Source organism: Phyllobates terribilis, unplaced genomic scaffold (genome assembly GCF_046119375.1).
Source record: "Phyllobates terribilis strain yellow unplaced genomic scaffold, ASM4611937v1 Scaffold_5__5_contigs__length_657084704, whole genome shotgun sequence".
Lineage (NCBI taxonomy): Eukaryota > Metazoa > Chordata > Amphibia > Anura > Dendrobatidae > Phyllobates > Phyllobates terribilis.
In genome coordinates, this window is record NW_027362765.1 from 512,611,292 (window position 1) to 512,755,470 (window position 144,179).

Below are 144,179 nucleotides of genomic sequence, written 5' to 3' on the forward strand. Positions count from 1 at the left end.
TGACCCTATACTTGGTCTGCCTTCCTGGTGGATTTGGTGAGGGTCGTGGCAGATCCTGCCCACGACCTCCGGTCTCTGGCTAAGGTGTGCTTTTCTCTCTGCCAGCTTGGGATCCGGTACCCTAGGTGCCAACCCTTCACCCTGTTGTTTGTATTCTGGGGTCTTGGGGTTCCTGCTTGTTTTCTCTGGGTCCTTCTGACTCCTCTCTCTCTCTTGGCCTTGGAGCTGGGCCCAGCCGGAACCACAACTCCCTGTCAGCCCTTCTGGCTGAGCTTCTCTGCTCTGCTCCTCTGACTAAACTCTGACAGACTGACCCTGATCTAAGATGGTTCCCACCTTATATACTCCCTCTATGTGTGAGCTCAGGTGACCAGCACCCAATGAGCTCCTAGCATTACCCAGACTGCTCCCCCTATCTGCCCCTACACTACTGGGATGTTCCACCCCCCTCCCACTCCAGCCAGGAACAGACACTGTCGTACCTGCACATTTCTCTAGTGGGAGTACCATCGGTCTGTTCCCCGGAAATGGGATGTGTGTAGTGCATGCAGCTAACTGAGCTCAGTTCCACACTCCATCCTTACCCGGGAGTGGAATACCACACCTCTGGCTTGAGGTGTAATACCCCTGTAGCAGCCGAATCCTCAGGGTGCTACATTTGTAATAAAAATGTCTTAATGGGAAAAGTAGTTTTTTCATTTGTCTGCAGTTGGTACTTTCATGTGCAAAAATAAATTTAACAAAAATAGTTAAGTTATATATACTGCTCAAAAACATAAAGGGAACACAAACAGAATATAACTCCAAGTGAATCAAACTTCTGTGAAATCAAACTGTCCACTTAGGAAGCAACACTGATTGACAATCAATTTCACATGCTGTTGTGCAAATGGAATAGACAATAGATGGAAATTATTGGCAATTATCAAGACTTCCTCAAGAAAGGAGTGGTTCTGCAGGGGGGGGGGGGGGGCACATCTCAGTACCAATGCTTTCTGGCTTATGTTTTGGATGTTGGTTGTGCTTTCACACTCGTGGTAGCATGAGACGGACTCTACAACCCACAGAAGTTGCTCAGATAGTGCTGCTCATCCAGGATGGTACATCAATGCGAGCTGTGGCAAGAAGGTTTGCGGTGTCTGTCAGTGTAGTGTCCAGAGGCTGGAGACGCTACCAGGAGACAGGCCAGTACACCAGGAGACGTGGAGGGGGCCCTAGGAGGGCAACAACCCAGCAGCAGGACCGCTACCTTTGCCTTTGTTCAAGGAGGAACAGGAGGAGCACTGCCAGAGCCCTGCAAAATGACCTCCAGTAGGCCACAAATGTGCATGTGTCTGCACAAACGGTTAGAAACCAACTCCATGAGGGTGGTATGAGGGCCTGACGTCCACAGATGGGGGTTATGCTCACAGCCCAACACCATGCAGGACCCTTGGCATTTGCCACAGAACACCAGGATTGGCAAAGTCGCCATTGGCGCCCTGTGCTCTTCACAGATGAAAGCAGGTTCACACTGAGCACATTTGACAGACGTGACAGAGTCTGGAGATGCCGTGGAGAGCGATCTGCTGCCTGCAACATCCTTCAGCATGATCAGTTTGGCAGTGGGTCAGTAATGGTGTGGGGTGGCATTTCTTTGGAGGGCCGCACAGCTCTCCATGTGCTCGCCAGAGGTAGCCTGACTGCCATTAGGTACCAAGATGACATCCTCAGACCCCTTAGGAGACCATATGCTGGTGTGGTTGGCCCTGGGTTCCTCCTAATGCAGGACAATGCCAGACCTCATGTGGCTGGAGTGTGTCAGCAGTTCCTGCAAGATGAAGGCATTGAAGCTATGGACTGGCCCGCCTGTTCCCCAGACCTGAGTCCGATTGAGCACATCTAGGACATCATGTCTCACTCCAGCCACCAACATCACACGTTGCACCACAGACTGTCCAGGAGTTGGTGGTTGCTTTAACCCCTTTCCAACCCTTGCCGTATTAGTACGCACATTTGCGCACCCCCGGTTCAGTGAGGGCTGCTGCGCTGAGCCCTCACTGAACCGAGCACATGTCAGCTGATTCTTACAGCTGACATGTGCCCGCAACAGCCGCGGGTGGAATCGCGATCCACCCGCGGCTGTTAACATGTTAAATGCCGCTGTCAATCTCTGACAGCGGCATTTAACGCGTGCTTCCGGGTTGCGCGTCATAAGCCCCGCCCATCGGCGACCCCGATGGGTGGGCATGACAACCTAGGGTCTGCAGCAGACGCCTGTGGTTGTCATGATCTCGTCGCTATGAGCGCCACCTAGTGGTCGGCGCTCATAGCACAGGACCATTTCTGCTATATGCAGGGGATCTGCTGGTCCCCTGTATGTAGCAGAGCCTATCAGACAACTGCTGCTTCTAGTCTCCTATGGAGACTATTGAAGCATGCAGTAAGTGAAAAAAAAATATGTTTTTAAAAATATAAAAAAGTTTAAATCACCCCCCTTTCGCCCCATTCAAAATAAAATATAAAAAAAAAAAAACCCACATACACATATTTGGTATCGCCGCGTTCAGAATCGCTCCATGTATCAATATAAAAAAAGAATTAATCCGATCGGTAAACGGTGTAACGAGAAAAAAATTCTAAATGCCAGAATTACGTTTTTTGGTCGCCGCAAAATTGCAATAAAATGCAATAACGGGCGATCAAAACATTGGATCTACCCCAAAATGTTATCAATAAAAAAGTCAGCCCGGCGTGCAAAAAATAAGCCCTCACCCAACCCCGGATCACGAAAAATGGAGACGCTACAGGTCTCGGAAAATGGCGCTATTTTTTTTTCTTAGTTTTTTTTACCAAATTTTGGAATTTTTTTTCACCACTTAAATATAAAATAACCTATACATGTTTGGTGTCTACGAACTCGTAATGACCTGGAGAATAAGAATAGCAGGTCAGTTTTAGCATTAAGTGAACGTGGTAAAAAAAAAAAAGAACGAACAACTGTGGTATTGCACTTTTTTTGCAATTTTACCGCACTTGGAATTTTTTTCCCGTTTTCCCGTACAAGATATGGTAAAACCAGTAATGGCGTTGAAAAGTACAACTTGTCCCGCAAAAAATAAGCCCTCACACGACCATATTGTCCAAAAAATAAAAACGCTATGGCTCTGGGAACAAGGGAAGTAAAAAACGAAAAAGTAAAAACGACAAACCCAAGGTTGCGAAGGGGTTAATCCAGGTCTGGGAAGAGATCCCACAGAAGACCATCCGCAACCTCATCAGGATCATGCCCAGGCGTTGTAGGGAGGTCATACAGGCACGTGGAGGCCGCACACAATACTGAGCCTCATTTTGACTTGTTTTAAGGACATTACATCAAAGTTGGATCAGCCTGTAGTGTGTTTTTCCACTTTAATTTTGAGGGTGACTCCAAATCCAGGCCTCCATTGGTTAATAAATTTGATTTACATTGATGATTTTTGTGTGATTTTGTTGTCATCACATTCAACTTTGTACAGAACAAAGTATTCAATGAGAATATTTCATTCATTCAGATCTAGGATGTGTTATTTGAGTGTTCCCTTTATTTTTTTGAGTAGTGTACATAAACACTAGACAATTTGTTCCCCTAAACAATAATTAAAGATATGAAAAATATCCTCAGTTTTTTATTACTATTGATTTTCTTACATTGTAACTGGGGCATTTATAGGAGCCCCATTTACAAGATAAAATAGCACACTACAATGACAAATGTCACTGGCAGAGCCATCAAAGTCTGCTAGGATCCAGGAGCTTTGCTATGCTTGAGACACCTCATGATCATGTGATTGCCGGGTCCTACAGAAGCATCAGCAATCCCATCACACAATGCGATTTAGTCAGTGAAATAGAAGACTGAAGCAGTAATAAACTGCTCCCGTCTTCTCCCCTGGATCCCAGGCAGAGTCTGACAGATGAAGACCCAACACGGCCCTGCTAGATTGCATGAGCAGGAGATTTAACCCTGCCCTGTGAATTTACAGGAGAGCAAGAGCCATAAACTTACACCATTTTGTCTTTCTGGATGTTCTTCTAGACATGAATTGCAAGCTCACTAAGAATATGGTAGATCTGTTGTGTGATGGCTTAAAATGAGTATTGGATATTAGATACAAACTGTAGTACTGAAATAGGCCATGTCTCAGTTGCTTTCCATAAAATTGCATGAAAACAATAAGCCCCTTACTCAAAACTAAACAAACAGTTTAGCAGAAACAAGAATTAAAAGCATGTTTTCTGGGGTTGAGACTGTAATCAGTACTATTACGCGTGATACGATCGCACCCGCACCGCTCCCGGCACATTAACCCCCGCAATGCTGCGATCGAAGTCGATCACAGCATTGCGGAGTTAAGCGCCGATACTCACCCCCTCTCCCAGTGTCCAAGTCCAGTCCCGGATGTCGTCATGACAACATTCGGGTCTCCAGGAGGCAGGATGTTGCTTTGGTCATGCGCAGTGCATAACAAAAACAACTTCTCCCTGTGCAGTGCTGACAGGCTGCATAACACAGGGAGCTGCTCCTGCTCTCTATGTTGTACAGCCGATCAGGCTACAAAAAGTGAACGTCCCATAGTGGGACAAAATGTAAAAGTAAAAAAAATAAATTGTAAAAATATAAAAAACAAAAAACAATATAATGTACCCATCAATAATTATGAAAAAGAAAAAATAAATAAATAAATGCACACATTTGGTATCGCCGCGTCCGGAACGACCTCACCTATAAAACTGGCTAGTTAACCCCTTTAGTGAACACTGTAAAAAAAAAAAAAAAAAAACAACAAGCAAATGCTTTATCTAATTTAAATGGAACAACACGCAATAAAAATGACGAATGTAAATAAAAATGGTACCGCTGAAAAAGTCATCTTGTCCCGCAAAAAACAAGCCGCCTTACAGCTCCATCATCCGGGAAAAAAAAAAAAAGTTATAGCTCTCAGAATAAAGCGATGCAAAAAAAATATTTTTTCTACAAAATAGTTTGTTGAGTAAAAGCGTCAAAACATAAAAAAAAAATATATAAATTCGGTACCGCTGTAAACACACTGACCCGAAGAACAAAGCTACCTTATCAATTTTACCACACGCTGAACAGCATAAAAGAAACAAAAAATCAATTCCGGATTTGCTGGTTTGTTTATTGTGCCTTCCAAAAATCAGAATAGAAAGCGATCAAAAAATGTCACGTGCCCGAAAATGGTACCAATAAAAAGGTCAACTTGTCCCACAAAAAACAAGCCGTCACATGACTGTCGGCCAAAATATGGAAAAATTATAGCTCTCAAAATAGGGCGATGCAAAAAATAGTCTCTGCAAAAAAAGCGTCTTTTAGTGTGTGACAGCTGTCAATCATAAAAACTTGTTATGTATCTGGTATCGCTGTACTGTAATCGCACCAACCCGAAGAATAAAGTCATCTAATCGCTTAGACCACACAAGGAATGGCGTAAAAAATAAACTTTAGGGTTAGGGTCGGGCAAAAAAAAAAAAATGATGACGATATGGAGACCAGTGTTGAGCACAAGTGCTCGCTACTTGAATTTGCATTGGGTGCTCGGTTATGCACTGAGTATCACGGGTGCTCAAGTGACATGCTCGAGTCTCTGCCCCATATGCTTCACGGCCCAAAAAAAAATGTTGCTGGGATCACCTGCCATGCACGAGCGATACCCGTATCTTTTTTTTGGGGGGTGTCTAACAACCGTAAAACATGCAGGGCGGGGACTCGAGCATGTCACTCGAGCACCCGCGATACATGGTGCATACCTGAGTACCCAATGCAAACTCAAGTACTGAGCACTTGCGCTCAAGACTAATGACAACTTATTCAATTGAATGGCCTAATGTTATCAAATTCTGTTGTACCTCTGGGTTCAAAATGTTCACTTTACCCCTTGATAAAATCCTTGAGGGGTGTAGTTTCCAAAATGGAGTCAATTGTGGGGGTTTTCCACTATTTAGGCACATCAGGGGCTCCCGAAATACGACATGGCATTCGTTCTTGATTCCAGCCAATTTTGCATTCATAAAGTCACAGTGCTCCTTCCCTTCTGAACCCTGACATGCGCCCAAACAGTGTATTTTCCCCACATATGGGGTATTGGCATACTCAGGACAAATTGCACAACAGTTCTTAGGTTCAATTTTCTCCTCTTACCCTTGTGAAAATAAAAAAGTTGGACCTAAAAGATCATTTCTGTGGAAAAAGTTTGATTTTTTTTAATTTTATGGCTCCATGTTATAAACTTCTATGAAGCACCTGGGGGTTCAGGGTGCTCACCACACATCTAGATAAGTTCTCTGAGGGACCTAGTTTCTAAAATGTTGTCACTTGTGGGGTTTTTCCACTGTTCAAGCACATCAGGGGAACATCCGCTAATTATTCTTCCCTTCTGAAGCCTGCCGTACGCCCAAGCAGTGGTTTTCCCCCACATATGGGGTATCAGCTTACTCAGGAGAGATTTCACAACAAGTTACATGGTGCAATTTCTCCTGTTACCCTTATGAAAATGCAAAACTGGGGGCTGAAAACATTTTTTGTGGGAAAAATGTAAAAATTTTATTTTCACGGCTCCAGGTTATAAACTTCTGTGAAGCACCTGGGGGTTCAAAGTGCTCACCACACATCTAGATAAGTTCCCTGAGGGGTCTAATTTCCAAAATGGTGTCCCTTGTTTAGGCACATCAGAGGCTCTGTAAACGCAACATGGCGTCCGCTAATTATTCAAGCAAATTTTAGATTCAAAAAGTCAAATGGCGCTCCTTCCCTTCTGAAGCCTGCCGTGCGCCCAGTGTTTTTTTCCCCACGTATGGGGTATCTGCGTGCTCAGGGGAAATTGCATAACAAATTTTGTGGGCCATTTTTTCCTGTTACCCCTGCAAAAATATAAAAAAAAATTGGGTCTAAAGTAACATTTTTGTGAAAAAAAGTTAAAAATAGGAATTATTCCTACCGTTAATTACGCTTCCAGGAGTCCATCATAACGGCACGACAGGAGACATACCAAATCAAAAGAAATGGAACATTTAGGGCGGGACTACTGCCTGAAGGACTTTACGGCCATAGGCTAATTGTTGACTGGACAATACATCCAATTTATAATGTTTACTAAATGTGGATATATTGGACCAGGTTGCTGCCTGGCAAATTTGGCCCACTGACGCTCCAGCTTTCTCTGCCCAAGAAGCGGAGATTGCCCGAGTAGAATGAGCTTTAAGGGAAATTGGTGGATCCTTCCCCTCAGATTCATATGCGAGGGCGATAGTCCTTGTCAACCACCTTGCTAGAGTCGGCTTAGAAGCTTTCTTGCCCTTATTCACACCCGAAAATTGCAGAAAAAGGTTTGAGTCTCTCCTCCAGGGGGCTGTGATTTCTATATACCGAACAATTGCCCTCCTGACGTCCAAGGTATGGAAGGATTTTTCCTTTATTTTTGGAGGACTGGCAGAAAGACGGCAGTATTATCTCTTGATTCAGGTTTGAACTGGACACCACCTTAGGGTGAAAGGAGGGATCCAGTTTAAGAACCAATCTGTCCTCCACAATCTTAAGGTATGGGTCCAGAACTGAGAGGGCCTGGATCTCGCCTACCCATTTCGCTGTAGTAACTGCCACAAGAAAGGCTGATTTCATAGAAAGCAGGTCTACTGATGTTTCTTCTAGGGGTTCAAAGGGAGACTTACATAAAGCCCTCAACACCAGGTTCAGATCCCACGGCGGTACTAGACTCCTTATCGTGGGTTTTAAATGAGAAGTTGCTTTTATGAACCTTCATATCCATGGGTCGTCTATTAAGAAGTAGTCCAAAAAAGCACTTAGGGCCGAGATATGAACTTTTAACGTATTTGGCCTCAGACCCTTATCAAACCCCTCTTGGAGGAAATCCAATATCGTTGGAATATTGGGGTGAGACGAATTTCCCACAGACTGACCTGCAAAGCTACAGAACTGTTTCCAAATCCTAGTATAGATGGCTGACGTTACTGGTTTCCTACAGGCTTGTAGAGTTGTAATTACCCGATGGGAAAGGCCCCTAGAGGCTAGGATCCGCCTCTCAGGTTCCAAGCTGTCAATTGGAGGAATTGGATGTTCGGATGTAACAAGGGACCCTGCAATAGAAGATCTCTCCTGGCTGGGAGTCTGAATGGGAGATCCACCGCCATCCGGTGTAGCAGAGGGAACCAGCTCTTTTTGGGCCAGTAGGGCGCTATCAGAATAAGAGCTCCCCTCTCCTGTTGGATTTTCCTTAGTACTCTTGAGATGAGAGGGACTGGAGGAAAGGCGTACACCAGTTTTGTCCCCCATGATTGAGAAAGGGCATCTATTCCTTCTGGGCTGTCGGCTGGGTCCAAGGAAAAAAAGGGCTGCAGCTTCCTGTTTTTTCTTGTTGCGAACAGGTCTATGAACGGGGTGCCCCATCGTTGAATGATTTGATGAAACACATCCGGATTCAGCTCCCACTCTGAGGGACCAACTTTTGCTCTGCTGAGAAAGTCTGCTACCACATTTTCGGACCCCCTTAGATGAATAGCCGATATTGAAAGGACATTTCTCTCCGCCCAGTAGAAAATTCTTGACGCCAAGGATTGTAACCTTTTCCCTCTTGGACCTCCTTGTCGACGAAGAAAAGCGATGGTGGTGCTGTTGTCTGAGAAATTTTTTACATGATTTCCTCTGATCAAATGCTGACATCTTTGAAGAGTCTCCCAGAACGCCTTTAGCTCCCTGAAATTTGACGACCTGTGTTGTATCTCTTTGGGCCACATCCCTTGTAGATATCCGTTTCCTATGCTTGCTCCGTATGGATCTGGATTGAAGGAAGAAGGATCCAGTCTACTGCATTTTCTAAGTTTGAAGGGTCTGTCCACCAGGAAAGGGAGTTTTTTAGCTCTCTTGACAGTCTCATTTTCTTGTCCAACCCCGATGGTCGTCTGTTCCAAACTGACAGGATCGACTTCTGTAACGGCCGTGAACGGGCCTGTGCCCATTTCACGCTCTGAATGATTGAGGTCATCAGTCCCAACATCCGCATGGCGTATCTGATTGAGGTGGTCTTCAGTTTCTCGAAGTTGTAAATTTCCAGTTTTATTTTTTCTTTTCTCCTGGGGCAAGGAGGACTTTTGAAGACTGGAATCTAAGAGTACCCCTAGAAATACTTTTGTAGTACTTGGATGGAGGCTTGATTTTTCCCAATTGATGTTCCACCCCAAATATTCCAGGGTTTTGATCGTATGCTCTTGTTGACCGAGAAGAAGAGACTGACTCAGCCACCAACAATATATCGTCCAGGTAAGGGATGATTATAACCCCTTGTGTTCTTAAGAAGGCCGCTACTTCTGTCATAACCTTTGTGAATATTCGGGGGGCCGAGGACAGACCGAAGGTTAGGCAAGTGAATTTAAAGTGGTGTACTGTGTCCTCCTGCTCTAGAGCGAACCTTAGGTATTGCTGGTGATTTGAGTGAATTGGAACATGATAATATGCATCCTTGAGGTCTAGGGTGCACATTACCGATCCCTTCTCTATCAATGGAATGCTGGTTTTTATAGTTTCCATTTTGAACCTTTTGTATTCCACCCACTGGATTAAGGGCTTGAGGTTTATAACCGTACGGCGTTTGCCCGAGGGTTTTAATACCGAGAAGAGGGAGGAATAATGGCCTAAACCCTGCTCTGAAGGGGGGGACCTGTTTCACCACGTGTAGGGATTGAAGGACTAATATATCCTGCCATAGACTTTTGAGATCTACGGGGGAGCGAGGACGAGTGATTTGGAAACGACGAGGGAGGGCATGGGAGAAGTCTATTTTGAAACCTTCCCCTAAGGAACGTAGGATCCATTGATTTTTTGTAATGGACACCCACTTGTCCTAAAAGAAAAGAAGCCTGCCCTCTACTCCAATGGCGTCATGGTCTAGCTGGGGCTCCAGAGGCAACCTGATCTGCTCTGTCCTTTCCTCCCTTCCTGTAAGACCATCTCCCCGTCTTACCCTTACCCCTGTAATCACGTTTAGGGGATCGACGGGGTCCACGAAAGGGCCGGTATCTTTTAACCCTATCCTCGGGAAATGCTTTTTTCTTGTCTGATGCTCTTTCTAGGATCTCGTCCAACACTGGACCAAAGACCCAAGCACCCGAAAAGGGAATTGAGCACAGTTTATTCTTTGAGTGGCTATCCCCCGACCACATGTTTAGCCATATCGCCCATCTAGCTGTATTAGATAATACGCTACATCTAGCTGCGAATCTGACCGATTCGGCCGAGGCATCAGCCATGAATTGCGTTGCCAGCTTTAACATGGGAAGAGAGTCTGATAGCATCTCTACAGGGGAGTCCGACCTAATTTGATCTGACAGCTCGTCCAACCAAAAGGCACATGGATCTTGCCACTGAAGTGGCAGCGATATTTGACTTAATTATGGCTGCTGAGGCCTCCCAACTCCTCTTGAGCATGCTCTCTGCCTTCCTATCCATTGCGTCCTTGAGGCAAGACGAATCCTCAAAGGGGATGGATGTTTTCTTAGCCACTTTCGCTATTGGGACATCTACTTTAGGGATTTCCTCCCAAAGTTTGATGTCCTCCGGATTGAAAGGAAGACGGGATTTAAAGTCTCTTGGCACAATGAGTCTTTTCTCCACTTCTTCCCATTCCTCCATAATCATTGATTTTAAATGCTCATTTACAGGGAATACTCTATTTCTCTGAGTTCTCAGACCTGCGAACATTTCATCCTGTTTGGAATGGGAGACCTGAGTGTCCTCCAAGTTCATAGTACGCCTGACGGACTTTAATAGTTCATCCGTATGTTCCGTAGAGAAGACATATTTCTTTCGCTCGTGAGGGTAACTGAGAGAAGCGATCCTCATCCTCTTCTAGACTGCTCTGATGCGGAATCTGAATATTCTCCTTCCTCAGACACATCTTCCACCTCCCACCAAGGTCTTTTCTGGCGAGGAGAGGGTTGAACTATTTGGTGTGACGGCTGTGTACGGGAAGGCATGAGGCTCGAGACTGTACTCTGGACCTCCTCACGTATCATAGATCTTATATCCGTCAAAAAGGAAGTTTTTTCTTCCTTTAGGACCTCGGCTATACATTTTTTACACAGCCACTTTTTATACGAGTCCTGAAGCTTCGTGTTACAGTCTACACATCGTCTTGATTTTTTGGAAGAAGATCCAGACCTCTGGGTTCCCCTCTCCTAATCCATAAAAAATATAAAAGGACACCGGAGATTTACTATAAAAATCTGTCCTAGAATACTCTGATTTATCCAGAGAAGGGCCTAAGGCTGTACTCACACTGCCCAGGGACTCTGAAGGGGCTTCTGACCGTGAAGGATTAGCTTCCATGGTGTCAGTGTGTGTGTGGCTGAGGTGTACCCTTTTATAGGGTCTTACCTGATCCAGGTGGTAGCCACGCCCCCAATGATAATCGCTATTCTTAATGCCCTGGAGGCTCACCACTGCCTCCGGGCACCTGTGCCTTCTGGGTGCCGAAGCCCCTCTTCTCAATGCCGGAAGGAGAACTGGCGTGCGCTCCACCCTGGAACGCACGCCGGCCAAAGCGGATGTCCGCTCTTCTGACTCCGCCTCCTGGCCAGAAGTCTCGCACCGCGCTCGGCGTGCGCTCCACCCTGGAACGCACGCCGGCTCCAAAGCGGATGTTTGCCCTGATGACTCCGCCTCCCGCCGGAAGCCATACACCGCGCTCCTCCGTTGAGCGCACGCCGGCCTTTCAGCCGGTGGGATAGCGCAACGCTCAGCTTGTCCGGGGGATACAGCGGCAAGCGGCGGTCTTCTGGCTGAGGGACCCCGCAAAGGGGTATCAGCATGGAGCCTCTGGACCGAAGGAAGGGGAGAGTTCTCAGACCCCCCCAATCCCCCTGGCTCTCACGTAACTTCCATCTTCGGAGAACCTCTCCATAGTGTCCTCTCCTGCTAGGGACAGGAAAAACACTGAGGGTGTGATGGGGGGGGGGGGGGGGCTTTTAACCTCTCATGCGTTTCCTGTCCCTAGAGGAACAGAGGACTTAACTCATGTCATGCTGTTATGATGGACGTACTGGTAAATATTCATTTTTTTCTTCCCCATTCCAAAAATTCCTGTGAAGCACCTGAAGGGTTAATAAACTTCTTGAATGTGGTTTTGAGAATCTTGAGGGGTGCAGTTTTTAGAATTATGTCACTTTTGGGTATTTTCCTGTCATAAAAGCCCCTTATAGTCGCTTCAAATGTGATGTGGTCCCTTAAAAAAAAAAATGGTTTTGCAAATTTTGTTTTAAAAATTAGAAATCGCTGGTCAACTTTTAACCCTTATAGCTCCCTAATAAAAAATAAAAAAAATGTTGGTTCCAAAATTGTGCTGATGTAAAGTAGACATGTGGGCAATGTTATTTATTAACTATTTTGTGTGACATCTCTCTGATGTAACGGCATAAAAATTAATTTTGAAAATTGCTAAATTTTCCGAGCTTTTCACAAATAAACGCAAGTGATATCGAAGGAATTTTACCACTATGATGAAGTACAATATGTCACGAAAAAAATAAACATTCTCAGAATCAGGGGGATCCGTTGAAGCGTTTGAGTAATTACCTCATAAAGTGACAGTGGTCAGAATTGTAAAAATTTGCCTAGTCATTATCGTGCAAACCACCCTCGGGGGTAAAGGGGTTCTGCCACCATAAAGAATACAGTTAACCAACCAGAAAAGGGAGAAATAAATGGTTTTGTAATTTATAGTGATTCAAAATTATGTTCCATTCAAAAGATACCAAGCTTTCATTTTTTTTAATTCTGCTCTCTGGCGCCCCCTGACTTTATTCCAATATGTCCTGGTAGTGGGTGATCAGCTGGTCGAGTTTGCGCAGTTCCTGTCATAAGAGCCCCCCCAACTGTAGTGTGCACAATGTATTCTGTCACAAGTCTGACAGTCTGCTGTAAGCACAGTGTGTGATTCACCCCCTCCCCCTGCACTCACAGCTCCCCTCCCGGTGAGATGGTTCTTCCTCACATCACAGACTTGTAAGCACAATAGCAGAGACACACCTTCTGCGCTTAGGCTGTGAAGCAGAACCATCTCACCGGGAGGGGAGCTGTGAGTGCAGGGGGAGGGGGTGAATCACACACTGTGCTTACAGCAGACTGTCAGACTTGTGACAGAATACATTGTGCACACTGCGGGTGTGGACTTGGGGGGGGCTCTTATGACAGGCACTGTGCAAACGCGACCAGCTGATCACCCACTACCAAAACGGAATGGAACAACGCCAGGGGGCGCCAGAAAGCAGAATTCAAAAAATAAAAAAGCTTGGTATCTTTTGAATGAAGCATAATTTTGAATCACTAAATAACTAAATTATTTCCACCTTTTCTGGTTGGTTAACTGTATTCTTTATGGTGGCTCGATCCCTTTAAGGATAAGGCAACGACTTGGCATGGCTGACAGGGTTAAGCCGTTTAAAAATTCAATAGGAAAACACTCCCTTTTATCATCTACAACATGACTCCACCGTCAGCTGATTCTTTTCTCGGACTCACCTCAACATTAAGATCTTTGTGGCACCCCAGGGGTCTGGTTTCCCACAGTAATGTAATGTTATGTCTGAGAGCAGGTGGGAGGTCCTTTGGTCAGGGATCCTGTGCATGCCACACCTCCTGCCCAGTCTTGGGAGGGGAAGACCTTCCCCTATATAAACCCGGGGCTGAAGCAGGGTTAGTCAGTCAAGGAGAGTAGAGACAAGAAACAGTCACAGGAAGAAACAGCAGAAGCTCAGTGGGAGCAATACTACTACAAGTCAGGGGCTGGCAGCTGCAGAGCTCGCCCTGACTGAGAAGCTTTCTTACCGGACCCGGCGTCCGAGGCTGTGGGGACTAACTCTTACCCAGCAGCAGAAGCCGACCGGCAGGGGATTTCAGGTCCTCAGGCCCAGAAACCCGAAGGCACGGTCACACGCGTGGGACCAGCGCCGCCATCGTGGAGCGGAAGCCATTAGAAGGCCCCGAGTCACCGGCCATACGGGTGAGCACCACACGGTACACTCAGGGACGTGGGCTACTTATATCCGCTTCTAGCAAGGTAGCCAGAAGAGTACAGTCAGTTTGGGAGGCCTACAACTCCGCCTGGCCAGGGGAGATCCCATCTGCTCAAGGACTGACCAGGCCCCGTTCGCTAGCAAGTACTCCGGGAGGGTCTATCGTTGTTACCAGTAAAGACCCTGGGCACGGACCGGGTCCCCGCCACTCGGAGACTACAACCCTCATCTGATCCAGTTCCGGGTAAGCCCCCGTGCGCGAGACGCTGCGCGACACAGCAGGCCCAGGGGCGCGTCAACTTTGGCGTAGTCGGCAGGATCTCGTGCCCGCAACCACCGGGTACTGCGTGCCTGAAAAAGAGACTTTTAAAACTTACTATCCGTGAAGTTTTCCCGCCATCAGTGAAGATTCCCGCCATCCGGCGCCATTTTCAGCCTTCTTCCCGCCATCTGTGAAGATTCCCGCCATCCGGCACCATCTTCAGCCTTCTTCCCACCATCCGTGGAGTTTTCCCGCCGTTGGACGCCATCTTGAGGACGCCGCGCGGGAAGAAGAGGGGCGTGGACTCCGAAAGCGCGCGAGAACTGAAGTCCCGCCTCACGTCCGGACGTTGCGTAAGGTCCTGGAAGGAGCCCAGCAGACGCCGACGTCACCGGAGCGCGACGGAAGGTCCTCAACCCTGACGATCTACTGCGGAGCCGCGGCCTACGGAACAGGATCATCGCAAGGTAGGCCACGGTCCACTAGGGGGGAGGAAGATGTCGGATGCGGAGGAGAGCTTCATTGCCTCAACCCCCGCCAGCGCCACCGCTGCTGCAGTTATGCCCTTCACCATGCCCTATATCCCGGGAGCAGCTTGGCTACCCCAGTACTCAGGGGAGTCACATACCCTGCATGACTTTAGAGAAAAGCTGGATAGCCTCTTCCAGGTGTACCCCCTCACAGAAGAGCAAAAAGTGAGCATCCTGGTGGCCCAACTAACCGGGGCAGCCAAAAGGGAAGTAAAATCCTGGCCACCTGGGAGGAAGACTGTCGCAGGGATACTAACCCGGCTGAAGGATACCTTTGATACCCGCACCTCAGCCGAGATTAAGCTTAGATTCTACGGGTGCAAGCAGCGAGCGCATGAGAGTATAAGGGACTATGCACTAAACCTACAAGAGGCCCTGAGGGCCATTAAGCAGACCGACCCTGATGGAGTGGGAAACGAGGACAGGCTGTTGACCGAACAATTTATAGAGGGACTATATTGTAATGCCCACCGAACCCAGTTGCGGGCGATGGCCTTACAGGATCCCCATCTGGGCTTTGCACAGTTCAAGGACAGAGCCATCCGGGTGCTCCGAGAACCGGCACCGGGTGGCGTTGTGACCCATAGGCGCCCAGCTATCACTTACCACCAGGAGGCGGCGCCCTTGTCGGCAGGGCCTGTGGGAGCTGATGCGCAGGCTTTGGACAATGACCCGGCTCCAGACCTACACCATCAGGTCCAAGAGCTAGCTAAGAGCGTTGCTGCGCTAACCCGAACTGTGCAGTCTTTACAGGTTTCCACCCCAGGGAAGATCCAGCTGGCATCCGGACCGGAGGACATCCCGTGGCGTCGACCAAGGAGGACCCCACCGGCCAGAGGAAGACCCAGTGACCGATACAGCGAAGACGGACGACCCATCTGCCGCCGCTGCAATCAACCCGGACATATGGCAAGGTACTGTTCTTTAAACGGGCACAACCTGGGGTAGAGGGCCAACCCCCAGGAAAAAGATCACCAGGCCCATCGAACTGGCGCGACAGATATGTGGGAGGACGTCCAGTCTTGCCTGTGGTACTGGATGGCATTCCCATGAGTGCCCTACTGGACACCGGGTCACAGGTCACCACCATCCCGTACGTGCTCTTTAAGCAGTACTGGAATGACTCGGATATTACCCGCTACCCTGACGACGACTTGAGTATCATCGCCAGCAATGGCCAGCCCGTGCCACAGATCGGATTTAAAGAGGTGACCATCAAAATCGGTAGAGTCGAACTGGCAGCACAGGGACTGATCATTGTAGATATTGACAAACATGAGAGTCACCCAAAAATAACTCTAGGAACTAATGTAATTGAAAATTGTCTTGCAGAGGTGATTTTCCTTTTACAGCAGGTTGCCAAGAACGCCAGCTCCGGCGAGCAGCGGGTGCTCCAGAAAGAGATCCGGGCACTGATGCGACGGCAACAGGTGGAACTCTCCGGCGGTGAGATTGGTAGCGTAAGAATGTGTGACCCTTTTCCTATTGCCATGCCCCCAAAAAGTGAAATGATGATTTGGTGCCGGGCAGCTATTGGTCTGAGAGGTAGAGATTACCAGGCAATGGTAGAACCAGTTTACTCAGACAGTAGGCCCACCATCTTGACAGCACGGGGGGTGGTTAATGTACGCCATGGGAGGGTGCCCGTTCGCATAATCAATATCGGGAAGAGGGAAGTGTACCTGCCCCGGTATGCCACGCTAGCCAAATTATATACCATTAACCAAAATGCTATACAATCTGTGGAACCCTTGCCTCCATCTCACCCGGAGGAAGGTAACGGCTCTAAGAAAACAAAGGAGGACTGGTGTCAGCAACTACATTTGGGTACTGACTCCACTCCCTCACATCAGAAACAGGGAGTCTATCGGGTGGTTCAAGAGTACGAGAGAGTGTTTAGTAAACACCCGTTAGACTTCGGGCGAGTCAAGGGGGTAGAACACCACATCCCCACGGGAGACCATCCTCCCATAAAAGAGAGGTATCGACCCGTACCCCCTGCACACTACCAACATGCCAAGGGGATGCTTAGAGACATGAAGGAGGCTGGGGTGATCAGGGATAGCTGTAGCCCCTGGGCAGCTCCACTAGTCTTAGTCAGAAAAAAAGACAACACCATGAGGATGTGTGTAGATTACCGGAAAATCAACCGTATCACACACAAGGATGCGTACCCCTTACCAAGGATAGAGGAGTCATTGGCTGCTTTAAGATCTGCTAACTTCTTCTCTACCTTGGATCTCACTAGCGGGTACTGGCAGGTTCCTGTAGCAGAGGCGGACCGGGAGAAGACCGCATTCACCACCCCGATGGGACTTAGCGAGTTCACCTGCATGCCGTTCGGACTCTGCAACGCACCAGGAACCTTCCAACGACTAATGGAGTGTTGTCTGGGCCACAGAAACTTCGAGACGGTCCTGTTGTACCTGGACGATGTCATCGTATATTCCAAGACGTATGAGGACCACCTGAAACACCTGGCGGAAGTGTTCGAAGCTCTGGCGAGTTACGGCCTAAAGCTGAAACCCTCCAAGTGTCACCTCCTGAAACCAAAGGTGTAGTACCTGGGACACGTGGTGAGCGCTGACGGAGTGGCTCCCGACCCTGATAAGATCACCGCAATTAAGGAATGGCCAAGCCCCTCCAGCGTAAAAGAAGTGCGGCAGTTCCTCGGGTTGGTAGGCTACTACCGAAGGTTTATTCCCGGTTTCACCAAAAAGGCAGCACCTATGCAGGACCTCCTGATAGGCCAGTCCCGGAAGGCCAAGAACCAGAGCCGCCCTTCAAATGGGAGGAGCTGGAAGAAGAGTCCTTCCGCCAGCTGAAGATGGCCCTCACGGGGGACGAAATCCTGGCGTACCCGGATTATAGCCAGCCCTTTATCCTCTACACCGACGCCAGTAACATCGGGCTAGGAGCCGTACTGTCCCAGATCCAGCAGGGGAAGGAACGAGTAATCGCCTACGCCAGCCGAAAGCTGCGACCCACCGAAAGGAATCCCGAGAATTACAGCTCATTTAAGCTAGAGTTCCTGGCCGTAGTATGGGCAGTCACCGAGCGCTTTAAGCATTACCTCGCTTCTTCCCGGTTCACCGTGTACACGGATAACAACCCGTTGACACACCTGGACACGGCAAGACTCGGTGCCCTGGAGCAGAGGTGGATGGCCCGTCTGTCCAACTACGAGTTCACAATCAAATACCGGGCCGGACGCTCCAATACCAACGCGGACGCCCTGTCCAGGATGCCCAACCTGCTGGACGAAGGAGAAGATCCGGAGGGACTGGAAGAAGTTGAACTCCCTGCGTTCCACCGTCATGGGACTATCCAGTACTCCCACCGGGTAATGAGTAAGCAGGCTGCTACGTTGAACCCCTTAGCTCACTACAACTGGGCGGAAACGCAAGACAGCGACCCTGCCGTCCGACTGGTGAAGGAGATGCTGACTCGCCCGGAGGCTTGCCTTGAACCAGACGCTCCGGAGGAAGCCAAACAACTATGGGCAGAGAGGAGTCGACTGTTCCTTTACAAGGGGAAGTTGTGCCGCAGAATGGTTAACTCCCGGACGCATGAACTACTCTGGCAAGTAGTGGTGCCACGAAGAGACGCAGCCATGGTGATGGAGGCATACCACGACGGAGCAGGACACTTCGGGTGGAAGAAGCTGGAGTTCCTGCTGCGCGAGCGATTCCACTGGGTAGGCATGAGGGGAACCATTGAGAAGTGGTGCAGAGACTGTGGCCCGTGCAACCTAAGAAGGAAGGATCGTGCCAGCCAGAAGACTCCCCTGCAGTCCATCGTCACCCGGCAGCCGTTGGAACTGGTAGCCTTGGATCATGTAAAACTGACCCCAAGCAGAAGTGGCTACGTCTACGCACTAACCATCGTGGATCACTACTCCCGGTTCTTGATTGTCGTCCCCGTCAAGGACTTAACAGCTCGAACAGCAGCGAGAGCCTTCCAGCAGCATTTCTGCCGTTCACACGGGTACCCGGACCAAGTGTTGACAGACCAGGGACCTGCCTTTGAAGCGGAGGTCTTCCAAGAATTCTGCACTCTGTATGGCTGCCGGAAGATAAGGACGACACCCTATCATCCGCAAACTAATGGACTTTGTGCGAAAATGAACCAGGTGGTAATGGATCTTCTGAAAACGTTGCCCCTGGAAGAACGCAGTCTGTGGCCTGAGAAGCTGCCCGATCTGGTGGACCTATACAACCACATCCCGGTAGGTTCCACCAACTGTACCCCGGCTTACCTAATGAGGGCAAGACCTGGTAAGTTACCTGTTGACCTGGAAATGGGAGTCCTGACACCCGAGGACACTTCACCAGAAGCAGACTGGGACACAGAGAGGCAGCAGCAGTACCGGAGAGTACAGGAGAGCGTGGAGCGAAGTCTCTGTCAGGCTAGGGAAAGACAAGAGAAAACTTACAACCAGTATGCTCCCGCTGTTCCCCTGGTACCCGGAGAGCAGGTCTTGAAGAGGAAGAGACGGCTCCACAAGTTGGACGACCAGTGGGAGAAGGACCCGTACACCGTACTGCCCTCAAGCCACGAGAACCCGAAGGTTTGTACCATCAGTAAAGACGGAGGGGAAACTACAGCCATTGTATCCCGGGACCACCTGAAGAAGTGTCCTGAACAACTGAGGAACCCTGAAGAGGAACAAGAAGACCATCGACCCGTAGAGGAAAGGGAAGATATGGTTAGTACTGTGCTCGGGGACTTCCCTCGGTCTTGGACTCAAGTCAATGGTGCAGTTGTGGTACCCGTACTCACCTTCCTCCAACCAGCATCCCAAGCACCTACGGAGCAACAGGTAGAGCTGGAAGAACAGCCGGTCCAGGAGGCAGAAGACCCCACACCCGCAGACCAGGAGGATCAACCCTCTGCTTGCAGTGAGCCTGCCATATCCCTAGTGAGCCAAAGAGCCGGTAGACAGCTGCCCAGTTTACCCTTGACAGCTCCTACACCCTGTAGTTAAGGGCTAGACAGTCAGCTCCGTAGGTCCACTAGGGCCACTAGAGGCCAGTTACCCGCACGTTGGAGGATTTGAAATGTATAAGTTGTTTTATTTGTGGTTACCTGTTTTTCTTATTGCTTGTGTATAATTATGTGTTTCTAGTTGTTTATAGGAGTCTTTGGTGGATTTACCAGGAATCCTGTGTACATAGTTGGAGCGTAACCCAGGACGGACTAAAGACTGTTAAGGACTCAGGGCAGAACAGACCCCTACCTGGTTACGTCTCCCTGTTTTGGTGAAATGGACACCTTGCTTTCTTTAAAGACTGCACCCGGTTACGGATATCCGTGACCACCTTTATGTGTTTCTTCTTATTGTACTATTATTGTTGTTATATCTTGTTATGTTTTTCTAAAATATGTTTAGTCCCGGAGTACTAAATTTCACTAGGGGGAATGTGGCACCCCAGGGGTCTGGTTTCCCACAGTAATGTAATGTTATGTCTGAGAGCAGGTGGGAGGTCCTTTGGTCAGGGATCCTGTGCATGCCACACCTCCTGCCCAGTCTTGGGAGGGGAAGACCTTCCCCTATATAAACCCGGGGCTGAAGCAGGGTTAGTCAGTCAAGGAGAGTAGAGACAAGAAACAGTCACAGGAAGAAACAGCAGAAGCTCAGTGGGAGCAATACTACTACAAGTCAGGGGCTGGCAGCTGCAGAGCTCGCCCTGACTGAGAAGCTTTCTTACCGGACCCGGCGTCCGAGGCTGTGGGGACTAACTCTTACCCAGCAGCAGAAGCCGACCGGCAGGGGATTTCAGGTCCTCAGGCCCAGAAACCCGAAGGCACGGTCACACGCGTGGGACCAGCGCCGCCATCGTGGAGCGGAAGCCATTAGAAGGCCCCGAGTCACCGGCCATACGGGTGAGCACCACACGGTACACTCAGGGACGTGGGCTACTTATATCCGCTTCTAGCAAGGTAGCCAGAAGAGTACAGTCAGTTTGGGAGGCCTACAACTCCGCCTGGCCAGGGGAGATCCCATCTGCTCAAGGACTGACCAGGCCCCGTTCGCTAGCAAGTACTCCGGGAGGGTCTATCGTTGTTACCAGTAAAGACCCTGGGCACGGACCGGGTCCCCGCCACTCGGAGACTACAACCCTCATCTGATCCAGTTCCGGGTAAGCCCCCGTGCGCGAGACGCTGCGCGACACAGCAGGCCCAGGGGCGCGTCAACTTTGGCGTAGTCGGCAGGATCTCGTGCCCGCAACCACCGGGTACTGCGTGCCTGAAAAAGAGACTTTTAAAACTTACTATCCGTGAAGTTTTCCCGCCATCAGTGAAGATTCCCGCCATCCGGCGCCATTTTCAGCCTTCTTCCCGCCATCTGTGAAGATTCCCGCCATCCGGCACCATCTTCAGCCTTCTTCCCACCATCCGTGGAGTTTTCCCGCCGTTGGACGCCATCTTGAGGACGCCGCGCGGGAAGAAGAGGGGCGTGGACTCCGAAAGCGCGCGAGAACTGAAGTCCCGCCTCACGTCCGGACGTTGCGTAAGGTCCTGGAAGGAGCCCAGCAGACGCCGACGTCACCGGAGCGCGACGGAAGGTCCTCAACCCTGACGATCTACTGCGGAGCCGCGGCCTACGGAACAGGATCATCGCAAGGTAGGCCACGGTCCACTAGGGGGGAGGAAGATGTCGGATGCGGAGGAGAGCTTCATTGCCTCAACCCCCGCCAGCGCCACCGCTGCTGCAGTTATGCCCTTCACCATGCCCTATATCCCGGGAGCAGCTTGGCTACCCCAGTACTCAGGGGAGTCACATACCCTGCATGACTTTAGAGAAAAGCTGGATAGCCTCTTCCAGGTGTACCCCCTCACAGAAGAGCAAAAAGTGAGCATCCTGGTGGCCCAACTAACCGGGGCAGCCAAAAGGGAAGTAAAATCCTGGCCACCTGGGAGGAAGACTGTCGCAGGGATACTAACCCGGCTGAAGGATACCTTTGATACCCGCACCTCAGCCGAGATTAAGCTTAGATTCTACGGGTGCAAGCAGCGAGCGCATGAGAGTATAAGGGACTATGCACTAAACCTACAAGAGGCCCTGAGGGCCATTAAGCAGACCGACCCTGATGGAGTGGGAAACGAGGACAGGCTGTTGACCGAACAATTTATAGAGGGACTATATTGTAATGCCCACCGAACCCAGTTGCGGGCGATGGCCTTACAGGATCCCCATCTGGGCTTTGCACAGTTCAAGGACAGAGCCATCCGGGTGCTCCGAGAACCGGCACCGGGTGGCGTTGTGACCCATAGGCGCCCAGCTATCACTTACCACCAGGAGGCGGCGCCCTTGTCGGCAGGGCCTGTGGGAGCTGATGCGCAGGCTTTGGACAATGACCCGGCTCCAGACCTACACCATCAGGTCCAAGAGCTAGCTAAGAGCGTTGCTGCGCTAACCCGAACTGTGCAGTCTTTACAGGTTTCCACCCCAGGGAAGATCCAGCTGGCATCCGGACCGGAGGACATCCCGTGGCGTCGACCAAGGAGGACCCCACCGGCCAGAGGAAGACCCAGTGACCGATACAGCGAAGACGGACGACCCATCTGCCGCCGCTGCAATCAACCCGGACATATGGCAAGGTACTGTTCTTTAAACGGGCACAACCTGGGGTAGAGGGCCAACCCCCAGGAAAAAGATCACCAGGCCCATCGAACTGGCGCGACAGATATGTGGGAGGACGTCCAGTCTTGCCTGTGGTACTGGATGGCATTCCCATGAGTGCCCTACTGGACACCGGGTCACAGGTCACCACCATCCCGTACGTGCTCTTTAAGCAGTACTGGAATGACTCGGATATTACCCGCTACCCTGACGACGACTTGAGTATCATCGCCAGCAATGGCCAGCCCGTGCCACAGATCGGATTTAAAGAGGTGACCATCAAAATCGGTAGAGTCGAACTGGCAGCACAGGGACTGATCATTGTAGATATTGACAAACATGAGAGTCACCCAAAAATAACTCTAGGAACTAATGTAATTGAAAATTGTCTTGCAGAGGTGATTTTCCTTTTACAGCAGGTTGCCAAGAACGCCAGCTCCGGCGAGCAGCGGGTGCTCCAGAAAGAGATCCGGGCACTGATGCGACGGCAACAGGTGGAACTCTCCGGCGGTGAGATTGGTAGCGTAAGAATGTGTGACCCTTTTCCTATTGCCATGCCCCCAAAAAGTGAAATGATGATTTGGTGCCGGGCAGCTATTGGTCTGAGAGGTAGAGATTACCAGGCAATGGTAGAACCAGTTTACTCAGACAGTAGGCCCACCATCTTGACAGCACGGGGGGTGGTTAATGTACGCCATGGGAGGGTGCCCGTTCGCATAATCAATATCGGGAAGAGGGAAGTGTACCTGCCCCGGTATGCCACGCTAGCCAAATTATATACCATTAACCAAAATGCTATACAATCTGTGGAACCCTTGCCTCCATCTCACCCGGAGGAAGGTAACGGCTCTAAGAAAACAAAGGAGGACTGGTGTCAGCAACTACATTTGGGTACTGACTCCACTCCCTCACATCAGAAACAGGGAGTCTATCGGGTGGTTCAAGAGTACGAGAGAGTGTTTAGTAAACACCCGTTAGACTTCGGGCGAGTCAAGGGGGTAGAACACCACATCCCCACGGGAGACCATCCTCCCATAAAAGAGAGGTATCGACCCGTACCCCCTGCACACTACCAACATGCCAAGGGGATGCTTAGAGACATGAAGGAGGCTGGGGTGATCAGGGATAGCTGTAGCCCCTGGGCAGCTCCACTAGTCTTAGTCAGAAAAAAAGACAACACCATGAGGATGTGTGTAGATTACCGGAAAATCAACCGTATCACACACAAGGATGCGTACCCCTTACCAAGGATAGAGGAGTCATTGGCTGCTTTAAGATCTGCTAACTTCTTCTCTACCTTGGATCTCACTAGCGGGTACTGGCAGGTTCCTGTAGCAGAGGCGGACCGGGAGAAGACCGCATTCACCACCCCGATGGGACTTAGCGAGTTCACCTGCATGCCGTTCGGACTCTGCAACGCACCAGGAACCTTCCAACGACTAATGGAGTGTTGTCTGGGCCACAGAAACTTCGAGACGGTCCTGTTGTACCTGGACGATGTCATCGTATATTCCAAGACGTATGAGGACCACCTGAAACACCTGGCGGAAGTGTTCGAAGCTCTGGCGAGTTACGGCCTAAAGCTGAAACCCTCCAAGTGTCACCTCCTGAAACCAAAGGTGTAGTACCTGGGACACGTGGTGAGCGCTGACGGAGTGGCTCCCGACCCTGATAAGATCACCGCAATTAAGGAATGGCCAAGCCCCTCCAGCGTAAAAGAAGTGCGGCAGTTCCTCGGGTTGGTAGGCTACTACCGAAGGTTTATTCCCGGTTTCACCAAAAAGGCAGCACCTATGCAGGACCTCCTGATAGGCCAGTCCCGGAAGGCCAAGAACCAGAGCCGCCCTTCAAATGGGAGGAGCTGGAAGAAGAGTCCTTCCGCCAGCTGAAGATGGCCCTCACGGGGGACGAAATCCTGGCGTACCCGGATTATAGCCAGCCCTTTATCCTCTACACCGACGCCAGTAACATCGGGCTAGGAGCCGTACTGTCCCAGATCCAGCAGGGGAAGGAACGAGTAATCGCCTACGCCAGCCGAAAGCTGCGACCCACCGAAAGGAATCCCGAGAATTACAGCTCATTTAAGCTAGAGTTCCTGGCCGTAGTATGGGCAGTCACCGAGCGCTTTAAGCATTACCTCGCTTCTTCCCGGTTCACCGTGTACACGGATAACAACCCGTTGACACACCTGGACACGGCAAGACTCGGTGCCCTGGAGCAGAGGTGGATGGCCCGTCTGTCCAACTACGAGTTCACAATCAAATACCGGGCCGGACGCTCCAATACCAACGCGGACGCCCTGTCCAGGATGCCCAACCTGCTGGACGAAGGAGAAGATCCGGAGGGACTGGAAGAAGTTGAACTCCCTGCGTTCCACCGTCATGGGACTATCCAGTACTCCCACCGGGTAATGAGTAAGCAGGCTGCTACGTTGAACCCCTTAGCTCACTACAACTGGGCGGAAACGCAAGACAGCGACCCTGCCGTCCGACTGGTGAAGGAGATGCTGACTCGCCCGGAGGCTTGCCTTGAACCAGACGCTCCGGAGGAAGCCAAACAACTATGGGCAGAGAGGAGTCGACTGTTCCTTTACAAGGGGAAGTTGTGCCGCAGAATGGTTAACTCCCGGACGCATGAACTACTCTGGCAAGTAGTGGTGCCACGAAGAGACGCAGCCATGGTGATGGAGGCATACCACGACGGAGCAGGACACTTCGGGTGGAAGAAGCTGGAGTTCCTGCTGCGCGAGCGATTCCACTGGGTAGGCATGAGGGGAACCATTGAGAAGTGGTGCAGAGACTGTGGCCCGTGCAACCTAAGAAGGAAGGATCGTGCCAGCCAGAAGACTCCCCTGCAGTCCATCGTCACCCGGCAGCCGTTGGAACTGGTAGCCTTGGATCATGTAAAACTGACCCCAAGCAGAAGTGGCTACGTCTACGCACTAACCATCGTGGATCACTACTCCCGGTTCTTGATTGTCGTCCCCGTCAAGGACTTAACAGCTCGAACAGCAGCGAGAGCCTTCCAGCAGCATTTCTGCCGTTCACACGGGTACCCGGACCAAGTGTTGACAGACCAGGGACCTGCCTTTGAAGCGGAGGTCTTCCAAGAATTCTGCACTCTGTATGGCTGCCGGAAGATAAGGACGACACCCTATCATCCGCAAACTAATGGACTTTGTGCGAAAATGAACCAGGTGGTAATGGATCTTCTGAAAACGTTGCCCCTGGAAGAACGCAGTCTGTGGCCTGAGAAGCTGCCCGATCTGGTGGACCTATACAACCACATCCCGGTAGGTTCCACCAACTGTACCCCGGCTTACCTAATGAGGGCAAGACCTGGTAAGTTACCTGTTGACCTGGAAATGGGAGTCCTGACACCCGAGGACACTTCACCAGAAGCAGACTGGGACACAGAGAGGCAGCAGCAGTACCGGAGAGTACAGGAGAGCGTGGAGCGAAGTCTCTGTCAGGCTAGGGAAAGACAAGAGAAAACTTACAACCAGTATGCTCCCGCTGTTCCCCTGGTACCCGGAGAGCAGGTCTTGAAGAGGAAGAGACGGCTCCACAAGTTGGACGACCAGTGGGAGAAGGACCCGTACACCGTACTGCCCTCAAGCCACGAGAACCCGAAGGTTTGTACCATCAGTAAAGACGGAGGGGAAACTACAGCCATTGTATCCCGGGACCACCTGAAGAAGTGTCCTGAACAACTGAGGAACCCTGAAGAGGAACAAGAAGACCATCGACCCGTAGAGGAAAGGGAAGATATGGTTAGTACTGTGCTCGGGGACTTCCCTCGGTCTTGGACTCAAGTCAATGGTGCAGTTGTGGTACCCGTACTCACCTTCCTCCAACCAGCATCCCAAGCACCTACGGAGCAACAGGTAGAGCTGGAAGAACAGCCGGTCCAGGAGGCAGAAGACCCCACACCCGCAGACCAGGAGGATCAACCCTCTGCTTGCAGTGAGCCTGCCATATCCCTAGTGAGCCAAAGAGCCGGTAGACAGCTGCCCAGTTTACCCTTGACAGCTCCTACACCCTGTAGTTAAGGGCTAGACAGTCAGCTCCGTAGGTCCACTAGGGCCACTAGAGGCCAGTTACCCGCACGTTGGAGGATTTGAAATGTATAAGTTGTTTTATTTGTGGTTACCTGTTTTTCTTATTGCTTGTGTATAATTATGTGTTTCTAGTTGTTTATAGGAGTCTTTGGTGGATTTACCAGGAATCCTGTGTACATAGTTGGAGCGTAACCCAGGACGGACTAAAGACTGTTAAGGACTCAGGGCAGAACAGACCCCTACCTGGTTACGTCTCCCTGTTTTGGTGAAATGGACACCTTGCTTTCTTTAAAGACTGCACCCGGTTACGGATATCCGTGACCACCTTTATGTGTTTCTTCTTATTGTACTATTATTGTTGTTATATCTTGTTATGTTTTTCTAAAATATGTTTAGTCCCGGAGTACTAAATTTCACTAGGGGGAATGTGGCACCCCAGGGGTCTGGTTTCCCACAGTAATGTAATGTTATGTCTGAGAGCAGGTGGGAGGTCCTTTGGTCAGGGATCCTGTGCATGCCACACCTCCTGCCCAGTCTTGGGAGGGGAAGACCTTCCCCTATATAAACCCGGGGCTGAAGCAGGGTTAGTCAGTCAAGGAGAGTAGAGACAAGAAACAGTCATAGGAAGAAACAGCAGAAGCTCAGTGGGAGCAATACTACTACAAGTCAGGGGCTGGCAGCTGCAGAGCTCGCCCTGACTGAGAAGCTTTCTTACCGGACCCGGCGTCCGAGGCTGTGGGGACTAACTCTTACCCAGCAGCAGAAGCCGACCGGCAGGGGATTTCAGGTCCTCAGGCCCAGAAACCCGAAGGCACGGTCACACGCGTGGGACCAGCGCCGCCATCGTGGAGCGGAAGCCATTAGAAGGCCCCGAGTCACCGGCCATACGGGTGAGCACCACACGGTACACTCAGGGACGTGGGCTACTTATATCCGCTTCTAGCAAGGTAGCCAGAAGAGTACAGTCAGTTTGGGAGGCCTACAACTCCGCCTGGCCAGGGGAGATCCCATCTGCTCAAGGACTGACCAGGCCCCGTTCGCTAGCAAGTACTCCGGGAGGGTCTATCGTTGTTACCAGTAAAGACCCTGAATTACACCGCACCGTCTCTGAGTGGTTCCTGCTACCCTCATCTTCCACGTCGGCTGCCCTGAGGCCATACCCCTCCCGTTGGGGGTTATACTATCACGCTGCACAATCCTACACCGGCCTCAGCGGTCTGCCCTGCAGCGGCAGCTCCATAGCTGCAAATCAACGGGTGGCGTAGTCGACACTCAAATAACATCTATCAAGACTGCCACACACTGAGTTGACTCCCTGGGCACGGACCGGGTCCCCGCCACTCGGAGACTACAACCCTCATCTGATCCGGTTCCGGGTAAGCCCCCGTGCGCGAGACGCTGCGCGACACAGCAGGCCCAGGGGCGCGTCATCTTTATGTAGTGAGATTCTAATAGCTTATCTAAAAGGGAGTTTTTATTTAAAATTTAACAGTTTATCTCCACCCTGAAATGAAGAGTCAGTGACATCCGCTTCAGGGGGTGGGCAGTCCCTGCTGTACTCTGCATGTCCCCTCACCTTACAATGCACACCAAGTGCACTCTTGTCGGCTAGTCTCTTCCCATTAGGGCTAGCGAGGGAGCACACTGTGTGCATTGAAAGTACTACACAGTGACAAGGAAGCTCATACAGAGTCAGAATGGACAACCGTCACATGCTCTGTACAGCAGGGAATAACCCTACCCCTGAAACTGATGTCAATGATGACTCCGTGTTTCAGGGTGGAGACAGGGGCTGCGGCAGTGACCAAGCCAAGGCTCCCAGATAACCAGGAGATTCTGGGGATTCTCAAAAAATGTCATCAAAACAAAGTAGGTAAAAAAAAAAGTTAAACTAAAGAGGGAACAGCAGTGACTTCTTAAAGTCAATTAGAAGAGCGATTAGATTAGTACAATAGAAAGACATTTAGGATTAAAATCCTTATTAGTTTCGAACCACTCCTATAATTTATCCTGCAGAAGCCACTAGTGGAAGCCAGAGTGGAGATCCAGACCACAGAACGCATCTTGCCCATCCAAACTGCCAAATTCTTACAGACCTTTGTCAACTCCAATTCAAAGGATGGGAGAACGTTAGCTTTTTTAAGTATTGTTCTGTATGCACGACCAATGCTAATGAAAATAAAACACATTACAATATATCAAGTATTTAATAAAAGATTTTTTAACTTTTTAACATATGGCTGTCAATAGTAATACAAGTCCTCTTCAGTGTGGAAGCTCATAAAGGACAACCTTGTAGTGAGAGCCACACTGTGGGCAGCGATTTACCTGCCCATCATGGGCCCAGAACCAGATAACTTGAGAATTATCTTCTTCACCTGGAAGAAAGAAAATGATAAAAGGTTATGTTTCAGTGCTTGAATTTATTGTACAACTACAAACTGAGTCCTTTAAAATTCACATTGGTGCCAGACTTCATCATGCTGCTGCAATATCCACCATTTTAAAAAATAATGGCATTTTCTCTTAGAACTTTCAACAACAATATACACAACTATCTGAACCTGAACAGGCATTGCTTAGGCGGCTGGAATATATGGACTTCTATAAATAGGTAAAGAGTGATTGCAGGGCCATTGGAATTATACAGTATATTTTTTTGTATTTTATACCAGTTTTCTAGATTCAATCCCTTTGAGCGGATTTCTGTGAGTTTATGGTCTTGTACATTATTCTAGATGTGTGTATGACCAGTATATCTAAACGTGGTAGTACCCCATATGGGGGTGTAAACTGCTATTTGAGCACACGGAGGGATCGGATGGGAAGGAGCGCTACTTGGCTTTTAAAACGCAGACTTTGTTTTAATAGATTGTGGACTCCATTAGCCAAGCCCCTGAAATGCCAGAACACCCCCCCGGTGACCCCATATTGGAAACTCCACTGCCTAAGGAATTCATCTAGGGGTGTAGTGAGTATTTTGAACCCACAGGTGCCTCACAGAATTTTGCGATATGGGGACATGGAACTAACATTTTAGTGGTAGAACTGTACATTTTTTATTAGCTGAAAGTTTGTCATTTACACAAGGGTTATTAGGTGAAACTGGACCCCATAATTTATTGAGCAATTTCTCCCAAATGCAGCAATGCCCCATATGTCATCAGAAGTTACTGTTAGGCCACACGTCAGGGCTGAGAAGGAAGGAGCGCTATTTGGTGCACAAGTTTTGCAGGTGACATTTGCGGAACCCCGAAGGTGTCAATAGAAAAACGCACAAAATGACCCCATTTTAGAAATTGCACCTTTCAATGAATTCATCTACAGCTGCAGTAACTATTTTGGCCCACAGGAGTTTGCTTTGCAACATACACGCCAGGCTTTTTTCCCCTTGAGAATTGCAAATCTGCCACTTAAATGCCCATACATTGTGCCCCCATACAGTGTAGTAGCCCCATATATTGTGCCCAGCTTGAGCTTATGGAGACATACACCCCGTAAATTGTTAAGTGCACTCTCCCAGCTACAATAATGCCAAACATGTGGCCGCTTACTGTGGTTTAGGCATAGGGGGGCTCAGAAGGAGGGGAATTTGGAAGCACAGATTTCACTGGATTTTATTTGATGGGTTGGGATCCGTCGCTTTTCAAGAGTCTTTGTTCTACCAGTAATGTGGGACCCCCTATGTTTCCAGTGACAGATATCCTGCACAAAACTCCACTCAGGTCTAAGTTAGTGTTTTATTGGTAATATTTTGGGGGACATCCCTTGTTTTCAATAGAAGGCTGGGATCATATTATTGTGTTCTACACTAAGCACTTACGCTGGAGTTTCCGTGTAAATCCTACAAAAATGTGATTTAGATGAAACCCCCCAATGCAACCGCTCTCCATAATGAGGCAGGTGGAGACACTTTGGACTCAGTTTGGCATCTGTTCCGGTGGTATCCATCTTGAGACATGCACAGAACAGTGGTCACCCACACTTGTGCGCTAAAAAGACACCTAAACTGATGGGACTTTGGTGGAACACAGTCCAGATGGAGTCCAAAGTGACCACCTGCCTCATTATAGCGAGTGGTTCAGTTGGGGGTTCTATCTGAATCACATTTTTTGGGGAATTTACACTGAAACCCAGACGCAAGTGCTCAGTGGAGAGCGCAGGATAAATGTGAACCGAGCCTTATTCAGATTATTGGGAATCAGAATGAACAAAAACAGCAGTAAAATAGTTTTTAAATTTTACGCAATTTTCGTGTGGTATAAGTGATAAGACTGCTTTATTATTCTGTTCAATACATTTACAGCGATGTCAGATTTATAAAAAAAAAAATTTTGGTCTACATTCTGAGAGCAACAACTTATCTGGCCAAGAGCTGTACGAGAGCTTATTTTTGCAGGAGGAGTTTGATCCTTTTTTAAGTACCATTTTGGGATACAGAACATTCTTTTGATCATTTTTTACACAGATGCAGGATGAACAAAAAAACAAAGAACAGCAATTCAGTTATTGGTTTTATATATTTTTATGTGGTTCACTGTGTGGTAAAAGCTATTAGTAGTAAGAATGATTTATTGTTTGGTTCAGTATGATTATAAGGATACCAGTTTTAGCTCTTTATGCTTTGCTACTTCTGCACACTAAAAACAATATTTTACAAACATTAATTTGTTTTTGCATCGCCATATTCTAGAAGCTGAAACTTATTTACCACAAGAGCTAGGTGGGGGATTTTTCATTGTGGGAAAGTTAAGAGTAATTATACTTTATTTAATCCTTTTACTTTAACCTAGTACCACTGTGGAACATGAACATTTCTCACCAATTCCTGGTCCCATACACTGCAGTACTCACGTAGTACTCACAATACAGTGCATGAGACCTGTTAGATTTTCACTGACTCAGTCTGTTAGACACTGCCATAAAGAGGGTCCAACAGGCCACTGTACCCCGAGGTCATCTGATGACCTCAGGGTGCAATGCAAACTATTGGCACCCACGATTACAATCGCGATGAGCAGATAGTGTTAAAGAGTGAGTATTCTCCCTTTTAACCACTTAGATGCTGCTGTTGTGATTGACTGTGGTATCTGATGGGTTAATTGGCATGGTGTACATATCTGGCACACAGCCCAAAGTGACATGTGCTCATGACAAATCTGTACAGCTTTCAGGGGTTAATCACCCTTTCTATAAGTTTTACACTGAAATGAAACGTGTAGCAAAGAAACTTACATATGCAGCCCACAAGTCTCTGCTTATTGACTGGTGGCACAATGTGTGGATTCTCTTTGGTTCCTGCATAGGATTTTGGCTTGAGGACATTAAAAGGATCCTTAAAAAGACAAAATGAGTTGTAAGTGTTATACCACTTACAGGTGCATCTCACTGAATTAGAATATCAAAAAATGTATTTATTTCAGTTCTTCAATACAAAAAGTGAAACTCATTATATAGAGTCATTACAAACAGTGATCTATTTCAAGTGTTGATTTCTGTTAATGTTGATGATTATGGCTTACAGCCAAAGAAATCACAAAAGTCATTATCTCAGTAAATTAGAATACTTTATAACAGCTTGAAAAATGTTTCCTCTTGACAATACCCCATAGAGAATCTATGGGGTTAAGGTCAGGCGAGTTTGCGGGCCAATCAAGCATAGTGATACTGTTTGTAAACCAGGTATTGGCACCTGTCCACACTGCCAGAAGTACCAAGTCCTGCAGGAGAATGAAATTTCCATCTCCAAAAATCTTATTAGCAGAGGGAAGCATGAAGTGCAATAAAGTTTCCTGGTAGACGGCTGCGCTGACCTTGGTCTTGATAAAAGACAGTGGCCCTACACGAACAGATGACATGGCTCCCCAAACCATCACTGATTGTGGAAACTTCACACTAGACCTCAAGCAGCTTGGATTGTGGCCTCTCCACTCTTCCTTCAGACTCTGGGACCTTGATTTCCAAATGAAATGCAAAATTTACTTTCATCTGAAAACACCACCTTGGACCACTGAGCTACAATCCAGGTCTTTTTCTCCTTGGCCCAGGTAAGACGCTTCTGGCGTTGTCTATTGGTCATGAGTGGCTTGACACAAGGAATGCGACACTTGTAGCCCATGTCCTGGATACGTCTGTGTGTGGTGGCTCTTGAAGCAATGACTACAGCAGCCGTCCACTCCTTGTGAGTCTCCCCAAAATTTTTGAACGGCCTTTTGTTAATAAGCCTTTCAAGGCTGCGGTTATCCAGATTGCTTGTGCACCTTTTTCTACCACACTTTCGTTCCACTCAACTTTCCATTAATATGCTTGGATTCAGCACTCTGAACAGCCAGATTCTTTAGCAATGACCTTTCGTGGCTTATCCTCCTTGTGGATTGTGTCAGTGACTGCCTTCTGGACATCTGTCAAGTAAGCTGTCTTCCCTATGATTGTGGAGCCTACTGAAACAGACTAAGGGACCCTTTTAAACGCTTAGGAAGCTTTTGCAGGTGTTTTTTGTTAATTATTCTACTTTACTGAGATAATGAGTTTTGTGTTTTCATTGGCTGTAAGCCATAATCATCAACATTAAAAGAAATAAACACTTGAAATAGATCACTATGTTTGTAATGACTATAATATCAGTTTCAGCTTTTGTATTGAAGAACTGAAATAAATTAAATTTTTGATGATATTCTAATTTTGTGAGATGCACCTGTATATGTAAAGAACACAAACGTTTATTTAAAGACACTGAACAAAATAATTTAGCAATGTCTTGTCATGAATCCAGATACACTGAGAGATTCCTGCAAAGGACTCATTATGGACTTTGACCTTTATCCACATTTGTATAAGAGGTCGGTCATTTGCTTTACTTCTCCTGGAAACAAAGGAATAACTGGAACAAGGCCTGAAACTCATGATAGGCACTGCTGTACTTACATGGTTGATCCACTGAAATCAGCACAATATATCCCATGCACAGCTATACAGTACATTGCCTAATCTCAGACCTGCACTATTTACCGTGTGTTGAAGCAAGACCACCATCTTATAATAAGGTCTGGAAAGAAGCTGTCGTAGGACAAACTTATTATAATACTCCTGCCAGCAGTGATCAATGTAATGGAGGCCAAGTATGTCAACAGCAGGAGAAACCCTTCCTCCCCACTATGATGTCTAAAGTGATGGGTACATGGTTAGCACCCCATTCTGCTTTATGACATCCATATGCACTGAGGACCTGTGGAGAGGGTGCATGAGAAAGAACGTAAAAAAAGTAATCTGGTGGCATTACCCCTTGAGTTGTTGCCACATGACAGATGTTTGGAGTCCTTCACAGTGAGAAGCAAGGTAGAACAACGTTATTAAACGATGCTGCCAAAGTATCATTAAATGGGTTGTCCAGGGCCATTTTATTTTTACTTTGGGAAAAGGAAGCTGGCTGTCAACAGAGCAGAAGAGAAGAAGCTGCTCTGTTGACAAGACGTCCGTGGAAGCCGCTGAATCGCCAGCAGGAGCAGTCTGACCGCTCTGTGCTGGCAGAGACAGACACCAGGCACAGACAGACAGTTAGCAACTACCTGCCTGTTAGTTTTTAGGTCATAGTAAAATAAATAAATAATAATAATAAAAAAATTCTTCTCATGCCTATTTGTGGATACGGCCATCATTCCTAGACTACATATCCCATCCTGTTTTATACGCTGGAAAAAGTATCCAGTTTCTCCTAGTTCCCCACTCTGTAATAGGGTCCTGGCTTCAAATCCCACCAAGGACAACATCTGCAAGGAGTTTGTATGTTCTCCCTGTGTTTGCGTGGGTTTCATCTAATTTACTCCCAAACTTCAAAGACATACTGATAGAGAATTTAGATTATGAGCCCCAATGGGGTCAGTGATAATGTCGGTAAAGTGCTTCGGAATTAAAGGCGCTATATAAGGGATTAAATAAAAAAGCGCGAAGAAATAGGACCTGGGAAGCATGACTACAGAACACAGAAGTGACCAGATGTGTGTTCCCTGTGGCTAGACTGTCTAGCAGGTCACTAATAATGCCCCATATACACCGGGGTGTGACTAGCAGCTACACCAATAAAGTATAGGGGATGTCACCAGGACCCAAACTTTACATCACAAGCACAAGACCTACAGATGCATCTGAAGACGGGGACCCCTCTTCAGCCAGTTTCACTTTGTCCCAGACTCATCAAGTGTCACCAGGTTTCTACTGTAAAACCTGGAATCTCGCTACATTTTTGCACAACTTTTTGTTGCTGAAAGCAAATAGTTTCTTGACACATGTGTGTCCCAGCCAGCTTAGACAACTTTGAGAAGTGGGCAAAGCCAATGTTTGTTCCTCTAAACACACAAGGATATTAAAAGGTTTGTCAAAGACTTGACAACCCCTTTCTTAAAGGCTGTATTACCCGGTATAAAACAAACTCCAGTTTCACACCAGCGTCGTTCCAACAGTGTCAGCAATAGGTCTCCCGGTCCCATATGGAATAATCAGCAGCCGCTAACAGGCTGCTTCGCTCACACTTCCTGGAGATGAACTTTGGACATCAGAGGAAAGTGTGAGAACAGTGGCCCATTAGCAGCAGACTGGCTGCAGCACTCACACGGTATACAAATATCATGGGAGACCAGGGAGACCCAGCACTCACATTGCTAGAATGGCACCCGCACAGGAGGGGAGTTTGTTTCCATTTTACACTGAGGGATATAGTAAGGAGGGTTTGTCCACTACTTGGCACAATACAAGAAAATTGTAAAAAAAACAAAAACAAACAGTAAACACAAGGAGTAAGATATAAGTGTGTGAACATGGCTCAGCCTGGTCCTAGACGCACTCTAATGGAGGGGAGTAGCACTCTAATGGAGGGGAGTAGCACTCTAATGGAGGGGAGTAGCACTCTAATGGAGGGGAGTAGCACTCTAGCATCCCCAGTTGTACATTTCAGTCTTAATTATCTTCATTAGGTCATATACCTCTCCCTTCTTCAAAGCGTTCAGGACCTTCCTCTCCAGGCCCGTCGCCTACTCCTCATCAGTGGGGATACCTAAACAGAAAAGACACAAAAAGGACAGATCATAGCAAGAATACTACAAAGAAAAAACAAAGTGACCTGAAAGTGGCTGATAACAGAGGACAATAGCCAGCAGAGCTGTGTGACAATTCAGTCTGTACAGAGGGTACAGTAGTGGAAGTGTAACCTGTGCAGGGGCTTGGCAGACCCCGTGCACAAGGTCACAGTCCTGGGTGTCACCTGCTGTCACTGGAGCAGTGAGTACGTGCTGATGGGCGGCGCACATTACTACACTGCTGCAAAGTCACATACACTGTCCCGTCCTATGCCCTTCACAGGGGACACCGCACACTCCAGCCTCACACCTAGTAAAGGCCCTGTCACACATAACGAGATCGCTAGCGAGATCGTTGATACGTCACGGGTTTTGTGACGCAACAGCGACATCGCTAGCGATCTCGCTACGTTTGACAGGTAGCAACGATCAGGCCCCTGCTGCGAGATCGTTGATCGTTACAAAGCTCCCTGGACCATTCCTGGGTCGTTGCACTCCCGCTGGGCAGTGTGCATCGCTGTATTTGACACCTAGCCAACGACCTCGTCCAGCGATTCAGAACTGAGACACGTAGGCGTGTATAAATTGGACTATTCCGCGCCCCTCGTCCCCGATTGGTGGTCGCTACGGCGTTCTCATTTCCGGACGCGCATAAAGAAGGCAACAGAATAGCGATTCCGTCCTTTGTTTCTGACCTCGTGCTTATTGCAGATCCTACCAGAGTTCTCCGGGCTGCTAATATCCGTTCATTGGACTAGTGCTGATTTTTGCGGATCATTGCAGCGTTCTCCAGCTGTGACTCCGCTTTGAACATATCAGACATCTTTAGTAAGGTAGGTATTGTTTGAGGTCTCAGATGCGTTTCCATTTTTTAATCTTTTATCACACATTTACTAATTATCTGTTATCTTTGCTTTTCAGGGAGGGAGGGCTTGGCTTCTATTTGTATATATATATATGTATGCTTTTGCATGGGCAGATATTTTAGGGGTCTCATGCACATGCACCCACACAGCGCATTTTCTGTCATGCTCACTAACAGAATGGAATATGGTTTTCCATGATATTTTTTATATACAGTTTCAATACTTCTGTTAATTGTTTTGTTGAAAGTGTTCTCATCTTTTCATGTTATGTTTGCAGTTTGCACATCATGGACGACGGGCAGTGTGCTATTGTGGTTGCTGCATTGCTGGTTGAGGAAGCTCGGCGTCAAGATGAGGCATGAGAGCTACAGAGGCGTTCCAAACGAAAGCGTCGCATGTGGACCAGAGAGTGGCTGCAGAAGAGGTCTGAATTGTCCCACATGCAACTTGTAAGAGAGCTTCAGGAGAAGAATCCTCATGATTTCCGCAACTATCTGAGGATGTCAGAGGAATCTTTTAAAGAGTTATTGGAACGAGTTACGCCACGTATTCAACGGAAGGATACAGCGATGCGTGCTGCCATTCCGGCAGATGAAAGATTGGCAGTCACACTGAGATTCCTGGCCACCGGACGCTCACTCCAAGACTTGCATTTTTCTGCAGCCATTTCAAGGCCCATGCTCAGTGTTCTAATCCCGGAGACATGTAATGCAATTTACCACAGTCTACGTAGTTACATACAGTTTCCCAACACGGAGGAGGAATGGAAAAAGATTGCCTCTGATTTTGAGCAGCTGTGGCAGTTCCCTAACTGTGGTGGGGCTTTGGACGGGAAACATGTCCGAATCACTCAGCCACCAAATAGCGGATCCTATTTTTATAATTATAAGGGCTATTTCAGCATCATCATGATGGCCCTTGTTAATGCCAATTACGAATTTATAAATGTAGATGTTGGCATGAACGGCAGGGTTTCTGATGGTGGTGTTTTAGAGCACACACTTTTTGGAGAGCGATTGGACAAGTGTGACCTACACTTGCCTCCCAACTCAAAGACTACAGGTAACCTTAATTTTGTTTTTGTCGGCGATGAAGCCTTCCCACTTCATCCCAATCTTATTAAACCGTTCCCCCAAAAAAGTCTTACCCAGGAAAGAAGAATTTTCAATTATCGTTTGTCAAGGGCACGTCGTGTTGTCGAAAATGCCTTCGGTATCATGGCCAACCGCTTCAGAGTTTTTCACACGCCAATTAACATGAAGCTTACATCAATAGACTCTGTTGTTTTGGCCTGTTGCACACTTCACAACTTTCTTCGTCGACGTGATGCAATTACGTACTGTCCGCCTGGCTTCGTGGACTCTGTGGACCTAGCCAATGGGGAAGTGGAGCTCGGTGAATGGCGTTCAAACGATCCTGCAATTGCAGGCCTTCAACCAGTGGGATATGGCAGAAACACCCAGGATGCGAAGACCAGCCGCGACAACTACTGCCAGTATTTTAACGGTCCTGGTGCTGTTACTTGGCAACATCAGAACTTATAGTGGGCAACTACTGACAATTATACACTACTTTCAGTTTTGTATTGATTTGTGTAATAAACTGTGTTTAACTTTGCAAAAGATTTGTTTATCATTGTTTCAATAGTAAGGGCCCGTATACACATACGTGTACTCCAGGGGCGGACATAGGAATCATGGGAGCTCATAGCAGAAGTTATAATTGGGACCCCCCCACAAAAAAAAAAAAAAAAAAAAAAAAAGGAAATAATTGTTGGGGACACAGAAGAGCAGATCCCACAACCTTCCAGCCTTTCTTCCTTTCTGAACTCCTAAATTACTCTTTCATAGCCCCATAAAAATGTGATGCCAACAAAAGTGTCCCCCTTAACACAGTATGATACCCCGATGGTGACTTCCTCCTTTTTAGCCTCCACATGCACAGTGTAATGACCCTAATGTATCACATGAGCCATGTATGAGGGAGGTGGAGTCGGAGTAATGGAAATTGAGGAGTCGGTTTGGCTTATCGACTCCGCAGCCCTGTATACCAGGATGGGAGAGCACACAGTATAATGCAGCCCCCCATAGGGTAAAAGGCAGCCCCAGTCCTCCAGTATTATCAGTACTGACTGATTTACAAAAATATATAAATACATACTTACCACTCCGTATTCCCCGCTGCTTCAGTCTCTGCAGCGCGTCTCTCTCATCACGACAGCAGCTGGCAGCTCCACTGTCTGACACAGCGTGGTGCATCGTAGCAGCGTTGCCGCGCCGCTGTTTGATTAACCGCCACCCACCGGCACTGTACTCAGTAATGGCTGCGTGTAGTGTGTTGTGCGGCTGTGCCTTGTAGTAATGCCGCAGCAGGGCCCACTCAAGCACAATTAAAGGTGTTGGCCATGTCTGAACACAGTGGCAGTGGGCGGTGGCGGCAATCAAACAGAGGAGCGTGGGGTACAGAATGGGGGAGACTGCTATGGGGTCCGCTGGCTCACGGGCCCCCTACGGCCACGGGCCCCATAGCAGTTATGTGGCCTGCCACCAATGGCGGTACGCCACTGTTGTACTCGTATGTATACATCCATATACACATCCATATACACATACATATTCAGATACATAAAAATCTACACCCATATCCACACTTATATACAGATAACCAGCTATACACACACATACTCACAGACACAGAAGTATGCATACCGACATAAAAATATAGATACATATTTCTACATAAAACCACCTAAACACCAGTGTTCCTGTGTGACCGTCACAATAGAGACACTGCTGCGTTCTACAGATGTCGCATTATCAATACAGCGTCTCTAGTCCGACACGCTAATAATTCAAGTCACAATAGGGTTCTCTAATAAACCGCGGGTTTATTGGCGACGTTCATGCGTCGTGGGCGTGGTTACCGACGTTCATGCGTCGTGGGCGAGTCTAACGACGTAGTTGCGGCCTAGCTTATTAAGAGCATTATGGCATCCAGGGTCAGGGCATCTCCTTGGGGTGATGCTGAGGTGTGCTACCTTGTGGAGCACCTGGATGCACTTGATTATGAGTGCCATGTGCACTCTGAGCATCCAGTGCTCCATAAGCAGGCGGTGCTGCAGAGGATCGGTCGGGGCCTGGTCCGGAGATTTGGGGTGCAGCGCTCTGCTACCCAAATCCGTAAAAAGCTGGCGGACCTGAAATATAGGTCTGCCGACCGAATCGTCAGCATCCGGTCACGGTCCCTGCCCCGCAGTGGTGAGTGGTTTTAAAATATGTTAACACAATACATGGCAGCACATTAGTTACAACTGCAATCACCTTAGGTATCTAATGTTATTTGTTTTCCAGCACCTGCAGCCCCAGAGCCCCCAAGGGAGTCACCTCCAGCCCTGGAGCCCCAGCAGCATTCCTCTGCCAGCTCGCCAGCATCACTCCGTGATATAGGTGCAGCTTCATCTTTCGGTAATGCTTTGACATAAAATACGGTCCATACAACTTGGAAAGTTTAGGGCTGTCATGTACTATTAAGTGTTGTGTCTTTCTCTAGCCGGTGGTGCCAGGGGATCGGGGTGGTCCTTAAGCTCGTCATCATCCGAGCAACCTGAAAACCGTAAGTGTTAAATACCAAACATGTACCTGATAGGCTGTGTGCCCACGATGCGTTTTTTAAGGTGTTTCTGCAGCGTTTTTGCTGCTGTGGAAACGCATTAAAAGCGCATGGTAGAAGGTCTGCCATGTTCCCCAATGATAATCCGCATGTGCTGTGCACATGCTGCGGAAATTTCCGCTGCACATTATCATTGCGGAAAAAAACGCAGCACTACCAATTATTTTGCATAAGGTGGTTTTTTTGCGCCGCCATTGACTTGCATTATAATGCGCCAATTCCGCAATACTGCATCTGTACTTGCGTAATTAGCGCGTTCTAATGTGTGGATGGTACCCGGGTGTGGTGCATCGTGGGCACATAGCCTTAATTTGATGAATGTACAGAATTATTGGACTTTTAAGTTTAACTATTACCTCCGTAGAAATCCCAACACTACAAGATCTCCTGGCGTCACAACGGAGACTGAGTGAAGAGATCCACCAGCACGGAGTGATGCTGGCAAGATTTGTGGCAGCCCATGACCGTCACGGCAGCCAATAAATTCTTTTTTGTTATGTAGTTGATATTATTTGGTTGGTTATATTTTTTATATTTTTATAAAAAAAAATTAGTTTATATCCACTATTGTCTACACTTTGTTACATCTAATCCTATCCTGTGTGATACTGCCTGACGGGTTGTGTATCTAATCCTATCCTGTGTGATACTGCCTGACGGGTTGTGTATCTAATCCTATCCTGTGTGATACTGCCTGACAGGTTGTGTATCTAATCCTATCCTGTGTGATACTGCCTAAAGAGTTGTGTATCTAATCCTATCCTGTGTGATACTGCCTGACGGGTTGTGTATCTAATCCTATCCTGTGTGATACTGCCTAAAGAGTTGTGTATCTAATCCTATCCTGTGTGATACTGCCTGACGGGTTGTGTATCTAATCCTATCCTGTGTGATACTGCCTAAAGGGTTGTGTATCTAATCCTATCCTGTGTGATACTGCCTGACGGGTTGTGTATCTAATCCTATCCTGTGTGATACTGCCTGACGGGTTGTGTATCTAATCCTATCCTGTGTGATACTGCCTGACAGGTTGTGTATCTAATCCTATCCTGTGTGATACTGCCTAAAGAGTTGTGTATCTAATCCTATCCTGTGTGATACTGCCTGACGGGTTGTGTATCTAATCCTATCCTGTGTGATACTGCCTAAAGAGTTGTGTATCTAATCCTATCCTGTGTGATACTGCCTGACGGGTTGTGTATCTAATCCTATCCTGTGTGATACTGCCTAAAGAGTTGTGTATCTAATCCTATCCTGTGTGATACTGCCTGACAGGTTGTGTATCTAATCCGATCCTGTGTGATACTGCCTAAAGAGTTGTGTATCTAATCCTATCCTGTGTGATACTGCCTGACGGGTTGTGTATCTAATCCTATCCTGTGTGATACTGCCTGACGGGTTGTGTATCTAATCCTATCCTGTGTGATACTGCCTAACAAGCAGTGCAGGGGCAGTAAAGCCCACTCCAAAGTCGGCTTTCACACCCTCCTGCTTATTGATGTTATCAGCTGAAGTTGTGTAGGGGCAGGAAAGCAGTCTGAAGTAGGCTTTCATTGCCGCCTACTTATTGATGTTATCAGCTGAAGTTGTGTGGGGGCAGGAAAGCCGTCTGAAGTCGGCTTTAATAGCCGCCTGCAAATTGATGTTATCAGCTAAAGTTGTGTGGGGGCATGAAAGCCGTCTGAAGTCGGCGTTAATAGCTGTCTACTAATTGATGTTATCAGCTGAAGTAGTGTAGGGGCAGGAAAGCCGTCTGAAGTCGGCTTTCATTGCCGCCTACTTATTGATATTATCAGCTGAAGTTGTGTGGGGGCAGGAAAGCCATCTGAAGTCGGCTTTAATAGCTGTCTACTAATTGATGTTATCAGCTGAAGTAGTGTAGGGGCAGGAAAGCCGTCTGAAGTCGGCTTTCATTGCCGCCTACTTATTGATATTATTAGCTGAAGTTGTGTGGGGGCAGGAAAGCCGTCTGAAGTCGGCTTTCACAGATGCCAGCTAATTCAAGAAGAAGAGAGAAGAGGAAAGAATAGGAACATAGTATGAAAACTATAAGGAAGACCTAACATGTTGATCCAGAGGAAGGAAAAAAAAAACCATGCTCCGTTTTGGGAAAAAAAATTCCTTCCTGACTCCACATACGGCAATCAGACTAGTTCCCTGGATCAACGCCCTATCAAGAATCTAGTATATACAACCTATAATCTGAGTCAGACTCATGGTGCATGGTATGGCAGATCATTGCCATACCGTGCACCATGACTATGACCCCAAAGACTAAAAGAAGGGAAGTAGGAAGAGGAGGGGAAGAAAACCAGCTGTGAAGAAGACCAGAGGACACAGGGAGAAGACAGAAGACAGGTGATAAAGCCTGGAGCCGGAGGAGGAGAAGGGGAGGAGGTGATCACCAGCGGAGAGCAGGGATGGGAATAGACGGTAGAGAATGGAGGGGAGGGAACGGAGATTGGGAAGGGATCGGAGGGCAGGGGTGAGGGGTCCCACCCTCGGGAAGAGGTAAAGCAGAAAATAAGGCAACCAAAAAACATTTTTATTTCAATCAGGGTGAGATCAGAGGGCAGGGGTAAAGTTAAAAAAGAGGACAATAAAACTTTTTTTTATAAACAAACAAAAATATAAACAATTTTAACAATTTAAATAAGTATTAAATTAACAATATTTACAAAATGATAAAAAAAAATTGAAATGAAACATCACTACAGTTCTTCATATCGATTACCTGTATTTGTGTATCCGTGCCTGGGGGAAACAAAAGAATCAGAACACATGGGATACTGTGGGGGGGGGGCAAGGCTTTGTGGACGCCGGATCCTCTGCACTGGTGTGCTGTGAAGTGGGTCCGGCCTATGGGTCCAAGAATGTTGTTGAAAATGGCCAGGGTCAATCAGAGTATGTACAGTAGACGTTTCATTAAGTTCACCGGCTGCCGCTTTATTTAAAGTCTCAAACATGACCCTTTCTGCATGCGCCCTCTGTCGGTCATCCAGCCTCTGTAGTCTCTCGCCAGCATATGTTGCAAAGCTGTCCCGCTTGGCCTGGGTCTGCAGAAGTAGAATCTTGTTCGCCAGAGATACTAGACCTGGCGATGGCGGCAAGCTGGCCTTTCTTTTCCTTGATTTTCTCTGTCGCCGAGGCACAAGGTCTTCACTTGTAGAGGCCATAGGGTCTTCATTCACCGATGCCATAGGTTCCTCATTCCTTGACATAACACTCGCCTCCTCCATACCACGTTCCGTAGCCGAGATGTCGTCATCTTGCCGATGGTGCTGTGGGAACACAAAATTAAAGTTAAGATTTGGTTACAACATCCAGCAGGTATGTTATGACCAGCATGGGTACACGTGCACTAAAAAACAAATATGAGGGGCGGCTAAACTATGGCATGTACATTGAAAGTATAAATGCTATTTACAGGGAAGCAAAGAAGGTACTTACATCTTCAACAGGGGAGTCAGTCCGTATGTCGGGGTCTTCTTCCGGGGTCGGCCGCATCGTACACGCCATTCGCCGAGGTAGCTCCTGGTCACGGGTGAAGGCAAGCAAATCATAATACCATAATGTCGGCACATAAACCTCATCTGTGCCGGTACCTGACTTCTTTGATTTCTCCACCCGGTTGAGTTCTTTCTTATATACGGTGCGTAGACCCTGGATCTTTCTCTTCACCAGCTCTTCATCCACCTTCTCGTTGGGGCCATGCCTTTTAAAGAGGGAAATCAATTGCTGGTAGGCCTCCCTCTTTTTCTCTCTATTGCAGTAGTCTGTTGATTTTATTTGCCAAAGGCACGGCAGGGAGCGGTACAGGTCAATCATTTCCCTCACAAACTCTTCACTTTTGAAAGCCATCTGAAAAGGATAGCAATACAGTGAGCATACATGAAACATTTTAAAACAAAGTAAAAAGTACTACACACCATTTGCTGACTAAAAATGGCCTCCAATGTATAAGCAAATGTATACTTATTGAGTGTGATAAAAATCCACTAAAATAACTTACCGTGGAAACAAAGCGATACAGTGCCTGAAGAACCCAAAAGTCAATGTTCAGTCACAGCTGAAGAAAATCCACAAATGAATGGAATCACAGCAGTAGAACGCAACTAGGATCCAAAAATCAGGACGCTGACAAGGCTTCAACAAATCCCAGATGGACGAAACTTGCCCGGAGAACACTGCTATGATCCGAAAGCAGAGCGCAGATAGGAACAAGGGAGCGGAATTGCCCCAACGTCGCCTTTTTTAAAAACCCGGCCGCCAATCAGAACGCAGTAGCGTCCACCAATCGGAGATGAGTGGGCGCGGAAAGGTAATTTTATGCACGCCTTTCTGTCACAGTACAGTCCCTCAAAGTGTGTATCGTTGAGTGTGGATCGTTGAAATAGCTGCTGTGTGACAGCGTCCCAGCGACCAACGAGATCGTTAGTTAGATCGCTGGGGCGGCCGAAATCGTTGGCAAGTTATACATGTTTGACGGCTCCCGAACGATCTCTCCAGCGATCTCAAAACTGTGACGTAGTAACGATCTCGCTAGCGATCTCGTTATGTGTGACAGGGCCTTAATACACAGCAGTCCTCACACCACACACAGGAGGCGGCCACAGTCCACCATGGCTGTCATACCCACCTCCAGCGCTCATTGCTCTGACGCATGGTCTGCTGAGGCACACGGTCCCTGCACTCCGGGGCACAGCGCGACGGACGAGCTGAGAAACCTCCAAGAAGCCATGACTGCTGCACCTCACAGCCGACAGCTGCCACTACAGCGTCCAGGGCGCGGGGCAGTGCGCATTTATACCCGGGACCATACCAAGCGCATAGCGGAGGGGTGCACCGTAACAAGGCAGCGAGCAGAGAGGCCGTGTCATCTCCGTATATGGCCGTAATGTGCTGTACCCGCGGGGTTATTGCTGGTGCTTAATTACCACATGTAAAGGGAGTCAATGACAGGTGGAAACGCCATTTGTTCTCTAGTAGTAGCCGCCCAATAAAAGTGACCTCATCAATGGGAAGAATTGTTTATAAAAAGCAGCAGCTTTGTGATTTACTTGTTTTTAAAAAATCCTTTTCATTCTCAAGGAGAGGAGGAATTTTAGTTTTGTTTACTGCTCGTTGCCTAGGTTACCGGCCACTGCTGTGCTAGGAGTGCAGCGCTTACAAGCTGTTTTCTATAGAGCTTGTACACACTGATTTGAGGCTGCCCGGATTTAGTACCCTGCACTCTCCGGGGCTGCAGCGGTAAAGATGCCTCATGTGTCAGCATCGGAGGGTGCACCATTTGGGTTCAGCAATGCTACATTGCCACATGTCTGACCTGTCAATCAAGCAGGACAGCATCGGCAACCGGGCAACCAGAAGTCGGGAGGATGGGGATCGGGGTGCTGAAGATCAACGTGGAGACAACCTCTTTATTATCTACCTTGAGCGAAGTTCACACACAGTTTTCTACATGGATATTGTGTCAGATCCACTCCAAAATCCACGTAAAAAACTGCTTCAGATACTCTGACTACTCCTCATATTCATTGCTGTGGAATATCCACACGGCTGTTCATATTGTGAATTATTTTGAGAGTTTTTCTGACTAAACATTAAAAACCTCACTGCACAAAATAAAAAATAATAATAATTAACGTCACTTCTGTGAGGCGGATTCTCATGGAAGCTTCTCCAAACTCGACACTGTCACAGGCTGCAAAAGACCATAAGGAGAAAATACTTCAATAACGCTTCAAGAAAACAACCCCAAAACAAAGAGAAAAAGCAACGCAAATTCCTCCGGAAAATCTCATTGGATTTTCCGCTTCCAAAAAAGACATAGTTTTGTCATTTCTGTTTATAGCCAAAGCCTGAGAGATACGACGCAGGACAGAGCCCAGTGGTGCCGGGCGGACTATTATAATGGGGTACTATAGTTTTTGCCTGGGGTGCTGCCAGGACTTTTGGTGAAAAGGATTTTCTGAGAATTATTTGTTTACCCCCGAGGCTTCCAGAGGTTAAATGGGTATTCCAGATTTGGAAGACCTCTGTTCCCCAGCTGCAGTTTATTTAAAAAACAAGCAAAATGCGCTCTACTCACCCTCCACAGGTCCAGCGGTGACTCTCTGCCGCTGCTCTTGGTGTTTGTTATTGTGGGTTTCTGCTGCTGCCCCTTTCTGCACCAACTAAACCTCAGAGCCCAGTGATAGGCTATGTGCCCACGGTGCAGAAATGAAGCTGAAATTTTCCGCAGCATTTCTGCATGTCCTTGGCAGTAAAAACGCATGCTGATTTTACACGCGCTTTTGATGCATTTTTACTTGCGGATTTGCCATGCGTTTTTCAAATGCATTGTATAGGCAAATCCGCATGCTGAAACGCATAAAGAATGGACATGCTGCGTTTTTTTCCACACCTAAAATCCGAGCAGAAAAAATCCTGAGATGTGCAATGTGCTTCAGCTACATTTCCACACGGAAAAAAAAAACACACAAAAAACGCACCAAATCTGCATCGTGGGCACATAGCCATAGGCTGCAATGGCGAGGAGCTGAGAGCCCTTCATAAGTGGCAGATGCCCAGTATGCGATACAGAGCCGGCATCTTTCTCTGACAGCTTTGGCTGGAGCTAGCTCCGATCGTTGTCGTCAACCATTTAGATGCCTCTTTTCCCTATTTAAAAATTAAGAAAATACAAAGTTGAAATAAAAAAAACATTTACTTAGTATTGTCGTGTCCAAAAAAAGTCTAGTTTATCAAAATATTAAATTATTTAAACTGTATGTAAAATGACAAAAAAATATATCAAAAGTTCAATTATAGCAGGATCCTTCCTTCTTATATACAGGTGCATTTCACAAAATTGGAATATCATCAAAAAGTTAATTCATTTCAGTTCTTCAATACAAAAAGTGAAACTCATTATATAGAGTCATTACAGAATGATCTATTTCAAGTGTTGATTTCTTTTAATGTTGATGATTATGGCTTACAGCCAATGGAAACACAAAAGTCATTATCTCAGAAAACCAATCAGTATCTGGTGTGACCACCATTTGCCTCACGTGGTGCAAACACATCTCCTTCGCTTAGAGTTGATCAGGTTGTTGGTTGTGAAATGTTGGTCCTCTCATCAATGACTGTGCAAAGTTGCTGGATATTGGCAGGAACTTGAACACTCTGTCGTGTACGCCGATCCAGAGCTATACTGGCCGTGCAAATCCCACCAAGGACAGCATCTGCAAGGAGTTTGTATGTTCTCCCTGTGTTTGCGTGGGTTTCCTCCGGGTTCTCCGGTTTCCTCCCACACTCCAAAGATATACTGACATCGATGATAATGTATGTAAAGTGCTGTGGAATATGATGGCGCTATATCAGCAAGGTATAATAAATAAATAAAATTAATGCAATTTTATTGTGCATAAGAAAAAAGCTGCTCATCACTAGCGAATGGTGCGTCCAATCTCCAAGGTCACAGTGCTGGCAACACACTGCAAGAAACTAACTGTAAGTTTAGCCAAAACTCAGTACATTTCTATATGAAAGACACAGCTACCAGGGGTGGATTAAGGGTGGCCAGGGCCCCGGGCAGTTCAGATTGTGTGCCCCCCCCCCATGTGAGGGGTCATGCGGTCCAAGTACAGTAACGTGATCAATGTCATCATCATATACCTGAAACCTATAATATGTAAGTAGGATGTACGTCACTCTTTATAAAAATATGGTGCCAGAATATGATAACACTCCATGTACTCAAAGAAGAAAAAATCCGGCACTCAGAGTTTCAGAAAAAATTCTGATTCATTAGTAAAGCAATCCAAAAACAGATCAACCATCTATCTGCAGGTCAATAGTGTTCTTCAACCTCACAGATTTCCTTTAAGAGCTTCCCTGCCGCCTGCTTTCTCACTAGATAAGAGCTGTTACCTCTGCAAACAATCTGACTGATCCTCAAGGCTCGGCCTTTTTTTAACTCACTCAGGAACCTTCGCTGAACTTGCACTTTCTCAATACTTCCTATAATCAGTGGAGTAACTTGAAGCTCATGGGCCCCAATGTAAAAGCTCCAACAGGGCCCCCAATTATTGCAAGTCTTTAATAGTATTGGTCTTTTCATACAGACCAAAGGGACGTTTTGGGCCCTCTAGGCTCTAGAGTCCAGATGTGATTGCAACCCCTGCACCTATTGTAGTTATGCCCCTGTCTATAATTGCTGACCCTTCTGCAATAAGCCCCCCTCCTGACAGTGCTTGACCGCGTATGCCATATTGAAGAATTTTATGAAAAAAACACTAGTAAATGCCACAAAACAAAAAAGAAAAGTGACTTGAATAAATCACAAATGATGAATCGGGCCACAGTGTTTGTATTTAATGAATCTCCAGACTCTGCTATAATTCTTTGACAAAAGGGAAACCTCCATCACCTCAGTATTAGCCCCAGTTACTGCAAATGCCCAAAACAGACTCAGGAGCTCATGCAGGCACAATGTCTAACCAATAAATGTCAGACTAAGGGCCAGAAACCAGCACGTTCCGACATGAGAACGGCCGGTCTTGGTGAATCGCGGCTAAATCTTTACTGGAAGGTTTCCCATGTAAGAGGAATGTGCTGGCTGCAGTGAGGAGGTCATGTGACTGCAGGTGATTGGCAGTTACTGGTCGCTCCTGACATCTGTAATGTTATCATTTGTATCTCAGGTGACAGTTGGGAGAGAGCGACGCAGCGACTTGTCTACAAGGAGCATCCGCAGAGTTTTCAGCCTTAGAAGCGCAGTGTTTTGTCATATTTTTCCCTTTCCTTCACATTTGTACCCTCCCCCATTTCCCCTTTTATCATTTTTGCTGGATTGACTGGATTACATCATCCGTTACTGGTCATCATGTGGCAAGTATCATTCTCTGTGCCCCATATACAGTTCACAGAGCACAATACATTCACATTACACAGTGTATACACAGAGATGGGAACAGAACTGCTCACATTATATGATTGGGACGAGCTGTATAACAGATTTATAACTTTAGAGTCTTAAAAGAAACCTCTCTGCAAAAATATAAATCTGCAGATAAAAGCTGTTTTATACAATGTGGGTCATCTAATTGGAAGTGGGGAAAAATGAAGTTGTATTCTCCCTGCAGCCGCTTGTTTCCTGTTCTTGGGCAGCACCGGGCAGTGAGCAGTCAGCGATCACTACACTGTGAGCGAGCTGTAATCTCTCCCTTCTTTCTCATTGACATCCTGCTCTATGGATGTCGGAGCGGTGGATGTGATTACAGAGCACTCAGTGTGTAGAGATCACTGACTCTTCACTGTCCGAGCCCTGATGACTGGAAGGGAGCGGCTGCAGGGAGAGTGTAACTTTATTTTCTCCCTGCAGCCGCTCTTCCAATTAGATTGCTGCACATGTTTAATATAGTATTTATCTACAAATGACTCCTCTGCCAGCAGGCTATTGCCGTCTGTCTGCAGACAGGCTCCTTCTATGGCAGGTATACCCCTCATGTTTGATGTTTCTATGGGACCTGACCAGTAAGACAATGTTCACATCATATATAGACATTTGTTAACGTACACATTATTTATGTTTTTATGCTAAAAGGATGCGCCTGACTGGTATATAATAAGTCTATTAAAGTCATCAAATCTTCCTGCCCTCTCCCCTCCCTAGTTTTTTTTTAACCCATTCCCTTTTCTGCTTTCTTTCTCCACCTTTTCCTGTTTATTGAGGGTGGGCTGGAAAAATGATACACAAGTGTTGTAAAATGTACATGTTTCTACAAAGCGATTTTATAACACATAAAATTACTATTAATAAATTAAAAAATAAAATATCTTAATAGTATTGTAAAATATCTTAAAAAGACAACATCTGCAAGCAGTTTGTATATTCTCCCCGTGGGTGCGTTGATTTCCTCCCACACTTCAAAGACAGACCAATAGAGAGTTTAGATTGTGAGCCCCAATGGGGACAGTGATGATAATATCTGTAAAGCGCTTTGGAATTACTGGCACTATATAAGTGAGTAAAATTAATAAATTGTATACTATTTTTTGCAATGGATAGAAGGGACACAAAAAAACAATAATTAAGTCAATATAGCGAGTCATAAATAAATGTCATAAAAGATTAACTGTATTGATCAAGTAGAAAGGTGTAGTGGACATACAAAAAACAGAAAACATCATAAATAAAAATAGTGTATATGAAAATGTAAAGGAGACTCTGTGCTTAGTAGAAAATCACAAATATAGTATATTGAACGTAACCATCATCAGAAATATATATAAGGAAATATGTATAAAAATACATATATAATATTAATGATGCAATCATAAGATACAGTGTGTATGGTGACTAAATAATAGTCAAGTATACAAGATTGGAGTAAAAGGTAAAGATATTCCCATATATTGCATGGTCAAATAGTCAGCATACACTCAGGATGGATGGGAAAAAATTAGTTTAGCACATACTTGGTTCACAGCAGGAGCTCCCTTGCGATGCGCTGACCAGAACACGCATTTTGACAATGTCTTCATCAGGGGGTGGCATCATTATAGGAAGAGGGAGTATAACAATGCAGCACTAGCCAATAGGAGAGGGACGCGGCGTGTATTGGTGCATGCGCAAACTGGTGACATCCAGGAGCTTGCCAACACTGGTGTCACGTGACCGGCCGTGTCACAAACTGGGTTGAGACGAAGAACCAGATGTGCATGCGTGCTGCCGGGTCGATCTGCAAAAGTAGTCTAGCATTCATAGTTGAGAGAAATGAACACTGTGCATAGTGGGAGCGTAATACTCAAAAAAGGCCACAAGATGGTGCACAGGAGCATTGTATTAACTGTATACAGCACAGTGGAGAGACCACATTATGCCATATTATAAGGATATTAAGATTGTTTCTTATTTATGGCATATTAATGATAATATCTATAGTGACAAATACAGAAATATACATGGCTCTATATGGGTAAGAGTGCAATATTAGGGGTATGACTAATTGATAACTACAATTAAGGGTGTTCCTGGGTGTGGAATCTATATGTCCATAGTGATATCTACAATTATGCTATAGATCACACCCACTACATATCTTCACCGCCACAGAATTATTGTTGTACTTTCTTCCATTGAGACCAACAGTTGTGCTCAAAAGTTTACATACCCTGGTAGAATTTTTCCTTTCTTGGCCTTGTTTCTGAGAATATGAATGAGAACAAAAAACTATTTCTTCACTCATGGTTATTGGTTGGGTGAAGCCATTTATTGTTAGACTACTGTGTTTTCTCTTTTTAAATCTTAATGACAACCAAAAACATCCAAATGACGCTGATCATAAGTTCACATACCCTGGTGATTTTGGCCTGATAACATGCACAGAATTTGACACAAATGGGTTTGAATGGCTACTAAAGGTAACATCCTCACATGTGACTTGTTTGCTTATAATCAGTGAGTGTGCATAAAAGCTGAGTGAGTTTCTGGGATCCAGACAGACCCTTGCATCTTTCATCCAGCCACTGACGTTTCTGGAGTCATGGGGAAAGCAAAAGAATTGTCAATGGATCTACGGGAAAAGGTAGTTGAACTGTATAACACAGGAAAGGGATACAAAAAGATATCCAAGGAATTGATAATGCCAGTCAGCAGCGTTCAAATTTTAATTAACAAATGGAAAATCAGGGGCTCTGTAAAAGCGTAGGTAGACGGTCATGTAGACCAACAAGAAATGCGGCCACAACTGCCAGGAAAATTGTTCAGGATGCAAAGAAAAACCCACAAATAACATCAACTGAAATTCAGCACTCTCTGAAAACTAGCGGTGTGGCTGTTTCAAAATGCACAATAAGGAGGTTCTTGAAGAAGAATAGGCTGCATGGTCGAGTCGCCAGGAGAAAGCCATTACTGCGCAAATGCCACAAAGTATCTGGCCTACAATACGCCAAACAGCACAGCGAGAAGCCTCAAAACTTCTGGAACAAGGTAATTTGGAGTGATGAGACCAAAATTGAACTTTTTGGCCACAACCATAAACGTTACATTTGGAGAGAGGTCAACAAGGCCTATGATGAAAAGAACACCATTCCTACAATAAAGCACAGAGGTGGATCGCTGATGTCTTGGGGATGTGTGAGCTACAAAGGCACAGGAAACTTGGTAAAAGTTGAAGGAAAGATGAATGCAGCACGTTATCAGCAAAAGCTGGAGGCAAATTTGCACTCATCAGCCTGGAAGCTGCGCATGGGACCTACTTGGAAATTCCAACATGACAACGATCCAAAACACAAGGCCAAGTCGACCTGTCATTGTCTACAGCAGAACAAAGTGAAGGTTCTGGAGTGGCCATCTCAGTCTCCTGACCTCAATATCATTGAGCCACTCTGGGGAGATCTCAAGCGTGCAGTTCATGCTAGACAGCCCAGGAATTTACAGGAACTGGAGGCTTTTTACCATCTGAGAAAAAAAAGAACCTCATCAACAACTACCACAAAAGACTTCAAGCTGTCATTGATGTTAGAGGGGGCAATACACGGTATTAAGAACTGGGGTATGTGAACTTTTGATCAGGGTCATTTGGATGTTTTTGGTTGTCATTAAGATTTAAAAAGAAAAATCACAGTAGTTTGACAATAAATGGCTTCACCCAACCAATAATCATGAGTAGAGAAAAAGTTTTTTGTTATCATTCATATTCTCTGAAACAAGGCCAAGAAAGGAAAAATTCTGCCGAGTGATGTAAACTTTTGAGCACTGTATATGGTTTACATTAATGATATTTCATGCATATGTCACTAAGTTATGGGTGTGTGGTTGTCATCCTTTATTAATCATGTGTGTGTATTTTATATGATCGTCTAATAAAGTGTTTAACTTTTTTGCCAAAAATTCCTATTTGTCTGATTGCTATACATTGATTATTTGGAGTGGAATTAAACATTCACCCCCATTTTTGGGCCATAATATGGTGCAGGTGCATTTTTTCCTAAAATGTACCTAGTGAATCTATTGCTATTAATATGTCAGTGAGCGCCATCGATACTCCTGCGCCCTTTAACACCATCTGCATACAGCGCATCTTGTCTCCCTGGTCATATGTTTCCATCCCACATAGACATGTTGCTGAACTCCAGATTGTACTGAAGAAGGCCAGATATAGGTCGAAATGTTAATTTATGCACACAGAGGAACCTGTATAAGAAACACATTATTTTCACATATACTTGGAGTGCCAAATTCATTTTTTATTTTGTTATTCATAGTCCTCCATATAGTATAATGCACCCCCCATAGTCCGTACTGTGCGCTGTGGGGATTCGCTGGTTTCTGAGCCACGACCGGAGGGTAAAAAAAGCATAATTTTATTGATACAAGTCTTAAAACATACAAACATAACACCCCATAAAAAGACAGAATACAAACTACCTATTTAGCTTTGAAGGGTCAACTCCAAGCAGCCAAATTTAAAATAATGGACTAATGCCCAATGTTATCACCATTAAATTACTATGCTGTACAGTTTAGCCCAACTAAAGTGCTATGCTGTAGGTACTATTTCTATAGGTACTATTTCACCTTCCAGCACAAAAGGTCATAGGTAACAAGAGAAGGGGGCCACCTAAATTACTCTGGGGGAAAAAAAACCTCTATAATCAATGTGTACCCTTTACACTATATCAGGACACATAAATTTTACCTGAAGTCATGGTGACACCTTATATGGCAGCAAAGGAGGGTACGCATGTGTTATATATACTCATGGCTATGGCCTGGCCAGTGGGCGTGGCCTCACTTCCATACAATTGTATGGAGCGAGGCCACGCCCTCTAGATGACCACAACCACTGTCGTAGCACGGCCTCGCTCTATGCAAGTGTATGGAGCGAGGCCACACCCTCTAGATGACCACAACCACTGTCGTAACACGGCCTTGTTCTATGCAAGTGTATGGAGCGAGGCCACACCCTCTAGATGACCACAACCACTGTCGTAGCATGGCCTTGCTCTATGCAAGTGTATGGAGCGAGGCCACACCCTCTAGATGACCACAACCACTGTCGTAGCATGGCCTTGCTCTATGCAAGTGTATGGAGCGAGGCCACACCCTCTAGATGACCACAACCACTGTCGTAGCACGGCCTTGCTCTATGCAAGTGTATGGAGCGAGGCCACATCCTCTAGATGACCACAACCACTGTCATAGCACGGCCTTGCTCTATGCAAGTGTATGGAGCGAGGCCACACCCTCTAGATGACCACAACCACTGTCGTAACACGGCCTTGTTCTATGCAAGTGTATGGAGCGAGGCCACACCCTCTAGATGACCACAACCACTGTCGTAGCATGGCCTTGCTCTATGCAAGTGTATGGAGCGAGGCCACACCCTCTAGATGACCACAACCACTGTCGTAGCACGGCCTTGCTCTATGCAAGTGTATGGAGCGAGGCCACACCCTCTAGATGACCACAACCACTGTCGTAGCACGGCCTTGCTCTATGCAAGTGTATGGAGCGAGGCCACATCCTCTAGATGACCACAACCACTGTCATAGCACGGCCTTGCTCTATGCAAGTGTATGGAGCGAGGCCACACCCTCTAGATCAGGGGTCCTCAAACTTTTTAAACAGGGGGCCAGTTCACGGTCCCTCAGACCATTGGAGGGCCGAAATATAGTTTTTAAAAAAAACTATGAACACATTCCTATGCACACTGCACATATCTTATATTGTAGTAAAAAAAACAATACAGGAACAAATACAATATTTAAAATGAAGAACAAGTAAAGTTAAATCAACCGGTATTTCAATAGGTAGGTAACTGTACCCAATAGGCAGCATATGTCCTCAATAGGCAGGTAAATATCCCCAATAGGCAGCATAGGTCCCCAATAGGCAGGTAAATATCCCCAATAGGCAGGTAAATATCCCCAATAGGCAGCATAGGTCCTCAATAGGCAGGTAAATATCCCCAATAGGCAGTCATCAAAGCAAATTGTGGCTACTTTGAAGAACCTAGAATATAAGACATATTTTCAGTTGTTTCACACTTTTTTGTTAAGTATATAATTCTACATGTGTTAATTCATAGTTTTGATGCCTTCAGTGTGAATGTACAATTTTCATAGTCATGAAAATACAGAAAAATCTTTAAATGAGAAGGTGTGTCCAAACTTTTGGTCTGTACTGTATATACCGTCAGGTCCCGGATCAGAAACCAGCGGATCCTCACAGCACACAGTGCGGGCTCTGGGGGAATTCATAAGTCAGCAGTCAAACAGAGTGACTACAGACTTATGGATTTGAACCAGACAACCCCTTTAAATATTTTATATCTTGTGTAGGAGATGAAGCATGAGGAGCCTAAGAATCATTTGATCTTCTGCGTAAGAAATGAAATGGAAAGTGCCCGCTATATTCTCTAATGTATTCACCAGATAATGTGGCTTTATTTGTAAACCTGAGGAGTCTCCTGAAATCAGATTACTGTTTAGTTGAAAATAGGTTTGATGTTAAATATTTTATATTATGCTCCATCCATGAAGTCACTGATATACTTACAGCCATACCTCCCATACAGCCATACCTCCCATACAGCCATACCTCCCATACAGCCATACCTCCCACACAGCCACACCTCCCATACAGCCACACCTCCCATACAGCCACACCTCCCATACAGCCACACCTCCCATACCGCCACACCTCCCATACCGCCATACCTCCCATACCGCCATACCTCCCATACAGCCATACCTGCCATACAGCCATACCTGCCATACCGCCATACCTCCCATACCGCCATACCTCCCATACAGCCATACCTCCCATACAGCCATACCACCCTTACAGCCATACCTCCCATACAGCCATACCTCCCATACAGCCATACCTCCCATACAGCCATACCTCCCTTACAGCCATACCTCCCATACAGCCAAACCTCTCATACAGCCATACCTCCCATATAGCCATACCTCCCATACAGCCATACCTCCCATACAGCCATACCTCCCATACAGCCATACCTCCCATACAGCCATACCTCCCATACCGCCATACCTCCCATACAGCCATACCTCCCATACAGCCATACCTTCCATACAGCCATAACTCCCATACAGCCATACCTCCCATACAGCCATACCTCCCATACAGCCATACCTCCCATACAGCCAAACCTCCCATACAGCCAAACCTCCCGTACAGCCATACCTCCCGTACAGCCATACCTCCCATACAGCCATACCTCCTATACAGCCATACCTCCCGTACAGCCATACCTCCCATACAGCCATACCTCCCATACAGCCATACCCCCCATACAGCCATACCTCCCATACAGCCATACCTCCCATACAACCATACCTCCCATACAGCCATACCTCCCTTATAGCCATACCTCCCATACAGCCATACCTCCCATACAGCCATACCCCCCATACAGCCATACCTCCCATACCTCCATACCTCCCATACAGCCATACCTCCCATACAGCCATACCTCCCATACAGCCATACCTCCCATACAGACATACCTCCCATACAGCCATACCTCCCATACAGCCATACCTCCCTTACAGCCATACCTCCCATACAGCCATACCTCCTATACAGCCATACCTTCCATACAACCATACCTCCCATACAGCCACACCTTCCATACAGCCATACCTCCCATACAGCCATACCTCCCGTACAGCCATACCTCCTATACAGCCATACCTCCCATACAGCCATACCTCCCATACAGCCATACCTCCCATACAGCCATACCTCCCATACAGCCATACCTTCCATACAGCCATACCTCCCATACAGCCATACCTCCCGTACAGCCATACCTCCCATATAGCCATACCTCCCATACAGCCATACCTCCCATACAGCCATACCTCCCATACAGCCATACCTCCCATACAGCCAAACCTCCCATACAGCCAAACCTCCCGTACAGCCATACCTCCCGTACAGCCATACCTCCCATACAGCCATACCTCCTATACAGCCATACCTCCCGTACAGCCATACCTCTCATACAGCCATACCTCCCATACAGCCATACCCCCCATACAGCCATACCTCCCATACAGCCATACCTCCCATACAACCATACCTCCCATACAGCCATACCTCCCTTACAGCCATACCTCCCATACAGCCATACCTCCCATACAGCCATACCCCCCATACAGCCATACCTCCCATACCTCCATACCTCCCATACAGCCATACCTCCCATACAGCCATACCTCCCATACAGCCATACCTCCCATACAGACATACCTCCCATACAGCCATACCTCCCATACAGCCATACCTCCCTTACAGCCATACCTCCCATACAGCCATACCTCCTATACAGCCATACCTTCCATACAACCATACCTCCCATACAGCCACACCTTCCATACAGCCATACCTCCCATACAGCCATACCTCCCGTACAGCCATACCTCCTATACAGCCATACCTCCCATACAGCCATACCTCCCATACAGCCATACCTCCCATACAGCCATACCTCCTATACAGCCATACCTCCCGTACAGCCATACCTCCCATACAGCCATACCTCCCATACAGCCATACCTCCCATACAGCCATACCTCCCATACAGCCATACCTCCTATACAGCCATACCTCCCGTACAGCCATACCTCCTATACAGCCATACCTCCCATACAGCCATACCTCCCATACAGTCATACCTCCCATACAGCCATACCTCCCATACAGCCATACCTCCTATACAGCCATACCTCCCGTACAGCCATACCTCCCATACAGCCATACCTCCCATACAGCCATACCTCCCATACAGCCATACCTCCTATACAGCCATACCTCCCGTACAGCCATACCTCCTATACAGCCATACCTCCCATACAGCCATACCTCCCATACAGCCATACCTCCCATACAGCCATACCTCCCATATAGCCATACCTCCCTTACAGCCATACCTCCCATACAGCCATACCTCCCATACAGCCATACCTCCCATACAGCCATACCTCCCATACAGCCATACCTCCTATACAGCCATACCTCCCATACAGCCATACCTCCCATACAGCCATACCTCCCATACAGCCATACCTCCCATATAGCCATACCTCCCTTACAGCCATACCTCCCATACAGCCATACCTCCCATATAGCCATACCTCCCTTACAGCCATACCTCCCATACAGCCATACCTCCCATACAGCCATACCTCCCATACAGCCATACCTCCCATACAGCCATACCTCCTATACAGCCATACCTCCCATACAGCCATACCTCCCATATAGCCATACCTCCCATACAGCCATACCTCCCATACAGCCATACCTCCCTTACAGCCATACCTCCCAACTTTTAAAGAAGAGAAAGAGAGACAAAGTTTGCGACGCACACAGTGCACCGTGGCAATTTCTAAACCATGCCCTTAACTACACCCATATCCACGCCCCAACCACACCCATTCAGCATTTCCGATCAGATTGTTTTCTACACAATTAAAAACAGAAAAAAAAATATTTCCAAAAAATAATGAATAAAATATAAAAGCTGCACATTACATGATAGGTCAAAATATTGTGCTTTTGGTTAATAGGAGCAATTAGAGAATACAGTCAACTTATTGTTCTGCATGTCTGCTGAACTCTTGAGAAGCGTTCCCCTCACCTCTCTTAACCGTGAGGTCAAATGAAGCCGCAGAATCACCGGCAGGAGCGTCCATGACCACTCTGTCGGCAGAGATCGGTGCTGGGCAGAACAGGCAGGTAGTTAGCAACTTCCTGCCTGCAAATTCTTAGCCCCTTAAGAAAAAATATACAAAAGTCCTGGATAACCCCTTTCATTGCCCCAATTAATCAACAGCACATAATTATTATCTGTGCGATTTTGGCCTTCAAGGAGCGTGGACCTGTCATGTTAGGGCTGTGTTCATATTGTGCTTTTGCCGCTCGTCTGTTGCTCCATCTGGGCTTCTGTCTGAATCCCTGAAATACAGGATAATAGCACAACTCATGAGGGGGCTGTTGACCTTAATGAAGCAGACGGGGTCACTTTGTGTTTTACCTGACCTCACTTTTAGCAGTGTCCGTCTTACTGAGGCGTGCACAAAAGCATGGTCGATAGCACTTGTGTCCTCCTCAGAAAGGTGGACGCTGCCGAAGCTGAGGCTGGACAGAGCACAAAGTGTCTAACCAAGCACAAAACAAGCTAGCCTTTTTATAAATATAAGGGCTCGCTCACACTGGCGGATAACATGGCCGACTGCTATGCAATGTTTTATCAGATAACACTCTGCCCAATGTTATACTTTGGGTCGGTGCAGGTCTGCAATTTTTTTCTCATGCTGATTCAGGGCATGCTGCAGGTGGCTCCGATATTCGGATCATGAGCAGCCACACAAGTCTATGGGTTCAAGTGAAACATCAGACTGCACTTGGATGTCACCCGAGTGCAGTCTTATTGCCGTGGACGCTGGCAATGAGAAGATGGAGAAATTACTGTATATTCTCTGTACCTGTGCTGCAATAACACTAGGATCAGAATTTGATCTCAGTGTCAATAGCATAATCAGCTTGATTCTCTCGCATGAGAGAACATACGCATGTGTGAACGCAGCCCTAATGTTGAGGTACACTCTACTGTCTGATATGACATTGGGTGTGGAGACACAACTGAATACTGGCAGTAGAGTTAAAGGAATTGTCCAGTACTCAGACAAACCTTCTTAATTACTATATTCCACCTTGTAAAATAAAAGCAATCCGTACTCCCTTCCAGTGCTGGCATTGTTGGCGCCAGGTGTCATGTGACGTTATGCCACGTGAGCCTTGCAGTCAATCAGCGTCTGCTATTAGACCGCTGCACTCTCACTTTCTTTGCCTGAACCTTGGATAAATTGAAATAGTGAGAGTGCAGCAGCGTGATAGCAGCCACTGATTGGCGTTATGCCTTGTGAGCCCAAGAAACCTAGCGCCGACGTCACTGGAACTGTATTTTTATTTTACAAGGTGGACTACTTTATTTTAAAAGGGGTTGCCAAAATAGTGACAATCTCTTTAATATATAATAAAATGTATTTTTTTAAAAGCTTATACTTGCCTCCCGTGCTGGCACCGTTCCAGCGGTGTCGGAGGTCCCGTGCTGTTGCTGTGACACGTGACCCTGGCACCCAATCATCGCTGGTGTCACTGTCCCCGCCTTCATACAAATTGAACACGAAGAGGAGGCCAGGGCTGCGGCTGTTTGCTCACGTCCTCTTCATGTTCAGTCTGTACGAAGGCTGAGACAGAGACGCCAACGCTGATTGGGTGCCGGGGTAATGTGTCACAACAACCGCACGAGAACCCCAAGCACAGGAGGCAAGTAGAAGCTTTCTTATTTTATCAGTGCCAAACATTTAGATCAAGAAGGGGTTGTCCAGGCTTGAGGTTAATATCAGACTTTTGAATCCTCACAGCGCCTGCATTGCGCCCTGTGAGGATTCTCCAGTGCCAGTAGCGGACGCCCATGTGACCACAAGTATGTGATTTGCATACAAGCAGGCACATGCTGAATGGATGAGTGCTGCCTCACTCATTGCAATTGTATTGAGCGAGACTGGACACGTCTAGTTGGAATGTGGCCGGGAGTACACAAACGCTCCCAACACCAGTGTGGGCGCTGTGAGGATTCAAAAGTATGACAGTAACCTCAAGCCTGGACAGCCCCTTTAATAAACTATGGGGAAAAAATATATATATATATATATATATATATATATATATATATATATATATATATGTGTAGAGTACAGACCAAAAGTTTGGACACACCTTCTCATTTAAAGATTTTTCTGTATTTTCATTACTTTGAAAATTGTACATTCACACTGAAGGCATCAAAACTATGAATTAACACATGTGGAATTATATACTTAACAAGAAAGTGTGAAACAACTGAAAATATGTCTTATATGCTAGGTTCTTCAAAGTAGCCACCTTTTTCTTTGATGACTGCTTTGCACACTCTTGGCATTCTCTTGATGAGCATCAAGAGGTAGTCACCGGAAATGGTTTTCACTTCACAGGAGTGCCCTCTCAGGTTTAATAAGTGGGATTTCTTGCCTTATAAATGGGGTTGGAACCATCAGTTGTGTTGTGCAGAAGTCTGGTGGATTCACAGCTGATAGTCCTACTGAATAGACTGTTAGAATTTGTATTATGGCAAGAAAAAAGCAGCTAAGTAAAGAAAAACGAGTGCCCATCATTACTTTAAGAAATTAAGGTCAGTCAGTGCGAAAAGTTGGTCAAACTTTGAAAGTGTCCCCAAGTGCAGTTGCAAAAACCATCAAGCGCTACAAAGAAACTGGCTCACATGAGGACCGTCCCAGGAAAGTAAGACCAAGAGTCACCTCTGCTTCTGAGGATAAGTTTATCCGAGTCACCAGCCTCAGAAATCGCAGGTTAACAGCAGCTCAGATTAGAGACCAGGTCAATGCCACACAGAGTTCTAGCAGCAGACACATCTCTACAACAACTGTTAAGAGGAGACTTTGTGCAGCAGGCCTTCATGGTAAAATAGCTGCTAGGAAACCACTGCTAAGGACAGGCAACAAACATAAGAGACTTGTTTGGGCTAAAGAACACAAGGAATGGACATTAGACCAGTGGAAATCTGTGCTTTGGTTTGATGAGTTCAAATTTGAGATCTTTGGTTCCAACCACCGTGTCTTCCTGTCTTCAGTTTCTTCCTGAAAATGATTGAAATCACAAATTCTTTGGTATTATTATCTTCATTTAATTTGTCTTCAATGAAAAAACACAAAAATAATTGTCCTAAAGCCAAATTGGATATAATTCCACACCAAACCTAAAAAAGGGGGTGGACAAAAGTATTTGCACTGTTTGAAAAATCATGTGATGCTTCTCTAATTCGTGTAATTAACAGCACCTGTAACTTACCTGTGGCACCTAACAGGTGTTGGCAATAACTAAATCACACTTGCAGCCAGTTAACATGGATTAAAGTTGACTCAACCTCTGTCCTGTGTCCTTGTGTGTACCACATTGAGCATGGAGAAAAGAAAGAAGACCAAAGAACTGTCTGAGGACTTGAGAAACCAAATTGTGAGGAAGCATGAGCAATCTCAAGGCTACAAGTCCATCTCCAAAGACCTGAATGTTTCTGTGTCTTCTGTGCGCAGTGTCATCAAGAAGTTTAAAGCCCATGGCACTGTGGCTAACCTCCCTAGATGTGGACAGAAAAGAAAAATTGACGAGAGATTTCAACGCAAGATTGTGTGGATGGTGGATAAAGAACCTCGACTAACATCCAAACAAGTTCAAGCTGCCCTGCAGTCCGAGGGTACAACAGTGTCAACCCGTACTATCCGTCGGCGTCTGAATGAAAAGGGACTGTATGGTAGGATACCCAGGAAGACCCTACTTCTTACCCCGAGACATAAAAAAGCCAGGCTGGAGTTTGCCAAAACTTACCTGAGAAAGCCTAAAACGTTTTGGAAGAATGTTCTCTGGTCAGATGAGACAAAAGTAGAGCTTTTTGGGAAAAAGCATCAACATAGAGTGTACAGGAAAAAAAAAGAGGCATTCAAAGAAAAGAACACGGTCCCTACAGTCAAACATGGCGGAAGTTCCCTGATGTTTTGGGGTTGCTTTGCTGCCTCTGGCACTGGACTGCTTGACCGTGTGCATGGCATTATGAAGTCTGAAGACTACCAACAAATTTTGCAGCATAATGTAGGGCCCAGTGTGAGAAAGCTGGGACTCCCTCAGAGGTCATGGGTTTTCCAGCAGGACAATGACCCAAAACACACTTCCAAAAGCACTATAAAATGGTTTGAGAGAAAGCACTGGAGACTTCTAAGGTGGCCAGCCATGAGTCCAGACCTGAATCCCATAGAACACCTGTGGAGAGATCTCAAAATGGCAGTTTGGAGAAGGCACCCTTCAAATATCAGGGACCTGGAGCAGTTTGCCAAAGAAGAATGGTCTACAATTCCAGCAGAGCATTGTAAGAAACTCATTGATGGTTATCGGAAGCGGTTGTTCGCAGTTATTTTGGCTAAAGGTTGTGCAACCAAGTATTAAGCTGAGGGTGCCAATACTTTTGTCTGGCCCATTTTTGGAGTTTTGTGTGAAATGATCAATGATTTGATTTTTTCTTCATTCTCTTTTGTGTTTTTTCCTTGCAAGCAAATTAAATGAAGATAATAATACCAAAGAATTTGTGATTGCCATCATTTTCAGGAAGAAACTGAGTATTATCTGACAGAATTGCAGGGGTGCCAATACTTTTGGCCACCACTGTAATTCCACATGTGATAATTCATAGTTTTGATGCCTTCAGTGTGAATGTACAATTTTCATAGTCATGAAAATACAGAAAAATCTTTAAATGAGAAGGTGTGTCCAAACTGTTGGTCTGTACTGTATATATATATTTATATATATATATACATATACACTGTATATATACACATACATACATACATACATTTTTTTCACAGGATTTGTCAGCAGAAACATCATAAAAAATATCTTTGGTGGTTTTGCATATTTCCCAAGTTACAAGCAGAGCTAAACTGGGTGTGCTAGAACCCAGTAGCTCTGCCAAGCAGGCAACCATGTCATCCCCTAATCTCTCCAAATAACTGACCAAGTGAAAACAAACACCCCCAGCAGCAGCAGCTCCTTGCCGCTTCCTCTGAGTCCCCATGTGTACCTGCTTCTTCACCCCAGTGTCTGCTGCAGGCACACGGGGACCCTGAGGAGCAGACACAAGGGCTGTATCACCACTCATCTCCTCTTGCAGGCGCACAGTTGCTAATTCTAATTACCACAATAAACCTCATTTCAAGGCAGAAACATTACTGTGTCCAACAGTTATTACATATATCAAACTGAAATAGCTGTTGCAAAAACACCAATTTTTATAAAACATTAAGCTTAAGATTAATAGGGGTGCCCAAACTTTTTCATATAACTGTATGTACAACACTATCACGGAGGTTTTTACTCCTCTGAAAGGTGATACTAGATTTATTAGGTGAGTATTTGGATAGAGCACAATCTGCCAAGATGATGGGCCACGATTTTTCTAAACATTTCCTCATCAAGGAGGCTTGTGAAAACTCTTGATTTTACAGTTGTATTACAGTATTAACACTAGACAATCAGACCCCAAGTCCCTCAAAAAGAAAAAAAAATAAAGTAAAAAAAAATTTAAATTTTTTTAAAGAATTATAAAAAAAATGTAGAAATTGAAAAACATTTGTGATTTTTCAGCTGCAGCAACTCCGTAAAAAATGCGATAAGTGAACAGAACATGATATCTACCCCAAAATAATATCAATAAACACGTCAGCTCGCCAGGCAAAAAACAATCCCTTACACCGCTCCATTCACTGAAAAATTAAACTAAACAGCTCTTGGAAAATGGCAATATCACTTTTTTTTTTTACATAAAGAAGAAGAAAGAGAAGCGCACCTTGTGCAGATCAAACAGGACAAGTAAAGACTCAATGGTGGTATTACTCACCAGAGTGAGTTCATCTCAGGCACAACACTGAGCCAGGTAGCATGTATACTCCAGTTGGCCGCTCCTCCACCCACTGGATCCCGCTGGGAATCCAGGGATATAGTCAGGAAATGGCAAAAATCTTTAATATTTGCCTGAAGAAGGGGCTAGAACAACTCTGAAACGCATAGCAAATAATAAACTTTTAAAAAGTCATTACCTTAGTGGTATTGCGTTTTAAAAATCCTTGGCAGCGCTATTTCCAACAAACCAAATCCCCCATTTTCTGATATTTTTTTTCCAACTTCCAAATTTCATTTCATTAAATAAAAAAATATGTAAGTTTGGTTTTGTTGTAATCGCACTGACCAGGAGAATCAGACTGCTAGGACATTTTACTGCACAATGAATGCCATAAAAACGAAACCCAAAACACTATTGCTGAATTTTCCAGTACATCCCAAGGTAAAATGAAGGCTGTCATTCAAAAGTACAACTCATCCTGCAAAAAATACAACCTCAGATGGCCATGTCAGTGGAAAAATAAAGAAATCTTTTGGCTCTTGGAAGAAAATGAGGAAAACACATAATTGCAAAAATGAAAATTCGCCCTGTTCATAAAGGATTAAACAGAAAACCCACTGGACTGAATAAAGGCCATAACTGGTGTAAAATGCTGGGATCAGAAGAGTAATAAATACTTCATGTTCAGAAAGTGAACTAAGTCCGTACCTCTGACTTCATGGCGCAGGGGAATATAGATTTGTACAGTCATCCTTTATCTTGTACTTATGTGATCGGGCATCAGATATTGTATTCTCTCTATTATATCCATTTACTCAGCACATTTCTAACCTTATGTTATGGTCTCACATTTTCACTTTATACTGGTGGCTCTGGAATATGACATATTCTTACACGTTTAAACATATTTTTATCTCTTCCCAGGAACCTGGGATCCACCTCCTTCCATTTAGAGATGGACCTCCAGCCACAGGAAGATGGATGGAGTAACGTGACCACCATGATGGCGTCAGCATTGCTGGACTGCTACAAGAATACTGTCAGTGCCAGGCTCTTTCATGCATTAAATTGGCTGTGTAATGTATAAACTTGATTTCTTTATGAAATGTCCTAAAATATGAGTATCTCCTGTTATACTGTAGCCTCCACCACTCCACACTATGGAGCGTATCCTGAGGACCGCTGAGGACCGTGTAAGTGACAGTAACAGATAACACACCGTGACGTATCTATGAATCCAGACGCCCATATTTATCAGGCACAAAACATGCATCAGTTTATTTGGCATTATCACTAATCTACACAGAACCAAAACCAAACATATATAGAACCAGAACCCCAGCCTGACCCCAGAATAAGTGGAAGTGCCCCCTTACCTGCCTCAGAATAAGTGGAAGTACCCCCTCACTTAGCCCCAGAATAAGTGGAAGTGCCCCCTCACCTACCCCCAGAATAAGTGGAAGTGCCCCCTCACCTACCCCCAGAATAAGTAGAAGTGCCCCCTCACCTACCCCCAGAATAAGTAAAAGTGCCCCCTCACCTACCCCCAGAATAAGTAAAAGTGCCGCCTCACCTACTCCCAGAATAAATGGAAGTGCCCCCTCACCTACCCCCAGAATAAGTGGAAGTGCCCCCTCACCTACCCCCAGAATAAGTAGAAGTGCCCCCTCACCTACCCCCAGAATAAGTAAAAGTGCCCCCTCACCTACTCCCAGAATAAATGGAAGTGCCCCCTCATCTACCACCAGAATAAGTGATAGTGCCCTCTCTCATACCCCCAGAATAAGTGGAAGTACCCCCTCACCTACCCCCCGAATAAGTGGAAGTGCCCCCTCACCTACCCCCAGAATAAGTGGAAGTTCCCCCTCATCTACCCCCAGAATAAGTGGAAGTGCCCCCTCACTTACCCCCAGAATAAGTGGAAGTGCCCCCTCACCTACCCCCAGAATAAGTGGAAGTGCCCCCTCACCTACCCCCAGAATAAGTGGAAGTGCCCCCTCACCTACCCCCAGAATAAGTGGAAGTGCCCCCTCTCCTACCCCCAGAATAAGTGGAAGTGCCCCCTCACCTATCCCCAGAATAAGTGGAAGTGCCCCCTCTCCTACCCCCAGAATAAGTGGAAGTGCCCCCTCTCCTACCCCCAGAATAAATGGAAGTGCCCCCTCACCTACCCCCAGAATAAGTGGAAGTGCCCCCTCTCCTACCCCCAGTATAAGTGGAACTGTCCCCTCTCCTACCCCCAGAATAAGTGGAAGTGCCCCCTCACCTGCCCCCAGAATAAGTGGAAGTGCCCCCTCACCTACCCCCAGAATAAATGGAAGTGCCCCCTCACCTACCCCCAGAATAAGTGGAAGTGCCCCCTCTCCTACCCCCAGAATAAATGTAAGTGCCCCCTCTCCTACACCAAGAATAAGTGGAAGTGCCCCCTCACCTACCTCCAGAATAAGTGGAAGTGCCCCCTCTCCTACCCCCAGAATAAATGGAAGTGCCTCCTCTCCTACCCCCAGAATAAGTGGAAGTGCCCCCTCAGCTACCCCCAGAATAAGTGGAAGTGCCCCCTCTCCTACCCCCAGAATAAGTGGAAGTGCCCCTCACCTACCCCCAGAATAAGTGGAAGTGCCCCCTCTCCTACCCCCAGAATAAGTGGAAGTGCCCCCTGCCCTACCACCAGTATAAGTGGAAGTGCCCCCTCTCCTACTCCCAGAATAAGTGGAAGTGCCCCCTCTCTTACCACCAGAATAAGTGGAAGTGCCCCCTCTCCTACTCCCAGAATAAGTGGAAGTGCCCCCTGCCCTACCACCAGAATAAGTGGAAGTGCCCCCTCTCCTACCCCCAGAATAAGTGGAAGTGCCCCCTCACCTACCTCCAGAATAAGTGGAAGTGCCCCCTCACCTACCTCCAGAATAAGTGGAAGTGCCCCCTCTCCTACCCCCAGAATAAGTGGAAGTGCCCCCTCACCTACCCTCAGAATAAGTGGAAGTGCCCCCTCACCTACCCCCAGAATAAGTGGAAGTGCCCCCTCTCCTACTCCCAGAATAAGTGGAAGTGCCCCCTCTCCTACCTCCAGAATAAGTGGAAGTGCCCCCTCTCCTACCCCCAGAATAAGTGGAAGTGCCCCCTCTCCTACTCCCAGAATAAGTGGAAGTGCCCCCTCTCCTACTCCCAGAATAAGTGGAAGTGCCCCCTCTCCTACTCCCAGAATAAGTGGAAGTGCCCCCTCTCCTACCTCCAGAATAAGTGGAAGTGCCCCCTCTCCTACTCCCAGAATAAGTGGAAGTGCCCCCTCTCCTACTCCCAGAATAAGTGGAAGTGCCCCCTCTCCTACCTCCAGAATAAGTGGAAGTGCCCCCTCACCTACCTCCAGAATAAGTGGAAGTGCCCCCTCTCCTACCCCAGCATATATTGTTCATGTCATCTAAGTGATGTCTGATCTTTCTAGCTCTTCAGGAACCTGTTCAGGACAGAGATCACCCTGGAGGAGGTAAGAGCCTCACATCTACATGATAAGACATTCCTCACAGGAGCAGGGGAACCTCAGCTCACACTGAGGTCGGGTGCACAGAAGTGTATGCAAATCATCCGGTTACACCCAAAAAAATATGATGATTTTTCATCTGTATTGTCATCTATATGTCCATTTTTATTCACATCCATATGCAATCCATAAGTTCATTCTCACACACATAAGCGGAATTTAATACATAATAAAGATCAAATACAGTTTCCTATCTTTATTATTGTAACATATCTGTGAAATCACATGACATAAGGATGATAACTCGTATGTGATCGATCTGTTACACTCATTGCCCTATAATGGGTGAGGCTGATCCAGAATAGCAATCACAGTAGTGCATGCTGGGACCATCAGTCCGTGAGTAAAAATGTTCGAGTCAACAACCTCGTAGACTTGAACTGGTCCTTGTGCTGTCTGTATGCTATTAGTTTTGCAAGACTAAGTTCACACAAGAATATGCAAAAATATCGTCCGATTTTCATCCTGAAAAGCAGATACTTTTTATCTCAATTTTCTTCCGTGCGGCATCGATATTTATACTTCAGTTTTGAAAATTTACAAGATGAAATCCAGTTTCTTATGTTAAAGAATTGTTTGTATCCATAAAAATCTTACGCTATATGGATGACCCATATGGGATCCAATTTTTTTGCACAGCCATAGACTTGAATAGGCGAGTCTCATCCGACCTATGGAAGAAACTAATGGACGCTGAGATGTTTTACAAGTGGAGATTCAGTCCATGAAAAAAACAATGAAACAAAATAAACGCTCCTATGAACTAGTTGAATCACATTGGTCCTCGTGCCATCCGTGTGACGTCAGTTTTTTCATGGACAGCACTCAGACCGATAATAAAGTTGTGTGGACTCGGCCTGACGTTCAGGGGCTGTGGCTGTTTTGTCACAGCGCTCTGCTATTTTTGCTGGCAGAAACGATGCAGATCTGAAGAAATCCTTAACCTCAGTAACAAAAGCAGTAATTTTCCAGATCCCACCAATATTTGATGAGGAATTTGGCACAGATACAGAGGGGAAAATAAGTATTTGATACACTGCTGATTTTGTAAGGTTTCCCACCTACAAAAAATGGAGAGGTCTGTAATTTTTATTGTAGGTACACTTCAACTGTGAGAGACAGAATCTTAAAAAATTCAGAAAATCACGTTCTATGATTTTTACATAATTAATTTGCATTTTATTGCATGAAATAAGTATTTTATGAAATAGAAAAACAGAACTTAATATTTGGTACAGAAACCTTTGTTTGCAATTACAAAGGTCAGACGTTTCCTGTAGTTCTTGACCAAGTTTGCAGACACTGCAGCAGGGATTTTGGCCCACTCCTCCATACAGATCTTCTCCAGATCTTTCAGGTTTTAGCTCTGTCGCTGAATAACATTGAGTTTCAGCTCCCTACAAAGATTTTCTATTGGGTTCAGGCCTGTAGACTGGCTAGGCCACTCCAGGACCTTGAAATGCTTCTTACGGAGCCATTGTTTAGTTGCCTGGGCTGTGTATTTCATGTCCTTGTCATGCTGGAAGATCCAGGAATGACCCATCTTCGATGCTCTTACTGAGGGAAGGAGGTTGTGGTCCAAAATTTTGCGATACATGACCCCATCCGTCCTCCCTTCAATCATCAATATGGTGCAGGCGTCCTATACCCTTTGCAAAACTGTCCCAAAGTATGATGTTTCCTCCACCATTCTTCATGATTGGGACAGTGTTATTGGGGTTATAATCATACTTCCTCCTCTAAGCGCGGCGCGTGGAGTTGATATCAAAAAGTTTTATTTTGGTCTCATCTGACCACATGACCTTCTCCCATGCCTCCTCTGGATCATCTAGATGGTCATTGGTGAACTTCAAACAAGTCTAGACAAGTGCTGGCGTGAGCAGAAGGACCTTGTGTGATCTGCAGGATTTTAATCCATGACGGTGTAGTGTGTTACTAACGGTAATGTTTGAGACTGTGGTCCCAGCTCTCTTCAGGTTATTTACCAGGTCCTCCCCTGTAGTTCTGGGCTGATTTCTGACCTTTTTCAGAATCATCTTTACCCCACAAGGCGAAATCTTGCATTGAGCCCTAGACCGAGGAAGATTGACAGTCATCTTGTGTTTCTTCCATTTTCTAATAATTGTGCCAACAGTTGTTGCCTTCTCAACAAGCTGCTTGCCTATTGTCTTATAGCCCGTCCCAGCCTTGTGCAGGTCTAAAATTTAATTTTGCCCCTGGTGTCCTTAGCCAGCTCTTTGGTCATGGCCATGGTGGAGAGGTTGGGGTGTGATTGATTGTGTGGACAGGTGTCTTTTATACACGTAACAAGTTCAAAAATGTTCAATTAATACAGGTAATGAGTGCAGAGTAGGAGGGCTTCTTAAAGAAAAACTAACAGGTCTGTGAGAGCCAGAATTCTTGCTGGTTGGTAGGTGATTAAATACTTATTTTCATGCAATAAAATACAATTCAGTTTTTTGAAAATCATACAATGTGATTTTCTGGTTTTTAATTTTAGATTCTGTCTCTCACAGGTGAAGTGTACCTACGATAAAAATTACAGACCTCTCCATTCTTTGTAAGTGGGAAAACTTGCAAATTCGGCAGTGCATCAAATACTTATTTCCCCACTGTATATGATAATTAGTGTTGAGCGATACCTTCCGATATCAGGAAATATCGTATCGGATTGGATCGGGCCGATACCCAAAAAGTATCGGATATCGCCGATTCCGATACCGGAAACCAATGCAAGTCAATGGGACACAAATATCGGAATGAAAATAAACCCTTTCTTTCCTTGTAGGTTAATTCTACATGAAGTAAAACAACTAAGAATAATGTAGAATGACATGAAAAGCCGGCAATTCATCAGCGGCATACACCGGTACCCGACAATTTACAACAGAAAGAATAGAGCTTCACACATAGATTAGATAGATAGAAACATGTCAGTCACATATATATGAAGTACAGTGACAGTGTTGCTTACTGTACTTGTCATTTAGTGTAAAGGATTTATTAAAAAAAATATTAGTGTTTTCGTGCACCGTCTCTTTAAAAAAGCCGGCCGGCAATTCAGCATCTGTACCCGACAATTTATAACAGACAGAATAGAGCTTCACACATAGATTAGATAGATAGAAACATGTCAGTCACATATATAAGAAGTACAGTGACAGTGTTGCTTACAGAACTTGTCATTTAGTGTAAAGGATTTATTTAAAAAAATAATAGTGTTTTCATGCACCGTCTCTTTAAGAAAGCCGGCCGGCAATTCAGCATCTGTACCCGACAATTTAGAATAGAAGGAATAGAGAATCACACATAGATTAGATAGATAGAAACATGTCAGTCACATATATATGAAGTACAGTGACAGTGTTGATTACTGTACTTGTCATTTAGTGTTAAAATAAAGGATTTATTTAAAAAAAAATTGGCGTGGGGTTCCCCTTAATTTTAGGCTCTAGCGGAGGTTAAGCAGACAGCTGGGGCAAATGTTTGAAGCCTGGGAAGGGGGTAATACCCACGGAGCTTCCCAGGCTACTAATATCAGCCCCCAGCTGAATACCTAGCCTTTACTAGCTATTAAAATGGGGGACCCCCCCAAAAAAATGACGTGGGGTCCCCCCTAATTTAATAGCTAGCACAGGCTAGGCAGACAGCTGGGGGCTGATATTAATAGCCCAGGAAGGGTGCCATGAATATTGGCCCCCTCCCAGGCTAGAAACACCAGCCGTCAGCCGCCCCAGAAATGGCGCATCCATAGGATGCGCCAATTCTGGCACTTAGCCTCGCTCTTCCACGCTGCCCTGGTGCGGTGGCAGGGGGTAATAGGGTTGGGGTTGATGTCAGCTTATAATGCCAGCTGACATCAAGCCCAGGTTAGTAATGGAGAGGCGTCTATAAGACACCCCCATTACTAACCCCATAGTCAAAGTTAAAAGAAAACACAAACACCCAGAGTAAAGTCCTTTAATTGAAATAAAGACACAATTCTTTATTGTTCTAAATTAAACCATACTTACCATCACGCCCATTCCAGCTGAAGCCAACGATCTCCTGCAATAAAAGAAAAATAATAAAGCAACCTCATCCTTACCTTTCGATGGTTCCCAGGACAGCTCCAGCTCTGCTACATCGAGATGACAGGCTGGACCGCAGCAGAAAGCTGCCATCCAGCCTGTCATCCCGCAGACACTGAGAAGCGCAGGCATGCTTGCGCTCCTCAGTGTCTCTCTGTGACGTCATCCAGATGAGCCGAGTTCATGTCCAATGAACTCAGCTCACCTCATGCACGTCACTGACAGCGTGGGAAAATTCTCCTGCACTCAGCGCTTCAGCGTGAGAATTCTCCCACGCTGTCAGTGACATACATGAGGTGAGGTCATGTCCAATGAACTCAGCTCACCTCATGCACGTCACTGACAGCGTGGGAAAATTCTCACGCTGAAGTGCTGAGTGCAGGAGAATTTTCCCACGCTGTCAGTGACGTACATGAAGTGAGCGGAGTTCATTGGACATGACCTCGGCTCATCTGGATGCCGTCACAGCCAGACACTGAGGAGTGGAAGTATGCCTGCGCTTCTCAGTGTCTGCGGGATGACAGGATGGATGGCAGCGTTCTGCTGCGGTCCAGCCTGTCATCTCGATGTAGCAGAGCTGAAGCTGTCGTGGGAGCCATGGAAAGGTAAGGATGAGGTTGCTTTATTATTTTACTTTTATTGCAGGAGATCGTTGGCTTCAGCTGGAATGGGCGTGGTGGTAAGTATGGTTTAATTTAGAACAATAAAGAATTGTGTGTTTATTTCAATTAAAGGACTTTTTTCTGGGTGTTGTGTTTTTTTAAATACTTTACTAGAAATTCATGGTGGTCATGTCTAATATTGGCGTGACCCCATGAATTTTGGGCTTAGGGCCAGCTGATAATGCCAAGCTGGCCTTAACCCCTTTATTACCCAGTGAGCCACCGCACCAGGGCCCTGGATGAGTTGGGTACAGCGCCAGAAGATGGCGCTTCTATGAACGCGCCATTTTCTGGGGCGGCTGCGGACTGCAATTTGCAGCGGGGGTGGCCCAGAAAGCTTGGGTCTCCCTGCGCTGCGGATTCCAGCCCCCAGCTGCCTAGTTGTATCTGGCTGGGCACAAAAATAGGGCGAAGCCCCACGCATTTTTTTTTAAAATTATTTCATGAAATTCATGGAATAATTAAGAAAAAAAGGGCTTCCCTATATTGTTGTGTCCAACCAGGTACAAATAGGCAGCTGGTGGTTGGGGGCAGCCCATTCCTGCCTGCTGTACCTGGCTGGACACAAATATAGTGCGAAGCCCCACGTCAATTTTTTTTTAATTATTTCATGAAATAATTTTTTTAAAAAAGGGCTTCCCTATATTGTTGTGTCCGGCCAGGTACAAATAGGCAGCTGGTGGTTGGGGGCAGCCTGTTCCTGCCTGCTGTACCTGGCTGGACACAAATATAGGGCGAAGCCCCACGTCAATTTTTTTTAAAATAAGTCCTTTATTTTAACACTAAATGACATTTGAGGAGTTAATAAAGATGCAGTCCCTAAATTATTATTTATTTTTTAATTAATTTTTCCCAAAACTTTTGACGTGGGCTTCGCCATATTTTTGTATGCCAGCCAGGTACAGCATCCAGCTTCTATGAACGCGCCATTTTCCGGGGTGGCTGCGCACTGCAATTTTCAGCGGGGGGAGGGGGGGGGGCAGAAAGCTTGGGCCTCCCTGCGCTGCAGATTCCATCCCCCAGCTGCCTAGTTGTACCTGGCTGGACACAAAAATAGGGAGAAGCTTCACGTATTTTTTTTTTTTAATTATTTCATGAAATTCATGAAATAATTAAGAAAAAAAGGGCTTCCCTATATTGTTGTGTCCAACCAGGTACAAATAGGCAGCTGGTGGTTGGGGGCAGCCCGTTCCTGCCTGCTGTACCTGGCTGGACACAAATATAGTGCGAAGCCCCACGTCAATTTTTTTTAAATCATTTCAGGAAATTCATGAAATAATTTAAAAAAATTGATGTGGGGCTTCGCCCTATATTTGTGTCCAGTCAGGTACAGCAGGCAGGAACGGGCTGCCCCCAACCACCAGCAGCCTATTTGTACCTAGCCGGACACAACAATATAGGGAAGCCCTTTTTTTCTGAATTATTCCATGAATTTCATGAATTTAAAAAAAAAAAAACGTGGAGCTTCGCCCTATTTTTGTGTCCAGCCAGGTACAACTAGGCAGCTGGGGGCTGGAATCTGCAGCGCAGGGAGGCCCAAGCTTTCTGGGCCCCACCCGCTGCAAATTGCAGTCCGCAGCCGCCCCGGAAAATGGCGCGTTCATAGAAGCGCCATCTTCTGGCGCTGTACCCAACTCATCCAGGGCCCTGGTGCGGTGGCTCACTGGGTAATAAAGGGGTTAAGGCCAGCTTGGCATTATCAGCTGGCCCTAAGCCCGAAATTCATGGGGTCACGCCAATATTAGACATGACCACCATGAATTTCTAGTAAAGTATTTAAAAAAAACACAAACACCCAGAAAAAAGTCCTTTAATTGAAATAAACACACAATTCTTTATTGTTCTAAATTAAACCATACTTACCATCACGCCCATTCCAGCTGAAGCCAACGATCTCCTGCAATAAAAGAAAAATAATAAAGCAACCTCATCCTTACCTTTCCATGGCTCCCACGACGGCTCCAGCTCTGCTACATCGAGATGACAGGCTGGACCGCAGCAGAACGCTGCCATCCAGCCTGTCATCCCGCAGACACTGAGAAGCGCAGGCATACTTCCACTCCTCAGTGTCTGGCTGTGACGGCATCCAGATGAGCCGACAATGAACTCGGCTCACCTCATGTACGTCACTGACAGCGTGGGAGAATTCTCCTGCACTCAGCGCTTCAGCGTGAGAATTTTCCCACGCTGTCAGTGACGTGCATGAGGTGAGGTCATGTCCCATGAACTCGGCGCACCTCATGCACGTCACTGACAGCGTGGGAGAATTCTCACGCTGAAGCGCTGAGTGCAGGAGAATTTTCCCACGCTGTCAGTGACGTGCATGAGGTGAGCTGAGTTCATTGGACATGACCTCGGCTCATCTGGATGACGTCACAGAAAGACACTGAGGAGCGCAAGCATGCCTGCGCTTCTCAGTGTCCGCGGGATGACAGGCTGGATGGCAGCGTTCTGCTGCGGTCCAGCCTGTCATCTCGATGTAGCAGAGCTGAAGCTGTCCTGGGAACCATGGAAAGGTAAGGATGAGGTTGCTTTATTATTTTACTTTTATTGCAGGAGATCGTTGGCTTCAGCTGGAATGGGTGTGATGGTAAGTATGGTTTAATTTAGAACAATAAAGAATTGTGTCTTTATTTCAATTAAAGGACTTTTTTCTGGGTGTTTGTGTTTTTTTTAAATACTTTACTAGAAATTCATGGCGGTCATGTCTAATATTGGCGTGACCCCATGAATTTCGGGCTTAGGGCCAGCTGATAATGCCAAGCTGGCCTTAACCCCTTTATTACCCAGTGAGCCACCGCACCAGGGCCCTGGATGAGTTGGGTACAGCGCCAGAAGATGGCGCTTCTATGAACGCGCCATTTTCCGGGGCGGCTGCGGACTGCAATTTGCAGCGGGTGGGACCCAGAAAGCTTGGGTCTCCCTGCGCTGCAGATTCCAGCCCCCAGCTGCCTAGTTGTACCTGGCTGGACACAAAAATAGGGCGAAGCGCCACACATTTTTTTTTTTAATTATTTCATGAAATTCATGGAATAATTAAGAAAAAAAGGGCTTCCCTATATTGTTGTGTCCGGCTAGGTACAAATAGGCAGCTGGTGGTTGGGGGCAGCCCGTTCCTGCCTGCTGTACCTGGCTGGACACAATTATAGGGCGAAGCCCCACATAATTTTTTTTTAATTATTTCATGAATTTCCTGAAATAATTAAAAAAAAATTGACGTGGGGCTTCACACTATATTTGTGTCCAGCCAGGTACAGCAGGCAGGAACGGGCTGCCCCCAACCACCAGCTGCCTATTTGTACCTAGCCGGACACAACAATATAGGGAAGCCCTTTTTTTCTTAATTATTCCATGAATTTCATGAAATAATTAAAAAAAAAAAAACGTGGAGCTTCTCCCTATTTTTGTGTCCAGCCAGGTACAACTAGGCAGCTGGGGGATGGAATCTGCAGCGCAGGGAGGCCCAAGCTTTTTGCCCTCCCCCCCCCCGCTGAAAATTGCAGTCCGCGGCCGCCCCGGAAAATGGCGCGTTCATAGAAGCTGGATGCTGTACCTGGCTGGCATACAAAAATATGGCGAAGCCCACGTCAAAAGTTTTGGGAAAAATTTATTAAAAAATAAATAATAATTTAGGGACTGCATCTTTATTAAGTCCTCAAATGTCATTTAGTGTTAAAATAAAGGATTTATTTTAAAAAAAAAATGGCGTGGGATCCCCCATAATTTTAGTCTCTAGCGGAGGTTAAGCAGACGGCTGGGGCAGATGTTTGAAGCCTGGGAAGGGGGTAAAACCCACGGAGCTTCCCAGGCTACTAATATCAGCCCCCAGCTGAATACCTAGCCTTTACTAGCTATTAAAATGGGGGACCCCCCCAAAAAAAATGACGTGGGGTCCCCTCTATTTTAATAGCTAGCAAAGGCTAGGCAGACAGCTGGGGGCTGATATTAATAGCTCAGGAAGGGTGCCATGAATATTGGCCCCCTCCCAGGCTAGAAACACCAGCCGTCAGCCGCCCCAGAAATGGCGCATCCATAGGATGCGCCAATTCTGGCACTTAGCCTCGCTCTTCCACGCTGCCCTGGTGCGGTGGCAGGGGGTAATAGTGGTGGGGTTCATGTCAGCGCCAGCTGCCATGAAGCCCAGGTTAGTAATGATGGCCGTCTATATGACACCCCCATTACTAACCTACAAAGTGTTAAAAAGAAAAAACACACTACACCCAGAAAAAAATAATTTATTTGAAATAAAACACCATTTTATTTAATTCTTAGTTTACTAAAAAAAAAATAGTTACCTGTCCACGTTCCTGCGCTGATCTCCCATGCACAGCTGTCACATCTGGAGATGGTGACAGCTGTGCATGGCTGCTGTAAGCTCACGCTGCCGGGAACACGTCCGCTCCCGGCAGCGGGAGCCACTGACTGAGGTCACCGGAGTGCATTCAGGCAGCGCAGCTCCGGAGACCTCCTTTACGGCAGTGCTGTACCGTGGGAATTTCTCACGATACAGCAGTGCCGTAAAGGAGCTAACCGGAGCAGCGCTGCCTGAACTCCGGTGAACCCTTACGGCCCCGTCATTCTAGCGGCGGCAGCGGTTCAGAGCGGTCACATTCTATGTGGCTGCTCTGAACTGGAGATCTTCGTGGGACACTCGTGGACTACTACGGAGGGGTAAGGATAAGGTTGTGGTTTATTATTTTATATTTTATTACAGGAGATCGATGGCTTAGGGGAATTAGGTGTCTTGGTGAGTATAGGTGTAGTTTTTTATTTTTTACTTTATTTTAGGTGACGATCGGCGGGGACAGGTAATGTATGAACTAATTTATTGTAGGTAACCACTGGCCACCAATGACATGTATCTAACATTTATTGGGGACACAGTAGGGCAATTTATATAGCAGGATCAGGCTGATGGGAACTACTGCTCCCATCGAGCTGATCCTGCTGGCAGGAGTGGACGGGGGACAGACATAGGCCGATGGGAGTAGTAGTGTCACATCGGCCTATGTCTGCCCGCACACACACCCGCACACACACCCGCACACACACACCCGCACACACACACCCCGCACACACACCCGCACACACACCCAGCACACACACACACCCCGCACACACTAATCATGACGGGTCCGGGAGGTTAGGCTGACCTGTGCGGCCGTGGGAAAGTTGATGTGAGTTCATGCAGTCAAGCATGAACTCACATGAACCCTCTGAGGGCACCGCGGCTACTTCAAATGAACAGCTGATCGGCATCACCTGATACCTCAGCTGTTCATTTGAAATAACCGGCGGGAAAGCGCAGCACAGAACGGGAAAGCCGGCGGTGAAGTCTTTTCACTGCCGGCTTCCCCGCCCGGGTCCTTCGCTCCTTGGTGCTGCGCTCCCCGCCTGGTCCTAATTTACGATCGGGATGGGAGGTGGCGAGGGGAGCGGAGGATCGGGGTGGGAGGCTGCGGGGAAGCAGTATGGGGCTGCGTGATTGTTTAAAAGCCGGCGGCTTTTTACCGCGCGCCGGCTTTTAAACAATCAGGAGAATTCTCCCACGCTGGGATGGCATTCTGATGACAAGCTGGATCGCAGCTGAGCGCTGCCATCCAGCTTGTCATCCTTCAGAGACACTGCAGAGCGCAGGCATTATGGGAACTTCCGATTCCGGTATTCGATATTATAAAAGTATCGGAATTAAGTATCGGAATTCCGATACAGTGAATATCGGCCGATACCCGATATTTCAGTATCGGAATGCTCAACACTAATGATAATGTATAATGTGCAGTGGGAGGGCAGATACATATAAAGAATGAGACCCGATTTGGCTATTAATAAAAATGTTTGTAACAGAAACCACATGAGTCGAGTTCTTTTAGATCTGTTACCAGAAAACAGATTATTAGTAATTTATGTTTTTATTTCCTCATTGCAACAGATAAGACACTATGGATTACGGATCACCGAACACCACGTAAGTGATATGAGCAAATCATATCATTAAAGTGTATTCCAACTGTACAGCAGAGATATAAGTACACAGGGGAAAATGTATCAAAATGAGTGGTTTACGCACCAGTCGTGATCCAGTGCTGGAGTAAGATGTATCAAATTCATCTTTCATCTGCCTATGCCAAATATGTGTATTTTTGATTTTTTTATTGTATTATATTGAATGGGGCTAAAGGGGGTGATTTGAATTTTTATCTTTTTTTAAACTTTTTTAATATTTCTAAAACCATTTTTTTTACTTTTCATTTGCTTTTATAAACTCCCTAGGAGACTTGAAGCTGCGATCATCTGATTGCTTGTGCTACACATAACAGAGCTGCAGCCCTGCTATGTGTAGCAAAAATGATCATCTGCTATGAGCGCCGGCCACTGAGCGGCGCTCATAGCACACTGGCAATGACCAACCACAGGGGTCTCCTGCAGACCCCGGGTGTCATGCCAACTCATTGGCGCCCCGTGGTCATATGACAGAGGCTCTGATGGGTGGAGCTGATGGGCGCTTATGGCACGGGCATGTTAAATGCCGCTGTCAGCGATTGACAGTGGCATTTAACATATTAACAGCCGCGGTTTGATCGTAATCCCACCCGTGGCTGTTAGGAGCACTTGACAGATGATCAAATCAGCGATCATATGCCTGAAAAGATGCGGGCTCAGCACCAGACCCCGCATCAAAGATTATTCACTTAGGTCACTCCGCTCTGTGTTATGTACAAAAAGTAATGTTCTGAAAAATCTAAATTGCAACATATTAGGCAATTGATGGAAAGGGCACAACATTATATATATATATATTTGTGTGTCTACAATTTATGGTACATGAAGCATAAACCAACTGCATCAAAGCTAGAATATAAAAAAAAATCACAAATACACAGAGAAAAACACCAATAATATCATAGTGCAGATCTGAGAGCGCCCAAACATTCACCCAATACAATTTCTAATTTTATTCTTTTCTTCTATAAGGATCAGGATGCGGAAGGATATGACGACGATGACGGGGTAAGAGCCCCATTGGCACCATAGTCTACACAAGTGCTTCCTTACCTATGGCCCTGCAGGCATCTCTAAGCTATACCTCCTAGTATGCAATAATATCAGGAATTAATAAAATGGTTGAAATTAAAGGGGTTGTTAAGCCCAGGTGTAATTTTCAGCAGAATGCAGAATCCGAACAGTATGTAATGTTCTACTGACATGACCAATTATATGCAAATCACATAGTTTTGGTCACATGACAACTGCTTGATCCGGCACGCGTAGCTGAATCCTGACAGTGTGTTAGGATACAATGCTTTATGAAAATTCCACCAAGGCTACACAAGCCCTTTACAGTATCAAAAAAAAATACAAACAAACTAATTCTTACCTGTTGTATTGCAGCCTATCTACATGAAGCTGGATCAAGGCATCAGGATCCCAGAGGAAGACGTAAGTGATTATACAGCGTGTATCTTCATACTGAACTGAAAGGACATGATTTACATTAGCATCATGTAGAGGAAAAAAACTGGAAATGCCCTTATATTTGGTTATAGTAGTTATATACAGATCCCCATCACTACACGTAGTATTTATACCTACACACAGCTGGTTATATATCAGTATCTCCCCCATCTCTCAGCTGATGCACTTCTTAGCCCCTCGGATTATTACACATACAGAACGGCTCCAGGTCACAGGCCCTGATTCATCATTGCCTTTGCGCCTGTTTTTTGACTACTTTTGTGTGTTTAGCTTCTTTTTTATTTTGCATATTATTCGTTATTTTCTTTGAGCCTTTTTTGAAGTCTATTTTTTATGTGCTTCTCTGTTTTTGTTTTCCGCTTTGTGGCGAGAGTCTGGTAATTCCAGATGTTTTATCCTGATTCATCAATTGAAACCTTTTCAAAATTTACTACAACTTTACTTCAGTCCAACCATTGTTGTATTTTAAGTAAGCCAGTATTGAGTGCAATTTTTGCAACTTTTAGCGCCAAAAGTGACAAAAAAAAGTTCAAGACAAAGAGAAAACCCATTTTTAACTTTATACCAAATTCATGTATCTTGTTCACCATTCTGACATACTTGACACCAAAAAGGCATTTAGTTTATTATTATTAGTTATTTATTATCTTTATTGTGTTCATAGGAGCAAGAGACAGAGCATATTCCACCAGAAGACGTCACTACGACAGTAGAGGAAGAACCTGTCTCAGGAGAAAGCAGCACAATTACAGAGGAGGAGGAGGAGGGGGAGGAAACAACCTGCTGCGCCTGGCCCTACATTCCATCAAGAAGGATGATGAGAACAGCAAGGGCCAGGATTGCCTCCTTCATAAACAATCTGTTGAGATAAGGCTAAGTATAGGTTAAATATAGGTAAGAAATTATAAGTATATTATTCAAAAAAAATTTAAAAATAAGAAAAAAAGTATAAGTATAGGTAAGCTAGTATAAGCATAGGTAAAAAAAGGATAAATTAATTAAAAAAGGATAAAAATAGATAGAAAAGGATATACATAGGTAGGAAAGGATAAGTTTAATTAATCAAATAAGAAGTGGTCTTCAGCACCTAACCATTAAGCAATAGGATTCAGGCGGTGCAGTGCTTTATAAAGTAATTGAGTATCCAATATGCAGAAAAGAAGAAAATATAGCGCTCACCAACTTCCTTAAGAACAGCCTTTTAATGCAAATAGCAGGACATAGGAGCGGCGTGCAGTGGGTGCGGGGGATCAGAGGACGACGGCCGTTTCGTGTCTTAGCTGACACTTCCACGGGTCCAGAGTGAGGGATGTTGTGTAACTTCTTCCTTTTTAGGGCTGTGCAACAGTACATGTCAATACATACACAATGTAAAAAAATACATTAAAATTCAGTTCTAAAATTTAAATCACAGAAACACTGATAGATCTATTCTATCGTTTAGACCTAATAGGCCCTGGGCTGATGCATTTATGATCCATTTAGCCTCTCTCCTTAATAGATATTTGTTATGGTTCCCACCTTGCGGTGAATATCTTACTTGTTCAAGACCTGCGAATCGCAATATTTTGGGATCTGCTCCATGGCATTCCTTTATATATGTTTGATCAAATTAGGAGAGTCTTTATTAGTATATATAGAACGAAAATGTTCACGGATGCAGATAAGCAAGAGTCGAATGGTTTTACCATTATTATAAAAATGACAGGGACAGAAAATTACATAAATTACATTGTTTGTTGTACAGGAAATAAAATCAGATACTTTATGGCTTTATGGGTAATAGGTCCTATTCTCAGCGGATTTTCAGTTACATGATATTGACAAAAAGAACAATGGCCACATTTAACTTTGCCTCTTAAATTTTGCCTATCCAGCCAGTTGTTATTATTTGCGGACATCCTATGTCTAACTAAAATATCACCCAAATTATGACATCTCCTATAGGAGAATAGTGGTTTTCTTATTGCCGTCTCCTTTTAATCCTTATCCTCCTCTATTATATGCCAATTCCTTTTGATTGCGGTGTGTATAATGTCATCCATAAAACCCTGTTTAAATGGGAATATAAATCTGCGATTATCTGTGTTAGGTGTTTTGAATTTGTTTTTTCCCTTGGAGTAATTCCTGTTCAGTGATGACATTCACTTTGTGAAGAGCAGATTCAGAGCTACAGAAGGATATCCTCTTCTTATAAATCGGTGTGTGAGCTCTTTAGCTTGTTTTTAAAAATTCCCTTTGTCATTATTTATCTTCTGCAAATATTGGCTATATGGTAACCCTAATTTGATGTGCTACTGATGTGCACTGTTATAGTGTAACAGGGTACTTGTAGGTTTTTTATATGCCCCTGTGCAGATTTGCCCATTTTCTACTTGTAATTTTACGTCAAGGAATTCCAAAGAATCCCCACCATACATTGATGTAAAACGCATATTCTCAGAATTAATGTAATTTAAGTAATCCACAAACCTAAAAATCCTCTTTTGTACCTGCCAATACTATTAAAAATGTCATCCACATATCTTAAATTGCTTTTATGTATTTCAAATAGGGGTTTCGATTGTGCTTATGTATTTGCTCTCATAATGGGCTAAAAATAAATTTGCAAAAATGCATGCTGAAGGCGTGCCCATCGCTGTACCTGGTTTTTGAACATACCATTTTTCCATAAACTTAAATGCATTGTGTGAAAGCATGAGGTCAAGAGCTTCTGATATAAAATAAATAAAGGTTTGGCTCTTATTCATATTTTTAAGAATATTTTGAATTACCTCTATACCCAATTTTTGGAGGATATTTGTATACAAATTTTTAACATCGATAGAGTTGAGGGTGAAGTCCTCCTGCCATTCAGCATCATTAATGGCTCTTAAGACCTACCCTGTATCCTTTATATACGATGGTATATTTGGTAAAGAGAGGTTTTAAGAGCCAATCCAAATATTTGAAGAGGGGTTCTGTGATCAACCCTACCCCAAACACTATGGGTAGCCTGGGGAACAGTGGAATTCTTGAGAGCCATTAATGATATTGAATGGCAAGAGGACTTCACCCTCACCTCTATCGATGTTGAAAGTTTGCATACAAGAATCCCACAAAAATTATAGAGGAAATTCAAAATATTCTTCAAAATACCAATACGAACCAAACCTATATTAATTTTATATCAGAAACTCTTGACGTCATGCATTTAAGTTGATGGAAAAATGGTATGTTCAAAAAACAGGTACAGCGATGGGCACGCCTACAACATACATTTTTGCAAATTTATTTTTAGCCCATTATGAGAGCAAATAAATAACCACAATCGTAAACTCGATTGTAATACATAAAAACGTATTTAAGATATGTGGATGATATTTTAATAGTATTGGCTGGTAAAAAAGAAGATTTTTTATCTTGTGTTGATTACTTAAATGACACTAATTCTGAAAACGTCATCAATGTATGGCGGGGATTCTTTGGAATTCCTCAACGTAAAATTACAAGTAAAAAAAATCTGCACATGCATATAAAAAACCTACAAATACCCTGTTACACCATACAGTATACATCCACAGCACACCAAATTAGGGTTACCATATAGCCAATATTTACGTCTGCGGAAGATAAATAATGACCAAAGGAATTTTAAAAAACAAGCTAAAGAGCTCACACACCGATTTATAAGAAGAGAGTATCCTTCTGTAGCTGTAAATTCAGCTCTTAACAAAGTGAATGTCATCACTGAACAGGAATTACTCCAAGGGAAAAAACCCAAATTCAAAACTCCTAACACAGAGAATCGCAGATTTGTATTCACATTTAAACCCGCTTCTATGGATGACATTATACACACCGCAATCAAAAGGAATTGGCATATAATAGAAACTGATAAGGATTTAAAGGGGATAGCAATAAAAAAATGACTATAGGAGATGTCATAATTTGGGTGACATTTTAGTTAGAGATAGGATGTCCGCAAATAATAGCAACTGGTTAGATAGGCACAATTTAAGAGGCAATGTTAAATGTGGCCATTGTTCTTTGCCACATTTGGCAAAGTAATGTGATTTATGTAATTTTCTGTCCCTGTCATTATTATATTGATAAAACCATTCGACGCTTGTTTATCTGCATCCGTGAACATTTTCACTTTACTGTATATATACTAATAAAGGCTCCCTTACTTTGATCAAACATATACAGGAATGTCATAGAGCAGATCCCAAAATATTGTGATTCGCAGGTCTTGAACAAGTAAGACATCCACCGCAAGATGGGGACCATAACAAATATCTATTAAGGAGAGAGGCTAAGTGGATCATAAATGCATCAGCACAGGGCCCATTAGGTCTATTCTCTCAGTGTTTCTGTGATTTAATCTTTATAACTGAATTTTAACTTATCTTTTTTACAATGTATATGTATTGAAGTGTACTCTTGCACAGCCCTAAAAAGGAAGCAGTTATACATCATCCCTCACTCTGAACCCGAGGAAATGTCGGCTAAGAAGCGAAACGGCCGTCGTCCTCTGATCCCCCGCACCCACTGCACGAAGCTCCCATGTGCCGCTATTTGCATTAAAAGACTGTTTTTAAAGGAAGTTGGTGAGTGCTACATTTTCCTCTATTGATTATATACAACCAAGGTAAATACAGAAAACACTAAGGGCCAATACACATTAAAACCAGAAAAAGTGCACATAGCAGTGAACCCAGTCGTAAAGACTCACCAAATATTATCAAACAAATGTAGAAATAATGCAAGCTCCTTTACTATAAAAGTAAGGGGCGGGTATATATGATGATAGACTCCCCCACCTGAGTAGATGTACCTAGACACAGCCTATATAATGAAAAAGGCACAGGCGGGTATATAATGAACAACGCCCCACATACATATGTCAGAATCCAAACCCATGTATTACCTCAAGGAGCCACAGGCCGGGACCAAAGCGCTGCACACGTCCCCCGATGCATGTTTCGGTGTGGAGCCTTTCTCAAGGGATACTAAATACTACTACATGTTAGCTATAAATAGGGAAGCACCGCTAATAGCAAGCCAATAGCATCGCGTGCGCCTCCCTCCTCCACCACGCCCATTCTGGAGATTGTATTGTCATGGGTACTATGGGCGTCTGCCCATAGTGCTCCACGCAGTACCAAATATGACGTAAACCACCTCACCCAAAGTTTTGGCTAGTATGCTCGAAAAGTGTAGTGTTCATGCCTGATATGACGCAGAGCGCGTCACTGTAACGAAGATACATGATGGCGTGGACCTCATGATGCCAAAGGCCGGCATGCATTTTGGGACCCTGACACCTCTGCGTACGGGCATCACGCACAAAAATCATCAATGGGATCAGGCCAGGGACACAGATATATATCTCAGGGACAGGGGGAGGAGGAAAAAAATCAAAACAATAAAAAACATACAGTCTCCACATAATACAACATAATATGTTAATTACAACACATTAAGACAATTTTTCACATAAAAACATAATGTTTGATACCCACAGATCACAACTTGCAAGAAAATGAAAACACATACATGAAGCACAATAAAGTACCCATATATAAAGCACATCCCGATATATATTCATATTGCACCTAGAAGGATAATAAAAAAATTAAAAATACCCCAACATGACATAACTGGCAACCAATCACACCATATAAATAGACGTTATCCCATCGTAACCATATTATATTATAATTCATGTATAATCCTAATCACATTGCCACATGTGTCATATGGATTCACGATACATTACCCTCAAAAATATATCCATAGGCTGGATCACCTACCCACAAAGAATAACTATTAATACAGCTACAATTACTTTAACATAGGAGATTGTCCCTTATAGATCCATCCACGACACAGAATTCTTGAATAGTCAAGGATCAATTGTAGCAGGAGAGATCCAAAGCCGATAGATGTGTATCAGAACAGATGTAGCCCATTTCCTGCAATATTCACCATATGGTGGAAGCAGATATCATCATGGAGACTATATTCATAAAGGTGTTCCATCCACAGCAGGTAAGTGTAATATAATTAGCATAAGACCTAAAACAATATATGACAACAAGAAGAAATTAAAATCATATAAAAATATATACCATAAAATGTGTAAACCCAGATGACAAATAGGTAAAACAGCAAGCCACGGATCACAAAAATAGGACAAACTAAGGTTTTTGTTAAGCCCAGAAATATGCAATGTTTTCAGGATCCAAATCCATCAGGATTCCAATTGCTCGAAACGTTGTAATATGGGACCTCCACGTATGTTTGCCTCAATAGCTTCAATGTCTCTAACCCTCAAAAGCCTTGCATTGCTTTGATGATAGAGTTTAAAATGGTGCGGGATGGTCTTCAACATGGATGCGTCCGTGTGCGGCCATTATACCCAAAACATGCTCACAAACTCTTACTTTGAACTCGCCAATTCAAAGTAAGAGTTTGTGAACATGTTTTGGGTATAATTGCTGCAGCTGACCACACGGATGCATCCATGTTGAAGACCATCCTGCACCATTTTAAACTCTATCATCAAAGCAATGCGAGTCTTTTGAGGGTTAGAGGCATTGATGCAATTGAGGCGAAGATACATGGAGGCCCCATTTCACAATGTTTCGAGCAATTGGAATCCTGATGGATTTGGATCCTGAAAACATTGCATATTTCTGGACTTAACAAAAACCTTAGTTTGTCCTATTTTTGTGATCCGTGGCTTGCTGTTTTACCTATTTGTCATCTGGGTTTACACATTTTATGGTATATATTTTTATATGATTTTAATTCCTTCTTGTTTTCATATATTGTTTTAGGTCTTATGCTAATTATACTACACTTAAATGCTGTGGATGGAACACCTTTATGAACATAGTCTCCATGATGATATCTGCTTCCACCATATGGTGAATATTGCAAGAAATGGGCTACATCTGTTCTGATACACATCTATCGGCTTTGGATCGCTCCTGCTACAATTGATCCTTGACGATTCAAGAATTCTGTGTCATGGATGGATCTATACGGGACAATCTCGTATGTTTTAGTAATTGTAGCTGTAGTAATAGTTATTCTTTGTGGGTAGGTGATCCAGCCTATGGATATATTTTTGAGGATAATGTATCGTGAATCCCCCTATATGACATATAAGGCAATCTGACTAGGATTATACATGAATTATAATATAATATGGTTGTGATGGGATACCGTCTATTTATATGGTGTGATTGGTTGCCAGTTATGTCATGTTGGGGTATTTTTGATTCTTTTATTATCCTTCTAGGTGCAATATGAATATATATCGGGATGTGCTTTATATGTGGGTACTTTATTGTGCTGCATGTATGTGTTCATTGGCTTTGTATTATTTCTATGCGTTTTCCTTTTCTTGCAAGTTGTGATCTGTGGGTATCAGACATTATGGTTTTATCTGATACATTATCTTAATGTGTTGTAATTAACATATTATGTTGTATTATATGGAGACTGTATGTTTATTATTGTTTTAATTTTTTCCTCCTTCCCCTGTCCCTGAGATATATGTGTGTCCCTGGCCTGATTCTATTGATGATTTCTGTGTGCGGTGCTTGTACGCAGAGGTGTCACGGTCCTGATATGCATGCCGGCCTTTGGCATCATGAGGTCCTCGTCTGTGAGTGACTTTGATGCCGACATCGTCATGTATCTTGGTTACAGTGACGCGCTCTGCGTCATATCAGGCATGCGCACTACACTTCTCGGGCATACTAGCCGGAACTTTGGGTGAGACAGTTTACGTCATATACGGTAGTGCATGTAGCACTATGGGTAGACGCCCGTAGTACCTATGACAATACAATCTCCTGAATGGGCGTGGTGGTAGAGGAGGCGCACGCGATACTATTGGTGTGCTATTAGCGGTGTTCCTTGTTTATAGCTGGCATGTGGTAATATTTAGTACCCCTTGAGAAACACCGAAACGTGCGTCAGGGGACATTTGCAGGGTGGTGGTCCCGGTCTGTGGCTCCTTGAGGTAATACATAGGTTTGGATTCGGACTCTCATTCAACATATGTATGTGGGGGGTTGTTCATGATATATTATATAGGCTGTTTCTAGGTACATCTACACAGGTGGGGGAGTCTATCATCATATATACCCGCCTCTTTTATAGTTTAGAAGCTTACATTATTTCTACATTTGTTTAATAATATTTGGTGAGTTTTTATGACTGGGTTCACTGCTATGTGCACTTTTTCTGGTTTAAAAATGTGTATTGGCCCTTAGTGTTTTCTCTATCTACCTTGGTTGTAAATAATTAATAAGGTATTTTCTACATATTGGATAAGTATATTTAAAATTTAGTAAAAATAAGAAAAAAAGAATAAAGTATAGGTAAGTAAGGATAAGTATACAGAAATTTTTTTTTTAAAAAAAGATAAGTATAGATAGAAAAGAATAAATATAGGTAAAGTAGGATAGATTTAGTTAAATGTAGGTAAGAAAGGATTATATTTAAAATTCAATAAAAAAGCAAAAAATTTATAATTATAGGTAATAAAGGATAAGTATAGCTAAATATAGAAAAAAATAATAAGTATAAGTAAGAAAGAAAAAGTATTGGTAAGTATTGGTAAGCAGGTATAAATATACGTAAATATAAAAAGAAAGGATAAGTTTAAGTAAGGATAAGTGTAGGAAAGATAGGTTAAGTATAGGTATGAAAGAATAAGTGTAGGTAAGTATAGGAATGAAGTATAAGTATAGGTAAATATAGGTAAGAAAGTAAAATGTAGGTAAATATATGTAAGAATGAATAAGTATATTTAAAATTCAGTAAAAAAATCCTAAATAGATATAGAGATAAGATAGGAATATATGCATTAGATATGTATTAAATTTTTAATGTAAAAGGTTTGACAGGGCCCCATCCAGTGCTGATGCAGCAGTGAACCAGGGATTAGCCGATCGCCAGTACTTGGGGTCAGGAAGGAATTTTTCCCCTGTAATTGGGGTTGTTTTGCCTTCCTCTGGTTCACATCCTTTTTATGCAGTAAATCTTATAAATGGCACTGGATGATTAAAATAAAATAAATTTGATAATAGATAAGAATAAAAATGATTAATCTCTATTCCTTGTGTCTGTGTCTTTTTTGTATGCTGTTCATTCTGCTGAGACTAATATTTTAATTTTGGACTGCCGTAGTGAATATTACAAATGGCAAAGAATTAAGAGTTAATCGTATTTTGTTTTTTTGCGGGGAGTTGGGTCACATGATCTCGCTGTCGATTTTTCCCATCATGACAATGATATTATGGCCATCTGTCATATGGTTTTCCCAGACTAATGTCACTGCCCCAGTATGCACCAGATCATCAATCACATGTTGTACATGGGTTAGTGCTAACATCATTAGCTACTGCTCTTTACCCCAAGTGCAATCTCTCTACACTAAAGTCTCTGCATATCACAAATCATGTAGAGGATGATCAGATTTTATAGTCACTGTACTAACCCCACAGTAGCACCAAACTGTGCACCATTTCAGTAGCCTCAAGCCCATGACATATGGAAATGTAGACCTGGTGCAAGAGGATGTAATGGGAATATAATACATTAGTGCAGCAAAGGATGTATTGGGTGGATATAGATGGAAAAGGAGGTGTCATTGGCCTTACATAACAAGGAGGTATAGTGGCAGAATAAAGATGCTGAACTGGTACCACGACCATAAACCTGAAAGCAAATGAATGGCAAGCGCTCAGGATAATAGGACTTGAAAAAAACCCACCAAAACAAGAAAACAAAAATGTATTGAAATAAGCTTCAACACAAAAACTTTTCAGGTTTAGCATTTTTTGACTAATAGAAAATCCCTTTAAACACTTAGTGACCAAGCCAATTATGTCCTTAATGACCAAGCCTAATTTTACAATTCCGACAAGTGTCACTTTATGAGGTAATAACTCTGGAACGCTTAAACGGATCCCACTGATTCTGAGAATGTTTTTTCATAACATATTGCACTTCATAACAGTGGTAAAATTAATTCGATATGACTTGTGTTTATTTGTGAAAATAATGGAAATCTGGCGAATATTTCGCAATTTTCAAACATTTAATTCTTATACCCTTAAATCAGAAAGTTATGTCACACAAAATAATTAACAAATAATATTTCCTACATGTCTACTATACATCTGCATAATTTTTTAAACTTAATATTTTTTCTTAAGAAGTTGTAAGGGTTAAAAGTTGACCAGCAATTTCTCATTTTTCCACCAAAATGTACAAAACCATTTGTTTTGGGACCACATCACATTTGAAGTGACTTTTGGGGGCCTATATGACAGAAAATACCGAAAAGTAACACCATTATAAAAAGCTGCACCCCTCAAAGTCCTCAAAACCACATTCAAAAAGTTTATTAATCCTTCAGGTGCTTCACGGGAACGAAAGAAATGTGGAAGAGAAAAAAAAGGGACATTTTACTTTTTTTCACAAAAAAATTATTTTAGCCCCAGTTTTTTTTATTTTCACAAGGGTAACAGCAGAAAATAAACTCCAACATTTGTTGCATAATTTCTCTTGAGTACACCGATACCCCATATATGGGGTAAAACTACTGTTTGGGCACATGGCAGGGTTCGGAAGGGAAGGAGCACCATTTGACTTTTTGAATGCAAAAATAGCTGGAATCAAGAGAGGACACCATGTTCCATTTGGAGAGCCAGTGATGTGCCCTAAATTTTTTATTTTCACAAAGGTAACAGGAGAAAATGGACTCCAAAATTTTTTGTGAAATTGCTTCTGAGTATGCCGATACTTCATATGTATAGGAAAACTATTGTTTGCTTGCACAGCAGGGCTCGGAAAGGAAGCTGTGATGTTTTGGAAAGCAGACTTTGAAGGAATGGTCTGCGGGCGTCATGTCGCATTTGGAGAACCCCTGATGTGCCTAAACAGTGGAACCCCCCACCTCACCCCAATTTACCACATTTTGGAAACTAAACTCTTCAAGGTATTGATCCAAGGTTATAGTGAGTTTTTTGAACCCACAGCTACTACACAGAACTTGATAACATTAGGTCGTCATATTCAAAAAATGTTTTTTTCATGAAAACATACATTTAGCCAGAAAATGTTTAATTTTTACAATGGATAATAGGAGAAAACAGACACCATGATTTGTTATGCAATTTCTCCTGAATGCCATATGTGGTCAAAAACTTCTGTTTGGGTACATGGCAGGTCTAGGAAAGGAAAAAGCACCATTTGTCTGTAATAGGTTATCAATGCCCTGTCGCATTTGGAGAGCCTCTAACTTGCAAAAACAGCAGAAACCCCTCCACAAGTGACCCCATTTTGGAAACTAGTCCCCTCAAGGAATTCATCTAGGAGTGTAGTGAGTAGTTGAACTCATAGGTGCCTCACAGAGTTATAACATTGAGACGTGAAAATATGACATTTTTGTGGTAAAAAAGTAGTTTTTGTATTTGTTGCAAATTTTAAGGTATATAAGGGTTAATAGGTGAAACTGGACCCCATAATTTATTGTGCAATTTCTCCCGAATGCGGTGATGCCCCATATGTCATCAGAAATTAATGTTAGGCCACACGTCAGGAGTGAGCAGGAAGGAGCGCTATTTGACTTTTGGCACACAGATTTTGGTAGAATAGTTTGCGGGCGACATTTGCAGAGTCCCAAAGGTGCCAGAACAGCAGAAAAACCACAAAAGTGACCCCATTGTAGAAATTATACCTCTCAATTAATTAATCTATGGCTGCAGTAATTATTTTGTAACATCCACGCCAGGCTCTTTTCTGGAGAATTGCAAATATGCCAGTTTAGTGCCCATACACTGTGCTCCCATACATTGTGCCCAGCTTAAGTGAGCACTCTCTACTAAAGTAATGTCAAACATATAGACGTTTACTGCTGTTTTGGCACAGTAGGGCTCAGGAGGAGGCACTTGGATTTGGGAGTGCAGAATTCACTGGATTTTATTTGAGGGGATGGGAGCAATCGCTTTTTCAGAGCCTTTGTTTAATCAGTAACGTGGGAACCCCCTATAGTTCCAGTGACAGATGACAGTCCTGAGTGGGTGCTGGTTTTATGCGGGATAATTTAGCGTTTTTATTGGTAACATTTTGGGGTACATTATATTTTTCTATCGCTTCCAGGATAAGGCTGGGATCACATTCTTGTGTTCTACACTGAGCACTTGCGTCGGGTTTCCATTTAAATCCCACAAAAATGCAATTCAGATGAAACCCCCAACGGAACCACCCACCATAAAGAGGCAGAAGGAGACAGTTTGGAGTCCATTTGGCGTTGGCTCCAGTGGTATCCATCTTTTTAGGCATGCACAGATCTGTGGTTGCCCACACTTGTGCGCTAAATAGATGCCTAAAATGATGGGACCTCGCCGAAACAGAGACCAGTCCAAAGTGTCTCCATCTACTTCATAAGTGAGTGGCTTCATCTGGTGTTTTGTCTGAATCGCAGTTTTGGGGAATTTACAAGGAAACTCCAATGTCAGTGCTCAGCTGAGAGCGCAGAACAAATGTAAGCCGAGCCTTATTCTGATTTTTGGGAAGCAGAATGAAGAAATAGACAGCAGTTCTAAAATAGTTATTTTTATTTTTGCGCCATTCGCTGTGATAAGGCAGATTTATTCTTTGAATCAATGCAATTTCAGCTATAACCGATTTATATTGTTTTTTTTACGATTTGCTATTTTTTTACACACTAGAAACATTATTTTACAAAAATGAATTTGTTTTTGCATCGCTATATTCTGAGAGCTGTAACTTTTTTTATTTTTTTCCCGAATGAGCCATATTATAGCTTATTTTTTGCCGGATGGTTTGGCGTTTTCATTTATACATTTTTTTTTTTTACATATCACTTTTTGATCGCTTTTTATTCACTTTTTTGTCGGTATGATGAAAAAGCGACATTTTTGGCATGTTTTTAATTATTATTTTTTACGGTGTTCACCATATGGAATAAATAACATGCCAGTTTTATAGAGCGGGCCATTCCAGATGCAGCAATACCAATTATGTGTGTTTTTTTGTTTATTTTTGTTTTATCGCAAACACTGCGTTTTGAGTGGCGAAACACATTTTTGTGATTTGTGTGCACTCTAGCGTTTGTTTTTTTTACATACTTTATTTTACTTTTTGTCTCCAAGTCCCACTGTGGGACGTGTATAATTTTAGTTTGATCACTGGTTGCATACACTGCAGTACTCATGCACTGCAGTGTATGACACTGTCAGTGTCTCATTGACTGTGCCTGTGAGACCCAGCTTATAGCTTTTGTTGGGTTTTTCAGCGTCACAAATCTGCAGGAAAATCTAATCTCTGGCAGGAAATCAGCTGCGTCAAAAACGCAGGTTTTGCTGTGTTTTTTGCAATGTTTTTTTCACTGTCCTGTCACTATTTATGCATGTACATAAAGTTCTGTAAAAAAAATCATTCTATGTTGCCATGAAAAATGCTGAAAAAATGCTGATGCAATTTTTGGTGCATTTTTTCGGTGTTTTTTTCACCACCCATTAATTCATATGGGTGAAAAAACGCTGACATGCTCTATTGTCAAGACGAAGATGAGATGCCAGACCCAACAATGCTTGATTGCTATCAAAGCAACCTGGGCTTCCATAACACCTCAGCAGTGCCACAGGCTGATCGCCTCCATGCCACGTCACATTGATGCAGTAATTGATGCAAAAGGAGCCCCGACCAAGTATTGAGTGCATTTACTGAGTATATGTTTCAGTATGACAACATTTTGGATTTTAAAATAATTTTTCAAGCTGGTGTTATAAAGTATTCTATTCTAATTTACTGAGATAATGACTTTTGTGTTTTCATTGTCTAAGCCATAATCATCAACATTAACAGAAATAAACACTTATAGATCACTGTTTGTAATGCCTCTATATAATATATGAGTTTAACTTTTTGTATTGAAGAACTAAAATAAATTAACTTTTTAATGATATTCTAATTTAGTGAGATGCACCTGTATATCACTTGTCTACAGGACATGTTCAATAAAGTTATTTTTTTCACCAAAAAGGTAGCAAAAGTGCAAGAAACACGCAGGGTTGTGTTTTTTTCCAGCATTTTTGCATTTACTCATTGCTTTCTGTGATGAAAAAACGCAGCAAAAATGCTGAAAGAATTGACATGCTGCAGATTTCAAAAGAAGCAGCAGTTTTCCAATTCAATCAGGAAGAAAAGCAAGTGTCTGCATGCGATTACTGAAATCTCATAGCTTTTTCTTGGGAGTAGCACAGGGCCCAGATCCTACAGCTTTATAGCATAGAGCCTGCTTGTGGCCTCACACTCCTTACCTAAGTAATTCTTAGGGCGCAGGTAGACGGAAATATAAATCGAACAGAGATTGGAAAGCAGAGCACAGACTGGCAGGAGACTCTCCGACCCGAACATGACAGCTCCTTAGAAACACATGAAGCTGTCACGCTTGGCTCGGGCGTCCGCTGGCCAGTCCGTGCACTGTGTTCTGATCTCGGTCTGTTTGACTGTTACTCGGGTGGCAGGTAACCGAGGCAACGAGCTGTAATCTGTAAAAGTAAAAATCCTTCCATATTTGAGAATTTAAAGGACATTTAAAAAGAGTTACATTGCAAAGTAGCTTGTTGTTACAAACAATTTGCAACTTTAACCATTTAAGAACTTTAGACAGCTTCTTTAGATAGTTATACAACATATATTCAGGAGAGGCGTCATCAGGGCTGTGGAGTCGGTAAGCCAAACCTCCGACTCCGACTCCTCAATTTCCCTGACACCAACTCTGACTCTGAGTCCCTCATACATGGCTCATGTTTAAGTGATAAATTTACTGTAGCACAGATTCATCTCAGCTAAAAGTCTAGACCCTTAGATCAGGAATAGGACAGACATTTATAGGACATTTCATAACTTTCCCAAATTCTTATGAAAAAAATATTCCCCACAAACTGCATTAAACTACTGTGCCCAATTTAATGTACATTTTAGGAGATGGAGTCAGACTATTTTATACCGACTCCAAGTTTGACTCCACCAAAATGGACACCGACTCCACAGCCCTGGTGCGGTACATGGGGTGCGGACTGTACGTGATAGAGCGCCACAAAGGAGGGGAAGGTAAGGGGAAGGTAAGCACTCCTTAGTGGAATTGAAGATACATGGAATTTTTACTGTAGACAGTGAGGGGGAGAGGTATTTATGGGCACAGTATGGAGGGAATATAGTGTGGGGAGGGATACTGCAGTTTATAACGCAGGTACAGTGTGGAGGGTGGACAGTGTATAGACCATAATTGTTAAGGGGGGGTGGTTTGACTGTTTTGTTCATAAAGAAAGCCAGTGTGGCAGGCATAGTTCATGGGGAAGGGATGGGGTGGCATAATATATAAGGGGGAACGGTGGGGAGGCAATATTTTATAGGAGAGGAGGTCATGTATCATAAGAGGGACAGTGCGGGTGTCACTTTTTGGGGCAGAAAGCACAGTGAGGAGCAATTATTTATTTAGGGCACAGCATGGGCAGCTATTTTTATTTTGTTGGCATTATAATGACACTTTTTATTTTTAAGGGCTCTGTGTCAGGATGTGCTGCCAAATTCTGTAGAAGAGGGACGTCCGCGGAGACGAGCTATAGCGACGTGGCCAGATGAAGAAGAAGAGGAGAAGAATGACAATCAGAGGAGATTTCACCTATGATGTACCGGGATCTAAGGAGGCATTTACACTGGTCAATCGCAGCACTTAAATGACCACTGACCGGTTTTATGAAGCCGATTGGCAGTCATTTATTAATCTGTTCAGACTGACCAACTGCACCTTCATGCGCAGAAAGCCATCCTTAATATGATATCTCTGTGCACATAGAATAAAAATGTACTTGGCAGCTCGTTTACACTGGATGATCTGCTGCCGAGAACAATGATATTTAAGTAAGCTGAAAAGGGTATTCCCATTTCCAAGACCCTATCCCAATCTTTCCTCATGTGCAGGGCATTGCAGGACCTTAGGTATCCACGGTTATGACCGCTAGCGGCAAGCTGTCACTATGTCAGTGGTCATAGCCATTAATACCTAAGGTCCTGCAATGCCTACACTTGAAGAAAGGACATAGCAAATCAGAAAAACTATACTACATTTCTAATTAGAGGTATTTGCTCATACTATAATTATTACAAATACTACATATTGGGATAGGATCTTGGCGATGGGAATACCCCTTTAAAGGGAATCTGTTCCATATTTGACCTTTCTAAACTATTAATATGGGCATACAGATTATAGACTGCTGAGGAGAGTGATACCTGTATGTCTCATATCAGATGCCTTGCTGTTGATAAATCATCTTTTATTACTATATATAAATGAGTTCTTCCAGGCTATGGGGAGGATGCTGCCTGGAAGAAAACTCTGCCTCCGCACTTTATGTCCATGTTTCTCACTTCCCATCAGAGTCACTCAGTACCTGTGACGTCGGCTGTTCGAGAGGAAATCTCGCACATGAGGATTACTGTTCTCTCTGCAGTCTTCCATCCTTCTATAGACACAGGCATGACTTTGTGTGGTTGTCTACCAGGAATATCAAGTTGAAGGTTCCTTTCTGGAAGCTGGGGCCAAGATTTATTGGTCCCTATAAATTAACCAACGTCATTAATTCAGCAGCGTTTCGTCTTGAGCTACCTCAGGCCCTTAAGACCCACAATGTGTTTTACAGGTCTCTACTCAAGAAATATGAAGAACCTCTTGAGTCCTCTCCCCTGCCGCCGCCCCAATCATGGTTGATGGTAATTTGAAGTTTCAAATTTCGAGTGCTGTGGATTCTCGTCTCCAGCGTCGTTCCCTACAGTACTTGGTGCACTGGAGGGAAAGGATGTGGGTTTCGGCATAAGAGGTGAATGCCCCTAGGCTAGTTAGTTTGTTCCACACCTCTCATCCTGAGAAACCTGGAGGACTACATGGAGGCCTTTAAACTATATGCAAGCAATTTTACAGTGTGAAGGTTTGTGTAGGGTCCATCATGCTGTGTGGGGGCACAGTGTGGAAAGATGTGGGACCAATATATTGCATGTATTCCCATTATACTGCATGGAGGGCTGTGTGGGTGTCACAGTTGTGGGATTATAAAGTGTTGGGGTCACAATACTTTTCCAGGGCAGTTGAGGAGTGGGGTACAGTGGGGCCTTCATACTTTACGAATGCAATGAAAGGGGAATGTAGGGCTTTAGTAGGAGAGAAAATTATAGGGCACACAGTACCACACAGTAGGTGGTGATGTATTATACTGTATGGACTATGGGGGTGCATTATACTTGTGAATACCCGGGGTCTTCCGTGGGCGTAATGCTACTCAGACAAGGCAGAGTGAGGATAACACACTGTGGCAATACTTTATTGAACCACAAACTGGACAATAAACACAAAGAACAGTCCCAGCAAATACCCAAGATGGTACAACATTACACAGTCTTACCTTCCTTCTCCGCCCACCTGGGATAGAACATCTGCGAATTTGGAGACTTCCAGGGCCAACTACCTCAACCAGTGGCCCCCAGCTTCTGGCAAGCCCCCACAGAGACAAGGTAGTGGCAAGTTTAGGAATCTAGCAGTCCATCGAGGTACAAGGCCAGGAGACTCAAGGTTCCCACCCTGACCTCTCCGAAAGTTTCCATGGGGCCAGATGACCGGCGGGTCACAATCTGGCTTCTCCGAATGTCTCCATGGGTTGCAGGCAACTGGTGGGTCCCTCCTGGAAACCCCAAACAACATATCCATGGGGCCAGGTGACTTCCTTGTCCCACACTGGTCTCCCCAAAATATATCCATGTCTCTCTGATGGTCAATGGAGCAGATCCGAATCTTTCCAGTCAGGGCCGATACCCTTAGGCTAGAATCATGTAAAATCCAAATCTGTGTCTCTTTGGATGCCATGCTAAACATCTACTTTCCTAAAGGATGTCTCTCATTCTCCTTGTAAAGTCTTTTTGATGCTCCTTGATTCTGCCTGCAGCACTATAGACATCCCTGTTTATATTTACATCTGTGTAAGGTCATCAGTCACAGGTAATTAATTTACATAGTTGGTATCACAGGGGCTATGGTAAATAAACATCTAGCTGACTTTTAGTACAATTTGTCATTAGCATAGTAAATATGATTGTTTCCAAACGAATAGAATTCAACATTCAGCGTTATACAAATACTGGTCTGTGTTAATCAACTAAAGAAGAACACAGGTTAAAAAGTCAACATAAAAATAAAGGTATACTGCTTTTGCCATCAGAAAGTATGTCTGGCATAATTAAGATTTTACGCTGTGTAGTCACATTGCTCCCCCAATCTTAATTAGCCAGACATGATAGGATCCCAATCATCCTTCTCCACTTATTGGAGACAGTCCATCAGCATGTCTTTAAGCACAGACACGAATGTAAGAGGTCTCACCTTCATGAGAACAAAACTTTGCATCATCCAGTTTCCTCAGAGTATATTCCATGTCCTCCTTGCAAATAAACTCCACGCGCAATTGACACGAACAGACTGGTATTCATTGCATCCACACATACCGTCCTCTGCATCCTGTGGTTCCTGAATTAAATCCGATGAGTGTCGGTCGCTTGGTATTCAATCCGTTAAAGCTGGCACAGCTCCTGTAGTTGCAGTTTCTTATTGCTGCTGTATATCCTGTCCAGTCCTCCTCCCAAGGTGTTAAAGACGGGAGGGGATCTCGCTTCTTCTCAGGTAGACGAATTAGAAATAAGGATTTCCTATAGGTATGACGCTTCAAATAAGACACTCACTATAGACTGTCTCAAGAGAATGATTCTGTTTATTTTAAGATGTAATGTAATTATATACCCCAATCAACGTGGGTTGTGCTTTGATACATGCTATGAGATTATGTAAATAATATGTTATCCTTGGCGTAAAATAATTAAATAACAGGTGCTTGTCAATACATCTGCAGGATATTCATGATGTATGATACTCCCAACATCCTTTCTCACTGATAATACTGAATACAGTCCAGGTCATGGTGAACTTAGGGAGTTTCCTGGTGGTGATATATTGGGACTTTATTTTGTGTACAGACATAGGACAAGTATGATAATTATAAACCAATGAGCCAATTCTTATAAAGGTCATGAGAACACTACAAGAAAACAGAACAAACAAAAGTATTGCTAAATAAGGATTATCTGACTGAAAAACAAGTCTTCTTAAAGGCAATGATTTGAAGCTGAACCATTATTTTAACAATTCCCCTCTTTTTATCATCTTGTCATACTGTCTGTCCCTCATGTCCCTACCTAAATTCTAGGCCTGCAAATTAACCCTACTTCACGCCATCACGGGGCTTACCCTCCGTATGTAGTGGGATGCCAGTCCTACTGCGCATCCGTTCAAATTAATTTGTTATCAGACCCACTGTCCCTTACTTTCCCTACCATTTTCTGAGTATAGTTGCTATATGTATAGAGGGATTGTCAGGTATATGTCTACTTTAATATAATAGACTGCTGTGTATATACAACTACAAGTTATATGTTCGGTATCTTTGAGTAAATAGTAGCTGAGAGTTTAGCATCTATCAGGTTCCATCCTCTGCTAGTAGGATTTGCTTTTCAGACCAATGGCTTTGCGCAGAACATACAATCCGATAAGGCTATGTGTCCACGATGCAGAAATGAAGCAGAAAATTTCTGCAGCATTTCTGCATCTCCCTGGCAGAAAAAACGCATGCAGACTGTGCATGGGTTTTTCCTGCAGAATACATGCGGATCCACATGCGGATTCACTTGCGTTTCCGCATGCAGATTGACAAGCGCTTTCCATGCGATAGCATCACTTGGAAAGCGCTTGACAACTAGGTCACACTGTATAAATCCATGCAAACAGCATGGATTTATACAGTGTGAACCGTAAAAATTAAAACAAATAAAGCTATACTCACCCCCGAGGCCCCGGCGTATGCTGCAGCGGTCGTCCTGGCTTCTTCCGGGTTGCCGGCACATCGCGAGACAGAGCGGAGAAGGGTCTGCGGTCACATGACTGTGACGTCACCGCAGGTCCTCAAGCGATGCCGGCATTCAGAGAGAAGCCGCCGGACAGGTGAATATAAACTTTATTTGTTATTTTATTCTTTTTTTACAGGTACAATGGTACCCAGGTCTGGATGAGAGTCTCCTCTCCTCCAGAACTGGGTACCATCCGCACATAGAGACGCATAGAAGCCGCTTGTAAAAATGTACAGTCGCGGTTTCTATGCGTCTCAATGCAAGTCAATGGCGGGAGTTCCGCTGCGCTTCCGCAAAATTAAATGACATGCTGCTGATTTTTGTACGCAGCATAAATGCTGAGGAAAAATCCGCAGCATGTGCATAGAACATGCGGAATCCCCTTGGGGACCATGGGGTGCGGATTACCTAGCGTTTCACAAGCTTTTCCGCTGCGGAAATTCCGCAGCATAAACGCTTGAAAAACGCTACGTGGGCACTCAGCCTCAGTCTGCTGCAGTCATCTTGTTGCAGAAGATGCATTCTCGCTGTGCTGTGGTTATTATTGTACTTGGGTTTGTTTCATTTCAGTGTCTGTATCAATTTTATGTTGGGATTTACCTGGAAAACATTTACAATTAGAAGCAAGAATTTTCTTTATCATCATCACAAAAAGTTTTATGATTATTGCAACCACCACTATTATAAACACAGCCTGGATCAAGAAATGTATGACACCACTTATCCACCCTCCAACTCCCCTAAATAAGTTTAAAGGATTCATCCAAGCGAGCCACTCGGGTAGTGGTAAATTATCTAAGGCCTAAGGCATTTGCCTTCCACACACCTTCTTTGATCCGTTGTGCTTGTTCTATATCATGTGTGACTTGCATTAAACCAGTGGGATTTATAAAATGGCAACATGCTGGACCTACAACCTGGCAAAAACCTCGTTACGAGGCAGTAAGCTAGTCTAGCACCATAGAGTGTTGATTAGTGATCATTATCAGTTGTTTCATGTAGGCGGATTCCACATTAATTGCATCAAATAAATAATCAGTTATATTATCAAAAACGTCCCCCAGCTCCTCTATCATCTGGGCATTTCTCATTGTGCCAAAGTTTACCCCCAAGGGACCAGTTAACACCATTCCTGCCTTGAGATACCAGGGTGTTACCATGAGATGTTTTCTCGGGGGGGGGGGGAGTTATACTCCTTTTTGCAAGCATATGGCTGGGCACATTCTTATAGGGGAAGTCTTCATCTTTCCAAACCCATGTGGCAGGCTCTAATCTAGCCAATGTACAGGTGCCTTCTGCACCTTTGGGTATCCATCGGTAGGCCTTGTCCCCAAATACTATATATACGCCCTTTGGCAACTGAAATTGAAATTCATTTAAAAATGCCATAACGATAGTTACTAAACGTACTGTTTTTGGGTATAAACACCAAGAATCCTCTAAATCGGTAGTGACTGCTCTATAGTATTGGAGAACCAAACATTGGGATTGGGTGTTAATACTTATGGACATTTCGGATGCACCATCTCCCAATTGGCCTTCCCTTGTTTCTTCATCTATATATATAGCTCCTCTTTCTGTACATTGGTGGGTATCTCCTAAGGTAAAGAGGTGTTCCTTTGTCCAATTCCTATGGATATGCCTTTCCAGGCAAGTTGGTTTACATTGCTGGCCACCTTTACTGACAACATAAGGGGCAGGGTTTTTTGCTGCGAAGCTGAGCTTCAATTGTTGATCAGGTATTTTTCCCAAGTAATGTCTATTACTTTCCTTGTTTCTCCAGGTACCATCAAATTCCGCAAATTCATATATATTATTTTTGTCTTTGTTAGTTAGTGGCTCGGTCAAATTGACCTGAAACCAGGGCTGTTTGGTCCATCCCGTAATTGGCAGAGCTGCTAAAGTTTTACTCTCTGGGGACGGTAAATTTAATGCATACATGTCCCAACATCTTTCCCTAAGGATCTCATCTTCAGGGATGGGGGTTGCAAAATAGGGCATAGTTTTTGCAGCTATGGGGGCATGTGTGCAAATCCAACAATTTGAAAGATTCCTAGCCCGGGCTACATAATCATGATATTTTACAAACTTATTACTCCACTGTTTTGTTTGATCATCATCCCACTCTATTGGTATCTGGGCACCCCTTTTTCCTTGGAATGACACAAGTAATATAACCACATGGAGAAAGTAATACTTCCCAAAGCCCATTCTTTTGGTTTAATTCTTGTAGAACTTCTTGCAATGTGAAGCGTGGATCCAGGTGGGTTTTCCCTCCACCTTTACTGACGTAGGTTTGTCAATTGGATTTGGTAAGGTCCTTCAAATCGTGGATCCAAGCTTTTGCTTATGTGTTTTCGTATCGTCACCCAGTCCCCAGGGTTGAGGCTGTGCGTGCCTTGCAAAGAGGTAGGATCTGGAATGGAACTGAAAACACGGTCATGAATCTGTTGTAACACAGTTTGCAAAGCTCCCACATATGATGTCATATTTGAATGTAAGGCCTGCAACTGTTGAGGGAAATAAAGCCCAGTCTTTGGTGGTCGCCCAAACAATATCTCATACGGACTGAGACTAGTTTTCCTCATTGGGGTTACTCTAACAGAGTACAACGCTATGGGGAGGCACTCAGTCCAGGGCTTTCCTGTTTCTGCCATTGCCTTTTGTATTTTTGATTTGAGTGTACCATTCAGTCTTTCCACCCTACCACTGCTCTGTGGGTGGTAGGGAGTATGGAAAGACTGTTGGATCCCTAAGGCGTCCAAAATTTCCTGACAAACTTGAGAAGTGAAATGGCTACCTCTGTCACTTTCTATCACCTCAGGGACTCCATATCTGCACACCACTTCAGAGAGCAGATTCTTGGCTACTGTTTTAGCTTTAGCTTTTGCAACTGGCCAGGCCTCTGGCCATGATGAGAATAAGTCGATACAGATGTAGCACCCTGAGGATTCGGCTGCTACAGGGGTATTGCACCTCAACCCAGAGGTGTGATATTCCACTCCCGGGTAAGGATGGAGTGTGGAACTGAGCTCGGTAGGCTGCATGCACTACACACATCCCATTTCCGAGGAACAGACCAACGGTACTCCCACTTAGAAATGTGCAGGTACGACCGAGTCTGTTCCTGGCTGGAGTGGGAGGGGGGTGGTACATCCCAAGTAGTGTAGGGGCAGATAGGGGGAGCAGCCTGGGTAAAGATAGGAGCTCATTGGGTGCTGGTCACCTGAGCTCACACATAGAGGGAGTATATAAGGTGGGCACCATCTAAGATCAGGGTCAGTCTGTGAGAAGGCGGTCAGTCTGTCAGCCTTTGCAGAGAAGTCAGAGGAAGAGGAGCAGAGCAGCCCCAGAGAGAGAGAGAGAGGAGAAAGCAAGAAAGACCCAGAGGGGACAAAGAGAGGACTCTGAGAACCCAAATTCAATCCCCGGGTGAAGAGTCGGCAATAGGGTACCGGATCCCAAACTGGTGGGGGCAAAAGCACACCCTAGCCAGAGACCGGAGGCCGTGGGCAGGATCTGCCACGGCCACCCACCACATCCACCCCGAAGGCAAACCACATGTAGGGTCAGGGAACCCAAGGCCAAGGGTCTCCCAACAGAAGGCCCGAGGGAGCTGGACCTAGGTGGATCACTAGTGGGGACGGCCAGAGGAAAGGACAGAAGGAGAGCTCAGGGTCACGCTCCGGACTTGTTTGGGGGTTTGCTGAATCCAGGACCTGGTGGACGCAGCACGGCTCGGGTGGTCACTTGAAGCTGGAGTGACCGGAACATCAGCAGTGAGTAAATACCCTAAACTGCACAACCCGACTCTGTCTTCATTTAACATCTATGCTGCACCACCACAACCCCCATCCTCTGCACCTGACCCCCTGAGGCTATACCCCACCCGTTGGGGGTTATACTACCAAAAGCTGCACCAACACCATCAGCCTCAGCGGACCCTGCTGCAGCGGCGGCCATAGTGACCGCAATACAACGGGTGGCGTAGTCGACATTAAGAACTTTATAACATCTGTAGGACTGCCACATACTCTGAGCTTGACACCCTGGGCACGGACCGGGTCACAGCCACTCGGAAGACTACAACCCCCATCTGATCCGGCTCCGGGTATTCCCCTAAAGAATATGGCCCAGGGGGCGCGTCAACTTTGGCGTAGTCGGCAGGATCACGTGCCCGCAACACCCGGGTACTGCGTGCCTGAAGAAAAGAACAAGTTTACCTCAAAAAGAAGTCTCCTGCCGGTTCCGGAGGGTCCCCGCCATCGGACTCCGTCACAGATCGATTCCCGCCGGTTGTCCGCCATTAACAGCTTTTTCCCGCCATCTGCAGAGTTTCCCGCCACTGGGAGACGATTCCCGCCATTTCCAAAGGTTTCCCGCCTTGGAAGAGCGGACGCCATTATGGGCGTGCCAGAGGGTGGCAAGAGGCCACCTCCCATCGTGGGCCAGGACCGAAAATGGCGCCAAAAGTGGAAACCGCCCCCACCAACAGAGACTGTGATGCTAGAGGTGTCTGTCAGCGTGAAAGAACTGCCCCTGGAGCTGACAATGACCAAGTGGCCCCGGGACCGCCCTCGAAGTGGGAGGACTGAGAAGGAGAGAGCAAAGATGGGTGTCGCCTGGAGCAGTCTGGAGCGAGTGCACCCGGAGGCAAGAAGCCTGGAGAAGAGTTTCGGAGGAGCTTACCCGGAGATGGCGAGAAAGCAGAGCAGCACCGGCCCGTTGGCCAGGAGCCTGCTAGAAACAGAAGAAGAAGAGCAGAGCAGCACCGGCCCGCTGGCCAGGAGCCTGCTGGAAACAACAGAAGGAGAGCAGAGCAGCACCGACCCGTTGGTCAGGAGCCTGCTGGAAACAACGACCCCACTAGGCCTAGTGGAGGTCCTAGCACAGCTCCCCCGAGATCGAGAGTGTGCGCAGACCGCTCTGGAGGGCCTCGCAAGGAGGATGGCCCGGGTGCAGCGAGAGACGTTGGCGGAGTGGAGCCGTGAGATGGCCCAGCGGACCGAGACCCGTCAGCGGAGCACGCCACCCAAGACGAGGAGACAGACCGCCTCTGAGGATGGCGCGGGAGGACTCAAGGCCGGAGACGGCGCCGAGAAGGGAGCCGAACGAGTGGAGGCAGGTAAAGGGGACGTCTATACCCCAAACCGGGAAACCGCGTACCTGCCCCAGCTCCCCGTCGCAGAGCCCGAAGTCTATCCTGCCGTGCCCGTCGCTGCAACGTCACCGCCGCAGACTAGGCCTCAAACGGGAGCCGCGACCCCTGTGACGTCACACGCCTCGACCCCGAGCGTGACCAAGCAGGAAGTACCACCAGCCTGGTCGCAAGGCCTAGTACCCCCGGGCGCCGCAATACCAACAGCGCCCCCTACCTCCGCGGAGCCCCCGGCCTGGTCGCAGGGCCAAGTAGCCCAGGGCGCCACCGTCCTTACGGTGCCCTTCACCTTCCAGATACCCCAGGCCTGGCCGCAAGGCCCGGGCAACCCGGGCGCTAACACCACCGCACCCATAAGACCAAGAGTGCCGCATCTGGGAGAGGACCTGTTTACCCAACACACGTGCCCGGATGGGCAGCCTTTCATCTGGCCCCAGGAATATCGTGAACTGGAACGGCAGAGGAAGGCTGGGGCCATGTGTGCACCCCTGATCCCGGCTCCAAAGCCCGTAAAGAGGATCTCGCCCCCGCTAGAGGAAGCACAGTTTGAGTGGGACCCCACCGGAGAAGATCTCATGGGGTTCACTCAGGAGACTCGGGCAGCTGCAGCGGAGCGTGCTGAGTGCTGCCGCCAACAGCTCGAGGTCTTCGAGAGGGAGCGGAGAGAGAGGCGGGTCCGGGAACAGCAAGCTCAAGTAAGGAGCGCGGAGCAGAAGAGCCGGGCCAGGAGAGACCCCCGTGCAGCGCATAGTCCCCGCACCATCGGGACTGTGATCAAGTTTAACATGCAGCATGGGTGGGGCTTCATCCGAGACCACCGCACCCTAGGCGACGTCTTCGTGACCAGGAGAGACGTTGAGTCCCACCTACCGGAGGGACACAGAGGTCGTGACCTTTACATCGGGGACGAGGTCACCTTCACCCGGCACAAGTGTGCCAAAGGACCCTACGCCCTCCATGTGCATCGCCTGACGGAGGAAGAGCTGCGGTGTGAGGAGGAAGAACAAGAGGACCCGGACGGGTCTGAAGCTAAAGGTAACCACCAAGAAAGAGCAGGAGGACGCCGTCGTTAAGTACAGCAGAGTACAAGCTGTATATAGTTGCCCGTCGGGGCACAGTGAACTGTTGCTAATATAGTCCCCGTTGGGACCAGCATGTGTGAACTGTTTACCCGTATTTCCCTTAATTCCCACTGACCGAGGACTGAGAGCGGTCATCCCAATTCCCATTACCTGGCCGAGGACTGAGAGCGGCCATATCCCTGTAAATAGTTGCGCTTCCTAAAGCGCCCCCTACCGGTTTTATAGGAAAACCATTTTTCTAAGAGACTGTCGCACTTTTCCCGGACACACGTTGCACAGTGTCCGGAGGAGGAACCAGAAAAAGAAGAAAGAATGTTTATATGAAAAGTTTTATATGATGTTTTATTATGTTTATGTTTATGAAAAAAAATGTATGTTTGGTGTTGTTTTTGTCTTACAGCCCGAGGACATGCTGTGATTTACCAGGGGGGAATGTAGCACCCTGAGGATTCGGCTGCTACAGGGGTATTGCACCTCAACCCAGAGGTGTGATATTCCACTCCCGGGTAAGGATGGAGTGTGGAACTGAGCTCGGTAGGCTGCATGCACTACACACATCCCATTTCCGAGGAATAGACCAACGGTACTCCCACTTAGAAATGTGCAGGTACGACCGAGTCTGTTCCTGGCTGGAGTGGGAGGGGGGTGGTACATCCCAAGTAGTGTAGGGGCAGATAGGGGGAGCAGCCTGGGTAAAGATAGGAGCTCATTGGGTGCTGGTCACCTGAGCTCACACATAGAGGGAGTATATAAGGTGGGCACCATCTAAGATCAGGGTCAGTCTGTGAGAAGGCGGTCAGTCTGTCAGCCTTTGCAGAGAAGTCAGAGGAAGAGGAGCAGAGCAGCCCCAGAGAGAGAGAGAGAGGAGAAAGCAAGAAAGACCCAGAGGGGACAAAGAGAGGACTCTGAGAACCCAAATTCAATCCCCGGGTGAAGAGTCGGCAATAGGGTACCGGATCCCAAACTGGTGGGGGCAAAAGCACACCCTAGCCAGAGACCGGAGGCCGTGGGCAGGATCTGCCACGGCCACCCACCACATCCACCCCGAAGGCAAACCACATGTAGGGTCAGGGAACCCAAGGCCAAGGGTCTCCCAACAGAAGGCCCGAGGGAGCTGGACCTAGGTGGATCACTAGTGGGGACGGCCAGAGGAAAGGACAGAAGGAGAGCTCAGGGTCACGCAACGGACTTGTTTGGGGGTTTGCTGAATCCAGGACCTGGTGGACGCAGCACGGCTCGGGTGGTCACTTGAAGCTGGAGTGACCGGAACATCAGCAGTGAGTAAATACCCTAAACTGCACAACCCGACTCTGTCTTCATTTAACATCTATGCTGCACCACCACAACCCCCATCCTCTGCACCTGACCCCCTGAGGCTATACCCCACCCGTTGGGGGTTATACTACCAAAAGCTGCACCAACACCATCAGCCTCAGCGGACCCTGCTGCAGCGGCGGCCATAGTGACCGCAATACAACGGGTGGCGTAGTCGACATTAAGAACTTTATAACATCTGTAGGACTGCCACATACTCTGAGCTTGACACCCTGGGCACGGACCGGGTCACAGCCACTCGGAAGACTACAACCCCCATCTGATCCGGCTCCGGGTATTCCCCTAAAGAATATGGCCCAGGGGGCGCGTCACAGACAAGCACATATTCATATATGCCTACCTTCGGGAGCTGAATGAAATCTATCTGAAGTCGCTGAAACGGGTATAATGGTCTCACAGTGCACTTTGGTGGCACTTTCACCGTTTTTCCCACATTGTGACATGCACAGATGATGCATCCCTGTATGAATTTAACAGCAGCATAATGGAATCCTGGTGCTACCCAATAAATCTTTACCTGACTTACCATTGCATCCTTGGACTGATGGGTTGGTCCATGAGAAAGAGTGCACATCATAGAGTACAGGGATCTTGGCAGACAGTGTTTTCCATCTGCTCTCCACAGTCCATCCTTTCCCTGTTTAGCTTAGCGTTTAGTCCATTCTTCCTTTTCTGGTGCAGAGGCCTGATCCTGTAGGCTCTGCAAGAGATCCAGGTCCACACTCCCAGACACTTGCACAGTGTATGCTTCTACTCACACTCCCAGACACTTGCACAGTGTATGTGTGACACCCCAGGGGTCTGGTTGCCACAGTAATAGAGATATTATGTCTGAGAGCAAGTGGGAGGTTTCTCTGGTCAGGAGCCCTAAGCATGCAACACGGCCCACCCAGACCTGGGAGGGGAGGAATCTGCCCTTATAAACTGGGTCTGGGGCGGGATTAGGTCAGTCAGAGCCTGGAGTGAAGTTCCAGACACAGGGAAAGTGACAACAGGAGCTCTGTAGGAGCAGGAGTGAATGCCAGAGGCTGGAAGCTAGAGAGCTCGCCTTGGCTGAAGACACTAACACCGGACACGGAGTCCGAGGCTGTGGGGACATCCAGGTCCAGCAGCAGAATCCAACTAGCAGGGGATTCCATGTCCTCTGGCCTTAGAAACCCGAAGGCACGGTCACAAGCAAGGGACCAGCACCGCCATCGTGAAGCGAAGGCTAACGGAAGGCCCCAAGTCACCGGCCATACGGGTGAGCACCACACGGTATACTCAGGGACGTCGGCTACTTCTACCCGCATAGAGCAAGGTAGCCAGGAAAGAGTGCAGATAGTCGGGGAGGCCTACAACTCCACCTGGCCAGGGGAGATCCTGCTTGCTCACAGACTGACCAGGCCCCTACTGCTAACCAGTACTCCCGGGAGGGTCTGCTTTATACCATCAGTAAAGACCCTGAACTGCACCACACGTCTCTGTGATTCCTTGCCGCACCAGCACCATTACTACTGGGACGCTCACACCATCACTCCCATCATCCACCTTAGCTGCCCTGAGGCAATACTTCTCCCGTGGGGAGTTATCCCATACTCGGCTGCGCAAACAACATCAGCCTCAGCGGTCGGCAGCGCAGCGGCGGTCCCCACTGACTGCAATCCACGGGTGGCGTAGTCGGACATTGTTCTTACTTAAGGCCGCCACTGGTTTGACCGCCCTGGGCACGGACCGGGTCACCGCCACGGAGAACTACAACCCCCAGCGATCCGGCTCCGGGTATCCCCCTGCACAGCACAGGCCCAGGGGGCGCGTCATATGTTTCTACTGGGAGGGGCAACAGGGCTGCAGCTTTTGCAGCTGCATCCGCCCTCCTGTTTCCCTCAGCCTCTTTTGTGCACTCTTTGGTGTGAACTCCAATGCTCTGTGGAGTTGTGCTACTGCTTCTGCATTCTTTATTGGTTTACCAGAAGAACCAATAAACTTTCTGCTTTTCCATATGGGACCATAATCATGGCAAATGCCAAATGCGTAGCGACTGTCTGTAAAAACATTCGCAATTCTGTTTTCTGCAATTATACATGCTTCAGCGAGTGCTTTTAACTCAGCTTCCTGGGCAGACATTCTAGGGGACAGTGCCTCATCCTTTAATACTTCATTTTGACTGACTATGGCATAGCCTGTATGGGGCTTCCCATCTAGGTAGTATCGGGAGCCATCTACATATAGCTCTAGATCCACCTCGGAAATTGGTGTTTCTTGTACATTGGCTAATGGTTTAGTTTCTGCGTCCATTAACTCAAAGCAGTTATGCTCAAGGTGTAATGTTTCATCATCAATTGGTTCAGGTATTAGTGTGGCAGGGTTAAGAGTTGTACACCTTCTGATAGTGACATTTGGGGGAGTCAATAATGCCACCTCGTACTTGGTAAATCTGCTCATGGACAGGTGTTTTGTCCTGGCCTGGAGCAGAAGCTCCTGTACTGAATGGGGAGCTTGAATTTCTAGTGCATTGTCTAGCACTATATCAGCCACCTTTTCTTTCAACATTGCACAGGCGGCTACTGCTCTGATGCATGAGGGTGCCCCCTTTGCAACAACATTGAGCTGAGCAGAGTAGTATCCTAGAGGACGATGTCTACCTCCATGTTTTTGGGTGAGCACACTTTTAGCATGCCCCCCTGATTTATGACAGTAAAGGAAAAATGGTAGGCCGTAGTTGGGGATTTCTAGTGCTGGTGCTGAGAGAATGGCGTCCTTGAGCATTTGAAACCCCTGTTTTTCTTCTAGGGTCAGCAAATAAAGCTGACCCGTATTGCATGCAGAGAGCACGTCAAATAGGGGCTGAATCATGGCAGATGCAGTAGGAATCCACTCTCTACAGTAGCTGACCAGCCCCAGGAACGTTCTTAATGCGCTGGAAGTTGTTGGTTCTACAGCCTGACTGATTGTTGTTGTTTTTTTTTTCCATTCTGGAGTGATATGTTTGAGTGGGAAGGAGATACAATGTCCTAAGAACACTACTCTTTCCTTTGCAATTTGCAGTTTTTCCTTGGATACCTTGCAACCTTCGTGGTACAAGAAGATTAGTAAAGATAATGTCTCTTTTAAACATACATCCTTACTTGGGGTACACAACAGTAGATCATCCACATACTGAAGTAGCTGAATGTCTTGATTCTCAGGATGCCAAGAGAGAAGTACTCCTGCCATTGCCTCTGAGAACATGGAGGGAAAAGTTGCTCCCCCCTGAGGCAACCGGGTCCAGCAATACTGCTTTCCTCCATGGATGAAGGCAAACAGCAGCTGGCTCTCAGCATCTATTGGCACTGAGAAGAAAGCATTACTGAGGTCAATCACTGTGAAAAATTTTGCATTAGATGGAATTTGATTTAATAGGGTATGTGGATTTGGTACTATGGGCGTGTCTACAACCATTAATTTATTAATCTCTCTCAAATCATGGACCATACATTCCTTGATTATACCTTTTTCTAGGTATTTATTCACCTGTAGTGCAATTGCTTCTGTTTGCTACTTGCTCAGGGGAAATTGTCTCATACGTACCGGTGCAACACGAGGCTTCAACCTAATTGTCACTGGGGTTATTTTTAACAGTCCAACATCCGTTTTATCTTGTACCCATAGTACGGTTGGTACGTTACCAGGCATCTCCTGTATGTCGTCATCGAGACCTGTATCCACCTCCTTTTCAAGTTGAATTATTGACATCATTGTTGATATTGTTGTTTCAGATAATGGACCTGCAATGGTAACACCTTTCTTTCCAAATTTAATGATCGCATTCATTGCATTAAGAATGTCTGCACCTATTAAATTTCTAGGATATTTATCTGAGACAAGTAGATGGGTACATAAGTCAATAGCATGTGCTATCTTTAACATTTACAGGTTCAGTTTCCTTTAGATGTGACCCTTCTCACCATACCCAAAACAGAAACTCTTTGTTTACAATCCTCTGGGTCCATTTTTTTTTTCTTGTCTACTCTTCCGCCTAAAGTAGTTCGACTGGCTGATTTCACTGTGTCCTTAATAGTGTCCTGAAAGGCATCTGGGTGTATATTTACCATAATTGAGGTGACCTTATCTTTCTTTTTCTCTTATTTATGGCCTGTTCTAATCCTCTGAATGTGGATATTGACTGCTCCAAGGGGCATATAAGCATTCTGGGTGCAGCTTAAACACCTCTGCCCTGAGGTCTTCTCTGAGACTAGTGATAAACATATTTCTCAGAAACCCCAATTCCCTTGGATTATTCAAATTATAATCATGATCTGTAAACACAGCTACACACCTAGCATGAAATTTATCAAACGTTTCCTCAGGTTCTTGGAATATCTCTGGCATCCTTTCTGCCATTATTTTAGTGACTGCATTTAACCGGAGGATAAACTGTTTCCCCGATTCTAGGGTCTTAGTGTCACCCGGTAGCGCTCCTATTCCGTCTCCTACATGGACCTGTTTAACCTTTTCCACAAGTGGTACTCCACCATTGAGACTACAGAGCGGTACCAGATCACTCCAAGTGGCATCATAGTTCTCAGCTACCCCTTTCATCGCCTTATAATATCCTATCGGATTCTTATACATGTCTGGAAAACTATTTGCCATGGACAATTGTTCTGACCTAGACCACGGTTTATACCAAGTAGTGGTATCAGTTTTCACCTGTTGTTCACCCTGTGTGCCCGTGGTTGTCTGTGTAATAACTAGGAATGCAGCAGTCTCTGGTTGTCCTCTAACAAAGTTACAAGTTTTACACTCTGATTCTGCATTGCTGTTATTATCCTGACATCCAGGGCAAATCCATGTTTGAGGCTATGTGCCCACGATGCAGAAATGAAGCAGAAAATTTCTGCAGCATTTCTGCATCTCCCTGGCAGAAAAAACGCATGCAGATTGTGCATGTGTGACACCCCAGGGGTCTGGTTGCCACAGTGATAGAGATATTATGTCTGAGAGCAGGTGGGAGGTCCTTTGGTCAGGGATCCTGTGCATGCCACACCTCCTGCCCAGTCTTGGGAGGGGAAGAACTTCCCCTATATAAACCCGGGGCTGAAGCAGGGTGAGCAGTCAAGGAGAGTAGAGACAAGAAACAGTCACAGGAAGAAACAGCAGAAGCTCAGTGGGAGCAATACTACTACAAGTCAGGGGCTGGCAGCTGCAGAGCTCGCCCTGACTGAGAAGCTTTCTTACCGGACCCGGCGTCCGAGGCTGTGGGGACTAACTCTTACCCAGCAGCAGAAGCCGACCGGCAGGGGATTTCAGGTCCTCTGGCCCAGAAACCCGAAGGCACGGTCACACGCGTGGGACCAGCACCGCCATCGTGAAGCGGAAGCCATTAGAAGGCCCCGAGTCACCGGCCATACGGGTGAGCACCACACGGTACACTCAGGGACGTGGGCTACTTATATCCGCTTCTAGCAAGGTAGCCAGAAGAGTACAGTCAGTTTGGGAGGCCTACAACTCCGCCTGGCCAGGGGAGATCCCATCTGCTCAAGGACTGACCAGGCCCCGTTCACTAGCAAGTACTCCGGGAGGGTCTATCGTTGTTACCAGTAAAGACCCTGAATTACACCGCACCGTCTCTGAGTGGTTCCTGCTACCCCCATCATCCACATCTGCTGCCCTGAGGCCATACCCCTCCCGTTGGGGGTTATACCATCATCGCTGCACCATCCATCCACCGGCCTCAGCGGACTGTCCTGCGGCGGCAGCTCCATAGCTGCATTCAACGGGTGGCGTAGTCGTCCTACATCTACCGCTGTTACATCGCCGCTCAGTTTGACTCCCTGGGCACGGACCGGGTCACCGCCACGAGACTACAACCCTCAAGAGATCCGGCTCCGGGTAAGCTCCCGCGTGCGCCGCAGCGCGACACAGGCCCAGGGGCGCGTCAACTTTGGCGTAGTCGGCAGGATTTCGTGCCCGCAACCACCGGGTACTGCGTGCCTGAAAAAGAGACTTTTAAAACTTACCATCCGTGAAGTTTTCCCGCCATCGGTGAAGATTCCCGCCATCCGGCGCCATTTTCAGCCTTCTTCCCGCCATCTGTGAAGATTCCCGCCATCCGGCGCCATCTTCAGCCTTCTTCCCGCCATCCGTGGAGTTTTCCCGCCGTTGGACGCCATCTTGAGGACGCCGCGCGGGAAGAAGAGGGGCGTGGACTCCGAAAGCGCGCGAGAACTGAAGCCCCGCCTCACGTCCGGACGTTGCGTAAGGTCCTGGAAGGAGCCCAGCAGACGCCGACGTCACCGGAGCGCGACGGAAAGTCCTCAACCCTGACGATCTACTACGGAGCCGCGGCCTACGGAACAGGATCATCGCAAGGTAGGCCACGGTCCACTAGGGGGGAGGAAGATGTCGGATGCGGAGGAGAGCTTCACTGCCTCAACCCCCGCCAGCGCCACCGCTGCTGCAGTTATGCCCTTCACCATGCCCTATATTCCGGGAGCAGCTTGGCTACCCCAGTACTCAGGGGAGTCACATACCCTGCATGACTTTAGAGAAAAGCTGGATAGCCTCTTCCAGGTGTACCCCCTCACAGAAGAGCAAAAAGTGAGCATCCTGGTGGCTCAACTAACCGGGGCAGCCAAAAGGGAAGTAAAATCCTGGCCACCTGGGAGGAAGACTGTCGCAGGGATACTAACCCGGCTGAAGGATACCTTTGATACCCGCACCTCAGCCGAGATTAAGCTTAGATTCTACGGGTGCAAGCAGCGAGCGCATGAGAGTATAAGGGACTATGCACTAAACCTACAAGAGGCCCTGAGGGCCATTAAACAGACCGACCCTGATGGAGTGGGAAACGAGGACAGGCTGTTGACCGAACAATTTATAGAGGGACTATATTGTAATGCCCACCGAACCCAGTTGCGGGCGATGGCCTTACAGGATCCCCATCTGGCCTTTGCACAGTTCAAGGACAGAGCCATCCGGGTGCTCCGAGAACCGGCACCGGGTGGCGTTGTGACCCACAGGCGCCCAGCTATCACTTACCACCAGGAGGCGGCGCCCTTGTCGGCAGGGCCTGTGGGAGCTGATGCGCAGGCTTTGGACAATGACCCAGCTCCAGACCTACACCATCAGGTCCAAGAGCTAGCTAAGAGCGTTGCTGCGCTAACCCGAACTGTGCAGTCTTTACAGGTTTCCACCCCAGGGAAGATCCAGCTGGCATCCGGACCGGAGGACATCCCGTGGCGTCGACCAAGGAGGACCCCACCGGCCAGAGGAAGACCCAGTGACCGATACAGCGAAGACGGACGACCCATCTGCCGCCGCTGCAATCAACCCGGACATATGGCAAGGTACTGTTCTTTAAACGGGCACAACCTGGGGTAGAGGGCCAACCCCCAGGAAAAAGATCACCAGGTCCATCGAACTGGCGCGACAGATATGTGGGAGGACGTCCAGTCTTGCCTGTGGTACTGGATGGCATTCCCATGAGTGCCCTACTGGACACCGGGTCACAGGTCACCACCATCCCGTACGTGCTCTTTAAGCAGTACTGGAATGACTCGGATATTACCCGCTACCCTGACGACGACTTGAGTATCATCGCCAGCAATGGCCAGCCCGTGCCACAGATCGGATTTAAAGAGGTGACCATCAAAATCGGTAGAGTCGAACTGGCAGCACAGGGACTGATCATTGTAGATATTGACAAACATGAGAGTCACCCAAAAATAACTCTAGGAACTAATGTAATTGAAAATTGTCTTGCAGAGGTGATTTTCCTTTTACAGCAGGTTGCCAAGAACGCCAGCTCCGGCGAGCAGCGGGTGCTCCAGAAAGAGATCCGGGCACTGATGCGACGGCAACAGGTGGAACTCTCCGGCGGTGAGATTGGTAGCGTAAGAATGTGTGACCCTTTTCCTATTGCCATGCCCCCAAAAAGTGAAATGATGATTTGGTGCCGGGCAGCTATTGGTCTGAGAGGTAGAGATTACCAGGCAATGGTAGAACCAGTTTACTCGGACAGTAGGCCCACCATTTTGACAGCACGGGGGGTGGTTGATGTACGCCATGGGAGGGTGCCCGTTCGCATAATAAATATCGGGGAGAGGGAAGTGTACCTGCCCCGGTATGCCACGCTAGCCAAATTATATACCATTAACCAAAATTCTATACAATCTGTGGAACCCTTGCCTCCATCTCACCCGGAGGAAGGTAACGGCTCTAAGAAAAACATGGAGGACTGGTGTCAGCAACTACATCTGGGTACTGACTCCACTCCCGCACACCAGAAACAAGGAGTCTATCGGGTGGTTCAGGAGTACGAGAGAGTGTTCAGTAAACACCCGTTAGACTTCGGGCGAGTCAAGGGGGTAGAACACCACATCCCCACGGGAGACCATCCTCCTATAAAAGAGAGGTATCGACCCGTACCCCCTGCCCACTACCAACACGCCAAGGGGATGCTTAGAGACATGAAGGAGGCTGGGGTGATCAGGGATAGCTGTAGCCCCTGGGCAGCTCCACTAGTCTTAGTCAGAAAAATAGACAACACCATGAGGATGTGTGTAGATTACCGGAAAATCAACCGTATCACACACAAGGATGCGTACCCCTTACCAAGGATAGAGGAGTCATTGGCTGCTTTAAGATCTGCTAACTTCTTCTCTACCTTGGATCTCACTAGCGGGTACTGGCAGGTTCCTGTAGCAGAGGCGGACCGGGAGAAGACCGCATTCACCACCCCGATGGGACTTAGCGAGTTCACCTGCATGCCGTTCGGACTCTGCAACGCACCAGGAACCTTCCAACGACTAATGGAGTGTTGTCTGGGCCACAGAAACTTCGAGACGGTCCTGTTGTACCTGGACGATGTCATCGTATATTCCAAGACGTATGAGGACCACCTGAAACACCTGGCGGAAGTGTTCGAAGCTCTGGCGAGTTACGGCCTAAAGGTGAAACCCTCCAAGTGTCACCTCCTGAAACCAAAGGTGCAGTACCTGGGACACGTGGTGAGCGCTGACGGAGTGGCTCCCGACCCTGATAAGATCACCGCAATTAAGGAATGGCCAAGCCCCTCCAGCGTAAAAGAAGTGCGGCAGTTCCTCGGGTTGGTAGGCTACTACCGAAGGTTTATTCCCGGTTTCACCAAAAAGGCAGCACCTATGCAGGACCTCCTGATAGGCCAGTCCCGGAAGGCCAAGAACCAGAAGCCGCCCTTCAAATGGGAGGAGCTGGAAGAAGAGTCCTTCCGCCAGCTGAAGATGGCCCTCACGGGGGATGAAATCCTGGCGTACCCGGATTATAGCCAGCCCTTTATCCTCTACACCGACGCCAGTAACATCGGGCTAGGAGCCGTACTGTCCCAGATCCAGCAGGGGAAGGAACGAGTAATCGCCTACGCCAGCCGAAAGCTGCGACCCACCGAAAGGAACCCCGAGAATTACAGCTCATTTAAGCTAGAGTTCCTGGCCGTAGTATGGGCAGTCACCGAGCGCTTTAAGCATTACCTCGCTTCTTCCCGGTTCACCGTGTACACGGATAACAACCCGTTGACACACCTGGACACGGCAAGACTCGGTGCCCTGGAGCAGAGGTGGATGGCCCGTCTGTCCAACTACGAGTTCACAATCAAATACCGGGCAGGACGCTCCAATACCAACGCGGACGCCCTGTCCAGGATGCCCAACCTGCCGGACGGAGGAGAAGATCCGGAGGGACTGGAAGAAGTTGAACTCCCTGCGTTCCACCGTCATGGGACTGTTCAGTATTCCCACCAGGTAAGGAGTAAGCAGACTGCTACGTTGAACCCCTTACCCCACTACAACTGGGCGGAAACGCAAGACAGCGACCCTGCCGTCCGACTGGTGAAGGAGATGCTGACTCGGCCGGAGGCTCGCCTTGAACCAGATGCTCCGGAGGAAGCCAAACAACTATGGGCAGAGAAGAGTCGACTGTTCCTTTACAAAGGGAAGTTGTGCCGCAGAATGGTTAACTCCCGGACGCATGAATTACTCTGGCAAGTAGTGGTGCCACGAAGAGACGCAGCCATGGTGATGGAGGCATACCACGACGGAGCTGGACACTTCGGGTGGAAGAAGCTGGAGTTCCTGCTGCGCGAGCGGTTCCACTGGGTAGGCATGAGGGGAACCATCGAGAAGTGGTGCAGAGACTGTGGCCCGTGCAATCTGAGAAGGAAGGACCGTGCCAGCCAGAAGACTCCCCTGCAGTCCATCGTCACCCGGCAACCGTTGGAACTGGTAGCCTTGGATCATGTAAAACTGACCCCAAGCAGAAGTGGCTACGTCTACGCGTTAACCATCGTGGATCATTACTCCCGGTTTCTGGTTGTCGTCCCCGTCAAGGACTTAACGGCTCAAACAGCAGCTAGAGCCTTCCAGCAGCACTTTTGCCGTCCACACGGGTACCCGGACCAAGTGCTGACGGACCAGGGACCTGCCTTTGAAGCGGAGGTCTTCCAGGAATTCTGCAATCTGTATGGCTGCCGGAAGATAAGGACGACACCCTACCATCCGCAAACTAATGGACTTTGTGAGAAAATGAACCAGGTGGTAATGGATCTTTTAAAAACGTTGCCCCTGGAAGAACGCAGTCTGTGGCCTGAGAAGTTGCCCGATCTGGTGGACCTATACAACCACATCCCGGTAGGTTCCACCAACTGTACCCCGGCTTACCTAATGAGGGCAAGACCTGGTAAGTTACCTGTTGACCTGGAAATGGGAGTCCTGACACCCGAGGACACTTCACCAGAAACAGACTGGGACACAGAGAGGCAGCAGCAGTACCGGAGAGTACAGGAGAGCGTGGAGCGAAGTCTCTGTCAGGCTAGGGAAAGACAAGAGAAAACTTACAACCAGTATGCTCCCGCTGTTCCCCTGGTACCCGGAGAGCAGGTCTTGAAGAGGAAGAGACGGCTCCACAAGTTGGACGACCAGTGGAAAAAGGACCCGTACACCGTACTGCCCTCAAGCCACGAGAACCCGAAGGTTTGTACCATCAGTAAAGACGGAGGGGAAACCACAGCTATTGTATCCCGGGACCACCTGAAGAAGTGTCCCGAACAACTGAGGAACCCTGAAGAGGAACAAGAAGACCATCGACCCGTAGAGGAAAGGGAAGATATGGTTAGTACTGTGCTCGGGGACTTCCCTCGGTCTTGGACTCAAGTCAATGGTGCAGTTGTGGTACCCGTACTCACCTTCCTCCAACCAGCATCCCAAGCACCTACGGAGCAACAGGTAGAGCTGGAAGAGCAGCCGGTCCAGGAGGCAGAAGACTCCACACAAGCAGAACAGGAGGATCAACCCTCTGTTTATAGTGAGCCTGCCGTACCCCTAGTGAGACAAAGAGCCGGTAGACAGCTGCCCAGTTTACCCTTGACAGCTCCTACACCCTGTAGTTCAGGGCCAGACAGTCAGCTCCGTAGGTCCACTAGGGCCACTAGAGGCCAGTTACCCGCACGCTGGAGGATTTGAAGTGTATAAATTGTTTTATTTATATTTATCTGTGTATTGTTGCTTGTGTATAATTTTGTGTTTCCAGTTATTTTTAGGAATCCTTGGTGGATTTACCGGGAATCCTTGTACATGGTTGGAGCGTAACCCAGGATGGACTAGAGACTGTTAAGGACTCGGGGTAGGACAGACCCCTACCTGGTTACGTCTCCCTGTTTTGGTGAAATGGACACCTTGCTTTCTTCAAAGACTGCACCCGGTTACGGACATGCCGTGACCACCTTTATGTGTTTCTTTATTGTATTGTTATTGTTATATCTTGTTATGTTTTTCTAAAATATGTTTAGTCCCGGAGTACTAAATTTCACTAGGGGGGAATGTGACACCCCAGGGGTCTGGTTGCCACAGTGATAGAGATATTATGTCTGAGAGCAGGTGGGAGGTCCTTTGGTCAGGGATCCTGTGCATGCCACACCTCCTGCCCAGTCTTGGGAGGGGAAGAACTTCCCCTATATAAACCCGGGGCTGAAGCAGGGTGAGCAGTCAAGGAGAGTAGAGACAAGAAACAGTCACAGGAAGAAACAGCAGAAGCTCAGTGGGAGCAATACTACTACAAGTCAGGGGCTGGCAGCTGCAGAGCTCGCCCTGACTGAGAAGCTTTCTTACCGGACCCGGCGTCCGAGGCTGTGGGGACTAACTCTTACCCAGCAGCAGAAGCCGACCGGCAGGGGATTTCAGGTCCTCTGGCCCAGAAACCCGAAGGCACGGTCACACGCGTGGGACCAGCACCGCCATCGTGGAGCGGAAGCCATTAGAAGGCCCCGAGTCACCGGCCATACGGGTGAGCACCACACGGTACACTCAGGGACGTGGGCTACTTATATCCGCTTCTAGCAAGGTAGCCAGAAGAGTACAGTCAGTTTGGGAGGCCTACAACTCCGCCTGGCCAGGGGAGATCCCATCTGCTCAAGGACTGACCAGGCCCCGTTCACTAGCAAGTACTCCGGGAGGGTCTATCGTTGTTACCAGTAAAGACCCTGAATTACACCGCACCGTCTCTGAGTGGTTCCTGCTACCCCCATCATCCACATCTGCTGCCCTGAGGCCATACCCCTCCCGTTGGGGGTTATACCATCTACGCTGCACCATCCATCCACCGGCCTCAGCGGACTGTCCTGCGGCGGCAGCTCCATAGCTGCATTCAACGGGTGGCGTAGTCGTCCTACATCTACCGCTGTTACATCGCCGCTCAGTTTGACTCCCTGGGCACGGACCGGGTCACCGCCACGAGACTACAACCCTCAAGAGATCCGGCTCCGGGTAAGCTCCCGCGTGCGCCGCAGCGCGACACAGGCCCAGGGGCGCGTCACATGCGTTTTTCCTGCAGAATACATGCGGATCCACATGCGGATTCACATGCGTTTCCGCATGCAGATTGACAAGCGCTTTCCAGGCGATAGCATCACTTGGAAAGTGCTTGACAACTAGGTCACACTATATAAATCCATGCAAACAGCATGGATTTATACAGTGTGAACCGTAAAAATTAAAACAAATAAAGCTATACTCACCCCCGAGGCCCCGGTGTGTGCAGTAGCGCTCATTCCTGTCTGGTTCCCGGCTGCCGGCATATCGCGAGACAGAGCGGTGAAGGGCCTGCGGTCACATGACTGTGACGTCACCTTAGGTCCTCAAGCGATGCCGGCATTCAGAGAGAAGCCGCCGGACAGGTGAATATAACTTTATTTGTTATTTTATTCTTTTTTTACAGGTACAATGGTACCCAGGTCTGGATGAGAGTCTCCTCTCCTCCAGAACTGGGTACCATCCGCACATAGAAACGCATAGAAGCCGCTTGTAGAAATGTACAGTCGCGGTTTCTATGCGTTTCAATGCAAGTCAATGGCGGGAGTTCCGCTGCGCTACCGCAAAATTAAATGACATGCTGCGGATTTTTGTACGCAGCATAAACGCTGCGGAAAAATCCGCAGCATGTGCATAGAACATGCGGAATCCCCTTGGGGACCATGGGGTGCGGATTACCTAGCGTTTCACAAGCGCTTAAATTCCGCAGCATAAACGCTTGAAAAACGCTACGTGGGCACCCAGCCTCAGAGCGTAGTGCTATTGTTCCTCTTAGCTGCTGAGTGCGGGAAGGGGCTGTGGGCTGCACGTGTGTGCCTGCGTTCTCCTCTCCACCGTCCTCCTCACTGGCAACTGAGCTGATAGCTAGATTTTCCCTTTCTCTCTCTTTATCCTCAACCCCCCAAGTCCCGTCCTTGCCTACTTTTAGTTTTAAAATTATTGTCTCACGTGGAGTCATGGATGGGGATGGTGTCATATGCAAGTGAAAGGATCTGTCACTATCTGTAGTAGATGCAGTACTATGCGGGGAGAAAATTGATAGGGGTCGTTCTCGGGAGGACTTTGTTTCCTCTTTGTTGGGGTGGAGAAACTATCAGTAGACCCAGATGGGATCCCTGGAAAATGGTTTCCTATAGCGTAGGCGGGGGGGTTCTCAGGTGTACCTGGACTGACTGGGAGTGACGGATACAAAATGTGAGAATACTGATAGCCCTGTTGCTGTGGCATCAGGACGGGTGTCTGATACTGCGGCATCAGAACGGGTTGTTGGGCATATGTGTAATGAGGTGAGTGCTGTGGCTGTGATGGTGTAAAGGGTTGCATCATGGGTGGTGGTGGAGAGTGTAGAGCCTGGCCGGTTGATTCATCCATATACGGGATAGTGCTAGCACTATGCGTGGTTGCTGGGGAGGTAAAAATCTCGGACAATGATTTTTCTTTCTCAACACTTACACTTGACTCTGACCTATCACTTGGCTCTAATCTATTCTCTGACGGAGCGGAGGGCGCAGCCTGGATTGGACCTTGTTCCCGACTAGGTGTCGGGGGTTGTATGGCATGAGATCTGCTTCTGATCACTACCTGATCAGTTTCATCGTCATCATCGGGAATTAAAAAGGGATGATGTCTCTCACTAGTTCTCAACCAGGCTGCAACCTGTGCTCCGTAATCATGCTTATCAATCCATTGTGAATGTTCCTGACTGAACCGTTTCCATCTCTCAGCATCTAGGCATCCCTTGGCTGGCATACCAGCCCTTTTCAATATCTTTGTTGCATCTTTTACAGCTGCCCTGCTGTGCTCCCTTCTCACAAGATCACACATGGTGCACCTCGGATCCTTATTCCTTGATCTGGAGACTCGAGCACCCATAACAGGATTTGTCAAGGGTTGCGATCCCTATCTTCAATATCCTGCTATATAATCAGCTGGGTCAACCAGTCAGATACGTTAGCTGGTTACCCCTGATTCAATCAGCTGGATCAACTGGTCAAGTACGTTAGCCAGTTACCTCTGATTCGAGGACCTTAAGCTGAACTTCAACTCTTTGCTCTGCTCTGATGCTGAGACAAGTTCGTCTAAACAAATAAATGTAGACTATTATAAACAAAACCATTCCAAAAGCAATCGCTATATATTCTTCATACATCTGGGTCAGAGTCCTCACTTGAAAAATATCCTACGTCTATTCCTGAGTCCGTGTCAATATTGGCAAGATAATTATCATGAGTAATAATATCCTGTCACACAGGCATATACCATCTGTTTTCTATAATATACTGCCACTCTTTACCTATAGTGTGTGGATGTGGAACAATATGGCAGGGAAAACTCGGTATGTAACGTTACTTCTCCTATACTGGTGTGCACTTACAGGGTACAAATGTATTCTTTCTAGAAATGAAGCAGTATCCCTACGATGAGGCTTTCGCTTTCTCACTACTGTAACCGAGCACAAACACTTTTCACAAGTCATGTATGCTTTTCCAGCCTATCAATTATTCATTTCTCTTAATCACCACTTCAATCATTAACACCTCCTCATTCTCCACCACAACACTTCTCGTACTCCAATTCCTATTAAAATTTTCTAGGGCAACTGGGCAAAATAACTTTATATCCTGTGAATCCTGGATTCTATTTATTGCTCTAGCTGAATCAATATCACAATATTCATAAATGGTATAAGGTTCAACAAAACAATGACTGTTAATATTCACATATACTAACGTAAGGAATGTATTATCTTCCTCCCGTAGCCCCCAACCTTCAGATTCCACACTAATCTCGCAGCTTCCTAAAATGCGTGACAGCTCCATTGTTGTATTTGCTAACCAGAGTACTACACACGCATTCAGCACACGTCATCTAATCACTTATATCTCGTACATTTTTGCTATAATAAGCATGAACTTAACACAGTTACACTTAGCATGAACGTTAGTTAAGTTGGAAGCAGCAATGATTGGGGATGTAGAAGTACTATATATATATTATATGAAATAGTTAATGCATGCAAAAATACAGATATATGATATAGTATTTGAATGAGTAATTTTCCAGTTATGTGAAATTGTTAGTAATAATATATATTAAAAAAATTAATAATAATAATAATAATAAAATTGCTACCTGAGGGTTTCCCGTTCAAGATCCCGGAGACTGACCTAGATCGACCCCACCTTTCCCGGAGAGAAATATGCTCAGAGTGTTAAGGCCACTCACTTACCCGGCCGGGGTTTGTTTCTGTTCGGGATAGGGGTAAAACTGTTGTTCAGTCTCAGATGAAATTAAAAGGACAAAAAGGAAATAGATCTCGCTGAAGGGCCTCCAACTGTGGCTGGTGGGGTTGGACATGGTAGCATCCGAAACCCGCTGTGTATGCCTCACCTATTGTCTGCTGGGTCCGTCTATGTGCCTCCTTGGATGTGAAGCTCTTTGGATGGTGTGTGCCAACACCAGTTTCCTGCAGCTCCCCCAGATCTGCTGGGCTGAGTAGTATCCCAGCGCTGCCACCAAAATGTGAAGACCCAGGGTCTTCTGTGGGCGTAAAGATACTCATACAACACAGGGTGAGGGTAAAACAGCGTGGCAATACTTTATTGAACCACAAAGCGGAAATAAACACATAGAACAGTCCCAGCAAATACCCAAGATAGTACAACATTACACAGTCTCACCCTTCCTTCTCTGTCAGGCTGGGATAGAACAGCCCCCACAGAGAGAAGGTAGCGGCAAGCTAAGGAAGCTAGCAGTCCATAGAGGTACAAGGCCAGGAGACTCAAGGTTCCCACCCTGACCTCTCTTAGAGTTTCCATGGGGCCAGATGACCGGTGGGTCACAATCTGTCTTCTCCGAATGTCTCTGTGGGTTGCAGGCGACTGGTGGGTGGGTCCCTAATGGCAACCCCAAACAACATATCCATGGGCCGGTTGACTTCTTGGTCCCAACCTGGCCTCTCCGAGATGTATCCATGTCTCTCTGATGGTCAATGGAGCAGATCCGTATCTTTCCAGTCAGGACCATACCCTTAGGCTGGAGTCATATAGAATCCAAATCTGTGTCTCTTTGGATGCCATGCTATCCATCTACTTTCCTGAAGGATGTCTCTCATTCTCCTTGTAAAGTCTTTCTGATGCTCCTTGATTCTGCCTGCAGCACTACAAACATCCCTGTTTATATTTACATCTCTGTAAGGTCATCAGTCACAGGTAAGGGGTAAAAGTGCATGGCTCACCAGTAGTGATGAGCGAATGTGCTCGCCACTGCTCGGTACTCGCCCAAGCATCACGGTGCTCGACAAGCTCGACAAGCTCGGCACTCGGCGAGCATTTCCAAGTTGCTCGGGCGGGAACTCGGGTCCCCGCCCTGCATATTTGGCGCAATTTAGAGAGCCAGTGAACATGCAGCCATTGCTTGCCGCGCACTGTAATGCCATAGCCATGTTTGTTGTGGGCATTACAGTGATTGGCTGGGCACACAGCGTCATCAGGTCTATATAAGACCTGGCGCCGCTATGCTCGTCACAGTCTACCCCGGAATCAGGCAGAGTAGGGAGAGCTGCTGCTGCGTCAGGGAGAGATTTGCTTGTTTATAGTTAGTATAGGTATTCCACAACATACAGTGGGTACGGAAAGTATTCAGACCCCTTTAAATTTTTCACTCTTTGTTTCATTGCAGCCATTTGGTAAATTCTAAAAAGTTCATTTTTTTTCTCATTAACCCCTTTACAACCCAAGGTGGTTTGCACGTTAATGACCAGGCCAATTTTTACAATTCTGACCACTGTCACTTTATGAGGTAATTACTCTGGAACGCTTGAATGGATCCCCCTGATTCTGAGAATGTTTTTTCATGACATATTGTACTTCATGATTGTGGTAAAATTTCTTCGATATCACTTGTGTTTATTTGTGAAAAAAATGGAAATCAGCACAATTTTGAAACCAATTTTTTTTTATTAGGGAGCTATAAGGGTTAAAAGTTGACCAGCGATTTCTCATTTTACCAACAAAATTTACAAAACCATTTTTTTTTAGGGACCATATCACATTTGAAGTCACTTTGAGGGGTCTTTATGACAGAAAATACCCAAAAGTGACACCATTCTAAAAACTGCACCCCTCAAGGTGCTCAAAACCACATTCAACAAGTTTATTAACCCTTCACGTGCTTCACACCAATTAATTGAACCTGAAAGGAAAAGATGAACATTTAACTTTTTTTCACTAAAATTTTATTTTAGACCCCAATTTTTTTATTTTCACAAGGGTACCAGGAGAAATTGGACCCCAAAAGTTGTTGTGTAATTTCTACTGAGTACGTTGATATCTCATATGTGGGGGAAAGCCATTGTTTGGGCGCACAGTAGGGCTTGGAAGGGAAGGAGCGCCAATTGTCGTTTTCAATGTAAAACTCGCTCTAATTCACAGTGGACCCCATGTCGCGTTTGGAGACCCCCTGATGTGCCTAAACAGTGGAACCCCCCAACAAGTGACCCCATTTTGGAAACTAGACCCCTTAAGGAACTTATTTAGATGTGTGGTGAGCACTTTGAACTCCCAAGTGTTTTGCAAAAGTTTATGACGTAGAGCCAAAATAATATTTTTTCCACAAAAACAATGTTTTAGGCGCAATATTTTTATTTTCACAAGGGTACTAGGAGAAATTGGACACCAAAAGTTGTTGTGCAATTTCTCCTGAGCACGCAGATACCCCATGTGTTGGAGAAAACTACTGTTTGGGCGCATGTCAGGGCTCGGAAGGGAAGGAGTGATGCTTTTGAATGCAGACTTTGATGGAACAGTCTGCCGGCGTCATGTCACGTTCTCAGAGCCCCTGATGTGCCTAAACAGTGGAAATGCCCAACAAGTGCCCCCTTTTTGGAAGTGATAGCTGATTTTTGAATTCTATAATGTAGTGTCATACGTCAGTTGTGTAGGACAACCTGACGAACACTGCACAACTGACGTATGACAACCTGACGAACACTACGTCAGCTGTGTAGTGTTCGTCAGGTTGTCATATGTCAGAAATTAATTTAATAGTCCATGGAAGTATGGTACCTTTTGAAGCAGTCTTTGATGCACAGGCCAGGTTTGTCGGGGCAGGTGTCACATTGATTGCGTATTCCCCTTTTATAACACACTCGGCACCTCTTTTGTGACTTACCTTTTTTTGTGAGGGATCTGCCCCGGGAAATGCTGGCCTGGTACAATTCGAGGTCCTTCAGTTCCGGAACTACTGGGGCCTGCTCCGTCACCGCTGCTGACAAGCCCAGGGGATGGGGGATGATTCGGTTGCCCTGGCCTTTAACCTTAAGGAGGTCGCGGTGGTCGGCTCCCGGGCCCGTACTCTGGGGTCTCTCTTTAAAAAGGCGTTGATAGATATTAAGTTTATAAAAGTTCGTGACGCCACCTATGGTTTCTGATGATATTCACCAGCGCTGCGCAGTCCACTGAGGCCGGTGATAAGGCAGCTAGATGGTATGGCTCCCCACAGGTGGAGCTAGGCCTCAGGGCAGGGTACGGACGGGGTATGCAGGACGAAGAGACTCTGTCGGGTCAGAGCAAGAACAGGGATGGACACAATAGTCACTTCAGTACCTTTTACTGATGGAAATTCAGGCACTCCCCGGAGCACTGTAGGGTGAAGGGTGTATGTCCGGATCCTCCCCAATGAGCAGGTTTTGGGCCTCCTGGTTCTTGCTGCTGCGTAGTAAGTTTTTGACCTGCCTGGAGCTAGGCCTAACTTTGTCTCTGTCCTGCGCTGGCTGACCTTGTGGTAGGGCCTTCTCTTGGAGTGCACGTTCCCGACCTACGGGGCCTATGTGTCTCCTGGCTCTGGTACGTATCAGCACTTTAGCGATCCTGGGACTTGTAGTTCTCCAGGGATTACGGTTTATCTTACTGGGTCGTGGAGATCCCGGCAAGCTTCGGACCCGGTGCCCGGTAACTGCTTCTTCGGGGTGAGCTAGTTAAGCTCCTCTGCCTCCTATGAACTAACTCTCTCTACTTTTTCGCCTTCGGCCTACTCGGACCCTCAATAGGCTACTCACACTAACGGCAGCTTGCCGCGTTTCACCGATCTTATGGCGCCGGCACACCTAAAGCTCACCTCTCTAAGCTACAAGGAGTCTTGATCTGGAAGCTCCACTGCAGGATAGCAATTGCAGGAGCTGGAACAGGCTTTTGTCCTCTGAGGTAACTCCTCTCAGGCTGTACTGGACTCACTGCTATACCAAAATAGACTCTGGACTGATTGACTGCTGCCTGGCTCCACCTTCCCTTTTATATCTCCCTAACGGGCACCCTCTGGTGGTCTGAGGTGGAAGGTGGAGATGTGTGAATGGTTATGGGGGCCTCTTGTGGAGGAATCCTTCAATACACCCTTCTAGGATCTGTGATACCAAGCACAGATGGGCTTCACATTCCCCCCTAGTTAAACTCAGCACTCCTGGGCTGAAGTACATTTTATAAAAACAATAACAATAAGAAACATAAGCAATACTAGAACATTCTTCCCGTTATGGGAGGCACGAATCTTAAACGTTGCATAACAATAACAAAGCAGAGTGTCCTCAGAATCCAAGTCTCTTGTGGTGAGGTTCCCAAAAAGGATGTCCATCTCACAAGGTAGAGTACTTTGGTGGTTTTGAGGGACCTGTCCTAAACCCTCTACGTAGGCCCTGGGGTGGCTGCAGGGCATGAAGATCCCGAATCGGACCTCCACACGTGCCACTCCAGACAGGTTTTCCTTCTGAGGTCACCTAAAGGGCACTCCAGGGAGCGCAATTATATACAATAAAAGTTTTTGGGCTGCACACAGTCCTCAGCCACGCAGTTCTTTGGTAAATAAAGAAGTAAATAGGCAAAATGTCGATATCACTTAAACTGTTCAAAAATAAGCAGAACACAAAATAATGTACATTTGCATGGGAAATACACAATTATGCAGTACATTACAATTTAATATACAATACCCCAGGGGTAACTATCTACACTTTCAGAAATTTTAACCATCTACTGCATGTACCTAGCAGGGGGTTTACCTCTCGTGCTACGTACTGATCTGCATAGTGCTGTGGTTGGTGGAGTGTTAGTGTCTGTATCCTCAGTTACTCTATCAGTTCTACGTGTGACCATGTTGTAAAACTGCCTTAACCTTTCTCTTGGACTGGCAAGTCTACCATTGCATGGGCCCTCTTGCTCTGCTCCTGCCGGGGATCCTTCATCCGGGGATACTTCTTGAGCTGGCTCTTCTGCAGCACTTACAGGTACAACTTGCTGTGGAGGGTTTTTGGCTATTCATAGAATTGGAGTACTGGAATGATTACTGCACCTCCTATCTGAGGCCAATCCGCTGGGAAGTCTCCAAGGTCAGTGTGTATCACTGTTTCTTTAGGTTCTTCCTGGGTTGTGAGAGACACTTCTTCATGGGGTTTCAGTAATTCTGGACACAACTTTAAGTGGTCCCTGGACACTGTAGCAGATGTTCTTCCTCCATCTCGACTGATTATGCATGTCTTTTTGTTGTCAAATCTTGACGGTAACACAGTGTAGGGTTCTTTTTCCCACTGGTCATCAAGTTTGTGGTTACGTCTTTTCATTTTTAGTACTGTTTCACCAGGTGTGAAAGGTTCTGCTGGTGCGTTTTTGTTGTAGTGCATTTCCTGCTTTTCTCTCACCCGAGTAAGACTGTCCTTGACACAAGCTTGTACCCTTCTGTACTGCTCTTGTCTGGTGGTGTCCCAGTCCTCAGTGGTCATATCAGCTTCAGGTTCAACAACACCAAGCTCCAAATCCATGGGCAGCTTTCCTGGCCTTGCCCGCATGAGATATGCCGGAGTGCAATTGGTGGAACTGACTGGTATATGATTGTACAGATCCACTAGGTCTGGTAGTAGGTCTGGCCACTGGTTTCTCTCCTCAAGTGGTATGGTCTTTAGCAGGTCGATGATGATGTTGTTCATCTTTTTGCAGAGACCGTTTGTTTGTGGGTGGTAAAGTGTAGTTCTTATCTTTTTACACCCGTAGAGATTGCAGAACTCCTTGAACAACTCAGCCTCAAAGGCCGGGCCTTGGTCCGTCAGCACCTGCTCAGGGCATCCATGGGGTCTGCAGAAATACGCTTGGAACGTTTTTGCTGCTGTCTCTGCTGTCAGGTCTTTGACAGGGGTGACCACCAGGAAACGTGAGTAATGATCCACCATAGTCAGAGCATAGGAGTACCCTGACCTGCTGGGGGAGAGCTTGACATGGTCCAGGGCCACGATCTCCAGGGGCCGAGTCGTCTTGATGGGTTGCAGGGGTGCCTTCTGGCTGCTGAAGTCCTTCCTTCTTAGGCCGCAGGGTCCACAGTCTCGGCAACACCTTTCAATGGAGCTGCGCATTCCTACCCAGTAGAATCGACATTTCAGCAGGGTCTCTAGCTTTTTCCAGCTAAAGTGCCCCGCCTGATCATGGTAAGCTTCCAATACCATCTGGATGTCAGTCTTCGGGACCACTATCTGCCATACCATCTCGTGGGTTCTTGGATTAACGTACCTCCGGCACAGCTTTTCACGGTAGATAAACAGCCGGCTTCTCTCGTTCCACAGCTGCTTTGCTTGCAGAGACGCATCTTTCTCCAGGGAGGCACCTTCTTGGGTTATCAGCTGTTTGATGCGGCTGACAACCGGGTCGCTGTCCTGGGTCTCTTTCCAGCTGTGGTGAGGAAGGGGGTTTAACGTCTTTTCACTCGGCTTCCTGGAGGCTCGTTGCTCATGGATCATCCCACTCCGGTGAAAGGCCGGTAGCTCTATCTCTTCCTGGTCATCCACTTCTTCTTCTGTGTCTGACTGGTGAGGCATCCTAGACAGAGCATTGGCGTTGGCGTTCTTGCGGCCCGCCCGGTATTTAATTGTAAATTGGTAGTTTGACAGCCGAGCCATCCATCGTTGTTCCAGAGCCCCCAACTTAGCTGTTTCAAGATGGGCCAAGGGGTTGTTATCAGTAAAGGCAGTGAATTTGCTGGAAGCCAGATAGTGCTTGAATCTTTCAGTGATGGCCCAGACCAAGGCCAGGAACTCCAACTTGAAGCTGCTATAGTTCTCTGGGTTCCACTCAGTCGGACGGAGCTTCCTGCTTGCGTATGCGATGACTTTCTCTTGCCCATTCTGCTTCTGACTTAAGACAGCGCCCAGGCCTTCGTTGCTGGCATCCGTATACAGCAGGAACGGTTGGCTGTAGTCAGGGTAGGCTAGGATCTCATCACCTGTCAGGATCGCCTTCGTCTCCTGAAACGACTCGGCTTGCTCCTTACCCCAGTGGAATGGAGGGTTTTTGCCTTTGGGGGACTGCCCTACCAGGAGGTCTTGCAGAGGAGCTGCTTTCTTTGTGTAGTCCTTTACGAACCTCTGGTAGTATCCTACTAGTCCCAAGAACTGACGCACCTCCTTGAGGTTCTTCGGCTCCAGCCACTTCTGGATGGCTGTGACTTTCTCCGGGTCTGGTGCTACGCCTTCCGGACTGACAATGTGCCCCAGGTACTGTACTTTCCTCTTGAGCAGGTGGCACTTTTAGGGCTTCAACTTCATCCCGTACCGGGACAGTGACTCAAATACCTCTGCCAGGTGTTTCAAGTGGTCCTCGTACGTTCTGGAGTACACAATTACGTCATCCAGGTAAAGTAACACAGTCTCTAAGTTGCGGTGTCCCAGGCAGCACTCCATCAATCTCTGGAACGTTCCAGGGGCATTGCAGAGTCCAAACGGCATGCTGTTGAACTCGCAGAGTCCCATCGGGGTGGTGAAGGCCGTCTTCTCCCGATCCTCCCCAGCCACAGCTACTTGCCAGTATCCACTAGTGAGGGCAAGGGTGGAAAAGTAATTTGCAGACTTCAAGGCAGCTAGGGACTCCTCTATGCGTGGGAAAGGGTATGCATCTTTATGTGTAATGCGATTTACTTGACGGTAATCTACACACATTCTCATGCTCCCGTCCTTTTTCCTAACCAGCACTAGGGGAGCCGCCCAGGGACTACAACTATCTCTAATTACTCCCGCCTTCCTCATGTCACTCAGCATTTCTTTTGCCTTCTGGTAGTGAGCTGGGGGTATAGGCCTATAGCGTTCTTTGATTGGGGAATGGCTGCCTGTGGGGATATGATGTTGAACCCCCTTAATCCTCCCGAAGTCTAGTGGATGTTTACTGAACACCTGCGAGTATTCTTGTACCACCCGGTGTACACCCTGTTTTTGATGGGCAGGAGTGGTGTCTGTCCCAACATGGAGATGTTGACACCAATCCTCCACCTGGGTTGCAGGGTCATTATCCTCTACTTCCTCTGGTGAGGTTAAGGACTCCGCCTCATGAATGCAGTTATTATTGACAGCATGTAATTTGGCAACAGTGGCATAACGTGGCAGTTTGACCTCATCTTCCCCTAGGTTAAGAAGACGGACGGACACTCTCCCATTACGTACATCTACCACTCCCCTGGCGGTTAAGAGCGTGGGTCTATGCTCGGAGCAAAGGGGTTCTACTACCGCCTGGTAGCTCTGTCCTCTAAGACCTATGGCAGCTCTACACCAGATGAGCATTTCACTCATTGGGGGGATGACAATGGGTATGGGGTCGGTTACCCTCACATTACCGATTTCACCATCTGTCAACCTTACTTGCTGTTGATACATCAGGACGCGGATCTCCTTCTGTAGCGCCCTCCTCTGTCCTGGTTTGGCAGTGTCAGCTATCTGTTGGAGTAAGAACACAACCTCTCCCAAACAGTTACCAACAATGTTAGTGCCAAGTACCATATATGGGTTGCTGTCATCAGGGTTAGTCTCCACTACAATTAGTCCCTGGTCCTTCAGCTCCACTCTCCCCACCTTTACAGTCACATTCTTAACCCCGAGTAGGTTAAGGGGGAGTCCATTTGAAGCATATACAGACAAATTTGGAGCTGGCGGACGTAGATCGTCCATGGACCAGAACCTCTTGTAGAGGACTTCAGGCATGATGGTTACCTGAGATCCTGTGTCCAGCAGGGCATGCGTCGGGATCCCGTCCAGTACAATGGACAGGAAAGGTCTTCCTCCGACGAACCTGTTGTACCAGTCTGATGGGCCTGGCGAGTCTACTCCTGGGTGGCAGCCCTCGGACCCAGGGTTTTCTCGTTTAAAGGACACTTCTGGGCGAGGTGTCCGGTCTTGCGGCATCGGTAGCAGGTTGGTTCCCTCGGTGGGTGGCGCTGGTCACTGGTCCTTGGCGAGGGTGGTTTTGGCCTCCTCCTTCTCCGCATCCAGGGGACATCCTCAGGGCTGTCGGCTAACAGGATCTTCCCTCCTTCCTCGGGCTCCATCCGCAGCTGCAGAGCACTCAGCACGGTGGTCAGAGTTTTGCTCAACTGACGCACCTCAGAGCGCAGACTGTCCAGTTCTTTAGGGGACGTTGCTGGGACTTTAACTTCAGCAGCCACTGGGGATAAGGTGGGTGTAGCAGGCACTGGAGTAGCCCCACCCTGGTAACGTTGGATGGCATTTGTTTCCAGGGACTGCAGTCCTTTTATAGCCATGTCCTTGAGATTGTCAAAGGTGGCATCCGGATGATCCAGGGACCACCAACGCACAGTCCTGCTCTCCTCTGGAGACTTCAGTCCCGGGACAAACTGTTCCTTCAGCATTTTGTTCTCATTCTCAATGCTGGTTGGACTAACCTGGTTCAGAGCCCGCAGGGCCCCTTGGAGACGCCAGGCGTAGTCCCGAACATTGTCCTCTGGTTGTTGGGAGCAGCTGTAGAACCTCATCCGGAGGTCCGCCTCAGTAAGGTCGTCAAATACAGTCTGTAGTTTTTGGAATATTGCGGACACTGACTCCTGGTCTGTGGCTGACCATGTTTCCACTTCCCGTTCCGCAGCACCGGTCAGTTGTCCTAATACAACGGCAGCTCTTTGTTTGCCGGTCATAGAGTACATGTCTAAGATACCACATATCTTCCGCTTGAATCCAGACAGGGTATCTGGTTTGCCGTTGTACTGGGGGAGCCACTTTGCTCCAGGAATGTACGGTAAAGTCATAGGAATTACAGGTGTTACAGGCGCTGCTGGTGGAGCGGCGGCTTCTGCCTGCCCATTATCGGGCGCGGGCTGAACTTCAGGGACGTGGACCGGTAGGTCGGCGTTCTGCTGCTCGACAGACATCTTAGCGCCCCCCTAGTTAACCGTGGCCTACCTTCTGATTTGTCTTCCGGTAGGCCGCAGCTCCGCAGGTGACGGTTATCTTCAGGACCTTGCGTCGCTTGCGTCCTACATCAGAGCGTTCAGCGATGCTCCGTACAGGACCTGGCGCTTCCAGATTTGACGTTGAGGCGTGGGGCGTGTCCGGGACTTCGCGCTCTTTTGCAGGTACGCCCCTTATTTTCCCGCGGTTACGCCCTTCTTTTTGCTCAACAGCCCAACAATGGCGGCTATCTTCACCACAACTTTACGTACACAGTTCAAAATAAAGGCGCACAGTACCCGGTGGCAACGGGCACAACTCCTTCAGTTGCCGCAGGCACGCAATCCTGTTCGTGACGCCAGAAGAGAGATGACAAGCCCAGGGGATGGGGGATGACTCGGTTACCCGGGCCTTTAGCCTTACGGAGGTCGCGGTGGTCGGCTCCCGGGCCCGTACTCTGGGGTCTCTCTTTAAAAAGACGTTGATAGATATTAAGTTTATAAAAGTTCGTGACGCCACCTATGGTTTCTGATGATATTCACCAGCGCTGCGCAGTCCACTGAGGCCGGTGATAAGGCAGCTAGATGGTATGGCTCCCCACAGGTGGAGCTAGGCCTCAGGGCAGGGTACGGACGGGGTATGCAGGACGAAGAGACTCTGCCGGGTCAGAGGAAGAACAGGGACGGACACAATAGTCACTTCAGTACCTTTTACTGATGGAAATTCAGGCACTCCCCGGAGCACTGTAGGGTGAAGGGTGTATGTCCGGATCCTCCCCAATGAGCAGGTTTTGGGCCTCCTGGTTCTTGCTGCTGCGTAGCAAGTTTCTGACCTGCCTGGAGCTAGGCCTAACTTTGTCTCTGTCCTGCGCTGGCTGACCTTGTGGTAGGGCCGGCCTTCTCTTGGAGTGCACGCTCCCGACCTACGGGGCCTATGTGTCTCCTGGCTCTGGTATGTATCAGCACTTTAGCGATCCTGGGACTTGTAGTTCTCCAGGGATTCCGGTTTATCTTACTGGGTCGTGGAGATCCCGGCAAGCTTCGGACCCGGTGCCCGGTAACTGCTTCTTTGGGGTGAGCTAGTTAAGCTCCTCTGCCCCCTATGAACTAACTCTCTCTACTCTTTTGCCTTCGGCCTACTCGGACCCTCAATAGGCTACTCACACTAACGGCAGCTTGCCGCGTTTCACCGATCTTATGGCGCCAGCACACCTAAAGCTCACCTCTCTGAGCTACACGGAGTCTTGATCTGGAAGCTCCACTGCAGGATAGCAATTGCAGGAGCTGGAACAGGCTTTTGTCCTCTGAGGTAACTCCTCTCAGGCTGTACTGGACTCACTGCTATACCAGAATAGACTCTGGACTGACTGACTGCTGCCTGGCTCCACCTTCCCTTTTATATCTCCCTAACGGGCTCCCTCTGGTGGTCTGAGGTGGAAGGTGGAGATGTGTGAATGGTTATGGGGGCCTCTTGTGGAGGAATCCTTCAATACACCCTTATAGGATCTGTGATACCAAGCACAGCTGGGCTTCACACTGCCAAATATCAGGGCCTTGATAACTGTCTCCTGGAAGTGAAGATACGACGTAGAAGTCTGGCCTGCACATTGTAACAGAAGGAAAGCGTTGTGCATTGCCATCTGTACAATGTGCATGGCCAGCTTCTTATACCATAACTTGGCCTTTCTCAAAGCACTGTACAGCTGGAAGACTTGATCAGAGAGATCAACTCCCCCCATGTACTTGCTGTACCCCACTACACAGTCTGGTTTGTCGACCTGTGTAGTGGAACCTCGTACAGTGCTGAGGGTGCTGCCATCACCATGTATGGTGGTCAAGAAAAGGACATCCCTCTTGTCCTTGTACTTGACCACCAACAGGTGGTCGGTACATTGGGTTCTGCTCTCACCCCTTCTGAGCAGCTGCCCAATTAGCGTCTTTGGGAGACCTCTCTGATTTTTGCGGTCCGTAGAGCAGGCTGCGGTACCTCGCACAGAGAGGGACTTGAAGAGCGGGATACTTGTATAAAAGTTATCCAAGTACAGGTGATAACCTTTATCCAGCAGTGGGTGCACCAAGTCCCACACAATTTTCCCACTCACTCCCAGAACAGGGGGGCATTCAGGGGGTTCAATCCGAGAGTCCTTCCCTTCGTAAACTCTAAACTTGTGAGCGTACCCTGAGGTACTCTCACACAGTTTATACATCTTGATTCCGTACCTAGCCCTCTTACTGGGCAGGTGTTACCGGAATCCAAGTCGCCCCTTAAAAGCGATTAAGGACTCATCCACACAGATGTCCCTTTGGGGCACGTACACTTCAGCAAACTTGTTGTTGAAGTGTTCAATGATCGGCCGAACTTTGAAAAGATGATCAAAGTTCAGGTCATCGCGTGCAGGACACCTTGCATTATGTTACGGATCCGGGTGGTGGAACCTCTGTGCTGCGGTGCAAGGAGGGGCCAGAGGGGCATGACTAAGTATCAACTCGGTCCTACCAAGGTCGCACGGCGGCCCAGTCGACTCCGTGAACCAGGGAGGAACTGAGCAGAGGGATCAAGTGCCACTCTGGGACCGACCTTGTATGAGAGCAGGTGACTCCCACGGGTCAGAAGGCAGGAACTGGCCGGAACAGCGGATGAGCTTCGGCAGGCAGGCAGACGGGTGGTCCGGGTAAACAAGCAGGCTGATTAGGCAGATAGCCAGGCAAGCGTACCGGATAGGCAGGCTGGCGGGCACTACAGGTAGACAGGTAGCTGGCAGATGCTTCCAGGTAAGCAGGCAGGCGGGCACAACAGGTTACAGGCAGGTGCTTCCAGGTAATGCAGGCTGGCGGGCATGGCAGGTAGCAGGCAGGTGCTTCCAGGTAAAGCAGGCTGGCAGGCACGGCAGGTGACAGGCAGGTGCTTCTGTGTCACCTTGGCCTGGATGCCACAAAATGTATTAAAGCTGTGTCTGAGAGCAGGGGGGAGGTTCTCTAGTCAGGGGAACATTAGCATGCAATGCCTCCTGTCTCAGGCCAGTAGGGGGAGCTGGCTGCCCCTATAAAAGCTGGTACTGGGGGCAGGGTTAGAGAGAACTTGAAGGCCTGTCTCAGGACTGAGACTTGTCCCAGAGCAGAGCAGGGACAGACAGTTGCACTGCACCTAAGAGGAAGTGTGGCAGGAGGAGAGCCACAAGCCAGAGACAAGAGGCGAAGTGAGCCTGTCTTGGCAGATAGAGGACTTAATCTACCAGACTTTGGTGTCTGAGGCTGGGAGGATTCTACATCCTCCAGCAGATAACCAGTCCGCAGGGGACTGTATGTTCCTTGGCCTAAGAAACCTGGAGGCTCTGCCACAACAGAAGGGACCAGTAAAGCCGTACAAGGCTGGGAGCAGAAAGGAACCCACGTCGCAGGCCATACACGCGAGAATACACGGAAAGCTTGGAAACGTGGGCTGTTACCCTATAACGAGGAGATAGCCAGAAGGAGCACAGAAAGCACGGTAGACCTACACCCTCACCCTGACCAGGGCCAATTTCCCCGTTGCTCTCAGACATCCAGGTCCCCTCCTAGCTGGGACTGTTTGTGGGTCAATTTACCTGTTCTAGTAAAGACCCTGGACTGCAACCTGTTGTCTGCGTGCTCCTTGCTCCTCCAGCACTATCAGCACTGGGACTCTCACTACCATCACTCCCAACATCCATTATACTGCCCTGGGGCCGCACTCTTCCCGTGGGGAGTCACACTACCCTAGCTGCACACCTCATCAGCCCCAGCGGTCTGCATGCCGCGGCGGTTCCTAATAACCGCAATCCACGGGTGGCGTAGTCGGACATAATCATCAGCACATAACGGACTACCACTGGCCTGACCACCCTGAGCCACGGAACCGGGTTGCCACTACTACTCCCATCGTTCCCCTACTGCCCGGATCCGAGTGCCCCACGGCCCAGGGGGCGAGTCAGCTTTTGGCGTAGTCGGCAGGATTTCGTGCCCGCAACCACCGGGTACTGCGTGCCTGAAAAAGACTTTTGTAACTTACCTGTGGCGAAGTTTCCCGCCGTCCGGAGTCGTTTCCCGCCATCCGGAGCCGATTCCCGCCATCAGACGCCATCTTGGACCGTTTCCCGCCGTCTTCTGCCATCTTCCCGCCATCCGCAGCTGCTTCTCGCCATCGGACGCCATCTTCAGGACGCAGCGCGGGAAGAAGAGGGGCGTGGACGTGAAAACCGCGCGAGATCCGAAGCTCCGCCCCACGCACCGACGCTGCGCAAGGTCCTGGAAGGGAGAGAGAGCGACGCTGATGTCATCAGGACGCGACGCAAGGTCCTCATCCAGAGCAGCAGCAGCGGAGCCGCGGCCTACAGAAGAGGATCGTCGGAAGGTAGGCCGCGCTTCACTAGGGGGGAGGAAGATGTCGGACACGGAAGCGCCCACTACCACCAGCGCAGCTGCAGCAGCGGTGATGCCCTTTTCCCTGCCCTACATCCCTGGAGCAGCCTGGCTGCCCAAATACTCAGGGGAGCCCCATGCCCTAACTGACTTCAAGGAAAGGCTATACAGTTTGTTCCACGTTTATCCCCTGACAGAGGAACAGAAGGTCAGCATATTAACAGGGCAGTTAACTGGCGCAGCCCAAAGGGAGGTAAAATCATGGCCCACTGAGGAGAAAAGCACTGTGAAGGGTATTCTGGCCCGGCTGCGGGGTACTTTTGACACACGTACCTCCGCTGAGATTAAAATGAGGTTCTATGGATGTAAGCAGCGGACACAGGACAGCATCAGAGACTATGCCCTAAATCTGCAGGAAGCCTTGAGGGCTATTCAACAAACTGACCCTGGCAGTGTGCAGGAAACGGATAAGCTGCTAACAGAACAATTCATAGAAGGTCTGCTGTCTAGCGCCCACAGGGCCCAACTGCGCCTCATGTTCTTTCAGAACCCTGACCTGACCCTTGCCCAATTTAAGGACAGGGCCATAAGGGTGCTCCGTGAATCTGCAACCAGTGGCGCTATAAACCCCCGGCGCCCTGCTCTCACCTACCACCAGGAGGCGGCGCCCTCCTCTATGGACCCCGTGGGGGCTGATGCACAGGCCCTGAACCAAGCCCCGTCGAAAGACCTGCACCACCAAGTCCAGGAGCTGACCAGGAGCGTCGCGGCGTTGACCAGGACCGTCCAGGCGTTGCAAGTGGACCCGTCAAGACCCATCGAGCTGGCTTCAAGTCCGGAGGATGTCCCGTGGCATCGACAGAGGAGGATCCCGTCGTTCTGAAGGAGGCCCACAGACCGCTACGCAGAGGATGGACAGCCCATTTGCCGTCAATGCAACCAGCCCGGACACATTTCCAGGTACTGTAATTTAAACGGGTCCAACCTGGGGCAGAGGGCCAACCCCCAGGCATAAGATCACCAGGCCCTTATAATTGGCGTGATAAGTACGTTGGGGGCGCCCGGTTTTACCCGTGGTGCTGGACGGTATCCCCATGAGCGCCTTGCTGGATACTGGGTCGCAAGTAACCACTATCCCTTATGTACTTTTTAAGCAGTATTGGACTGATGCTGATATCACACGGTATCCAGACAGTAACTTGAGCATCATCGCCAGTAATGGCTTACCCATGCCGAGGATGGGGTTCAAGGAGATGACCATTAAAATTCGCAAAGTTGAACTGCCGGCACAGGGAGTGATTATTGTGGACATTGACCGTCGTGAAAGTCACCCTAAAATAACTGTGGGTACTAACGTAATTGAAAATTGTCTTTCAGAGGTAATTGTAATCTTACAACAGGTGGCGGTGAATGCTAGTTCCAGCCAACAGAGAGTCCTCAACAAGGAGATAAAAGCCCTGATGAGACGGCAGCAGGTAGAACTGTCTGGTGGTGAGATCGGTAGCGTAAGACTGAGTGACCCATTCCCCATTTCCATGCCTCCCAAAAGTGAAATGATGATCTGGTGTCGGACTGCAATCGGGTTGAGAGGTAGAGACTACCAAGCCCTGGTAGAACCCGTGTACTCAGACAGCAGGCCCACCATTTTGACAGCCCGGGGGGTGGTTGATGTCCGTCATGGGAGGGTGCCCGTCCGCATCCTCAACATTGGGGAGAGGGAAGTACACTTACCCAGGTACGCTACACTCGCCAAACTGTTTGTTGTCGAACACAAAGCTATCAGGGCCGTGGAACCCTTGCCTCCATCTCCTCAGGCGGAGGGTAATGGCTCCCAGAAACAAAAGGAGGACTGGTGCCAGAAACTCCATGTGGGTGCTGACTCCACTCCCCTGCACCAAAAACAAGGAGTCTACCGGGTGGTACAGGAGTACGAGAGAGTCTTTAGTAAGCACCCGCTAGACTTCGGCAGAGTAAAGGGGATAGAACACCACTTCCCCACAGGGAGCCACCGACCGATAAAAGAAAGACACAGGCCTGTACCCCCTGCACATTATCAGAACGCCAAGGGCATGCTAAGAGAAATGAAAGAAGCTGGGGTCATTAGAGACAGCTGTAGCCCCTGGGCAGCCCCCTTGGTTCTGGTGAAAAAGAAAGACGGCACCATGAGAATGTGCGTCGACTATAGACAAATCAACCGTATCACCCACAAAGACGCATATCCGCTGCCTAGAATAGAGGAGTCTTTAGCCGCACTAAAATCAGCTAACTTCTTTTCTACTTTGGACCTTACTAGCAGGTACTGGCAGGTTCCTGTGGCAGAGGCTGACAAGGAAAAGACCGCCTTAACCACCCCGATGGGACTGAGCGAGTTCAACTGTATGCCTTTCGGGCTCTGCAACGCACCAGGGACCTTCCAGCGGCTGATGGAATGCTGTCTAGGGCACCGAAACTTCGAGACGGTTCTCCTTTACCTGGACGACGTGATCGTCTATTCGAAGACCTACGAGGACCACCTAAAGCACCTGGCCGAGGTGTTCGAAGCCCTGGCAGGCTATGGCCTGAAGGTGAAACCATCGAAGTGTCACCTGTTGAAACCAAAGGTCCAGTACCTAGGGCATGTGGTAAGCGCGTAAGGAGTGGCCCCCGACCCTGACAAAGTCACGGCAATCAAGAGCTGGCCAAGCCCCTCGAACATCAAAGAGGTGAGACAGTTTCTCGGGTTGGTAGGCTACTACCGAAGATTCATCCCCGGGTTCACTAAGATGGCAGCTCCTATGCAGGACCTCCTGATCGGACAGTCTAAGTCCAGGAGTCAAAAGCCACCCTTCAAGTGGGATAAACCGGAAGAGGAGTCCTTCCGCCAGCTAAAGATGGCCCTCACAGGGGACGAGATCCTGGCCTACCCTGATTATGGCCAGCCTTTCATTCTCCACACAGACGCCAGTAATGTGGGACTGGGAGCCGTACTGTCCCAAAACCAACAGGGCAGAGAACGGGTGATCGCATACGCCAGCCGGAAGCTGAGGCCCACCGAGAGGAACCCAGAGAATTACAGCTCCTTCAAGCTAGAATTCTTGGCGGTGGTGTGGGCCGTGACGGAACGCTTCAAGCATTACCTGGCCTCCGCAAAGTTCACCGTGTACACGGACAACAACCCATTGACACACCTGGACAATGCAAGACTGGGTGCCCTAAAACAGCGGTGGATGGCCCGTCTCTCCAACTATGACTTCGTGATCAAATACCGGGCCGGCAAAACCAATGCCAATGCTGACGCCCTATCGAGGATGCCTCACTTACCTGAAGGTGACGAAAACCCAGAAGAGCTGGAGGAGGTAGAACTCCCCGCGTTTCACCGGTATGGAGCCGCTCAATACTCCCACCGCGTGAAGGAGGAGGATCTAACAACCGTGATGATCAATCCCCTACCTCACCACAGCTGGGCCGAGACCCAAGATAGTGACCCTGCCATCCGCCTGGTGAAAGATCTGTTGACCCAGGAAGACGCCCGCTTAGATCCAGATGCCCCAGAGGAAGCCAAGCAGCTATGGAAAGAGAAGAGCAAGCTGTTCCTCTACGAAGGCAAGTTGTGCAGAAGGATTGTCAACCACCGGACGCACGAGCTGACCTGGCAAGTCGTGGTTCCAAGGCGGGATGCAGCTATGGTCCTGGGGGCTTACCATGACAGAGCGGGACACTTCGGTTGGAAGAAACTGGAGTTCCTTCTAAGAGGAAGGTTCTTTTGGGTCGGCATGAGAGGAGCTGTAGAAAAATGGTGCAGAGACTGTGGCCCTTGTCACCTAAGGAGGAAGGACCGTGCCAGCCAGAAGACACCCTTGAGGCCCATTGTCACCACGCAGCCTCTTGAGCTGGTAGCTCTGGACCATGTCAAATTGGCTCCCAGCCGGTCAGGATACATCTATGCCCTGACAATCGAGGACCACTATTCCCGTTTTCTAGTGGTGGTCCCGGTAAAAGACTTGACAGCCCAAACAGCGGTCAGAGCCTTCCAGCAATATTTCTGCCGTCCACACGGGTATCCGGAACAGGTCCTGACAGACCAGGGTCCAGCGTTCGAGGCTGAAATCTTCCAGGAGTTCTGCAACCTCTATGGCTGTAAGAAGATTCGTACAACGCCTTACCACCCCCAAACCAACGGGATGTGTGAGAAGATGAACAATATAGTCATTGATCTCCTGAAGACATTGCCCCTGGAGGAACGCAGCCTGTGGCCAGAAAAACTGCCGGACCTGATAGACCTATACAACAATATCCCGGTGAATGCTACAAACTGCACCCCGGCTTACCTGATGCGAGCTAGACCAGGTAAGCTGCCCGTAGACCTGGAGATGGGAGTCCTAATACCTGAGGACACCTCCCCGGATGCGGACTGGGATACGGAAAGGCAACTGCAGTACAAGAAGGTACAGGAGAGTGTGGAGAAGAGCCTGGCCCAGGTGAGAGAGAGACAAGAAAAACTCTTCAATCAACATGCCCCTGCTGGTCCCCTAGAACCTGGTGAGCAAGTCCTAAAGCGAAAAAAAGAAGGCTACATAAGTTGGACGACCAGTGGGAAAGGGAACCCTACACCGTACTGCAGTCTGACCACGACAACCCAAAGGTGTGCGTAATCACCAAGGACGGAGGAGAAACCACTAGTGTCGTCTCCAGAGACCACCTCAAAAGATGCCCCGAGCAAGAGGACAAGGAAGAAATGATCAGCACCGTTCTCGGAGAGTTCCCTCAGTCCTGGACTCGCATAAATGATGCCATAGTGGTACCCGTCCTGCATTTCCTGCAACCGGCACAGCAACAACCAACACCAGAGCCGGAAGGTGAAGAGGAGCAAGCGGTTCCAGAGGCAGAAGAGTCTATACCAGCAGCCCAGGAGAGTCAACCCTCTGCTGACAGTGAGCCTGCCATGCCTGCGGTAAGCCAAAGAACCCGCAAACAGCTGCCTGCCCTACCTGTACACCCAGCTGGTAGCTGTACCCCTAACGCTAGTGGGGAAAGCCCGGTTGGTCCACCACCAGACAGTGGGCTACGTAGGTCAACCAGGAGCACAAAGGGGCAGATACCCGCTCGCTGGAGAATATAGAGCGCGCTAAGATTGTAAATGACCCTGTTGCCAAATGTTGAAATGTTTGCCAAGTTACATGCATGTTTGGTGATTCTGTGTTTCAGTTTCTTGCAGCTACCGTAAGGACTCAACGGTTATGGACTTTTTGTAACCGGGACCTTGTAGGGACTGCGTTCGGAGCTTAACCAAGGAATGAACTAAGACTGTAAAGGACTTGGGGTAGGACAGACCCCCACCTGGTTACGGCTCCCCGTTGTGTTGGTGATATGGACACCCGGTCACAGGCCACACTGTGACCTTAAGAACTCAATTTGTGCGTCGTCTGTCTATTAATGTTTTATGGTTATGCATATTGTCTTTGTTTACTGTTTAGTCCCGGAGTACTAAATTTCACTAGGGGGGAATGTGTCACCCTGGCCTGAATGCCACAAAATGTATTAAAGCTGTGTCTGAGGTTCTCTAGTCAGGGGAACATTAGCATGCAATGCCTCCTGTCTCAGGCCAGTAGGGGGAGCTGGCTGCCCCTATAAAAGCTGGTACTGGGGGCAGGGTTAGAGAGAACTTGAAGGCCTGTCTCAGGACTGAGACTTGTCCCAGAGCAGAGCAGGGACAGACAGTTGCACTGCACCTAAGAGGAAGTGTGGCAGGAGGAGAGCCACAAGCCAGAGACAAGAGG

At 46.9% G+C, this 144,179-nt stretch overlaps 1 protein-coding gene and 1 pseudogene across 1 annotated transcript; both read right to left on the reverse strand.

Moving 5' to 3' along the window:
- Window positions 1-28,728: 28,728 nt before the first annotated feature.
- On the reverse strand, window positions 28,729-44,884 carry LOC141273593 (cytochrome c oxidase subunit 5B, mitochondrial-like; annotated as a pseudogene).
- LOC141270802 (uncharacterized) lies at window positions 42,855-99,277 on the reverse strand. Its single transcript, XM_073680911.1, has 4 exons — window positions 98,901-99,277; window positions 80,328-80,424; window positions 43,594-44,004; window positions 42,855-43,424 (listed from the first exon to the last, which is right to left on the reverse strand). The coding sequence occupies exons 3-4, from the start codon at window positions 44,002-44,004 to the stop codon at window positions 42,855-42,857; spliced, it is 981 nt and encodes a 326-aa protein (XP_073537012.1). The 5' UTR covers window positions 80,328-80,424; window positions 98,901-99,277.
- Window positions 99,278-144,179: the final 44,902 nt, after the last annotated feature.

Bases quoted from the DNA above. Each gene is read 5' to 3' on its own strand.
- LOC141270802 (XM_073680911.1), bottom strand. From the start codon at position 44,004: ATGGCTTTCAAAAGTGAAGAGTTTGTGAGGGAAATGATTGACCTGTAC. The intron at 43,425-43,593 runs GTAAGTACCTTC...GTGTTCCCACAG, and splicing joins CTGACTCCCCTGTTGAAGAT to CACCATCGGCAAGATGACGA.